This window comes from Paramisgurnus dabryanus, chromosome 15 (assembly GCF_030506205.2).
Source record: "Paramisgurnus dabryanus chromosome 15, PD_genome_1.1, whole genome shotgun sequence".
Lineage (NCBI taxonomy): Eukaryota > Metazoa > Chordata > Actinopteri > Cypriniformes > Cobitidae > Paramisgurnus > Paramisgurnus dabryanus.
Window position 1 is genome coordinate 33,959,702 of NC_133351.1, and position 144,179 is coordinate 34,103,880.

The 144,179-nt window shown below is 37.4% G+C and overlaps 8 protein-coding genes and 2 long non-coding RNA genes across 10 annotated transcripts in view; 3 read left to right on the forward strand and 7 right to left on the reverse strand.

Annotated features, from left to right (window-relative positions):
* Positions 1-44,289: 44,289 nt before the first annotated feature.
* hoxd3a (homeobox D3a) lies at positions 44,290-50,874 on the reverse strand. The gene is made up of 4 exons (XM_065293198.2): positions 50,294-50,874; positions 48,168-48,224; positions 45,399-45,942; positions 44,290-45,181 (listed from the first exon to the last, which is right to left on the reverse strand). Exons 3-4 carry the CDS (start codon positions 45,844-45,846, stop codon positions 44,433-44,435), a joined length of 1,197 nt encoding a protein of 398 aa, XP_065149270.1. The 5' UTR covers positions 45,847-45,942; positions 48,168-48,224; positions 50,294-50,874; the 3' UTR covers positions 44,290-44,432.
* A 3,390-nt stretch (positions 50,875-54,264) lies between these two features.
* Positions 54,265-58,485, reverse strand: hoxd4a (homeobox D4a). The gene is made up of 2 exons (XM_065293204.2): positions 56,971-58,485; positions 54,265-56,546 (listed from the first exon to the last, which is right to left on the reverse strand). The coding sequence occupies exons 1-2, from the start codon at positions 57,434-57,436 to the stop codon at positions 56,245-56,247; spliced, it is 768 nt and encodes a 255-aa protein (XP_065149276.1). The 5' UTR covers positions 57,437-58,485; the 3' UTR covers positions 54,265-56,244.
* A 6,007-nt stretch (positions 58,486-64,492) lies between these two features.
* On the reverse strand, positions 64,493-69,793 carry hoxd9a (homeobox D9a). Its single transcript, XM_065293203.1, has 2 exons — positions 68,926-69,793; positions 64,493-68,592 (listed from the first exon to the last, which is right to left on the reverse strand). Exons 1-2 carry the CDS (start codon positions 69,467-69,469, stop codon positions 68,348-68,350), a joined length of 789 nt encoding a protein of 262 aa, XP_065149275.1. The 5' UTR covers positions 69,470-69,793; the 3' UTR covers positions 64,493-68,347.
* Positions 69,794-71,420: 1,627 nt separating this feature from the next.
* On the reverse strand, positions 71,421-74,490 carry hoxd10a (homeobox D10a). The gene is made up of 2 exons (XM_065293363.2): positions 72,979-74,490; positions 71,421-72,169 (listed from the first exon to the last, which is right to left on the reverse strand). Exons 1-2 carry the CDS (start codon positions 73,697-73,699, stop codon positions 71,895-71,897), a joined length of 996 nt encoding a protein of 331 aa, XP_065149435.1. The 5' UTR covers positions 73,700-74,490; the 3' UTR covers positions 71,421-71,894.
* Positions 74,491-77,254: 2,764 nt separating this feature from the next.
* On the reverse strand, positions 77,255-80,036 carry hoxd11a (homeobox D11a). The gene is made up of 2 exons (XM_065293365.2): positions 79,146-80,036; positions 77,255-78,472 (listed from the first exon to the last, which is right to left on the reverse strand). The coding sequence occupies exons 1-2, from the start codon at positions 79,744-79,746 to the stop codon at positions 78,240-78,242; spliced, it is 834 nt and encodes a 277-aa protein (XP_065149437.1). The 5' UTR covers positions 79,747-80,036; the 3' UTR covers positions 77,255-78,239.
* Positions 80,037-82,589: 2,553 nt separating this feature from the next.
* hoxd12a (homeobox D12a) lies at positions 82,590-84,447 on the reverse strand. Its single transcript, XM_065293364.1, has 2 exons — positions 83,922-84,447; positions 82,590-83,606 (listed from the first exon to the last, which is right to left on the reverse strand). The coding sequence occupies exons 1-2, from the start codon at positions 84,445-84,447 to the stop codon at positions 83,368-83,370; spliced, it is 765 nt and encodes a 254-aa protein (XP_065149436.1). The 3' UTR covers positions 82,590-83,367.
* Positions 84,448-105,588: 21,141 nt separating this feature from the next.
* Positions 105,589-107,019, forward strand: LOC135782874 (uncharacterized). Its single transcript, XR_010545525.1, has 3 exons — positions 105,589-106,495; positions 106,585-106,650; positions 106,725-107,019. It is a non-coding gene; the product is annotated as an uncharacterized lncRNA (long non-coding RNA).
* A 7,295-nt stretch (positions 107,020-114,314) lies between these two features.
* Positions 114,315-116,163, reverse strand: LOC135782875 (uncharacterized). The gene is made up of 3 exons (XR_010545526.2): positions 114,839-116,163; positions 114,684-114,749; positions 114,315-114,609 (listed from the first exon to the last, which is right to left on the reverse strand). It is a non-coding gene; the product is annotated as an uncharacterized lncRNA (long non-coding RNA).
* A 12,663-nt stretch (positions 116,164-128,826) lies between these two features.
* evx2 (even-skipped homeobox 2) lies at positions 128,827-133,287 on the forward strand. The gene is made up of 3 exons (XM_065293366.2): positions 128,827-129,813; positions 130,312-130,553; positions 131,190-133,287. The coding sequence occupies exons 1-3, from the start codon at positions 129,399-129,401 to the stop codon at positions 131,802-131,804; spliced, it is 1,272 nt and encodes a 423-aa protein (XP_065149438.1). The 5' UTR covers positions 128,827-129,398; the 3' UTR covers positions 131,805-133,287.
* Positions 133,288-140,171: 6,884 nt separating this feature from the next.
* lnpa (limb and neural patterns a) overlaps positions 140,172-144,179 on the forward strand; it is a 15,559-nt gene continuing 11,551 nt past the window's right edge. Inside the window, exons 1-3 of the mRNA XM_065293206.1 lie at positions 140,172-140,276; positions 142,738-142,833; positions 143,379-143,420. Coding sequence (XP_065149278.1) covers positions 142,807-142,833; positions 143,379-143,420 — 69 coding nt within the window. The 5' untranslated portion in view covers positions 140,172-140,276; positions 142,738-142,806. The remainder of the gene's footprint in view (positions 140,277-142,737; positions 142,834-143,378; positions 143,421-144,179) is intronic.

Sequence of the window (144,179 nt, forward strand, 5' to 3'; positions counted from 1 at the left end):
TCTAGAGCTACAAAAATGTACAGTGTGTGGAAAATAATGAGTTTTTTTCAACCATAAACCACTCAAACACATTGTATTATACCAAATACACAAATAAAGTTGTTTTTATCAATGAAATAGGTGCACTTTAAACACACACACACAGACGCTCACACACGCGATCAGCCCATACATGCATTAACATGCATGGAGATTTTAATAGAACAGTCATTCAACAAGATGATTATTTCGCCACACAATTACATGTTCAAAATGCAGAACAATAAATTACTCAACAGGCCCCAAATACCTGCTTTCATGTGGATCTAGCCGCATGCATGCATTCTCAGAGGCATAACTCGCATGCATTTGAGTAAACTAAAGAAACATAATTTCTAAAAGTACAACTTGAAGAAAATAAATGGCCGATCTAATCCAAACAGACGCATTATACAGAACATCAAAACACATTTTAGTCTTGCGCACCTCTATTTTGCTAAACATGACGTTAAAAATTAATCAGTAAAATAGTCAGAAAGAAACAGAAATATGAATTTGTGTGTGTGTGGGTTTGTGCATGTAGTTGGTTGTAAGTGGTGTGAAACGGTGTGTGTATATGTTTTTTTCTCTCTCGCTCTCTGTGTGTATGCAGTTAAATGTTTTATTTAATTTGGTGCGTTTGGTTGTCCTGCCCAGCGGTGCCAAAACGATCATCTCAGCACTGGCAGGTGATAAATAACATTCTCTATTATGATTAATACTGTTCACCAGAGAGAGAAAGAGAGAGAGAGAGAGAGAGAGAGAGAGAGAGAGAGAGAGAGAGAGAGAGGGATAACAAACAGTCTCAACTAAAACAACACAACTGCCGAGCAGGCAAGGGATAATTGTTGCAGTGCCATGGGAACTAAGATGGAGAAGGGGAAAATAGTCAGACATGGAGGGACTGGTCTCGGGCTGGAAAACAACACAATGCATGGGTGATAGTTTCCGGTGGGGGGGGGTTGTGTCTTTGATTGGACCGGAAAGTGAAGAAGCAACAGGAAACTATGGAAGGAGGAGGGGATTTGGAAAGGGGAAATGACATAAACTGGATTCTGTGGTCATCTTACATGTCAGAAAAAAGAATCTTTAAAATTATATCAAAGAGTGCTCAGGTTTGTTTACAAAGTAAAGTTTGCAGATAATTTCTTTTCCAGATGATATATTGGTAAAGCGAAAGCTTTCTTCTCTTGTATTATTTTTAACCTTGAGGAATTTTGACAGAGATGTGGAATGCCAAGACAAAGTCCATACCTGAATGAAACAAAACACGTGAGCTCAGAAAGAGCAACAAAAATGTTTCTCTGGGAAGGCTCAGTTTGCTGTTATTCTTTTGCATTATTATTACATAAGCACAACTGATCTCATTTCCGTCCATAATAATCTCCTTTTGTTTTCCACTTCTCTCATCACTTCTGATCGCCTGTGGCCCACACAATGACCTAAGCCATCCATCGCAGAACGGATCCTCGCTTTGACCCCAGTGTCTGGTCCAGATAGTGACCCCAGCAGGGTGAGACTGTGGTCACCAAAGCCCTAATGACTTCACAGTTTCTCAGCCGAAATGAAGGACTGCTGATTGAACTGTGTGTGCCAGAGCTGCAGGCTACAGGCCAGGCTTTGTGCTCATAGCGCTGCGGTCCAATGTCGCACAGAGGGCAATGTTGTGGCAAGATGACCTGGATGAAGCTCTGGGGTTAAGTGGTGTCAGGGTGCATGTTCAGCCTCTTCAGCACTCTGCCTGTAGGCAAAGCTTGAACCGGGCACCCAGAGTCCCAGGAAACGTGGTGCCTGCCTCGGCCGAGCATTATCAGATAGCGACTGGACCGTATCCAGTCAACAAACCAAAAATTATTTGAAAGATGTCTGAAACTATTCAAATAGCAGCTGCGTTAGCTGAAACTCACTGGAACGTTAGGGAAAAAACTTTGCGAGTTGCACAGTGTGTTCAAGTTCGATTCTTATCTCTGAGGTCCTTTCATGATCCCGCTCCCCTACCTCCACCTAACACTTTCCTGTCTAAATAAAGTCACAAAAACTTCATTAGGTCATATGACCTGTGTGTTTCCTGAGAATAATAATAACTGATCAAGTTGCTGTACTCTGTCTGGTTTCTGATTCTGATTTTTTTCAGCCCAGAACCAGTTTTTTTCTGGATGGGCTTTCTGTCCCAGAACACATCCTAGCACTCATAACATCTTAGCATCTGTCTTCCACTGCCTTGGTTATCACCCACATGACCCTTTCATCATAGCAGCAACTGACAGTACCAAATCTACATTTTAAAGTTCATATTATTGAAGATTTCAAAATAAAGCCAAACATTTCTCAAATTTATCTAAACCTGCTACGCACTCTTCATTCAATGTATGGCTCCATACTCTCTAATGTAGGGGAGAGTGGGGCACAACATATAATGCAATTATATGTTCAAACATAATTGAATTAGATGAATCATATTTTTACACAAGCATCAAACATCTGTTTCTTGAATATACCGTTTTCATAAAATCACACCGAAAGTAAAAGAATGTAAAAAATGTTACAACTTACCCCACACAGGTGGGGTTCATTTTAATAGAAAGAGGGTTTGTTGTAACACTTGCTAGAAAATTCAGTTTAAACACAAATAATTCAATACAATTCTGACTAAAGGTGAATATTGTTTATATATCTATAACAGATAGATATCTACACATTCATCCATCCATGATACTTCATCTAATCCAGTGGTTCTTAACGTTATTCCTGGAGGCCCACTGCCCTGCACATTTTGTATGTCTCCCTTATTTAACACACCTGATCTAATCATCCTTGAATTATGCATATAAATAGTTGTTTTTAAAGGGCTGCATGATTAAGACAAAAATATCATAATTGTGAGTTATTTCCCCTGATATTGTATTAACAGTTATCATTTTGATGCATTTACATTGTTTTCATTTTATTATCATTGTATACCTGAGGCTTCATTGTAAGACTGTGTGACAACTAACCCCGCTGTGTAAAAATATTTTCAATCCCAGCTATCAGTTACTAGAAGCTGCTGACATGTTTCAAAATCATGTTATGTTTTAGGTAACAAGACAGTGATTTAAGATAATATATAATGACTTACACACCCAATTCAGAATCATGGGTAATATAAGATAAAAATTTACTTTCATGCCTCCAAAATTCTGCAGTATCTTAACAAAAACACATCAAAAGCACAGATTGCTTGTCCCTGTGTAACTATGTGAAATAGCTTTGTTGGATTAAACGCATTAGTTTGTGCCTCGCTTCGCTTAGCTACTTCAAAAATGGTCTTGTTTGTATCCATTTCATTTGTATCTAAGTCGTTTTATTGGAAAAAGTATCGAAATTACACAAAACTAAACTGTGAACTCAAAACTTTTAAAAACTGTTAATGATTATCCTATTTAATGTCAAAAGTACACTTTTCAGGTGCTTTAGGAGTAGTTTGACATGATTAGACATGTCTTACACCCTCTTCCCTTCATCAAGAGACAGGAGAAACTTCAGAGACATCTTTATAAACTAGTAATAAATTTAAATCTAACATGGCTGATTAGTCTTTCTGTTGGCTTTTTGGCATAATTGCTAGTCTTATAGATTTATAGATCTGTTTTCAGCTTGACAATGTTCGTAACTCATACTCTTTTACTGTTTCTGTAAAAGTTTAATTTTCTGTGTGTATGAATGACTAAATTGGCTGAAACGTGAAATACCCAGAGCACACTGTGGCTGCCTTCAAAACCACGTTTTATTTTGTGTACAACATTGTGTGAACATTTTTAAGCAGATAAAAAATTAAAACTATATTGTATGGCGGAAGAGCACTTAGTTTCCAGCACTTCGACCTTGGGCGCAGTAATATTGACAAAAGTTTGAGCAAGAGGGGGAGGCGTCAGGAGACATGATGTTAATGCGCGTCGAGGTCTATGTGCTGCCAACTAAGTGTTTTTCCGCCATACAATATAGTTCTCATTTTTTATCCGCTTAAAAAGTCGCCACATTTTATTTTGTGCCACCACACTGTAACTACTCATCTTTAAATAGGGAAAACATGGAAGTGTTTGGTGGCTTCTAAATTCATCCCTGTTTGGATCCTAAGGCATGAATGGGGCTAGGCTAAATGCTAACACATTTACAAAACACTGTACAAAGATTAAGTCCACGCACTGAATAAAGATAGGTATTTATAAATTTGTCTAAGTTGAGGTAAACACATAATAAAATATTGAAAAACGGTGGTGTTTTCCTTTAAATAAAAATAAGAAAACACTAGATTGTTGATGTTCGTAAGCATTAACTGTAAAACGACAACTTGTATTTATGTAATGTAATGGCGCAAAAATTGTGATATCATGCTTTGGAATGTAGTGAAGTATGTGGCGGCGTTTCACGAAAACCTAGGGTATGGCAAAAATTCTTCGTACAAGAAGGACATTCAAATAACGAATCTATGAAACCACATTATATGTGTACATACTCCACCAACCTGTACAAAATCATACTATGATTGCATGGATGTACACTTACTGACAACAATACAGAAGCAATACAAATGAAGAACAAAAATAGAAATCGTGGTTGTTTAAAATGCTTTTCAAATGTTGTCATTCTTAACTAAGTGCAAGCAACAGATAAACTAAAACAAGATAATATCAAAACATACTGTAACATCCCTTCACAAATCTTGTCATGACAGCCGCCAATAAACACTTATAAAAACACAATAAATTAGGTGATAGAGCACACGTAGTTAACCCAGCCAGCTAACCAACTTAGACTAAAACACTAAATAAAACTCTTAGTAAAACAGGGCTAAATGCAAAAACAAGTCTTACCTTATTTTGTCGTCGTGCAGTTTTACTCCACAAGTCGCCATATTCAAAAACACTTCGACTGCGCTACAATTTCCCAGTGTAAGAGAACATGTTTATTTATCCACAGAGAACAAATCATTTTACTTCTGGAATAATGTATGTAATATGCATTGCGCGAGTGTGGGGGAGAACCGTGAGTCTGTTTGAATGTTAAAACAAAAAAAGGAGTTTACTTGCGAAAATAAAGATTATAACAACAGCGGTCATCATGAAACCTCCTGCAAGGACTTCAAGCTGCGCTGCAAGAACGAAGGCTGATGACATCAAAGTACCGCGAGGGTGAGGCGAGAAATCATCCGAAGAGTTTGCTTTCAAACCGCTCTCGCGGCACGTTGATGTCATCCACATGTCGGTTCCTGTATTATAGCATGAAGTCGAGCACACGTGTAAATTATCCATATTAGTGATGTACCAATGTTCAGATATGTTCTACTGAAAATATTTAAAATTATGTTTAATGATCATCATTATAGCCTGTTGATTTCTGGTGTTTTATCTGAATGCTAGGGTATATGGCAACTGCCATACCCTGCCATACGCAAACGCCGCCCCTGTATATACTCGAAAACGTAGTTGTAAATAACATGATTCATCACTGTCCACCTCTAAGATTAAAATAAAAAAAAATTCCAAATGACTTTATTACCATTTACAATACAACTGAAATATTCAGGTTTTACATACGGTTTTAAAGGATATGTGACAGTACACATACTGTCCAGGAGGACAGTGTTTAGTTTTAAAAATAGTTATTGTGTATGATTGAGATTTTATTTACAGAAAAGGCTTTGTAGCACATCTGAGTGGAGGACATTCTGTATGTTTCCAGTTCAGACTGAAGGAGTATAAAAACGCAGGCACCCTTTACCCTTCAGTGCACTCACCAATTTATCAGTGTTCATTCTCTCATTATTCTGCTAATAATGATGCTGATGAACTCTCACTGTCATTAAGTGGAGAAACACAAGGACACAGGATGGCACAAGATCCAAATTCAGCTTTATTAGGCTAATCCAAAGAGGCAATGGCAGAAACAGACAGCAATCAAAGAACTTCCAACAACAGACAATTTATATCGCTCCTAAAATAAAGGTGCCTAAAAGATTCTTTACAACCATTTTTTGTTTCTCAAAGAACCATTCAGTCAAAGTTTCTTTGGAGAAGCATTCCTTCCAAGCCTTTATTTAATCCAAAAATCTTTTTTGAGAAGTTCTTCAGATTTTAAATGGTTCATCATGTAGCACCTTATGTTTTTAAGGTGTATAGACAGTAATCAGTGTTAACAAGACACAGGTGGAGGGGCCACAGGGACAGAATCCAAAAGCTATAGACCAATTTAGAGTAGACGTCACAGTTACGTCACTGCAAGATGCGCGCGCAATGCGGTTGCAGAAAAACAGTGGAAATGAATTAGACACGAGTGAAAAGAGCAAGATAACTCACTAGAAAATGTCCTGTTGTGCTGTTAAGTGTCAGAATAAGAACGCCAAAAAAGATGGCTTTCATTTTTATAGAATACCTTCGTCGAAGACATCATTTGAAGAGAAACGTAGGTGTTTATGTTTACAATAAGCCCTTAAACGGACAGAATGGAGCGAGGAAATCATCTGGAAATCTTTTAATAATTAGAATAGAAAATAAGTAGAGAAGATGTCCGGTGTTCTGTCGAAGTTGGTTCCCTCCATGTGTTTCTATAGCGTTTTTATCACGTTACAATTTATTAAGGAAGAAATAATAGAAAACAGGAAAATTATGAAATATTTAATAAACGCTATTATATATAATACATGATAGTATTGCTTTTATATGTACTTTTAGCGATTCAGACTGTAAAAATAAGTGATTTTGCAAAAAAGAACAATACATATACATTACATACATGCATATCAGTAGCCAAGCCATTTAAACTTTTTATCTATCTAAAAAATAAACGTAACGTGATTAAAACGCTATAAGAAACATTGCACTAAAGGGAAACATATAGGAATCAGACTTCGACAGAACACCGGATCCATAAAAATCACGGTTTAATGCTAAACACTTCACAACCCTACTGCGGAGCAGTCACTTTCTGCAACCAGTTTGGCTCCGCCCACAAAAAACGTCATCTCTGTTTGCAAACACGAAATTGGTCTATAAAATGCTGCGTTCGGAGGATTCCAAGGCAGGAATATATAAAGGCACGTCCGAATCCAGTGTTTGCTCTGCATCCTGAGATATTTTCATTTGATTGATTTTTGGATTTATCCTTTGCTGCCTTCCATGTCCATCACTGCTATGTTTGTTTGTGTGTGTGTGGAAGGTGGATCGTGCTTTAAAAAATGAAATAGTGACAGAGAATCCAGTTGGTTTTGTATAAATTTAAAGGATTAGTCCATTTTCTTAAAAGAAAAATCCAGATAATTTACTCACCACCATGTCATCCAAAATGTTGATGTCTTTCTTTGTTCAGTCGAGAAGAAATTATGTTTTTTGAGGAAAACATTGTAGGATTTTTCTAATTTTAATGGACTTTAATAGAGCCCAACATTTAATACTTAACTCAACACTTAACCGTTTTTTTCAACGGAGTTTCAAAGGACTCTAAACGATCCCAAACGAGGCATAAGGGTCTTATCTAGCAAAACGATTGTCATTTTTGACAATAAAAATAACAATATACACTTTTTTTGAGTTCATCATCTACCTGCACTTGGGTCCCGTTCCTTGCACGTGCATGACATTACATTAGTGTTATTGGAAATATGTGACTGGATATTGTAAAGACATTCTCTAGTTATAATTCAGATATATTTTCGACAATATACATTTTTGACAATAAAAATAACAATATACACTTTTAAACCACAACTTCTCGTCATGTAGATCCGGTCGTGATGCGCCAGCTGACCCCACGCAATACGTCAAGAGGTCACAGAGGACGAACGCGAAACTCCGCCCCAGTGTTTACAAGCGTCTTGAAAGAGGACCGTTCCTACGTTGTTGTATGTCAACTGATACTAATTAATGTCTTTGTGTCAGTTTATTGTTTAAAATGGTCCGCAAATGTGCGTTTTATATATGTAACACGTGACCTCCCTACGTCACTACGCATTTACGTTAGGTCGCGCTGGACTTGACCTAGACGAAAAGTTGTGGTTTAAAAGTACATATTTTTTATTTTTCTTGTCAAAAATGACAATCGTATTGCTAGATAAGACCCTTATGCCTCGTCTGGGAACGTTTATAGACCTTTGAAACTCCGTTGAAAAAACTGTTAAGTGTTGAGTTAAGAATTAAATGTTGGGCTCTATTAAAGTCCATTAAAAAGAGAAAAATCCTGAAATGTTTTCCTCAAAAAACTTAATTTCTTCTGAACTGAACAAAGAAAGACATCAACATTTTGGATGACATGGTGGTGAGTAAATTATCTGGATTTTTCTTTTAAGAAAATGGAATATTCCTTTAAGTTAAATAATCACTTTCAATAACATTTGATTGCACATAGCTAGAAATTAGTTGTCATGATTCTGCCAGTCTGTCACAGTAATTCATAGTTCATGTGGCAGGATCGTGGCATTACTTGGCTGCATGCTGCCTGTGCGTCTTTTCTCCTATCCTCATTAATTATTTATTGGATAACTCCCCTCACCTGACCTTCCCTCGTTATCTTGTTTAGTTTTCCCTATTTAAGGCCCCAGTGTTTTCTGTCCATTGCTGAATCGTTTTGGTTGTTTGCTTTGTGTGACAATGCTGTCAAAGAGTCAAGTGAATCACGTAATCTCGTCACAGTCTGGTCATTGTTACCAGTTCATGTTTTGATTTTTGCCCCCACGTGGGCTTTTCTGTTGTAAATAAACCCTTTTGAGGTCATCATCTACCTGCACTTGGGTCCCGTTCCTTGCACGTGCATGACATTACATTAGTGTTATTGAAAATATGTGATTGGATATTGTAAAGATGTTCTCTAGTTATAATTCAGATATATTTTCGTTATGCTGCCTATGAAACCTGTCCGTATCAGATTTTTTGAGCTGCCTTCATGCACAAACACTACCTCCAAAGTGACTGCCTGACTGGCAGCTGCCTAAGCTTTCGGACACAGCCTAAAATCAGACTACAGTGGGATATGGCATGATAGAAAGCTGAGGACAACCATCCAGACATTGCACTCATCATCAGGGTATCATCAGAGAATTCAGCTTTCACAAAGCGGTGTCATCATTGTGACCATTGTGATCCCAGTAATCATTGTGGGCACCATGACTTAATAACCAAACTGTGCCCGAGAGTGATTGTCTCCCCTTCCTACTCCCCCAGAAACACGCTCTCTGAGACACTGTACTTTGAGCGATCAAAGCCCGGGCACACTTTTGTCATTAGGATGCAAAAAAAAGGAAGTAAAGAACTTTCATAACACTAGGGATGCGTTCCACTCCAGTTTTAGACACACACTCGCGAACTTCCCTAAGCACTTCCCCTCGGGGGAATCCCTGTCGCCATTTTGAAGTGCGTTCCACTTCGTCAAGTGGACGAGGGAAGTTTGTATGGACAGACCCTCGCTCCCTCGATTTTGACCGAGGGAGCGAGTCTGCTTCATATGTACACTTCATGCAGCTTCATATCCCACAATCCAACACGATTGTGACGTCACTTCAGCAACTCGCGCTTTGCACATGGAGGGGGCGGTCTCCACTTTCCATGTGATCAAGGGCTTAGGGCGATCCATTTGAACCCACTTCAAGTGTTCTAGCAGTAGTGGGCACTCGTACAACGTAAGCAATGACGTACATCCGAGTGAACGAGACTGAGGGAAGTTAGCGAGGGAAGTTCATAAAAAAACGAACTGGAACGCAGGGTGGAACCCATCGTAATGTTAAGTCTGTGATTTTTTATTCTAAGTTGATTGGTTCACAATGACACACAGCCCTAACATCATATTGCTTAGTTGATCTGTCACATATGCAGCTCAGACATTCATATACCCCTGCTGCACACATCAGAAGGTTTTTGCGAAGGCAAATGAAGGTGACGCGCAATTGCCGTTTTTTTCTTTTAAAGCCGGCCAAGGCGCGATTAACCAAACCGTGCCCAGGCATGGTAGAGCGATCACACTATTCAAATGAACCAGGCTTTAGGGGTCAAATGCACCCCGGCAGTGTTGGTTTGAAAATTGTGAATGCGCCCTGAGTCCACCCCCAGAAAATGAGAGGTTTATGAGACCTCTGGTCTATGTAAATGTTTTTTGCTAATGTAAAAGTAAATACTGGAAATAGCTGCTTGGTGCCCAGTGCTCAGGCCAGAAACTAAAAAGGAAATTAATTCAGAGAGTAAGCTGACTAATCTCTTATGGAAATTAAATCGCAGCTGAAAACTTTCTGGAAACTCACCTTTCAATGGCAACTATTTGCTGAGCGAACCAGAAACAGTGTGGGTGAGCGAGAGAGAAAGCGAGAGAGGGGGTATAGCACTGAGCCCAGTGTGAGGTCTGAGGTTTAAAATGAAGTGTACAGGGAAGCTCTGTGGTCCACATCAGCTGCTGGCATTTTTGTAACTACATTAAATAAACCCTCAGAAGAGCTCAGTGATGCATTTTTATTATCACAATTTATTATACACTCCCTTAGCAAACCACAGGTCCAACTGTCATTAACACATTAATTAGAATTTCCCCACAATTCGTGTGCTGTGTGTGTATTATTGTGTGTTGTGTATGTGTGTGTTTGTGTAGGGGTGAGCTGAACCTTCCCTGCAGCTTCTATCATCCGCTGCGCCAGTTTCTCACAGCATCATATTTTTCCTCTCCTGTAGAACGTGTATGTCTCTCAGCCCACTGTGTTTCGAAGAGAGACATACAAACTGAATTACACCTACAGGCACTTTGCTCACAGCTGTGACTTTATCCATAATAAGATATTTCAATGAATCTTTATTTCTTTATTATTGTCAACTGCTATGAAGTGTTATACTCCTGGTAAATAACTTGAGGAGTAATAAACCTCTCACCTATTAGATAGCGCACATCATGTGCATTGTATTAAATGCAACATCTCAGAGATCAGGGGCGACTCTAGGCATGTGCAGGGGTGGGCTAAGCCCACCCAAACGTCTGTCTTGCCCACCCAATCAGAATTTAGTCAACACCAGAAAATGTCAGTATTTTCTGTTTTTATGGTCTGAAATTTATATATATATATATATATATATATATATATATATATATATATATATATATATATATATATATATATATATATATATATATATATATATATATATATATATATATATATATATATATATGTGTGTGTGTGTGTTTGTGAAGGGTTAAAAAATTAGTTACTGCCAAAATCAGTATTGTATTAGGTGAGAATTTAAAATAAAATTCTTAATTTCACATTAAATGTAATATCCGCCGTGTTATTCTGTCATCTCTTCTTTCCTTTTCCCAAAACACAATAAACGCCACTCCCCCTTCTCTGCAGAATGCAATAAATCCGCTCAACAAATCACAGTGCACCATTCCATGCATTGTAAACAACAATTGTGGCGCCGGATAAACACGAAATTCTAATTTTTCTCATCTTCTACTTCGTGGTCAACAAACAAACAAAAACAAAATAATACTTTGACGGCATTGATAAACCTGTGGTTTTTGCGATGGGAAAGAAACGTAAGCCATCAACATTTAATAATTTACGTGAGAGGCACTCGGGAGATGGGAAAATGCCGGTTGCTTGTTCTCCCGACAGCATCAATCTTCTGTCATGCTAACACATTGACCCCAGGGGATCTTACAAAAAACTTTCCATTATTTTATGCGAAGCCAATGAAAATCGAGCAGGACCAAAACATTTTACAACCGATCGCTGTGAAAAAAGTTCAGCGACGATGTCCCAAGTATAGCAGCAGCAATGACAGTGTTCTTAATATGACAAAGTAAGTGTTTTGATTAATGACATTAATGTTTAATCAGTGTATACCACTAGTCAACTACATGAATGTAACATGGATAAGATGAATACACATTTATATATTGGTTTAATAGATTTATAGCATTTTGAAAAAAAACTTGACATGGATTTATTGCATTTTGTGGAAAAAAGAATCAGTTTTTATAATAAATCTTTGAAAATCTAATTATGGATTTGAATTTTTCATGTTTTTATAACCTTTTTTTTTATAAAAATGCTTTGTGAAAGTTTGTAAAAGAAAATAGTGGTTTTCATCTTGTCAGTTTCTTGGTATAGATAACACGTTTTTACCGAAATTAGTCAAAATGGATTTATTGCGTTTTGGAACCAAACTCTTCATATGTATATGCCCATCCTTCTATAGATGGTTTTATCAGACACACGTGCGGTGACGCGAGTACACGTCATATGGAACTGAACTTCCAGTCTCTGTTTGTTTAATGGTCTGACTAGTTGCTAAACTGAACTCTGAAGATGGCGATCAAGGATTACCGCTATTTGATGGGAGGTCTGATAAAACAATTCAAAAAATAAGATGTATTAAGTGATCGGGAAGAACTGGCGTATCATACGCATGCAAAACTATGATGTGTTATTTACATGTGTCATGTAACATCAAGCAACCATGTAGTCAACTAATGTGCTTTAGGTAAATCCTATTCAGCTAAAACTTGGTTTGGTGTTGGACTGGGGTAGCCTAGAAATCTAGACGCACCCTAGCGGCCGCAAAATATATTTGCTGCCAGGGTTTAGTCTAGGCACTCACAATACACTTAACAGCTCCAAAAACCAAAATTTGGTCAGGCCAATCACATCGTGTGTAGCGTCTGTGGGGCGGGCTTAACATGATGACGACAGAGCTGCGACGGTTCCTACTTGAAAACTTCGTTCTTCGTTGCTCTGATTGGTCATAACGCTATCCTATTGCGTGCAGAGGCATTTTGAGGGACAACCTTATATCCCGCCCCTTGCATTGAGCCGTTTGTGTGAAGAGTTGCCAGACCTTACATCTTGATGTAGGTCTGGCTAACCAGGCTAGGACTGGGGCCCTTTCGCTGGTGCAAAAGAATCAGTAAAGAACCTTTATTGTAAGAGTGAACACAATGTTCAGGCATCAAACCTAATTAAAGGTGAGCTCTGCTGAAATGTACAAGCTTCAGCTTTACAGAAATTTTCAGCTTCTGTTTAATAACATTCATCATGATTCTCCAGAAAGTGAAGTTCATTCTCAATGTGCAGTAGCCTGTTTGAGATTCTCCTCATGATGAATTTTGTAAAACAGTGAAGTGTGCGTGATGAATGTATGTTATCGTGAGTCGAGTGATAGATTTTGCTCTGAATTAAAAGAGCTGATTGATTTTGCTTAGAGTGTTACAGTTCGGATGTGATGCAAGGTTGGTTGCATGACAGAGGTTTGACAAAACTGGAACAGGCCCTTGTAGGCTTCACTGAACAGAAGAGAGAGAGAGAAACAAGAGTGATGGTGAGCAGGAGAACCCCGCAGTGGAACAAGCCCTGGGGAACACACAAAACAGTTACAGGAATTGTTCAGTTCTGCAGTGCTGGAGGGTATTTCTGATTTCACACATTTGTCTGCTGTGAGGTCTGAACTGTGATTTATACACCGATGGCTTAAACATTTCACTAAAGGATCTTTCAGGTGACTTGCTTCTAACCTGAGCTTTTTACATTTCCTGTTGACATGGTTCCACCTACAGAACATCTCCACACCACAGGGATGAGTACTAGTGTAAGTTTTATTCACACTAAGTTATCACTTGTCATGGCTTTTACTATAATTCTTATTTATATGATGATGATAATAATAATAATTCTCTCTTTTCTGCCATCTGACAGTCAGACATCCTCATGAATCATTTCTGGCAAGCATCTCTTCCTGGAGAAATGCCCATCCAGGCAGAAATCGAAAATTTATCAGAAGCTGAGTTGCTGTTCATCCCTGCCTGAAACCTCCAGATGACATTAACTTCAATAGACAAAACAAGCATTTAACTCACTGAAAAATCCAAGCACTCTGGTGTCACACTTGACAGTTATCTTATGTGCAGACCACATATTAACCACAAGCAAAACATCAACAAAAAAACTTTACTTTTTGGGTAAAATTAATAATTGTTTTATGCTTGCTGCCTTACACAATGTAGCCATGGTCGCTTGAACAGACTGCAATCCCATGTGCTGCCACTAGAGCCACAGAAATGACACGCTTGCCCTTTACAGTAAAAGGGGTCATGTGGTCTAACAAATCTTGGAGGTGTAGTGAAGGCTGCCTAGGTCTTACTCTCTCCTCATCAGTAAAACAAATAAGCTGCAGTGCTGGGTAAAATTGGCCAACAAACCTTTTGAACAGCATGGTTTCATGAGAGAAAGAGAGAGAGAGAGAGAGAGAGAGAGAGAGAGAGGTCAGAGAGAGAGGTCATGCACTGCTGAGCTCCTGCTACTTTATAATATTTTATGCTAAAAACCATCTTCAAAAACAGAATACTTGGGATTTTCTTGGATATTACCCTCTGGATTATATTTGCTGACATCATCATCACAATTTGGACCAATTTTTTGTTTCTTAAAAAAAAAAAACTAAAATTCTTGGAATAAACAGCCAGGACACCACACAAAGGATCTTGCAGCAACCTTGACAGCGAGGGAGAAATTACAAGTGAATTTCATCTACCCAAAACTCCATTGGATTTTTAGGATTTTTCTTTTTTTTATTCTACTGGATTTCATTGCTGGATTTTAAGATATCTTTTTATCTGAACTCCAAATACAAACTCTTTAGAAGATCTACAACTTTTTAAAGATCACAGTAACAAGGATTCAAGGATACAAGTTACAACAAAGAGCTACCAGAAAAACCTGACCATATCGGTGAACAAGGTGTCAATTGGCTACTGTGAGAGCACCCAGGCCTAACAAAAGGCTAAATTTTCCCCTGAAAGGACAACAATCTGCAAACGACCCATCTAACTACAAATTCTGACGACCACCATCTGGAAACCATTTAAATTTCAATACTTAAATACAGCAATACAGACAACAATGGATGGAGGTAACACATCAGCGGGATGGGATCCCAACACCCTGGCCATCATATACCCTGATGATGTAACCAGTGAAACTGCAAGAAAGAAATTCAAAACCAAACTGATCAAAGAATCCCCAGAAACACTTAAAGCAGACTTTATACAAGTAAATGAGAGGAACGTAAAAGCAGACCTGCTTTTCCACACAGAACACCCAAACGCCTGGCATTCAGCACTCTGCTCTACCTACAAAGATCTTAAAATGGGTGGAAACAAAGCAATGAGACAATTATATCTGGACACTACACCTAAATTCAACATCAACCTATATCATAATGGCACTGTTATGATCCAGGGCTCTGAGGACAGACTGGAACAATTTGAGAGAGACTTTGCAGGCCTGAAAGCTCTAGCAGAGAAGGAGAAGTCTTCCCTCCCCACAACATCATCGACAGCTGCAACAACAGCAGATGAAGAAATCACAGCCTCACCTGCACGAAAACACACAGCCCCTCCCTCCCCCCACACACCAAGATCAACAGTGTCAATCCAACGGATTCAGGAGTGCCTCTCACAATTGGAGATGGAAATTGCTGAATTTAAAGAAAGCAAACTCCAAGAATCCGAAACTACTCAACAGCTAAGAGAGGAAATAAAGAATATAAAAGAGGAGAACAACAGCAGAACATGCACACTGGAGATGATCGTAAAAAATCTCCAAAGAGACAACAAAACTCTTACAGAAGAAGTGTCTAAACTGAAGAAACATCTAGTGGAAAAAGACACACTTATCCAAAGCATTAATGAAAAACTGGAAAATTTAATCAAAAACTCTCATAAAATCCACCCCAGATGCACATCCACAGGCTCCCAGACAGCCAACGAACAAAACACCAGAGATAACTGCCAGAGAAATAACAGGACAATCACACAACCAACCCAGCAGAGTCCCCAAAAACGCACCAGTCAGACCTCACAGCGCTCTGAAAAACCACAACCACCAAAAACTGCCATTCTAATAGACTCGAATGGCAAATTCTTACACCATCAGAAGCTCTTCCCCAAACATGCGGTTGGCAAATTTTGGTGCCCCACAACAAACAGCGCACTCCAGCTCCTCCAACAATCCACTCTGCACAACCCACAGAACATTGTCATACACACCGGAACAAATGATCTGTACAACCAGAGAGAGAAAGTCGCTGACAGTGTTGTAAGAGTGGCTGAGAAGGCTCGCAGGATATTCCCACAAGCCAACATCACCATCTCCACATTACTTCACAGGAAGGACTATCCAGCTGGCCTGATCAACAGCATAAACCAGAAGATCACCTCTGCATGCTCCAGCCTCAAGTCAATCAAAGTTGCACACCATCCTAGCCTTACTACAGAGGACTTATACGATCACGTGCACCTAAGCCAAGAGAGTGTACGAGTCTTTGCCAAAAACCTAAAAGATGTAGCTCTTGGTAGAAAGACACAACCCTCTTCCTCACAACATCATCGCCCAAGACCCAACAGCCATGATAACCAGCATACGACCCCAACGAGGCATCTACAAACAAAAACCTCTCCCATCAGAGCACAGCAAACAACATCAAAACAGACTGAAGGCCAACCAAGTACTTCTCCACTCAGCCTCAGTCAATCTACAAATATGGACACTTCCACCCATCAGTCAGAAGCTACCAACAGAGCAACACAGCCCATCTCACCATCACAGCAGTCCACATATGCTGAGATTACAAAGGGCAAACAACACACTGGCTCCTCAGACATTACAGAAGTGAGAAATCTCCTACACCTCATCTGTAAAATGCTAGCATAAGGCAACTGGACTACCAAAACACCTATCTCTACCTCACAATGGCATCTTTTACTATAAGCTCTTGGAATATTCAAGGCCTCTACTCCTCAACCTTAGGGGCCAAAACTCTAAAAACAGAGTTCCTAAAAAACATTAATAATCAGGACATCATTATTCTACAAGAAACATGGTGCAGATCAGACACTGACACTCGCTGCCCTTCGGGATACATAGAAATTATATTGTCATCACTTAAGAACTGCAACGTGAAACGTGGAAGAGACTCTGGCGGCATTATCATTTGGTACAAAGAGACTTTCAAAAATGACTTATTTGTACAGAAAACGGATTCAACACACATCTGGCTTAAACTCAAAAGAGGCATCATAGACTGCGATAAGGACCTTTATATCTGTGCAGCCTACATACCTCCATCAGAATCACCATACTACAAGGACAATCTCTTTGATCAGCTTCAGATGGAAACCAGCCATTTTCAGGCTGAAGGAAACGTACTGTTATGTGGAGACTTTAACGCCCGAACAGGCTCAGAACCGGACATTATAGACACTCATGGGAATAATCATATACTGAAAACAAACATGCATCTCATTCCCACTACTACAACACGAAACAACCCTGACAGTACAGTTAACAAAAATGGTAGGGAGTTGGTGTGTCTCTGTCGAGGTTTGGGCTTATACATGCTTAATGGTAGGATCCGAGGTGACTCTTTAGGTCGATTCACATACTGCTCATCTCTTGGTGCTAGTGTTGTTGACTATGCCATTACAGACCTAGACCCCTCCCTATTACGAGCATTTACAGTCAGACCACAGTCTACCTTATCAGACCACTGTCAAATAAACGTGTTTATAAAGAGAACACAACAAACTCATAGAAGCGAACAAAAGCCCTGCAATTTGACCAAATTGAACCCAACATTTAAATGGTCCCCAAACTCTGAAACCGAATTTATTAGCGCAGTCAGCTCAAAAGACATTTCGAACTTAATTAATACATTTAAAACAACACAGTTTATGACTAGTAAAATCGAGGTAAATGCTGCAGTACAACAAATAAATCATATTTATGAAAGATGCGCAATCAAAGCGAACCTACTCCGTACAAACAAAAAAACTAAAGTAAAATCTGGAGATGAAATCTGGTTCGATAACGAATGTAAAAGTAAAAGACAACGTCTTCGACAACTCTCCAACCAAAAACACAGAGATCCACACAAACCAGAAATAAGACAAAACTATTGCGAAGCACTTAGGGATTACAAAAATACAATTCACTACAAAAAACAACAACACCTCAATTATACTCTCAAAGAAATCCAAGACTCAATTCATAATAATCAATTCTGGGAAAAATGGAATAGCCTAAACAAAAAACAAAACCAGGACATACCCATACAAAATGGAGAACTATGGAAAGACTATTTTAAAAACCTATTCAGGGAAATCTCCTCAGATAGTCTTACACCTGATCAAAAAAATGTACAAACTAAACTAAAACAATTGGAATCCATCATTAAAAACAACCAAAACCCCTTAGATTACCCGATTAGCTTAGAAGAACTAAAAGAAGCACTAAAGAAATTAAAACCCAGAAAGGCATGCGGTTTAGACAACATCAGAACAGAAATGTTGAAACACAGTCCTGCAGCAATGCAAGAGGCACTTTTAAAAATGTTTAATTTAATCCTACAAACTGGACACTTTCCTGAAACCTGGAGTACAGGTTTAATACACCCGCTATATAAAAGCGGAGACAAATTTGACCCCAATAACTACAGAGGCATTTGTGTAAATAGTAATCTAGGGAAGACTTTCTGTGGTATCTTAAATGCTCGGATTCAGGCCTTCCTTACCAAACACAACGTCTTAAGTAAAAGTCAGATTGGATTTTTACCAAACCACCGCACCACTGACCACATTTACACACTACAGACGCTAGTCAATCAACACGTTCATCATAAAAACAAAGGCAAAGTTTATGCATGTTTCGTTGACTTTAAAAAAGCATTCGACTCGATATGGCACGACGGCTTATACTATAAAATTCTACAATCAGGCATAGGAGGAAAAGTATATGATATCATTAAATCCATGTACTCAGAAAACAAGTGCGGAGTTAAAATCGGTGACAAAAGAACAGAATTTTTCAGTCAAGGACGTGGGGTGAGACAGGGCTGTAACTTGAGTCCAACTCTGTTTAACTTATATATTAATGAGTTAGCAGTGTTACTGGAACAATCCAGCACACCCGGTCTCATCCTAAACAACTCAGAGATTAAAGCTCTTCTGTATGCAGATGATCTGGTGCTATTGTCAGACACTGCACAAGGTTTACAGCAACACCTGGACCTGCTGGAGAAATACTGTCAAAACTGGGCCCTGACGGTCAATCTGAAAAAAACTAAAATTATGATTTTCCAGAAAAAAGCAAGATTACAGGATAACAGATACACATTTACTCTGGGAAACACTGCACTAGAACACACCTTACACTACGACTATCTCGGGTTAAAAATCAGCGCATCAGGCGGCTTTGGTCTTGCGGTAAATGCACTTAAAGAGAAAGCTAGACGAGCATTCTATGCCATCAAAGGCAAATTTAAACAAACAGACATTCCTGCTACAGTTTGGTGTAAAATATTTGATAGTGTAATAATGCCCATAGCTCTGTACGGTTGTGAGGTTTGGGGTCCACAATGCCTAACAGATTACTCCAAATGGGACAAACATCCAATGGAATCCCTGCATGCTGAATTCTGTAGAAATATTTTAAGAGTTCAGAGAAGAACACCTACTAATGCATGCAGGGCTGAATTAGGCAGATATCCCCTAATAATACACATCCAAAAACGCTCCCTTAAATTCTGGTCACACTTAAACTCAAGTCCCCCGAACACACTTCAATATGAAGCCCTTAAAACTCAAGAGAAGAGACCTAAAACCAGTCCCATCTGTCAACTGGCTCTAAAACTCCAGACCAGCACTAATGAACGCAAACAAACCACAATAAACCAAATCATTAAAGAAAGTCAAACTTTATATTTGGATCATTGGGATAATGAAAGTAAAAACCAAAGTAAACTAGAATGCTATCGGGCACTAAACAGAAAATACAGTCTGTCAGAATATCTCTCCACAGTAAGAGATGTAAAGCAGAGACGAGTCCTCACTAAATACAGACTCAGTGATCACAGTCTGGCAATAGAGAAAGGCCGACATAGACAAACATGGCTCCCAAAAGAAGAGCGAATCTGTGTCCATTGTGACAGTGACGAGATCGAGACAGAGACACACTTTCTCCTTTACTGTGGTAAATATAAAGAGCTTAGAGAAAAACACTTTGACAAAATCTCAAAGCTCATACCAGAGTTTCATAACTCTTCAGATTCAGATCAAATGAAGATGTTACTGGGGGAAGACAGACACCCATCAGTTGCTGCTAAATTCATTTATCAGTTACACACCATCAGAAATAATCCACAGCCCTGATCTTGTACAGTACTTTTATTTTACCTCTCATCTGCCTCCATAAATGTACATTTGTATACTTCCAATGTCTATATTTCAAAGTCTACTTTATATTGTAAATATCCTCTGATTCTATTTTATTTTGCAGTAGTACTTCATCCATCACCCAGCACCTTAGCTTAATTGCACCTTAATGTTTGTTAATATTGTGTTATTGTATGTTTCTTGTTTTATGTTTAATGCTTTGGCAATATTGTAAGTGACACAATCATGCCAATAAAGTTCTTTAAATTGAATTGAATTGAGAGAGAGAGAGAGAGAGAGAGAGAGAGAGAGAGATTTGATTTTTTGATTTATTTTAAAAACACCTTTAATTTACTCTAACAAACATTATCTTGTAAAACAATTAAATACAATTAGAATAAATACAACATAGCAATAGAAAACAATACCAATAGATACAAGGTAGGGCTGTGCAAAAAATCGACTGAGATTATCATGCGCGTGTCATCAGTAAAGCCGGTTCTGTGATTAGAAGTAAATCGCCATCAGCTGCTTTCAGATGGAGCGGCATTTATAACACAGACCCGTAGTTCACCAAGAAGCTAGGCAAAATCGCATAGATAATCGGAATCGATTTTTCTCGATTATGAACCCCGATTTTGCTTCTTGGTGAACTACGGGTCTGTGTAATAAATGCCGCTCCATCTGGTCAGGATAAACTACTTGCTCTATAACTTCTCTCAATCTGTCCAAAACTTGGGAGAGTAATTTATAATCACTGGATAATAAACTCACAGGTCTCCAATTTTTTATATAATTTAAATGTAGGTAATCACTGCTCTAAGGCAATGGCCAAAAACAAATTTGACCACATTCCATATTTTGAACGTTTTTTCTTAAAGATTTTCAGTTTAATAAGCTCAAAATTACCCTCTTTAGATATCTGCTACAAGTTCTTTAAAAAAATCATTATCAACATTAAAACCTTCTGCAAATTCAGACTCCGCCTTATGAGCGCCTTAATTGTTCAACTTTCTGCAAGATACACAGAAGCTATCTTTGCACTTAATGAAACACACACAAAAACATTAATATAATAAAAGATTTGTGGTTTATTTTGAGCTAAAACGTTACAGACATATTCCAGGGATACCAGAGACTATTTTTATATTGCTGAAAATACCTAGATTAGGGGCCCTTTAAAACAGTGGTTCTCAAACTTTTTCCGCGTGCACCCCCCCCCCCCCTTGTGTACGGTGCATTCCTTCGCTGCTCCCCAAAGAAAATGTATGACAAAAACTGTTCTAAAATTGAACATTTTAATTAAACAAAACATATTAAGTTATACAAAGTAGTGCTGTTGGTTAGTTGCCTTATTTTTTTTGGTTTAATTACACATAATTCATGATAAATGAATGTATTTTGTAAAATGTAATAAAACTGGGGCCCCCCTGGCACCATCTTGCAGACCCCCTGGGGGCCCCGGACCCCAGTTTGAGAACCACTGCTTTAAAATATAAAATCTATCCAACCTTCCTAAAGACAGAAAATAATAAGCATGAACCCATGTGCATTGCCTCTGATTACCATAAAAATATTTCCATATCAACAATCTCTTGATATTTTTGAGCCGTTTGATTGTTGGCATGTGCAACTCTACATAATGTGTATCCAAGCTGTGATTAGTACAGTTTAAATCCCCACCAAAAAATAATAGCTCCATAGAATTACAGATGCACAAAACTTTACAAAAAGTATCAAAATAAATAAATAAATAAATGCATTGGTTGGAACATAAACACATAAAAACAAAACTGGGCTTTAATTTTTAAAAGTCTCCCCCTTCAATTTCTTCAATCTGATAAGAGCAGGGAATGAAATTTGTACAAAACAAAATAGCAACCCCACCACTAACTGAAGTGTCTTAAAGCAACACTATGTAGTTTCCATGTAAAAATGACTTACAGCTCCCCATGTGGTTGAAAAGCGCAACAGAGCCTGGTATCAGACACTCTTCTACAGGCAGGGGGAGGGGCGGGGCTGTGTGCTCTACCCTCCACCGCCACTTTCAGAGTGGGCTTGTAGCAGCTAGGAGGCTGCTCAAGTTCCAACAACAGTACAGTTTGTCCAGTTAAAAGTTGTTCTAGCACTGAAATAATTTTAGAGACATTATTTAAAGGTAAAAAAACTACATAGTGTTGCTTTAAGATAGATACACCATTGAATTCTCTTGCCCAGTCAGCTGCATTTATTGTGTCACTATAAGTTTCTTGAATAAACAAAACATCAGTCTTTTTCTGTTTCATTACATCATACAGCTGAAATCATTTCCTATCTCTTGCCCCGTTTATATTCAGAGAAGCAAAAATAATTCCACCCATAAATGAGGAAAGAAAAAGCCATAACAAACAGAAACAAAAGAAATGTTTATGTAAAACTAACATTGTGACCAGATTGAGCATTAAGCTTAGCGGGGATTTTCTATACTTCTTAAGTAGTGAAGCAACATTCGCTTTTAAAGATTTTTAGCCTTTTCAATAAATCGAACTACATCAGGAAACAATTCCTCAATTCGGACTTTCCATTCTTTGTCTCTTTCTGACAGAATATTTTCAAATCCAACTACTTCACCTACTACCAAACTACACTTTTTTATACTCACAGCTGTATCTACATTTACCCTATGATGACTAGACAAAAAAATGTATTCCCCCATCCGGATCCACCATGCTCCAATTGTTAAGCCCTACCCCTTTAACTGTATTTCCACTAAATTAACCGGAACTATAACAAAAAACAAGCAAACAAACAAACAAAACAAAAAAACTGATAAAATGTTCAAAAAGACAGAGAAGTTTAAATCACTCATACCTGGCACAGCAGCCAAACACTCACCTCCTCGCTTCACACCCTCCCTCCACCCACTCACCCCGCATATGTGCACAAAGAGAGAGAGAAAGAGAGAGAGAGAGATAGATAGGAGAGGGGATAGGACAAGGCTGTTTTCATTAAAGATTAATTAAGACAAATGCAAGGACAACACTTACTTCCAGACTTTAGCTTTCACAGGGATCCCTACACCTACACCTTACAAGCATAGAAATGATGGGTGGCACAGTGGGTAGCAAGAAGGTCCCTGTTTCGAGCCCCGGCTAGGTCAGGTGGCCCATCAGGGTGGAGTTTGCATGTTCTCCCTGTGTCACCATGGGTTTAATTTGGTTCCTCCCACAGGCCTAAAACATGCAAGTTAGGTAAATTAAAGTGAAAATTAGTGTAAATCTTTAAAGAATCATAATTAGAACATAGGTCTTTATAATTTAAAGAACCATTTTTAAAAAAAAGGAAAAAACAGTAGGGTTCTTCAGATGTTAAAGGTTATTTATGAAACCATTTAGACAATGCCATCGTGATGCACTTTTATTTTTAACAGTAGTCTTAAAAATCTGTAGCCTATGATTTGTTGTCATTTAGATAGTTTATTAAATATGCGAAGTTTGGCTATATTTGTAATGGACAAATATTAAAAAAATGTCTTTCCAAATATAGTGTAAAAAGTGATACTCACTGTTTGAAGGGCTTATAAATCAGACAAATCATGTTTCTGACAAATCATGGCATTAAGTCAAATAATAACAAGTAAATAAATTTTTTTTGGGATGGTTTTTTGGGATGTTTAGGGGTGGAATAAAATTATCATAATACTGTGTATAAAACACTAGGTGTGTTCGAGATCATCCGGCGCTGCGCAGACCAATCGGCGAGGTTTGCCGCTTGCAGTCGAGGGAGGAACGGAAGACGGAGCCGTCAAGCCGGACACCTTCTGCTTGCCGTGGTGACGTGTGCGCCGTGTTTCCTTGTTTTTAATCGCAAATGAAGTGAATTAAATGCTGAATTTGATAAAAACAAACCTTTTAATAAAAAGTTGCAACCAGAAACATTTTATATCGAATATTTTAATTGCTGCTTATACTGTACCCGAAAATAACGGGAAACAAGCCTATATTATTAAAATACCAATAGAGTTTGTTATTTTCATTTTTATTTTAATACACGACACAATATAACATATTTAAGCATATTAAAGTGTTTTTCCCTGTTTTAAAACATGAATTTATAACGTTTATTAGTGGAACTAAAGGTTGGATTAAACTTGAAACTCACGTGATCGTTGTCATCAGTGAGGCGACCAATCACGTAAAGCTGTTACGTCATCACAACTCCGGGCAGCCGCTCTGGAGAAGCTGCACCGGCTGAGCTAGCCGGCTACTCTCGAAACCCTCTCGCGGTACTTAAAAACCATATGACACAGTCACGTGCCAACTTTTTCCACGTGCGGCCCCCCTTGTGTACGGTGCATTCCTTCGCGGCCCCCCCCAAAGAAAATTTATGACAAAAAACTGTTCTAAAATGTAACATTTTAATTAAGCAAAACATATTGAGTTATACAAAGTAGTGCCGTTGGTTAGTAGCCTTATTTTTTAGGTTTAATTACACAGAATTGATAAATATATGATAAAATGATAAAATTAATGTATTTTATAAAATGTCATAAAACTGGGGCCCCCCTGGCACCATCTCGCGGCCCCCCTGGGGGCCCCGGACCCCAGTTTGAGAACCACTGCCTTAACCCACTCAGACCTGTTTTTTCCAGTGTTTCATCAGTGTGACTTATATTGATGAGTTGATCCACATTTTTATTGGTTTAAACAACAAAACGTAATGTCCATTCAAGCGGACGCAGGGTCTGAAGGGGTTAACTAATAGCTTCTAGACCTGTTTTGTGTGAATTCACTTTACTGTACACTGACAAAAAATAGCTGTAATTATTATGCAGCTGGTTGCCAGTAACTTACTGTAGAAGATAACTGAAAATGTTTCATGTTCATTTAACTTTGAACAAACTGTTACCAGTAAATAACATAATAACATAAATGTCAAATCTACAGTAAGTTACTGGCAACCAGCTGCCATTAATATTGTAACTTCTACAGATATTTTTTTACAGTGTAGATGTTGACAATGTCCAAGAATTTAATATGTGGCCCAAGAGAAATAAATGATCTTGTACTAACTACACTTAATGAAAAATAAGAATACACAATTTTACGTTATATACTTATATAGTGACTTCAGACAGTAAACAAACAAGTAGATGAAAGAACTGATAGTACAGAGAAAAACAGTGTGAGAGATAAATAGATTCCGGTCAGAGGCTCTTCCTCTATATACTCATGCACTGAGACTCCTTATAAAAACCTTTAGACTGTTCAAAGAGTCTGTCAGTGCACTTGTGTGCCTTTCAAGCAGGAAAAGAGAGAGAGAGATGAAGAGAGAAAGAAGGAGAGAAAGCCAGTGGAGTGACCTTAATGTAAAACTCTACTTAATCACACTGCAGCCAGATCAATAGAGAGTCCTGGGTGGTCGTCCGTGGTGCTAATATCAACTCTTGCAAGGAAGGAGAACTTCTTTGATAACATACAGAACTGAAAATTCACCACAGTTATTCTTATAAAAAAGCAATACCTTCAAAACGCTGACCTTGTCTGATTTCCTTTAGGTTGTTAAAGGCCGACAGTTCCCTCAGTTTTCATCTCAGCTGTTTAATGTATTGTGATGTCTTAATAATGTAATGTTTAATAATGTTATATCAATTTTTAGGAGATATACAAAATCTATTCAGTTTGGCAGGGTGGGATCAGATACGCAACACACTTTTAGACAGGGTTAAAGGTTTTGTTGTGAGATTTCATTATCTTAGCACGGATTAAAATGTGATTCATTTTGAACATAGATGTTGTCATGAAGTTCTGCCGGTTTGTCTCTGTCACTCATTTCTGGACCATCAGGACCTTTTTAGGGCTGTGTCACTATGGCAAAACCTATGTGTACCATTTAGCAGTTGGATAAATTAAATAAAAATTACATGTTAAAAAAAGTTTTGTTTATAATCAACAAATCTATTTTAAATCTATTCTACTATCTTTTCTTTATTTATTTCTAAAAGAAATGCATGGTCCTCAATATTGATGTTTGTCATTAATTGGATGAAGCTGTTCTGTAATTGATTTAAATAAAGTGGGAGTGTCTGTAATGTTATGTGCTCTAAATGTCTGCAACACATTACAAGATTTAAATGTGAAATTACATTTATCAAATGGGGAAGGAAGTGTGACTTGATTATCCTTATACATGTCTTTTCTTTACTATCTTCCAACTTTATCAAATGTTCATTTAATGTAATTTTTCAGATTTTTTTTTAAATAATGGTTTTACTACAAATAAAATCAAACAAACAAACACATGGTTATTATAGCCTAGTGTAAACCATGCTTTCCACAAAATAACCATACAAAGTTTAACTATTGTTTTTGTAAAACACAGTTTTACAATAAACATCCTTACACTCAGTTTTCTTAAGGGTCAAAAATTTCTCATTTTCCACGCAAGTTACTGATTTCTTTTCTCAAAACTCAAAATTTCTGAAATATATGTCAGCAAACCTGTCGTGGGCCCCTTGTTTAATGCTGCGAAAGGCTGAAGTACCGCGAGAGCGTTTCGAGAAATAGTGCAAGGAGTCTCCTTTCAAATCGTTCTCGCGATACTGTGATGTCATCCCTCTGTCGGTTGTCGCAGCAGCACATGAAGTCGAACACACTTGACTGTTATGTGAACGATGCTCGAGTGGAGAATGAGTCACTTATTTGATTCCGTTTCTTTCAATGCTACGTAAATGGAAAACGTTGATTCGCGATTCAGTTTGAATTATTCGGTAATTAACTCTCACACTGAATCATGTGGAGGGATTAAATGATAACGCGATACAGATAAACACAGGAAATAGCGAATACTATATATCATGTTTACCCACAACAATGTTAAACTAACCAGAAAACCAGGTTTTGGTTTACGAAAGAAGTGTGTTAATCAACGAAGTGTAATGTGGAGTTCATTGAACAGATTCTGTGTCTGATCGGAATCAAACACTCAAGTGTTTCTCCTCTACGTTCAACTAAAGCTACATCAACAGGTAATTTGCTCAATATTTTTTTTTTACAGAAGTGTGAGAATTGTTTTTTAAGTGCACGTAAGATACACTGTAGCCTACTAACTAGTTATTTTTGAATACGATGTTACAGCAGGTGTTTTATGCATGGGTTATTAGCCAATTTCTTTTTGTTCTGGCCATTCCTTTTATAAAAATCATTATTTTTTACTACAGTTACCCCAATTTAACTATGATTTTTGTAGTCAAACCATAGTAACCACAAATGTACCTTAATGTAGCCTAATTAATTGTACATTTAATTTAACACTGATTGTTGTAGTAAAGCTAAGGTAATACAAATAATAATCAATCTGGCAAAACCATGGCTTCTACAACTATATTGGATAGGTTAGGTGTATATATGCAAATATTGTTCACAGCTCAATAGCCCACAGTAAAGCAAGCAAGGCTAAACGATATTAAACAGAGTGAAATAGAGGAAGAGAAAGACAGAGAGGTTTGTAGTCAAGGAATGAATAAGTGATATAGACAGGGTATCAGAGAGAGAGAATGGTTGCAGTTGCAGCAAACAATGCCACTCAGTCTGAGGCGGTAGGAAAGTACTGAAAGAAATCTATTGTGTTTGCTGTGCCTCAGTTCTGACAGAAATTAAATTGTGTCCAGAGACTTTTTATATAACAGCACAAGGTCTGAGACAATATTGCCAGTGGCTAAGAGTCAGTGGTCCTCACACAGATCTCTCTGTGTTTGCAAAAACAGATCACACGGCCTCTTTCCTGACTGACTACAATAGACTGCACAAGCCTCTTTCATCTCACAATCAAAGCTCTGGAATTACTTATAATGGATTTAATTAAACGGCAATAGTTGTGATGAGAAATTGTTTACATAATAATATGGGCCCTGAGGTTTTTATTTAATAGCATTTAATGTATATTATGTTTGCTTATGGCTTTGTTAGATCTTTCTTCAACGGTAGGTTCTCCGTTGGCATGTGCCGGTCCCGCTGGAATGTTTGAATATTTTCTTGAGTTTTCTTGAGGTCTGGGATCAATGACATTATAATGTGCTCCACACAGAAAATCATATGCTGGTGTTTTTTATGTATTTAAAAAAATCAAAATATCCTGTTTTCACTCATTATGAGAACATTTTTACAATAAACATAATAATAGCAGGGATTGCATGTGTGGTGCACATGTACAGGTAGATGTGAGGTCTTGCTTGACTCTCTTTTGTACTGAATGAAAACACATAGAGACACGCTGATGTAATCAGCAGTGACGGCAGAGGCTCACAGATCAGAGCGTGAAGCGAGAGAATGAGTGATGATAGTGCGAATGGAGTTTATATCCTTATATTAAAATAGCACAGAGACATGGCAGAGCAGACAGAGAGACCACAGAACAAGACTGATTATACTGAGTGAGTGAGTGAGTGAGTGAGTGAGTGAGTGAGTGAGTGAGTGAGTGAGTGAGTGAGTGAGTGAGTGTGAGCTAGAGTGTGAGAGTGAGTGAGTAAGCAAGAGTGTAAGGGCGCACTCACATTAGGGCTAACCCAACCAAACCGCACCCCAACGTGATTGTCCTCCCTCCCTACGCCCACAGAAGCACGCATTTACACTATACTTGAGCGACCCGAGCCCAGGCGCACTTTCGTCATTAGGTTGCGATCGTTTTAAAGAAAGCAGGAAGTAAAGCGCTCTCTTAACACTGGCGCACATCATAATGTTAAGTCTGTGTTTTTTGAGTCGTTTGGTGCACGATGACACACAGCCCTCTCACATGCCTATCATATTGTTGAGTAGATCTGTCGCGTGTGCAGCTCAGACATTCATGTAACCCTACTGCGTGCATCAGAAGGTTTTTACAAAGGCAGATGAAGGTGAGTTGTCGCGCAACTGACATCTTTCCATTTGAACTGCGCTCTGACGTGATTTGGAATCACACTGCTTGTTCCCCGCCTACCTCTGCAAACCGGCCAGGGCGCGATTAACCAAACCACGGACGGTAGGGCTGTAACGATTTATCGTGCAAATGCACGTTTTCTGAATCAATGAATTTGAATGAATTACGGTGAAATGCCGCCACATCCAAAAGCCAGATGGCGCTCTCGTGCAAAAACTCCAATTGTGCCACAGGAGAAGTACCATTACGGACGCTATTCCAGGAATTGTCTAGAAGGATATTTATATCGCCGTTCTTCAGATTGTTTCATGTATTTTCATGATAATAAAGAATATTTTGAATGATTTTATTTAACGAGTGTTGCTTTTTAAATGCACGTTATAAACGACTCAGACTCATAATGATTTTAGATTGATAAGGACTTCTTACTGACCAAACGCCATAGTACACACAAAAGCTGCGCATGAAACACAGAATCGCAGCCTTACGATGCAGAATCGATTTTAGACAGGTCTTTAATGGGACACGCGATTTATTGTTCCAGCCCTAACGTACAGGCACACACGAGTGCTCACACTAGTAAAACGAACCAGGCTTTGGGGGTCAAACGCGCCTAGGTTTGGTTTGGATAATGTGTAGGGCTGGTTATCGATTCAGATGTTCCAGATCAATTCGATTTCGATTAACAAGCTATCAAATCGATTCAATTTCGATTTTCGATTCAACTCAATGAATATAGATTTAGTACAAATACTATATTAATAAAAAAGAACAGTAAACAGCAGTTTACAAGTGGGTAATTAATAAAAAGTAATTTAAAGCCACAACACTATCGTTATCATCTTGCTTGCGAAGTCTAAAATGCTTCCATACCTCTGACTTTTTATGTGAAGGTGGCATCAACATTGATGAAGCACCTGAAACAGCCATTTTTAAGCACTGAATGAATGAATGACAGGCTCACCTCTCGCTCCTTGGTAACATCGCGCAAGGCAAAAAAAGAGGGTGACTAGTGATCTAGTGAAGAAGACTAGTAATTAGATTAAGGTTAATCTTAAGTTCAATGCTTGCGGAGATAAATATAAAAAAAAAATCGATTCTGCTCTTTGAGAATTTGAATCGATTTTGAATCGACCACGTAAAAAAAAACATTAATCGAAAGAAACAAAAAAAAATTTGCCCAGCCCTAATAATGTGAGTGCGCGTGAGAGTGAGTGAGACATACATCTCACACTATTTTTGTCTTACCAGCCCATAACGCTCGTACATTGCACAACGCAGCCCGTTGCTTTCTTTCTTTGTTTCGGAGGCTGCGTCACATGTAAGCGCAACGTCACCCGCATGCGCTCGTGGTAAACAAATACCAGTACTCAGGTCGTAGCAGAAACACACTATGCGGTGATCATGCCGAATTTCTGACACTGTCAGAAAACTATCGTAGGCTATTTTTGGACGCAAGACCGGGAAAACGGCTGTCTTTGAATCTCTCTCAGTGTACGACATAGGACCACAGATGAAGAGCCACGTTCACAGAAATCGTGACGATTGTTTCACGATGGCAATCTTTTATCTGGGACAGCAAATAATCGTGCAGTGTATCCCGGGCTTAAGACAATTAGCAGATTTTTAAACCCTGCAAAGCCTTTTACAGCGCTTACATTTTTGTAATGTCACGTGTCAGCTCTTATACTTTTCTACTTAATCATATGGAGTTGGTAGTCAAGATTGCACAAAGATTTGTGATCCTATGTAGTGGGCCGGTCTGGGCCAAAATGCCAGGGCCAATTTTTTTGTCCCAGTCCAGCCCTGATCTAGAGAGAGAGAGCGAGAGAGAAAGTGAGCTAGGGAGAGAAAGAGAGAGAGTGTGAGAGCTAGGGAGAGAGCGAGCGAGCGAGAGTGAGATTGAGTGAGTGAGGTATACACACTGCAGTAGAGTGAGGCGTGTACCCTGTGTCCTGCATTGAGCTGTTTTGCATTCTGTTGCATTGTCTTACGTTGCCCTGTGTTATGCTGTGTGGCTTTGTTTTGTGTTTTACAGTGTGTTGTGCTCTGTGGTGTTGTTCTGTACCGTTATGCTGTGTTGTGCTGTGATGTTTTGAACTATTCTGTGTTATGTGATTTATGCTGTGATGCTTTGTGATGTGTTGTAGAGTGCTGTGTCATGTCATGTCATCTCTATACTCTTCTAAGAGGCTTGGTTTTGCAGTTTCTGCTTCTGGTGTGGGCTCACATCTGTGTACAAGCACACTCTCACACACTTGGCTTTGAACTGGTCTGTCTTTTCTGCCATCACATTCTCAAATCCTCGTTTATATGAACATGAAAATAAGAGCAGAACCAGCTTCACTCTGAGTTTAACACACACTTATACAACCTCAAAACAGTTTAAGCTCTTAACCTGTAGCTGCTCAAATGGTTTTGAAATGCATTTTTTGCAGGATAATTTTTGTTCTTTCATTATGTTTTTTAGTTACACTATGATCATGACATTCTTTAAAAGAAAACTTTTAAACATGAAGATGGTAATCATTCACTACCGTGTTTAATATCAAAGTACTGCTACCACAATTTATCGGTTTACTGTGGTGGAGTTGTGGTGGTGGGCCAATGTTTATTTAGTAAACTCTGTAGATGTGGATTAAAATAGATTGCAACATCACTGTGCATATCAGCACGTGTGTGATCGCACGGCTGCAGTGATGTGTTAAATGGGCTGAACTGGTGTAATTGTGTGTGTAGGGCCAGGGGCGTCTCTGAGAGCGCTCCAGAGCTTTTACTAGGCACACCTCATTGCTTTACTGGTTCCCAGTCGACATGATTTGCCTCTGAACAGATCATATTTCTTTTGTTCAGAACCACACGCAACCAACACATAATCAGATTGCTGTCTATATTGAAGCTTTACTCTCAGTTAGGCTGATTTTTGCAAATCTTGATGCCCAATTCTAATTTGTTGCCTGTATTCGATTTTTTTGAAGACCCGTTTACATCTTTTAAAAGCGGCTCTTATCCGATATCTTTTACACTAAACATTTGGTAAAACAATTCAAGGTAGACATAATAACCCGGCACAGCTTAAACCACAGAGGAAGTAAAATGTGGCGATATGCAGTGGACACAGACAAAATGTAAAACTTCAACATTACATCACTAAGTGGAGCTGTCCTCCATTGCGCTAATAAGAAGAGTCATGTGATTGTGGGTGGTTTCCATTTGTTGACGTCATTGCCAGCATCGCATTTTTAAAGATGCACGACACGTATTGACATGGGAATATCCAATCCGTCCGCTTACATGGTGGACCCGAATGCATGTATCCAATTTAGGGCTGTCACTTTTTATTCAATATTCGAATATGCATTCGAACACGACTTGAAATATCCGTATTCGAACTATAAATAAACCATCCGGTTTTCAAAATGCCATATTTAGCGCATTTTTTACAGTAACACCTCGTAATAGGAAGGAGGCTGAGAGTGAGACCGACGACGGCAACTGTGCGCAAGAGAGGGAATCAAATTGAAACCTAATGTGCATGTCAAGATAGATTATAGTTTGTATAGTTTTACATATTATTGTTTATAATGTTAAATATAATAGCAGAATAAAAAGCTTGTGTTAATACGTTCGCATTATGAAATTAGCATTACAACGCAATGTAAACTTTATATTAAACAACAACAGAATTTGCCTTGTAAACGAATTTGAAATGATCATGTGCTGACTGTCGCGCGTCACATAGACGACAGAGTCAAGTGAGCTCTGCTTAACTCAGCGGTAATTTTTATTTAATCTCAAATATCAAATGGTTTGCGCTCTCTATCATTAAAAACGGTCAAGCAAACAGCACGCGCAGAGATAATGCACTTGTCAATGACGGCTCACAAACGCGCAAGATAGTATTTGTATGTGTGCTTGTTGTCAATGAGATTTCTTCTCACAAACAGGCTCAAGCCTTACTCCTGCTGCTGTTTAAGTTGTCACCTGTTTTGAGTCGTTGTTATTCATAAGTTGATAACCTGCTGTTTAAAACATTAAGTAAAAAAAGTAATGCAGACAGCCCCGTTTATGACTGTCACTGTTAATAAATTGTACGTTTAATAATACGTTTTTTTTTTTTTGATCGTGGGGGCACCTAGATATTCGAATATATTTGGATACATTGCATGATATTCGATATCCGTTCGAATTTGATTTTTCTCAAAAGTGACAGCCCTAATCCAATTCAAATCTGATTTATTTCCACATATAAATGAGGCCTGAAACCGATCAGAGAATATCGGAATCAATTAACTTGCTTAAACGTCCTTGGGTCATATCTGATCTGTGCCACTTGAGAAAAAAATTGGAATTGAGTCACTTCAAACAGGCAGTGTAAATGCAGCCTTATGCTGCGTTTACACCAACCGCGTTTGAGACGTCAAAATCACGTCTACCACGCCTAGTTTGCCGCTTGAACAGTTTGAATGCATTCACGCATCTAGAGCGAAGTAGACGCGCAGAAAAAGCAAGCATTTGACGGGCATATGAGGCAAAATCTGCTTCTTGTTGGAGGGGCAAGTGCTATGCGGTTGTCTGTTTGCAGGATGGCTGATTGTGCATTTATCGAGAGAGTTACCGGTTTGTATTTGGTCACCTTACTATAGGGGGAAAATAAACAGTGCGGGTCGATAAACGTCATGTGACTCAAAAGTGAAATGTGTATTTACAACTTACCAGGTTGCCCAATGTCCTCACAGACCAAGCGAGGTCCTTTTTATTCTCGTCTCTATAGAAATAAGAACTTGTGTCATATAGCTCCAGGTGACTGCTTACGGACAATATCAGGCGTTCCTTCATGTTGAATGAGTGACTCCGAGCGGGGCTGCTGCCACATCAGCAAGCAGGCTCCTAATTGGTTAACGCGACGAAATTCCGCCAAAGATAAAATTTTTCAACTCTGGTGTCAGCCGCAAATTTGCGTCAAAAGCAAAATCCACAAAGAGCACCATTCGCGCATATCGCGTCTGCCGCACCAAACGCTCAATTCGCGCTGCAAGACCTCCAGATACGCGTCAACGCGTCTTCACATTGACTTAACATTAAAATCACTCGCGCTTAACGCCCCACCATTGCTGGTGTAAACGCAGCATTAGACAGACAATGACTCTTCCGAGAGCTCACTGTGTTAGTGACCTGTGCTAGCAAGGTGGAACTATGTTACTGTGACATTCAGGGGACCAAACAGATGGTGACACACGCAGACAGACACTGTAGTGGACGTCTGTAGGGCCTTCACACAGGCCAATTTAACATATTGTGTTTGAGCGATGCAGAGCATGTCAGTTGTGTAAAAGTTCTGCCCATCCCCCCGTCTGAAAACAATACAGATTGTTGTAGATGTTGATTAATGGCAGAGATATGAAATGTAAATGTTTGGACTATCGTATATGTCCTCTGCCGTTGTGAAAAAAAGCGGGTCAGACACTTAAAAGGCGGCAGGGTGCTGAGCAGGAGAGACGGAGATCGGCCAGGGGACAGCAAATGTATTCAGATTATACCGCTGCTCAGGACGCATCACAAAATCTCCCTGTTTGATTTGAGCTCATTTATCATTATTCTCTTTGGCAAGCACAATGTCATCCGCTCCCAGAAGAATTATAGGATTGCACTGCAGAAGACAAACAATTTACTGGCACTTTGCCTCACTGAACAACGCTGTCTGCCTGCCAGCTCCCATCTATTTCACTGTTCGCACTGTACGTCACAACACAACACACGGACATACAGTACACACTTTCTGTACGGGCACTGACAAACTATACACACAACAAGCAATAAAGCAAAAGTCGAACACCGTAGACCCAAATATATGCAAAAAACAACTGTCAATAAATGTTTAATATGTAAATCATTTTTAAATAATTCTGTCATTCAAATTATTGTCCTTTGAATATATGTGTGTGCGTGTTAAAATACCTGTCCTAGTTCTTCCATAACTCAATTCCTATTAGATATTTAATCAATTGGTAGTTTAACACAGTTGTAATATTCGTTTGAGTCAGGCCAGCAATTGGTTCACCAATGGACTGAGTTTCTGGCGTAACTTTCGTTCGGATCAATGTCAGATTTAAAAATAGTTGTTATTTCTGCAGTTCTGCTAGGGATGCAGAAATTTAACGCATCGTCTTTAGCCTGTGGTGCAAAATCCGGAATTGAAATGGAAAACAGAAGGTGTTGAGAGAAAAGGAAAGAAACAGGAACGGTGTGCTTGGCAGCATTTTGTAGGACAAACTCCCTGTTGGTTTCTGCCGCAAATGAGCTGTGAGGAGGTGCCGCAGGCCTCCGCCGAACGCCGGAGTGCTGGAGGAGAGCGGGAAGAGGTGGGGTGGAGGAGGGCCTGACAGAGCCCCCACCTCGATGTCCCACACTTGCTCTGTCCCTCTCAGCCACTGCATTCTCCAGACATTTACATTATTCAAAGATAAATGCATTGTCAATTCTGTGTCTCCGCACACTAGATATGTGTGCTGCTCTGCTCCCAAGACTGCCAAGGGTCTTTCACCCCGGCTGCCCACAAGACATGCTACAAATGAAATCAAATGGATGCTGCTAGAGTGTAGAATAATTTAACCTCGCAAAGTGTGTGCGGTTGACTATGATTAAAATACAACATACCAAAGCTGTGTGAATTTATCACTACAATGTCACTTGGAGTTTTTTTGTCCTAGATCACGTAAAAAGGGCAGCGATTTCAGGCTTGCCGTTCGATATATCTCCATGTCACTTCTTGTCGTATGTAAGTAAGGTTGTCCCACTGAGAGAAGGAGGCGATATTGATTAAGTGCATTACTATGTTCTTGCCACTAAAAGATAATAACCTGTTCGGCGGTTCCTCTCCTTGTGCATACATTATGCATCAGCATAAATCTGTGACATACGGTCATTTGTGCTACATTTTGCACAAACACAATGATCACTCTCTCTTCGATGAAGATTAACACCCTGTTTTCCCGATATTATGACGCATCTCCCTAAAGCTCCATTAACATTGAGCTCTTTGTCTCATTCGCTCTCACACACACTTTCTATACTGTACATGGACCGCTGAGAATCAGCTTTCCTAATGAAGGCAATCTCCGAACACCCCTGAGATCTTGTGCAAATGACATGGGCTTTCATTGGCCATTTTATGTGATCATAACACGGACCGTAATGGACCAAGTCTACCCACCATGCTAATTACCCATCCGGTCCACCCCCTATTACGAGCTACGCTTGCACGGACCAGAGGCCTCCTGCCTGGATAAGAGTCCACTAGAAAGTGCCTGAGAGAGAAATGAAGTTCTTCATGTAAATTTGTGTAGTGCATGGCCTACAAATGCTCTTTGCTCTAAAACGGTAATTTCAGTTTTGGTTAACATAAACATGAGCAGAAGTCGCTACTGTTATCAGATCGGTACTGTTAGTTGAAGATTTATGTACACTGACGGCGTTTCCCCAGATACTCTCAGATCTGTCTCAGATATCTGATACTTCGGGTTGCTCCTAAAAACATGCAACATAATATAAAATACATCATCCTGTTTCCAAAACAGATTTAACAACAACAGATCATAAACCATAACAAAAACATACTCGGATTTCTCTTTTGTAGACAACCCGTAACTTGAGGGCATATACTATTACGCTTATTTCAGTGTGCGGATCGGCAACCAGATAAACCAGCTGTCATGCTCCAAAGATACAAAATCCCTCGATAGTGTCAGTAGTGGCTGATTTAAAGTGAGTATGATAAAGTCCTTTTCTTGGGCTCAGGTAAGCGCTTACCCAGGACAGGTGTCTTCCGCCCGCTCTTGATAAGTTGTTTAATTACTCATTTTTAAAGTTTCTTTCACGGAAAAACTGCCCCGTTTTAAAACCAAAGCTGTCCGCCAGACATGTTTCATATTTAATAGTTGGAGGCCATTTTACAGAACGAATGTGTCGGGGATTACAAATGAAAAGTAGGGAGATTCATTCTTTATCATAGAGACAGATTAAATTCCAAACCCTGTTACTGTAATAGGTGCACTTGTAACTTTACATAAATTAGAGCACTAATTACATCAGTCTCCGTTTTTAACATAATAACACGTAGCTCGGAATCCAGAGGTGTAATTTATAGCGAAGCCAAGTTCATTCTCCAGAACCATCCATTTCTCGGCACGCGTCTCAGGGCTAATACGATGATGTGCTGTGGATTTCAGAGTGTCTGAATCTCTCATCGCAGAGCCAAATATAAGATGAATGAAGATGCGTTTTATTCCGTCATAATTTCCCACTGAAAATGCCATAAAGGATGACATCCATATGGATTGAGGGTGGAGGTGGGGTGTGGTGTTTTTATGCGCCTGTAATTTATGGCATCTTTCCTGTGTGATCAGTTTGTCTGTCAGGTTGGTGGAGAAGAAAGCAAGGACCGGCCTCTGAGAGAAAGAGAGAGACGGAGAGATCGAGAGAGAGACCGCACCGTGTTTGCTGGGTTAAATCTCCTAATGACAAAAATAAATCAAAATCATCAACTGCCGGTGAGTCGAATGTATGTCGAAAATGAAGCACATCTTGAAATATAATTATAAATTGATAGCGGTGGCATATAAAATACCCCGAAGAAAGCATTCTGCTCTTAAATTGTGGAGTAAATGATGATCAGTATTTTCGGTTTATTAGGGGGCTTCGAGGATCAGATAAATCATATTAAATATCTTGCATCTTTCTAGATGATCCAAATAACAATGTGATAGAGTTGTTTCTAAATACTTGTGTATAGTTTACATACTGTATTTAAAGATTATAAATCTATAAACATTATGCATGATCATACTTTCAGACAAATCATTACCTCCCAATGATTCATTTCATCCTTGAGCCATCCTGCTTTCAGTCCTTAAATGTTTTGTCTATAGGTATGTACATGAATATAGAGAAAGTGAGATAGAATATATATAAACAGTATCTATAGAGAGAAAGATCCAGAGAAAGGGGGTGTGTGTGTGCGGTGTGTGCAGACTCATAGCTAGTAACTATTAGTCTTCATTATTTTCATGCTTGTGACAACTGTAGCATGATGCTGCGCCCCAAATGGAGGCCATAATGTAATGTGATGATGTATGGAGACCTGCTAACATTAACACAAGCCACACCACTCCAAAAATGGTCTTTCTCATAGTAAAACAAGAGGAATAGGAGGAAGGGCATTGGTCTACAACTAAACGTCACAGACTTGCTGTTTCAGCAATGTTAACAGCAAATCCAGCAGACATGTCTGACCTTTAGTGACAACTCTAAAAAAGACCAGGCCAGATCTGCTACTACCGGGTACAAGACCAGTTCTGCATTTAATCGTTCATACTGTCTACACTGTTCATGAAGATGTTCTCAGCTGCATTTAGATTTTGTTAAATATGTTCTGTTATATAATATGATACGTACAGGATATTTAGCCTCAAATGGCTTTCATTTTCAACAATTGTTAACAAAATTTTTACATTTCGAGCATTTTGCTCTGAAAGTTACCCTTAATGCTTTTCATTTGGTCATGTCATGGGAAAACTTTGGGCAAGGGTGCCGTTGTGTAATGCCGTTAATGGTCATATTATTCTGTCCAGTTACTGTTTGGTTCTAATACTTTTTTATTTCATTTCAAGTTAATAATACACAACAAATAAACTCTAACATTTTGGGGGGGGGTTCCCAGACAGGGATTAGCTTAAGCCAGGACTAGGCCTTAGTTTAATTAGGAAATATAACTACTTTTAACAATCATGCCTTACTAAAAGCATAACTTGTAAAAACAAAGGGCACTGATGTATTTTGAAATGTCAGTGCAAATTGGTTTCAGCTTGGACAGCTCTTATTTATTTTAGGATTAGTCTAATCATTGTCCGGGAAACCGCCACTTAAAAATGAAGGTTACCTTTTAAAAGGTGGAGTACATTGAGGAAAAAGCAGCTGTTGTTTTTTCCTCCTGAGGTCAGAGTTATTTTATTATAGGTAAGTTCAGTTAAGGCACAATGACTTATTATGTACTTTAAAAGCTTGAATACCCCACATAAACACTCATCAAGTTTAAATTACAGCTCCAACACATATCAAAGCTATCAAATCTTCTTAACACTATAACAAAATTAGAAATAATACTGTTATAGTACCTAACACAGACAGGATATATAAGTGCAAAATGAACAAGGTGTTTGTGTTAATAAGACACAAAAGTCTTAATAAATAAGGTGTGAAGAAATTATTTGGTCTTAGGCTCTCTTATCAAGGGCAGGGAGAACAGATTAAGATTAAGAAAAAATTAAGGTTCCTACACTCTCAGAAAAAAGGTACATGAAGGTAAAAAAGTTGTCACTGGCCAGTACCTTTTAAACAGTTACCAATGCACATATCTATACCTAAATGGTACATATTAGGGCCTTTTTAAAGGGGTCATAGCGTGAAAATTTGACTTTTTCCATGTTTAAGTGCAATAATTGGGTCTTTAGTGCTTTTAACAACTTTGAAAATGTGAAAAAGATCAACCAGTAACTTAGTTTTGGTAAGCCATTCAGTGCAAGCATGTGAAAAAAACAGGTTGTTCAGATTTCGCTGTTTTATGATATAGGTATAACCCAATTTCTACCGCCCCTTAATCAAATCAGGGCACTGCCATTTAGTGCAGAGAGAAAGAGAGAAAAAATAATTTAATTTGCATTTTAAAGGACACACCCAAAATGACAGATTTTTGCTCAAACTAGCAATTTTAACATGCTATTATTAATTATCTGTGGAGTATTTTGAGCTAAAACTTTACATACGCACTCTAAGGAGACCAAATACTTATTTTACATCTAAAAATATCTCCTAATATGACACCTCTAAAAGGTACCCTCCAATTTTTCTGAGAGTGTAAAAGCGTCTCTGCATGGTTTTAACATGCAGAACCTTTCAGTCACATGGGAAAGTAAAACGTTTTACCAGACTATATAAATGTAAGAAAGCATTACTGAAGAACCCTTTCAGAACTTTAATTTTTTTAATAGTGCATGGGTCAGAGGGAATCTGGTGGAATGCTGGTGGCCAGACCCTCCTCTCTTCTTCTTCTGCCTCATCTGCCTGTCAGGTGCATAGCATGCGCTATTTCAGATCTCCTACACCTGCTGAAGTATTTGTTGAAATTAATCTCCTTCTCGAGTTCAGTGACTTGCATAGTGGTGAAAGTTGTGCGTGAGGTCGCAGCGTGCGTAGATCTGCTGCCTGCAGAAAGTGTAGACAATGTTAAAAACGCCCAAACGTTATGCAATCATTATTTTCCAAAAATATTCATTTAGATTTTCATCCAACTGTTTATGATAGACGAGTTTGATTTCACGACCTTCCGAAAAACTCTTGTGAACGGCAGAACTGATACGCACTCGTTTTTTGCGCTTTGTCTGAAATCACACACGCGCAGCCAGAGCTGTCGCAGAAGTGCGCGCTTTTATGTGTCCACGGCGTCAGCGCAGTATGCGTCAGCTACTTTTAAACACTGACCCGCGTATCTGTCATAACGCACTTTTTAAAGAAGCTTAAAGTAGGTCCGAGGTTAATCGGGTGTTGACAGGATGATCCAGAACGCTTCTCGTCAGTTTCTCTCAGGTCTCTGCGGGGTAAGACAGGGGCGCAGCCTTTCTCTAATCCTGACAGTACTTGGCCATGAGAGTCATCAGGTCCTCACATGGGTAACAGTCTTAAAGCGAGGTCATTATTTCTCCTGAAGCATCGCGTTCAATTGTGAATGATAACTCGAGTAGCTTATCTTCACTAGTTACTACATTCTGACTCAACATGTAAATATGGCCTTCCACGAGGGGCGGGGCCTTTGCGTACTCTGGCCAATCAAAAGCGTCCCGTGTGTCGGCTGGTCTGAGGGCCCCTGCTCTGTGTCTGCATTTAACTCGGACCTAGTGATAAACAAATTAAATTAGGTTAAATTCCAAGTTCCTCTTCCAGAATTAGGACTAAATGCTTGGGTTTGGTCTTTACCTGAACTACTTTCCGGGACCTCAATGTATGATTCAAAGAAATTAAACCATTAAACCTCACCATTCATCTCAAACACAGATAGTCTCCAAACGAGTTAATGCGTTTTTGAACCCACACCATAGGCCCATTTTACTTCTTAAACCTTTGCGATATAAATTACACTACCTACATAATCTATGTATCCTGTTTACTAAATTATGTCTAAAGCGCATGTGCTTTTTAGAGAACACAAAAGCATAATAAAATAAAGATCCTAAAAGCTTTTTCATCATTAAATGTGTGATGAATTGAGTGCTCAGCTCTGCGGTTTTGTCCCTTTTGAGCAGAAGATGGACGCCGCGCATCTGGCTTCTCCCCTCGGAAGACTCGGAACTGCTGTCGAGGAAAATTGTGCACAATCAGTGATTGATGACCTGAAGCTAGCAAATACCCCTGACAACTGCACCACGCAGACTAAAGCTCGCAGAATTTCTCTCTTACGTGTTATCGAGCGCTGCTATTCTATACCCGATTCTATACAGTGAAAATAGGAGCCTACAATGACCCGCGTTTGCATGAAATCGTATCAGCGAATTTGTTATATTTCGTTTAAAGACTGTTTGATCTACTGACCCATAACAAAGGTACTCAACATTCAGACTGTACCCTGAAGGTTAGGTATAGATAGAGGCATGTGCGTGAATGCCAAAAGAACTGCAAAGTGTGAGTTTCTGAATCAGAAAGTTAAATAGTGTCAAAATTGTATTTTTACATATGACAGTTGTTGATTTTGATCTCAGTTCTTAACCTATTTATTCTGTTTTGAGAGAAAAAGATAAGGTAAAATATATTAATTATAGTATTACTTTATCTAGTGTTCTTTAATGCACGTACAGTCTAATATTTAAGTTTTTTTTTTATTAAATATAAAAACTTTTATGTTTTCCTACCTTCGTTTATTTTTATGAAACTTTACGCGTTACAAACAAGTGTGTAGGAATTTTTAAAACTTGCTTTAAATGTATTTATTTTCTTCAAGGACTGTCAAAAACCTTTTAACAGTCCTATTATATTATCTGCCGTCCACCCGAATAATACAAACGTTTAAATAATAATATTAAGCTCCGGGTCACCAAATTGCCATCTTTTAGATAGAAAAAGACCATTTTAGTCTGTTTTTTAAATGCAGGTGTTATTTAGGTATTATTTGGATGTGCAAGAGTAAAATAATTTAGACCACATAATGATGAAGGATGTTGCTGGAATTGTTAAGAAGTAGTAAAAAAACCTCTTGGTTATTGTATTTAGAGGCAAAAACGTTTTTATTAAAAGTGTCCTTACCCCACAATGCTTCAACCCTTTGAGTCTTTCCAGCCTTGAGTTCTCTCTCATCCATGCCATGTTTGTAGCCCGAGTTTGTAGCTCTCCCTCTCTCTCTCTCTCTCTCCCTCTCTCTCCCTCTCTCTCCCTCTCTCTATCTATCTCTCTCTTTCTCTCTGACTCTCAGAACAAAGTTTGGCCTCTTGCAGTTTGAAATGTGTTTTCAGAGTTGAGAAAGCAAAAAGCTTTGTTCATAAGGAGGTGGAATCAGTACCGAGACTGAAAGCGACGAGTTTTTGATTAATGAGCTTTGAAATGCCTCGCTAGGGGGAAACCGGGAAACAGCCTATTCTTTTAGAGAAGGCTTGCCAGTGCTTACAAAGGCAGTGACGCTTTAGGCTATTCATTACGACATTATAAGGTGCATTTTAAAATATATAGACGTACGTGTTTTAATTCTTGCGCAATGGTGAAGGTTAATGTTATATCTAACTGTTTATACAATACTTTCTACATAATTTCTACAGAGACCATACCAGCAAAAAAGCTAACAACTGTTAGAAGCAGTGTTATTTTTACAAGAAACAGGTCTATTATAGCATCAGTGACAGGCACAATAGCTTTTTTAAGGATTTATCAAATTGCGTGAACATCCATAAAGTCGTTTTATAAGCAACCACCAGAAAAACTTGAAATAGGAGTAATATTCAGTTAATTGACAATACAAACTGGTTATGACAATCTTCAATTGAATTTAAAATAAATGCAATATATTGTAAGTTTTACTACTGCTCTTTTATTGTGAACAGCCATTGTACGGGAGGGAGCGCGCACATTCAAGCGCATCTGGATGATGGAGAGCGCGAGGGTGCCTTCTTTGTTTACTATCTTTATGTTTACAAAATGGCGCCAGTGCCATGTGACTTGGGCGACATCCACGTTAAAAATCTATTAATGTACACACACAATATGAATCTACGTTTAATTAATTAATAATAGATGTGACAATGAAAATGGATTTCTGAGCATATTAATGTAGGATGTGCACTTGCATTTGTTCGGCTTAAGCACTTTTATTTACAAAATGTTTGACACAATAAAATATAACATTTCCATATCGTTACCATTTCATAATTTTATGCATGGATTGTGCAACTTACAAAATAACATTTATAAAGGATGTGAGGGTGTGATCATTACGTGCTGGTGTTTTTAAGCGACATAATATTAACCATGGCATTGACCAAAAATGCCAGACTTCCAATTACTTTGAAAAAAAAATAAAAAATTTCGAGATTGTTGCGTAAATATCTCTTCATTTGCAGGATATTTTATTATTTAATTAAAACAGAAATACACCAGTCACACAATATTACCTTGTTTGCACCAGTTCTAAGAAAACGTCAACGGCTTCTGCTCCAAAATAAGTTCTACAATATTGTCCATATAAATAATGTACATCAAAAGATAAATAATGTGCGTTACAAAATCGTTAAATAATAAATATAATACTCAGTCGAGATAAATGTTTGTCATACAATCTTGAGGGAAAACAATAAATAATGATACATCTTAATTGAAACGGATTCGGTAGTACCCATGACTAACAGACGACTTAACGAAGAGGCAATGATATTTTTCTCTACAAACCACATCTCTATAAAGATGGATGTCTATACTGTCAAATCTACAGAACTTACCTTCAAGTAATACTTAATGGAAATTGCCCTCATTTTGCGCAACTAGCTTCTCCAAACAACTGACAACAAACACTCCTGTGCATCTTCAACAGTCGAGAGAAATAGACCACAGCTATTGTTAAAATAATTACAATCGTAGCAGTAATAGTAATATCAATAATAATAATAATAATACAGGGTAATACGTTATGTTTCTCTCGGAGGGTAGTTTTATAAATTCGTTTAACTAGTGAGGTAATAAAAACGCGACATATCGCTTTCAACAGCACACAGATGAGATCCTTACAGATGCGTAAGTTTGGGCGCATCCTGCAGCCTTCCCTGAGACGCGTGGTGAGAGCTGAGGTCTGTGTATGTGGGGTGGGGGTCACACGGTCCGTGATGGTGGTTACCCGGAATCTGAGCGGCACAGCTGTAGTCCACGCTAGCGGATGAGGGATGGGGAAGATGGCCGAGGTTGAACATGGGGCCCGAGCCTGGCATTGAATCAACAAAATTCCCCCCAACATACACGGGACTACCTTGTAAATTAGCACTGGCAAAGCTACCGTTCCCCTGCATGCTGTGGTGGTCGTATTCTGTGCCCGGGTACCGTTTTTGTTGCGGTATGCAACCGCCTAACGGCGCCGTGTAGGCTGCCAAGCCGTACATATTCTGTTGCGGTTTGGCGAATGGCGGGGAAGATGGCGCATCGTAGCTTAGACTGTTTACGTTTGCAAGCTGACCAGAATATCCAATGTGATTCGAGCCACTTAACGGCGGGCTTCTGTCCGGAGAGTGTCCTAGGGGAGAGTGCATTATGCCTTTAGATTTTTGATCTTTTTTGTACTTCATCCTCCTGTTTTGAAACCAGATCTTTATTTGGCGCTCAGTCAGATTCAGTAGATTAGCCATCTCCACTCTTCTGGGGCGACACAGGTAGCGATTAAAATGAAACTCCTTCTCCAGCTCCACTAGTTGTGCGCTGGTGTACGCAGTGCGCACCCGTTTCGAGGCAGGGCCAGGTGGACTCTTGTCATCGCAGGTTTCTCCTGAACACAGACGGTAGAAATGCAATGCATTAGTAATGTTACATAGCCTGATGCATGACCAATGAGAGACATAACATAGTGTAAGAAAAGTAAAGGTCTCTAATAATATGACCATTGATAGTAAGCTGTAAGTGTAGATATGAACTAAACTCCTCCTCTCCTGCCACACACACACACACACACACACACACACACACACACACACACACACACATACCTGCAGCTGGGCAGTTGGTGCTTTTTTGCTTTGAGTTTTGACGCGTCTCTTTCATCCATGGGAAGATTTGTTTTGTGATGACTGGAGTGGCAGTGCTGGAGCCGTTGCTGTTGGGAGATTTCTTTTTTTGAGTGGAGCTGGTGTTGGGGCTGGGTGAGCTGGCTGCTAAAGGAGCAGCCTGCTGTTGCTGCTGTTCAACGAGCCCCTCGGGTTGGCTATTGCTGTTGCTGGCACTTGGTCGCATACAGCTGCCATTCATGTCTCCATTTTTGTGTGCTGGCGGCCGGACTGATGTAGTTTGAATTGGACAGATGGCATTTTGATAGTCATTCTCTATACTGGATGAGGAGTAGCCCTGGTGTGCAGGGCCATATGTGTAGGAGTCAGTTTTAGGGTAGGAATATCCTCCAAAGAGTCCAGCGTTGTCATAATAAGTGGTTTTCTGCATTGTGAAGTTTCAAACTAGCAAGGCCTGTCCACCCCTGTCCAATTGCAGGGGCTCCTCACGTGATTGGAGCTTCCCACAAATTATCTGTCCTTTGACCTGAAAAGAAAAATAATATGTGAATATATGTATGCATAACAATAATTAAATAAATAAGGAGCTTCCCACAAATTATCTGTTCTTTGACCTGATAAGAAAAATAATATGTGAATATACACATAACAATAAGTAAATAATATATATATGTACACATACACACACACACACACACACACACACACACACACACACACACACACACACACACACACACACACACACACACACACACACACACACACACACACACACACACACACACACACACACACACACACACACACACACACACAGAGAGAGAGAGAAGGAGAGAGAGAAATGTGTGAGATGACAAACAATGATGTGTGATGCCATTATTGACAACCTCTATATTTGTTTTAACAGAACTGTACCTTACAAGTATATAGAGCCCCATTTATCACTGTATTTATATTTTAAAAAATCCTTAAGGTTTTTGTGCCAAGATTTTTTCAATGTTTTATAGATTTTATTTAAATAATTGACATAATAGAAAGTTACAGATAGGAATAAAGGTAGACTTTAAGAATCCATTAAATATTTTTCTTCGTTATCTCATCGTAAAGCAAGTTACTGTTTTTTAAATTTTCATTTATTTTACTATTTCTCTATAAACTTTTGTCTTGATGAGGCTTTTCATGTGCTTGCCTTTCAACCCCCCTGAGCTTTTCACTTTCAGAACTTTAGGCAACAACAGGGTTAAAGTTTAACCCTATTGAGTAAAACGATACGACAGCAGAAGGAACATCAGCATTTCTCTCCAAACAATATCCCATTCTTTTCCTCTCGTTGCTCAATACAAGACATTTTTGCGTTTTAAATTTTAAACGCTGCACAACATAAAGCATTAAACAAAACTATGTATTTATTTTATAGCAAATAAAGTCCCAATAACTAAATTAAAAGAGTGAATCACACAGAAACATGAGCCGTTATTCACATGTTTTAGATAACTTTCAGGATAATAGATGGTTTAGTTGTTCACCGATTCCCAGCTCATTCGTTTTTTAAGGATGTAAATAGCCAAACATTTTTTATTTCAAATATCTATAAAAATCACATTTTAAACGACTTACTATTTATAATTTGCCCCATAATACTAAATAACCCCTTTTAAATTACAGTATGTAATTAATTTATAATTCTGCTTTTATTGACCATCTTAATTTGAGTTGCATTATTTTGACGTAAGAGTTGGAGTTGGTGGCCACATGCATGTTAATAAGAGCACAAATGTGATTGGTGACAAATGCTCGGTGTAGTCCTTGCACAACCCAAATGTGTTTTACTTTACCTCGACGTACAGGTTTTCTTTTTCAACCTTCGTCTTGTTCATCTTTGTGTCCTTCTAAATATATGCTTTCACATAAGCGACTGTAGCTCACGCCCAGTACAGTGGTTATTACGTCCTAAAGCTACACGCAATACATATCAATACACCTGTCATTGTGGAGCCGTGCTAAATTTATGACTCGCCATATACGGCCTAACGGAGGGGTGAGAAGAAAAGCCCTCCTCGAGGGTTGATACTTTCAGTGGGGTAAAACTCTAAGCGTAGGAGGAAGGCTAGGGGCAAGAATGTCCCGCTACAGCCAACGCGGACAGCCTGGCAGTATAAATCTAGCCGTCCAGTTCACACACTGTTCTCTTAAAACCTTCCTGACCACTTGCAATGGAGCTCAATTTTGCCATAATACACGGAGAGCTGTGGATTTTAATAAAGCGTACACTCTAATTCAGGAAGAGTGTTCGGAAAGGAATACTCGCTAAGATTATTATTTTTCTTTTGTAATCGAGAAGATGTAATTACTTTGTAATTTCTTTTTTCTTTACATTGCTGTAAGGGAAAATTTGGCTTTTACCACACATTTGTTTGAAATCGTGGGACTCAAAACACTGTGCGTTGACGCACATGCAAGAGAATAATGTTGCGTTGTACTGGTGAGCCCTGAACAACAAAATTTGTTGTACATAAGCGAGACTAAAACACAGTGTTTGAAGAATTAAGATTGTATTAAAATTAAATTCATTTTGTTGTGTTAATTTTACAAGAAGCACGTGTTCTTTTTTATGGCCTATAATTATCATGGGCTTGGATTGAGTCACAGGATAATAAAGCGGAGGTTGTAAGTAATAAAGCAATTAGTATTTAATGTCACTACAAAATTCGAACATATTAATACACATGAAATGGAGAAATCTCTTACCGCAGTCTGTGGCTGTCTCTTCTTTCCTTATACGATCGTCATAATTTGAGCAGCGACCTAAAGAGTAAAAACAGTTTATTGATTTAAATTGTTGATTACATTTCTTTTCAGTTTTTTTCCAGCATACTGTTTTTTTGAGAGGTGCTCGGCTATTGAAGGTTCAAATAGGTATATTTTCAGTTTGAGTTATTTTATGCCCAGCACTTTCTTCACACTGGGTATAGGACTATAAAATGATACTTCTTTCCAAGTCTCAAGCATTGCGATTGAAAATTAGCGGCTCTTAACATTATCAGTTAATAAAACAAGGCATTTACAGCATATATTTTTTACTCGTTTCCATTCACGTTTTTTTAAATGAACGAACTTTGTTTGGTCATTAGAAGATTTGAATAATTCTACTATTTTTTTAGAATCAAATGTGTAGCTAAGAAGAAAAACTGACATAAGCGATTTTACACAAAGAGAAGCTGGCCAAAATATTTAGCACTCATAAGCCTTTTGGGTGACCTTTGGCTTCCTCTGCAATAACTCACTGATTAATGAACAACGAACGGAAGGGCTCAAGTAAGTCTCAACACTATCTACACCACACAACACCGGTGATTTTAAAACCAAGCGCGAGGCTGAAGACGAGATTTAAATCCACATTATACCAGACAGATGAGCTGTTCTGTTCCACTCTCCAAAACCTTTCCAAACTTGAGGCGAGGACACTACTTTGAGCTATACTATGGATTATTATTACTATAACTTTTGTTTTTATTTGCTATTGGACGGCAGCGTTGGCTAATGTACCGAGCAGGTCTGAAGCTTGTATTTAAGCTTGTATGTCAGGTTCAAAGTCTTTCTTAATAGGATAAATGTAGCGAACACTGCATCTTAACATGCTCTGCCTTTATGAGGCAACAGTGTTTTCGCCCACACACTCCCACGGTAAGTTTGGTACTCATAATGGAACAATAGGATCTAAAAAAATGGAGTCTGTCTAGATATACATTATGGTAATATATTCTTTATTATGTAGGTTATCAGTGTAACTGATGTTTTTATATGCCTCTGTTTTAATTCGGCTGTTTACTTACACTGTTATATAAAGACGCATTATAGTTGGCGATAAAAATCGTTTCATTTGGCATTTAGTTAAAAAAAATGGAAACACGTTTTTAAGTTTCAAACATCTGCCATAAACATTTCGTCAGATTTTGCAAAAAAGAAAAAAGAAAAAAAAAAGAAAAAGCGGAATGTTTGTCGATCAATCAAGAAATTGGACAATGCATCTACCATCATTTAAATAAAAAAATTGCAAACGGAATAATCAAATTAAAGATTTAAAGAAATCCTTGTATTTGTTTAAATGATATTCAGCAATCAGAGATCAGTTGCAAAGCGGACTTAAAATCTGGAAAAATACAATCCAAAAGATAATAGTTTAAACGTCATATAAGGACTTTTTGTAGATTTTCTTAAGTTACTCTATTTAATTAATGCATGCACAATTTGCTTTTAATGTTGGTGCCAAAAATAATTTAATTTCTCAAATTGTTTATTCACGCGAAATATTTCAATTTTCAAACAGGATTTATATTTATGTAATAGCCTACTTTGATAATACATGGAGGTAACGGATTTAAAGCTGCCTGGAATTGCAATTATTTCGGGTAAACTACGGTCTTAATTGGAGAAACAATCAAAATATTTGAATGTGTGGAAATGTAACAGAATACCCTAACCCACATATATCATGTCTAACCTAGCATTGAGTATACCACAAATTAAAGTGATTAACGATCTCGCATTGCATAACGCAGATGTTCCACTCTGTTTAATGGCAAAATCAGCTGGCAAAATATGTACATATGTATAGTAAAAAAAAAAAAAAACAATGTAAAAAGTACATCACAATGTATCGTCCGAGCTAACCTTCTTAGTAATCATGGTTTCTGTAAAAGCTGTAAACCATTCCCAAAGATTTTTTTCAAAGTCCTCAAATCGTATTTGCTCGGTTACTGGCAGGCAACGGCATTAATAAAGATCAGCTGCTTTGAATGGAATAAATCATATTTTTACGCCGGCCTAATGTAAGCCCACGCTTAAAGGTTACGTTTTGCCATGTAATTGCTTACCTGTGAGTCAATTTATTATATAGCTTCTTGGTCTCAATATCTCTCAGTGCAGCTACTCGGATAAATCCTTCACCCTTTGTCTATAGACAGTAGTGTCTTAAAACTGATCTCGCGCTTTTCCAGGCATTTCCATATACCAATGCAGACAGTATTCCCGAAAGAATGGAGCCACTCACTCAGCTACCAATAAAAAGCCAAGACGATCTTCTTATTCCAAAGCGAAATATTACTGGCAATCAACTTTTCATTTGAAGAGAGAGAGAGAAAAAACGTTTTACTGAGGCAGGATCGCCGAATGAGTCGACATTAGTATTTTTCAGGAACCTTTATCATGACAAATAAAGGCGCTGCCTTAAAATACAAGCATATTTGTTCACGTGATCTGGGTCTCAGATTGTCCTGATTGAGGCTGCTACTCCAAACAGCTTCACCTCACAAATACATTTTTAAAAGCAAGGGCACTAACATTCCCTCAAGCCGCCGATCATTGTAAAATCATATTTTGCACAATATCTCTCTCTCTCTCTCTTACTTTCTCTCTCTCTCTTTCTCTCTCATGAGCTGCTCAGCCACTGTAGCGGAGTGTTTGCTGTGATGAAAGCTATATTGCTATTTATTATGGGCTTGAAAACAATGTTCAAATAAAGGACAAAGAAATATATTGAGTAGAAATAAATATTTCAATGTCTTTCTTTTCATTTCGAAATACAAATCATTTTATAATGAGAATATAATTTTCTTCTGAACATTTCCATCTTTATTGTTCTTTTTATTCCTTTTATTATTTCATTTAGTAGGCCTATAGATCAGACTATAGATTTTTTTAATGTTAATTGTTCGGTGCATTTAAGATGACCATGAGTAGATTTTTTTTTTGTTTTTGTTTCTTTAATACTTCCTGGTCGCTGTTTTCACGAAACAACGTTTGTTAAAGGTTTCAATGAGCTATTGAAATATTGTTTGACGATTATGGTTCAGGCAATGACAGCAATGTATGACCTCGTCAGCCAGGGAGATTCATCAAAATCATCCCAAATTCTGTATATATATATATTTTTTTAATGAAGCAAGTTCGTAGATGTATGTGTAGCAGTGAACATAAAATTCGCATTTATGTAGGTTTAATATAAAACACATAGTTGTAAATGAAAATGTTTTCTGTTCTTGTAAATTAATTAATATAATTTTATCCTCTTCTCAGAAGACAATTCGTGAGATTGGATGCATCTCGGCTGTGTGTAACCTGAGTAACTATTTAATCATTTACATTTAAAATGCTTTAGAAAGTGTTGTATAGGTGTTAAAGCTGAACGGAGAAATGGAGATGAAACGGTTGGGAACTCGGCCGAGCGCTGGATTGTCCTGAGGAGAGGATGCGAGTCTTCTCCCCTTGCAGCATATGTTCACGGGCTAATAAAAGTGAAAGATTTACAGTCTATGCCCGGCCCCCAACAGCCTCTCACCCTTTCAGGAATTACTGAGCATGATTTACAACGATGCAGATCACCGTCATCCTTCTTTAACAGTTCATAACGCTTTAGGAATACATTCACGATCATAACTAACTATTGTAAATAAAAGCAACGTGGGTGATATATATTTTTTTGTTAATACATTTTAACTGCTATATTTCAATTAAATTTTTTTACCTGCTTTATTGTTTTGGATGCATGCCAATTATTGCAAAAAAAAAAAAAAAATCAAAAAATGTTATATTATACTTCCATAACAAATGTACACGCAAATTCCAAGTGCATCTCTGAATTTTGGTCTGTCTCTTCAGTCTAGTAAAACACATACGTCCCCACAAATGGTTGGCAGTAAATCGGGACATAACAGCATGTCTGATGGATTATAAATCACAAAGAGGCCTTCGCAGATGCCCTGGCGGATGAGTAATAAACCAATCTTAGTGCAATGGTCTTTGCATCATATAACCGCATCAATATAAAACTATATTGATGCAGATTTAAAAGAGCGAATATTCCCTGTAAAGGCTGCATTTAATAACAGCTGTGAACAGATTTTATTTAGCGGTTACGATTTAGACTGAACGACAAAGCGAAGCTATTTAAGAGAAAAGAAGCACCCCGAGTCTGTTACAACTTCCATCAGTCCGCCAGGAAGACTGAATCAAAGGACAGATTTATCAAAATCCTGACAGATATGTTCGCTGTCTCACTACAAATATTAATCTTAAATGTTTACCTACCGAGCTTCCATTGGCTTAAATGCTGAGCGAATGCGCAGGCTACCGTGGCGTGAGATACCGGACCGTTTGGATATTATTTTCTTGGATCTCTTCAGTTTTCAAGTCTGATAGAGTCCTCGCGATTAATGACGACGCCGTGTTTCTAGGGGACGTGCTGAATTAATTATTTAGACAATCACGTGGTCAAACAAAAAAGATATAGAACGGAACCCTATACCGAATTCTATCTTGGGATGTCGAGAGCACAGTTTGATATATCTTAACGGGCTGTCTCGATGGGCGAATACATTTTCAACGAACAGCTGGAAATCAAATATGGCCGTTTGAGCAGCATTTTAAAAGCTGCGGTTGTAGTCGGCGCAGTGTCATTGCGAGCGGAGCTGCCTTTATTCTTTTCAGATTCAGGTCAATAATCAGAATGCCTTGCTGAAAGCTAAGACAATAGATGGATTTTCCACGCCTGTTTTTGCACTGATTAATAAACAAAATTAAATGTTTATGTCACAGTATTCACGTAATTTCTTTTTTTTTTCTTTTACACCGACTTGTGTTATATTAATCTCTTATGTTTATATGTGTGTGTGTGTGTGTGTGTGTGTGTGTGTGTGTGTGTGTGTGTGTGTGTGTGTGTGTGTGTGTGTGTGTGTGTGTGTGTGTGTGTGCGTGTGTCTTAAAATTAGAGATGCTTGAAAATAAAGATGCTTGAAAGGGCCTTCACAGCGATTCCATATATGGTTCCATTATAATTCCAATATAATCGCAATCCATTTTTGGTTCCTCAAAGAACCATTTCTGTCATACATTTTTATAATCTGAAGCAACCTTTTCTCCACAAAGAACCTTTTTGTGAAACAACACACAAACCATGCTCTGGTTGTGAACATCATTGTTTGCCTACCATAAAAACCTTTTGTAAAACCTAAATGTTCTTTATAGAACCATTAATACAAAATGGCTTCACTGTGGCTATAAACCAGGCTAAAGTTTCAAAAGTATTTTGATTTTAGCCATTCATTTCACTATGATTTCAAACCTTGACATGATCTTACTCAGCCAGTATTTTCTCAGAATGTTCTTCACATCCATGTAGAAAAAAGACTAGCTGGGCTCTCTCTCTCTCTCTCTCTCTCTCTCTCTCTCTCTCTCCCCCCTCCTCTCTCTCTCTCTCTCTCTCTCTCTCTCTCTCTCTCTCTCTCTCTCTCTCTCACACACACACACACGCGCGCGCGCGCGCACACACACACACATATACACAGCACTACCTGTGAAAACCCAGCTAAAGTCTTGTTTATGGTAGGCAAACAATGATGTTCACAACCAGAGCTTGGTTTGTGTGCTTGTAATATCTTGGTTCGTCTGGTTGTAACATATTGGTTTGTCTATTCATGCAATAAATACAACTTAAATAAAACTTTTGAACGTTTTTCTTTTTCGACCTATGTACTGTTGTTGCTTTTATTTCTTTTGTTTCTATTTCTCTCTTATATACACATACACACACAACATACAAACAAACAAACAAACAAACACACACATACATTCATAAACACGAAGTAGTTAAACCTTAACACAAGTCTCACACACACAGACTCCCCCTCCCCGCGCACGCACATACACAATGCTTTGTTCACACATTTTCAGTACTGTCAGATAGATTGTTGCCACATAAATAGAAAATAAATAATGAAAGAAAACTAAAGAACCTATTTATAAGAGAAAACTGGTATAAAATTTCTAAGAAAATATTGTTAGTTTTTACTGTGTCATAAGCATGGCAGTGAAAGACTCATGGTGCAAATGAATGTTCTGGGAAGCACAGATGCATATCTGATCTACTACTTTTTCAAACTTGATGAAGTGTTAATAAAACACATGCGTTTTACCTACTGTTTGCAATTTACTATATGCTCTTAGGTCCAGGAATTCCAAAACAAGGAATTCTCTTACCCACCTCAGTGCATGTGGCTGCTTTTATGCAATCAGTTCATCTTATAGTCAGACTGTCATGGTTGTTTTAAACGTGAAATGTATAATTTTCAAATTATGGTTTCTCAAACCAAAGCTCTAAATGGCTTGTTACATTTCGTGACGAAGATGTGACAAATATACGACCAATAGCCAAGATATAAGCAAATTTGCAGTTAACAGAAAATTTATTTAAAGTATCGAAGTAGTTTTTGCATTAAAAGTCACATTGTTGGTTCAAAAAGAGTCTGAGAATACAGGCTGTTCCTGCAGGTCACGAGTTTAGAGGTCAGTGCTCGCGGCTCAAAAGCGTCTAATGCAACAGAAACTGTGTCCTCTGGATGAACCTGCCCGCAAGGCTTTTGTCAAACTTCTGTAAAAATACCTTTTCACGCTCTCAACGTGAAGGCTTCAGTGCGGAGACATCTTCGCAATGCATGTGCGCCTCGTGTTTTTGTTTAAGGAGACAAAGACACCACAATGATAGCAGAGCGTCTTACTTTAATCACCGCTGAAAAAACTCTCACATTTGTAAAGCAACTCCAAACCCATTTTAAAAAATAACTTAATAAAACGTGTATCAAAGTGCTTCTTCATATTATTTCTACCCTTTTCATACAAAGCCGAGTTTTAACAAAGAATACTATACAGTTTAAGTGTAACCTCTGCGTGATATTTGACTATTTATTTGCTAGAAATATGCCTGTAAAATATGCACCATATATCAATATACTGAAATGTGTATATATAATAACGCACTTAATTTATTTAGGAATTGTTGCATTGGAAGGAAACCATACGTATAAAACTTTTTTACATTTTGTTTAATAAATAGAGAGTTCAAACATCTTGGCCACTAAAAGCTAAGCTAAAATTCGAGATAAAGTTGCTGATAAAGCATTTCAGAAGAAATGTGGAAGACGGAAATACTTCCTTAATTGTAGTTATATTGTTTACAAAGATGCCAGGCGGGATTTATTACCGGAAAAGTCATGGTATATTCTAGCAAAAAATATCAGGAAAAAAATCTCTGGGGTGAAATAAACATTTATAAAATTGGACAAAACAAATTTAGAAGCATTTATCGAATGTAGAATTATATGAACAAATTAAGAATTACGTAAACATGTTATGAGGCGCGCACAAAAGGCAAGGTTCAAACTGAAATTGCCTCAGTTTGTACAAATAAATTATTTCCCAGAAAACGAATATATTTTTTTATCGCTAACTAATTTTATTTTGTATTTGTCTTACTTCCACTGGATTTAAGTAAAAAAAAAAAACACGTTAGACATTCGTGATTTTTATAAATGCTGACATTGCCTTGCTTAAGTTTTCTTTCGTAATTAAGTTAAGATAAATTGACGCGCCATAGGCATCAAAAAAGAGAAATTAGATAAAAAATACAAAGGGAATTTATTAAATGTGAAAAGTGTCACTAAAACGAACCATGCTTTCAAATAAATTTGGCAACTTTGTGTAAAAACGATGAAAGCTTTCTGACGTTTTACTGTACCTCGTGACGGCCATCATTCGATGCCTTATATCCTTTTTGCCTCAGTTACAAAGAGTTACAATGTTGGATGAATTGAAAGAATTTGGGTTTCAAACGCATAGCAGTCTTTTACCCTGCATTAAGTCATAGTGTGTGCTTCTGCTTCTCAGTTTTTGGCACTTGTGACCAAAATGTCATGTTTTGCTACCATGCAATGTCAAAAGAAGCATTGTCTATTACATACAGTTCATCTGTACAACTGGAGGGAGATATATCCACTTATAAAGTTGTGATCTCTGTCTGGTTGACCTTCTGAGCGTGCTGTACATGCTGATTTCCAGATGAAGCCGATCTTCCTTTCGTATTGGGTAGTTTATGGTCTTTTTTCCATTTCATTCTTCTGTTTTGAAACCAGATTTTAATCTGTCGCTCCGAGAGACAGAGGGTATGCGCGATCTCAATGCGACGCCGTCTTGTTAGATACCTGTTAAAATGAAATTCCTTTTCTAGTTCTAGGACCTGCTGTCTTGTGTAGGCTGTTCGAGAGCGTTTGGGTTCCGGTCCTGTGTAATCCGGGTTCACTAGGGGAGAGACAAATAAAAACTTTTGTTTTAAAAAGTGCTAAAAGGGCCATTTTACATGCAACTGGACAACTGGAATATCTCTCACAACAACACACACTTTATAGAACACGCTTAGATTTTAGCACCCAACAAATATATATATATTTTTTTGTAATTATAATTTACAAATGAACAAGCAGTGATTTTTATCAAACTTTATCATTGCGAAATTATTCAATACAAACGTTGGGCCAAGTGGACTCTCTGAAATACCGTCCAACACTGCTAGCGGCCTATTTCCTAAGCAATAAAAATTTATGGCCGGTGTAATTGGCGGCCCCTTCAGAGGAACCTATAAATATTTCACTGAATGGTTTTAAGTGTGTCTCAAACGGCAGAATGGGCTGGCCCACAAACAGACAGCAATAAGATTGAATCTTACCCGTAGTAACGTGGACTTTCTTCATCCATGGGTAAACTACAGCAGGCTGCTTGGCTTGCATCTGGCTCTTTGTGTTTTGCTGTTGTCCACAAGTCCGAGGTCCGGATATTTGGACAGCAGGGCAGTGCTCTGTCTGTGCGGGAAAAGGGCTTGGGTGGCTGGCTTGATCCTGCACATGACCCCGCGACTGCACCGGTGCGCTCTGGACAGTGTTACAGCTGTAAGGCTGTTCAGAGTAGTTTGACCGTGGATAGATCCCGGGATGCTGGAAATCTGCTGTGTCCTGCGATGGACTGTAGTAGCCTGGACTCTGATCAGGTATATAGCTGTTCTGAGAATATTCCTCACAAGGAGGAAATTTAGGATCCACATACTTGGAGTTCACCATGTACGAACTCATGGCCATTAATTTCTGAAGGTGGAAAATACTAATTTTTCTCGAGTTGTCTTTTTTTCCTCCCTCCATAAAGCCCTCCTACTTGCTGTCAACTGAATAAAGTTAGGCACCCATGTGACCAGCTTGGCCAATCGAGTTGGAGAGACTCCATCAACAGAGAAGAAGCTGTGCACACCTAGTAGCGAATTTCACAAACTTAACAATTATCTCTCAATTAGGATCGCTGCAATATTAAATTTATTTGATTAAGTGACCAATGTGCAGCCGTGAATTGCTTCTTCGCGTGTAAATAAAACGTCCTGTTCTTTTTGACTCAGTAGTATGTGGGCAGTCTCGGTGAGCGATCCGTGGGCACTGCACATTTAATGATATTCTACGTAAAAAAAGTATGAACATCACAGGTATAAACATGCGGGGTGGTCCATAAGATATAACAACATTCGAAGGTAAATCGAACTCAGTCCTGAGGATTTTGACAGGTCAAAACAAAACAGAACAAGACAAAAGATATAAACGCCCAGGGCACAAAAAGGCAAATAAAGCCTGTGGACAATTGATGGAGACCGTCTTTGTGATGCAGAGGTCACTCAAAAGTTACTAGAGTCTCATCGTTCCAGCGCGTCTCATCCTTTCAGTTTGCTGTATAGGGCGCCCCGGTTCGCCTTTAACGCGCCGTGCCAATCAATAATCAAACACTACATAAAAGAGAATAACCGCTTGGCAGCTCTTAAGGTACCACCAAACAGCAGTATAGGACATAGATTTGTAATCTGTACTGTTCAAACAAAGTAATACCACAGTTCATTTTTGCCTCCTGTCAATTATATAGGTACAACTTGCAGGATTTGAAACCAGTCCAAATGTCAAATTAATTTTTTAGAAATATGCAAAAAAAATCTGAGACTAATTTCGGTTACAACAGGTAGAACCTGCATTAATATGTATTAGATTGACTGTTCATTAGCTAAATTAATGTGTTTTAGATGTCAAATACGATTGTCATGTAATATTTCTTTTAATAATGTACGATTCAGTTTTCCAAATCACAATCATGTTTAAAAAAAACGTGTAGATGAAAAAATATTTAGTGGTAAAAAAATAAAAAATAAATACAAAAATAAGGCTGAGGATTACTTGAAGTTCTTGCATCGACCATATACTCCCCTAAAATCGAATCTGTGACCGTAATCTTTTCACACAAATTCGGTTCTACAGGGTATATATAGACGACGGAATGTACTTGTCCAATGTGCAAACCATTTTTTTTTTTTGAAAAAAGATGTTACATTCTAAATAAATTGTAGCCTTTAAAAATCATACATTTTAATTTTGTAATTCGTTCTCATGTTTACTGTACTGTGCAAATGTTAATACAATATATATTTTTTTACCAGTAAGAAATCTTTAAACTGTGCTTTACAGTGGACATTTGTCAATAATTGTGCACTGCTTTCATATTTATTTATTAAATGAGGTGACTAACCTTACTTTTTTATTGTATAGGTAAAAATATGTTAAACCAAGTTATAAATGAATAGACCAGGAGAAACCAAGATGCTGTCGTGGTTATCAAACTAAACTTAAAACCGTGCTATTTGGAAACCGAGAAGAGCAATATAAATGAATCCTGAAGGTTTAGAGGTCAAACCGAATCATTTACAACATACATCACAAGTTTCATTATTTTTTTTGCAGGGCGGTAGCGGAAGAGCTCCAAAGTTCACGGATAACAGATGACCTTCAGTAATAACCAGCTCCTGTGGCCCAACGTGACCGCTCACTGGAGCCAGCTTACCTCAAAACTTTAAATCCAAAACTGTAAAAATCAAAAGTAATTTTCGTTACGAAATAACGACGTAATAGTAGATTTTCAATCTCTAAATTTGTATTTGTTTGCCAGTTACTTAAACGTCTCTTAACGTATTTTTTTCTGTATATAGCTGTACAATGCCTAAAACAATTATAAAAAAAGCTTATGAATTACTATAAAATTGTACAAATAAAATGTTAGAATTATTTGATTAACACTCGTTTAATATTTTTTCTGCCTGAGAGGCAATTATTTAAAATATATTTCGATACTTGAAAATTACGCATGGCAGTCCACCTTGTTTGCATTTTTTAATACACTTATGCATGCATTTATATTTGTGTTACTGGACGATATATGGTTTTAGTGATCTGTTTTTTATTTTTTGTTAGACAGCTTGACCTGTGTTTCACCTCGTTTTCGACTTGTTGAGGCGGGTCAAAGCCGAGTTACTGATGAACAAAAGAATGAGAGTGTCACCATTTGTGGTGACCTCTGGTTTAAATACCAAGTCCTACTGTTTTAAAATTATTTATTAGTCACCAATGAACAATACTTTACATACATTTAATATTTTTTATACTCTAGCACATTTGTTTATTTCACATTTCCCCATCTTTATGAGCATTCTACTTAAAATAATTCTCAAGCGAATTAGCAACTGGTTTTGAACTAATAAAATAAACGCAGTAGGAACCATGAAATATATTTTTTGTTAAATTAATTTATTAAAAGATAAAATTTGATTGTCAATTATTTAAAATAAAACTAAAAATAATCGTGTGTTTAAAAGTAAAATGGTGAAGTTGTGTAGCTATATTGCTAAGGCACCAAAATGTTGCGCATCTTTGCATTTTTTTTTACTAAATCAATTAAATTAATCAATTTTGGTGTAAATGTTTGTCTATATGTAAGATGTGGGGGCGCTGTAGAGCTTAATATAAAAATAGAAATTAGGCTCATTTAAAGTTCACTTTTAGGTCAACGAAGTACATATATAGATGAACTAAGATTTTTTCGTTTCTTTTCCCCTTTGTCTTTTTATAATACTCCATGCTAAACAACAGCTAAAATGCGGAGTTTCTAATACTATCCAAACATATATGAAGTATACTCGTATTTATAAACATGGGAAGGCATATAAATTAAATATTTAAAAAAAATCTTCGCATAATATAATAACAAAGCCATTTGTTTTTTCTTTCTCTAGAATGCTATCATGTTATCTAAAATATGCATTTAGACCTAATTCCATGTTTTTCGTTCGTGTTTGCAGGAAAAGCCTTGCTCTAGGACAAATATATTTTTCATAACGTGGCGCCACAACCACACAAAACCGGACTACAGTATTTACGTCATCTTCATTACAACCCCGTTTTCATCTGCAAGGTTTCCTAACCATCTAAAGACGAGTTCACAGAAATAAATCCGCGCTGGTTTGCAGGATAACAATTTGAAACCATAGTAAACGTCAATAGGCACAAGTTCAGTGACAAGTATTTAAGAAAGTCTTACCTCCAGAGGCTGGCTTCTCGCGTAACGCGCACTGATAAGCTTGTATATCCATGATCAAATCCAATCTGGAGCCTATTTCTCCTGTGCAGCGATACTGAGATCTTTTCTAAGCGTCTGAGCGACCTTTCTAATATACAATGTGAATTATATTTTGGCTTGTCAACTCCCTGGTCATAAAACAAAGTTTAATGGTATCACGTGCTTCCCCACAGCCATTCATGACAGCGCGCGGGTGCCATAAATAATCCTGAAAGTTGCACTTATTCAATAATGGCGATTACTCTGATCTCAGGAGGAAATAAAGACATGGAGTATAATTCGCATTCATCACACTTTAAGAAAAAACACTGCCTGAAAATTACAGTGTATTCCATGTATTCGAGAAGCATAATACATTTTGGCAAAGTCTTTATTAGTGTGTTCCTACAAATGCCTTGTTCCTGTTTGTTCGTCATTTTGCCACAGTTCTCTCCGCAGGGCAAATGAGGTGTTTGTGAAATCTATGACGTGTGAACTAATGTGAATGTTTTTCTGACTGTAAATTTAGGGTAATAAAACGCATCCCTGGTGAGACATAGACGAACCAAAGTGAAAAAACCACACTAAAAGCCATATGGCGTGTCCTTTACTTAAAAAGTAACAAATGTTTAGGGGTTTGTTCAGGTAGTATGTAGCATAGTTACATTTACTGTAAAAAAAAAATATTTTTTAACCCTAAATTTCGTAAATTAAATTATGTTAATGTGTACCTTATATATTGGCCTGCATGTAAGTACTAATTATATATAATTATATCAAATATAAGCTATTATAATACATTACAATATATTATAATTATATTTAAGTCAACCGATAACTCATTGGATTATAATTAAATGTTTACAGATTTAAACTTTGACTCCTATAACAAATATCTTATAGATACATTGATAAAATGTAAACTTGTATTAATTTCACTATGGTGAAAAAGTTAAAATGATTACATATCTTTAAATATTGTCGCGCAGTGTCTATAACCAAGAGTTGTTTTATTTGGGTCCTTAAAGATTTCTTATAACACACAATATCTGGATTTCGATTAAGCAGCGCTGCGCAGACTGAGCGGCTCTTGACACCAAAGTACCGCGAGAGCGATTCAAAAGCATACCAAGCAGTCCGCTCAAGAATCACTCTGGCTGTACTTTGATGTCATACGCCGATCTATCTGCGCAGCGCCGCATGAAGTCTGACGCACCAAATGAAAGAACGATTCATGGTCACATGGTTACACCAACCAATCACACTCACTAGAAATGACCTCGTGAAGTAATCTGCTGATACCACAACAGCTAATCCCGGAGAGTTAGACAACATCACCCCCTGCTGGTCAAAGAGCAAATTGCCTGGATGTTTGGACGTGGCAAACGTCAGTCTTCACAGCATACAGTTTATAGCATAGGCTAATTCCGTTCAATAGGGCTACCCAGAAAACAGTATGATGCACTGAAAACTTAATGGCGTTTTATTTTAGTCTTTATAACCTTAATTAAAATGTCTCAAAGCCAAATTTGCGTCCAAATAGCGTTACAACAAGATACCGCTGTATGAACACACAAGACACATTTTAAGGCAGGGGTTAAAATGTTTTCATTCCAATTAATTTTTTTTATGGAAATATTGTGCGAAATACATTTTTTACTCTCTACTTATTTAGTAAAAAGTAGTTTCATTTATGAATGTAATATAATATGTGTTGCAATACCACCATATTATTCAGTCTGCTGATAATGGTTATAAAGTTTTGTTAATACATTATTGCATAATTAACTCAGAGTTTAAAGCAGAGAAAATTATATTGCTTTTAGAACTCGTGTTTTGTGCTAAGGAGTGAAAGGTTATGAAAGAGGAGAGAAAGGAATTGATGGAAAAATGTGCATGTGTTGTAATTCTTCTAATTAGATGGTTTAAATAAAGTAATCGGATATTTTAAATTAAAGTAGTTAGACATAAAAATAAGTAAAATAATATAATTTTATATGATTTCCGGTGTTTTTAACTAAATTAAATCTGTAGAGAAATAGCTAATGCTCTAAATTCAGTTGACTCGTTTAGGTCTGAGACTCTTTGCCGCATTGCAGTAAGGTTGTAAATACCTCTGCAGCGGCCTGTCAGCTGACTGTGAAATACTGTCTTTGTTCCGCAGACCCTGTCTCTCCCTGCCCTAAAACTGCACCATTTCTACCATTAAGGGAGGAGTCATTATTTGAAACTCTGTACCGCTGCATCTCCAAATTTTTGTTTTTGATTTCTCTTTTTCTCTTTAACTTTCTTATAGATATAAATAAATGTATAAATAGGCCCCAAAATAACTTAGTTTTATCTATTAATTTTAAACCATTACTTCATTATAAATTCTTCGTAACTGTAATTTAATTGAAGTAATTTCTCTTTTGATTTTTTTGCAAAGACAAAAATAATCCGCTTTAAAAACAAATACGCCAATTTAACTTATGTCGTTATATAAAATAATTAATAAATAAAGGAAGACTGGTGTTAATGTTTTGTTCCTTATGTCCAAATGAAAAATTATTCTACTATTATAAGTCTGTTATTATTGTGGACGAAAAACTGAAAGTACAGTTTTGTTGCAAGCAATAATACATTCTTACAAATTCCGTTTTAAAGATCGGCAAGGTAAAGTTAGGCCAGAAACATTAACATGGCACCATTTTAAAAACACCAGCAGCTTCGAGCTTTCGTGCAATTCATACAGGAAACATCTCCTCTGTTCTAAATATACCTACTTGAGTTTTGGTTGCAAATTATGAAATACAATATAGTTTTTGCAGGCTTCTTTTGCTTTATTCTGTTTGTTTGTTTCTGAACCAATAACCTGCTGTTTATGTCATTTCGGACTGACACGATTGCAATCAGGCTAGTGTCCCGTAAAAATGTCATGAAATACAACTTACCAAACAAAGCTATATAATCCATGTCGTCCGTTCTGCGTTGTTGGTAAGTATTATGAAGCATCTTTGGTGTCAGTCTTCTAGAACTGTTTGACTTGCTCTGATTAAAAAAATCAAGCACCATCTAGCATCTGACAACACACGTGAACGGTAATACAAGTTACCAAAGCTCTGAATTTTTTCGAATTTCTAACACCGTACAGTAAACGGCAAATATATGAGCAGTCTGTGTTTTTGGATTTGGAGCAACAGAATGCAGAGGAAAAAGTCGCTTGGGAAATCTGGAAAAAGGGTCATGAAGACGTTTGCGTCTTGCACATGACCAGTGGCGTCCAATGGCAGGCGAAATAGGCTCATAAAAAGATCTGCTACGAAGCTGTAAATTGTCTTCTAACAAAAAGGAATCTGGGCTGCCGCAAAGCCTCTAGTTTTTTGCGCATAATGACCGAGCCAGCTGCACTTCTTCAGCAAACAAAATACAGCCACAGACATCTGCTAAAAGAGGATTTTTGTGGGTGTGTGAGAGAAAGAGATAACGAGAGAGAGAGAGAGAGCGAGAGAGAGAGAGAGAGAGAGAGAATTGTAAACACACTTGCTGACAGAGCTACAATCGCCTATCGTACGTTAAATACTTAAAATAATTTGAAGGACATACACATAAATGTATTAGTTATGTAGTTAACGCAGCATAGTATTGACTAACAAATTATAGGTTTATATTAGATCCAGTTTGTGTTTTTTTTTTTCAAATTGGTCCTAACTTAATGCTTACAATAAAGTAAGCTTTATAAAACAATATTTTATATTGTGAGATTTTAAAAAATGCAATAATCACAATTTATCATTGGGTCATAGTAGTATTCCTAGACCATGCTTTTATTGAATATTTAGAAACACAAATAGCAATCCATGGTTTGCAGTCAAGTTTTAAGCAAAATAAATAACCTCGCAGTATACAAAATAATTAACCGACGCGTGTTTATAAAGATGCTATACCAAATAAGAATCATAAAAGAATAATATACCAAGTAAGAATAACATACCTGTAATGGTAAAGATTGTTGTAATGCTGCCAGTCATTATGCAAAATAAAATAATCACATCAATGGTTATTTTACACAAACAGGAGCATTTCGACTCCAAAAAAGAATAAAATATATATCGTATTGATATTTTCAAGAAATCTGATGGGTTTGTAAAATAACGCTAATTCTTTTATTTATTTATTTTAAATTTTTGGGACATTCAGAAATGCGTAAAAAAAATTAGTGTATGTTTTAAATATTCCTATTTATGCTGACAGATTCCCGGTCTTTTTTAAGAACGTATTTTTTAAGATTGTATACAATAAACGATTATTAAACGTTAAAGCATATTTTGGGGCAAACGGTGGCCCAACAAAGGCATTAAAGTGTAAGGTATTGTAGTTTCAAAATCAGAAAGGAAGCTCGCCTTATTTGAAAACAGATTTTATGACACACAACCTTGAGGTCTCATCCAAGCTATCTGAGCTAGAGGCGAGTGCTGATTTAGGCGCGCTGGTTGGGCGCCAGTATTACTACCGGACGATTTACAGGCTCGGTATTGTAGCGACCCAGCCTCTCGCAGTGTCGTAAAGACCTGCTGTCTTTGTAAGTTATCGTGCGAGTAAAATTTAAAGCGGTCACTGTGACACGTAATTCCACCAGGATTCGCCTGATAACTGGTGCTCTGTGTCGCAGGTTTTCCAAGAAGATAAAATTATTGAATCCGTAGTAGCCGTTGCCAAAACAATCACATGCATACCGCTCAGTAGAAATGTTGATTCGTATGAGAAAACCTTTGGGTGTGCAAGGATAAAAAACTAGATGGAGACACATTATAAGATTATGTGTGTAGGCGACACCTATTAAGATTTTATTGCTGATAATTAAAAACTGTTGTCTGATTTATAGTAACAACAACTAATACTAAGTTAATAACAGATATTTCATGCGTTTCGTGAGTCTTTAGTTTGACCTGGCTTAGAAAGACAAACTTGTACTATAGCTGTTTTGAATTAATATCCAACTCAAATGGCTGGGCTCATCTGAAACTAAAATATTTTTAATTTAATATTTTACATTTTTACAATTTAATTGTTACCACATGTACACGCCTCATACACAAAGACCAATAATAACAACAGTATAAATAAATTAAAAATATTTTTTGCTACAAACTTGTAACCCCCCCCCCATTTGTTCAATCTGATGTTCTGTTTGTCCAAATGAGAAATATTGTAGAAATAACACGTTTACGTTCATGTTCAAAGCAATTGACATTACGTTTACATTTAAGTTTTAGCATACGCTTTTATCACAAGCGATTTACACAAGTGAGGGATTTGTTCCTCAAACATCCCAAAATGTCTTGATTTCTGTGCAAATTCTTCCTTTAAACAATTACTCAAATATTTGACCAACCAAGAAGGACAATTTGAATAGAAATGTATGTTGACATGTTTTCACTAATCGACGTCAGATAATTTATTATAATATTAATAGTATTTTTTTCGCTTGTTTTATTTGTTGGGAGTTAATTTTCTTAAATGTTTTTTTGAGATGGACAGTAGGCTATCTTTGGATTTAGTATATGTTATTAAGATGGATAATACTGTATGTAAGATGTATAATTTAGACTGGATATATTGTCAATTTAGTCTCGATGCGAATGTCTTTGTTTTAATTTGCTTTCTCTCAAGCCGATGTTCTCGGTCATTGTCATCTAAGATTATAAAGTTTAAAATGACTTGTTTTTATTTAATTCCCCTTTTGAATTAAGTATTTAACTCACAGTGGCACATGATATACCAACCTACTGGCCCAGTTCCTTTGATGTCTTTTCTAAACCAAATCAGAACGATTTATTCTAAAAAGCAACTTACAGTGATATTGGATACATTTTAATCGTCCATTTCAATGGAGTTAATTGACGCAGTTATTTTTTTCGAGATAAGAAAAACTTTCCAGAAGCAAATCTCGATTTAGTTAATCGTAGCCGTCTAAGCTCCCTATATACAACAGATCTGCCAAAAGCATTCTCCTTTTTTTCACAGAACAACGAGGCCCTCTAGCGGCAATAATGCACACGTTTCTTTAGTTTGCATTATTTGAAAATCTCTCCCCCTCTCTTTCTCTCTCTCTCTCTCTCTCTCTCTCTCTCTCTCTCTCTCTCTCTCTCTCTCTCTCCACATTTATTTATTTCTATTTTTATTTATCGTGATAAAATGTGTCTGTTTAAGACTTGATTGTAATCATCTAAAAACAGAATATGCAACAAATACATGCTTGTAATAAAAACTTTACTATTTTGAGTTTTAGTTGTCATTTCTCGACCTTTTTCTAAAAATGAATTTATGAAAACGATTAATCTAAAATAAATATACTGTTACTGTCAAAAACAAATTTTAAAGATTTAAGTAAAAAGTGTGGATGCATTTCCAAAATAAACGTGACTTTCAGTTTGCTGGGGGTCGATACTGTTTTAGTCTTTACAATACATCGACCAGACGCCCCGTCGAAAAGTGGCTACAGTTCTGTTTGCGAGTAACAGACACAAAAACCAGTGAGGTTAGTTTCAAAGAGAAGAGCAATTACGGTCCTACACCATAAACTCATTTAGACCAGACGTCTATCTCTTTCTATAGCTTTATTAGACCCAGTATCTTCCTGCTTTAAAACAATTCTTAGTACCGGTTTGACGATAAATTGGGGGTCCTTGCAACACTTTTCCCAATCATAAACTGTTTAGCAATATTACCGACCAGCCTCTATTTTGTGTTATGATCAAACAAAATGTATCTTGCCGTGACGTTTTCACCCTGCCTTAAAATAAAGTTTCTTTTAAAAATGTAAATAAGTTCAATGTGCAGTACACTTTTCAACTTATTTTAAAAAAAGGTCCTTAAAATAAACTAATTTCCACAATCTGATTCAGACGGGTGAAGTAGACGTCAATAAACATTGTGAATGTCCAACAAGATCTAAATACGGGTTGGAAGACATCCACTGAAAAAAGAAACGTGGATCCACCATGGCAAAAAAAAAAATGAAGGATATGAAGCATTCAACTGAAATACTTTTCGATATCTACCACACCAGCAAGTGCATTTAAAAGACTAAACATTATCATTAAAGAATGTGATTTTCCGACTTAATTTCCAATTAAAGAACAAATTGTATTTGTTGTGCCTGCATGAGGGCGTTCGTTTGCATGCATTATACTGTAGACAGACAAAGACCAGCCCATAACTAGGACTATCAGAGCACGGGTTTTATTCCTCTTTCAATAAACATTTTAGTTGCAAGAATTTGACGAATAATATAGCTTATTTACGATGCATTATAGACTACAGGACACAAAACAGAATTATTGTGGTTCTCAGACTGAACAAACCTTTCCATCTGGGGAAAACAAATTTTATGCGGCCAAAGCCAAACGTTTTTTTTTTTTTATCTAAAACCAATACCTTGTGCGTACGATAAAGTTAGCATGGAATATAATTTTTTTCAAGGTCACATAAAACAGCTATTTTGACTCTGAATATATGCTAAATTAAACAGAAGATATGCTAAGACAGGCATAGATAACAATCCTGAATTGTAACTCAAAGAAAACTTAACGACACAGAACAACACGATTCTAAACCGAGCAAATGTGAAAATATACACTGCAGTATTGCTCCGTTCACTGCAGATCTTTATTGTTTCTCTCTCTGTTCATCTTCTTCATTTTCATCCTTCTGTTCTGAAACCAGATTTTCACCTGCCTCTCTGTTAAATTCAGGATTCGTGCAACCTCGTAGCGGCGATCCCTCGTTAAATACATGTTATAAAGAAACTCCTTTTCCAATTCCAAAGTCTGATATTTCGTGTACGGACATCGTTTCTTTCTTGTTGACCGTGCATGGATCCAATTTGCTGCCGGGTTGCCTGTAAAAATAAGGAGCAGTGTGAGTAAAAATAATCGTATAATTCACAATAAATCTGGCTTCTTAAACAAAAGTCTAAAGTAACATATTTTAAAATAAAAATAGAGGCCATATAGCCTACCTACTAAGATATTTCGTACCTGGCGTTTAACATTAGTAAAAACCTGGATTTGCTACAAGCTTATTTAAAATATACACACTTTACAACCGATGACATTTTTCGGCCCGTGGTAAGAGCCCCGACACTTTTATAGGTTAGTAAAACCTCTAGTTAAGGAAAACCTGCTCGTACAGTTCGACGGCTGTAAATCACATGGCAATTCATTACACTTACTTGGGTCAAGTTGTTGTTGTTTCTCCTCTTTTGGTTCACTATGAGTCGAAATATTATTGCCAACTCTTTCTTCAGTAGATTTGTCTGGACATTCAGATTCAACGCCGCAGCCATATTCAGAAACTGTCGGCGTCTCTGCTTCAAACACACGGCTTTCAGTCCTTTTCGAGGGCACATTTTCAGTCTTTGACCCGCTCTGCCGGCTGTTGGAGTGGAACCCGGAAAAAGAAATATGGTTGGAGACTGGATCTATCCAGGAGCGCACATATCTGTTGTCTCCCAGCTGGGTCTGGTGAACGTACGGATGGTAAATCCCAGAAACTGCAGCAGCAGAAGGTTGATGGACTGAGGACCAAGATGTAGGGAACACGGCTGACTTGGGTGCGAAGCTGCAAGACGAGAAATCCGCATTTCCCCCGACACCTGACGGCCTCGCGGGCGCGGCGTGTGAACCCTGGACATAACGCGCTCCGTACACATCCTCCGCTTCGTGCCCCATTATAGAGTCCACATAATAGCTGCTCAGAGCTGAACTAGTCGACATTTTCGGATCCCCACGAACTCATATAAAACGTTACTCCGTTACGGAAACCTTGCCTGTGAGCAATCATAGTATTTTTGCTGCCTTCATCTTCAGCGATTGGTTACATGAATCACGTGATCATATTTACTAATACTGAGAGTAAATCAGTCCGCTGATAACGGTATGTTTGTTTCTCTACATTCACAAATAAAGACAAACTATTTTTATAGTAACCAACGTGTAACGACATTATAGCCTACATTCTGTCTCCCGATTCCTCGTGTTTTTTATAACACGCCACTCGAACGGAGGTGGTACCGCTCCTTTTTTACGGGCCAGATTAACACCACCCATTTATTTCAATACAAGCACTCACCATACCCACAATACCTTAGCAAATAATTCCACTAGAGTGTAAAATCGTGCAAAATATCGTCATAAGGTGTGTCATATACTCTGTCCTTGTAAAGCATTTTATAGAGTACTGAGTTGCAAGTCCTCGTAAAATAAATGTAATAACATGCTGTAAAACAACGGTCCACCACAGATTTCACAGATTCTCATATTTTATAAACTGTCTGCACCGCTTCAATGTTAAGATCTTTAATTTTAAAAATGTGGTGTTGCTGTGAAATTGACACAAAAGTAATATTTGTATTTTTTGCATTTATTGAATAGAAGGCCCACTTTTATGTCCATCAATAAAAATTTTATGATGTGCATTTGATTATGCATTAATGTGCCCTTAATAAAACAGAATAGGCGCCTGGGCCTATATGTGTCTTTCATTGCATGAGAAAATATAGCAATATGGAAACATTTCTAGTATTTTTCCTCATTTAAGATAATACATTGAGTATTGAGGAGGCATTGTAGGCGAACTGGATGTGGCTTGACTACAAATAGGGTAGATATTGCTGTATCATATCATTCAAATTAATATGTTCGCTATTACGAATAGATAACTTATTTGATGAAAGGGGAATTTTTAATTTGTTGGCATAATGTAACAAATAGTCTATTACACGTTTTTCTTTAAAAACAAAAGTAATATGACAGAAATGTGGCGAAGTTTTATTTGTAGATAAGCTAAGCTGTTTCTCTCTGTGCTTGCATTGTGGTCACACACTCGTATACGTATGTATGTGTGTACGGAATCCTTACAATGTTGGGTGTGCATGCACATTAGAGAAAAATTCAATTGAGAGCTTTAAAATAATTATTTGGGACCTGTGGAAAGTCCACCGTGTTGTACATGACACGTCGAATCATTTTTACTTTTAAGTGTACATGCAAGTATACCAGTCTTCGTAAGCCTGCAATGTTCTGGTGCACTTTGGGTTGCATGCACACATGGTGAGCGTTGTTAAAGGCTGATAAATTGTCTAAGTTTTTGTGCATCAGCATATGGAGTATTTATGTTATGTGTACTTGTGGTATTGTAAAATCAGTCAATTCTGCTGACGTACTCAGTAATTTTTTTAAGGTAAAGTGAAGGGCAGTCAGCATGGTTTTTTCATGGATGCGACATTAATTATTATTTTCTTCCTTTGGGTCTTTACTAAGTACTACACTATACAGTCTATATGAATTATATAAATAAAAAAACACTGCCCATTCCTTTAACAATTTAGCTTTGAAAAGTCAGTAAAATTTTCGATTTGTGAATAATTTGTACTGTAGCCTGTAGTTGCTTCATTGTTGTATTTATCAAAGTTGTATTCATTAATTTTCACAAAATATAATATTTAAACAAGTAGTTTTGCAGTATTACGATTTTTTCCCCGGCTAACAGTTATTGTAAATGTAAACGTTTACATGTACATAGTCATATGCCATCGACTTGCATAACAGTATGTTTCCTCATACAAAACTAACAATTAAAGCACTGAATGAAAAAAAATGAATCCCATTTTATCGAATATGGTATTATTTAAAATGTGGTTTTAGAAAACACTGCGCAAACTACACATTACATTATTAATTTATTAGTCCACTGACAACATGCCACAAACATGCACTGATATAGACATAAAAACATACATTTTACAGGAATTATATACGCAATCATTTCAGATAGATGATGGTTTTCACTGGTGGAAGAAATGGACACTCTTCACTTTTAAATGTGCTCTCATGTCCAAAGCCATGACTTTTCGTTCTGTCGCCACTGGAAATGTAATCTGAACAGTCTGTCTTTCGTCTTTTTCTTAAATTAAGACCAAACATCATTTGTTGTATACCCTGTGAAAGATATTCAAAATACACAACGCTTCACATTTTAAATCCTATCAAGGATGTAGCAACAAATCACAAGGACGTAGCAACAATTACAATACCGGAACGTGAAAGTAAACAAAACAATGCTCGTCGTCCTCACGTTTTCATTATGTGAGAACATAAATAGGCCTAAAAGAGGGGTGCATTTTGGATCGTGTTTGCATGCTCACGAAAAGGTGAGATTAGAGGTCAGTTCACGAATGCGATTTTCTCTACTCATTTTCTTAAGTTTCATCCTGCGGTTTTGAAACCAGATTTTCACTTGTCTGTCAGTAAGGTTGACGCTTTTGCTGATCTCTAGACGGCGCTCCCGAGTCAGGTACATATTGAATAAAAACTCTTTTTCTAATTCCAGGGTCTGGTGCTTTGTGTATGGACATCGTTTCTTTCTTCCACTTTTCGCAGTCAACCAGTTGCTTGTCGGTGTATCGCTTTTGGACTCTGCAAAACAAAAAGACACAGTGAGCCAAAAGCACCAGGCGCCCGCTTCCTCGCTTTGAGATAGGCCGCGTTTGGCATTAAATAAAATTGAAATAAATGGCATACGTTTGTTAAAGGGTTAGAAGAAATAGTATTACATGAAGATAGTTAAAACTAACGTAAAAAAAAAAAAAACATTATGACCTCGTCTGGTCATTCAGCACACAAGGACAATTTTATTTAACAGATTATTACAAATGTCAAAACAAACACAATTTTATAGTATGAACGGTTTTGTTTTTATCAGTTAAGCTAACGAAGTTTATCTATGTATGGCTTGTTTGATTATTATATGTGACATTGTCCCATGTTGTGAAAGGTTATCAGCAAAATACTAAATTTTTATCACGAATGCATCATACAACTCCAAAACTAGAAACTCCCTGTACCATAAATATAACATTACCCAACTCTATTAACCAAGAAAAATATATTGGTGTATTAGTCGATATCAGTTAAACTCAATACATGTACCAAATGGAATTTTAATTTATTTCTTGTACTGTACGGATAAAGTCGACAAAAAACATTTAACCGACACTGTGCTTGTATTGACCAGACAAGAATGCCTCCAAGTCACTTGCAACAAAAGGTATTTGATGTTAACGCGCCCTCGCAGCGCCGTTTCCTGTTAAGGCTTTTACTGCAACCTGAGTAAGACTCCCATTAAACATTACGACTTTCGGGTTGTTTGTGTTTTATATTGGGTTTTATGATGCTGGAGCGTTCGCATTACACCAAGATGCGATTAATCCTTTTATTGTACCCACCTTTTCCTTCTCTGTGTGGCAGTTCGGGGCTAGAGACAGACGCCTCAGTGGAGCAGATCTTGTCCTCCTGCGCGTTGGCTTTGGGCTGTGGACTCGGCGCCGGGGACGAGCTGCTGGTGTCGCGTTCGTGCGGCACCTTCTTGTTCACCTCGACAAAGGGCGTTGACTGGGCTTTAGGAGTCACTCTGTTCAGCAGCATTAACGTAGCGCTTGGGCTCATCGTCTCGTTGTCATAATCCTGGTTTTTCGCCGTCGCATAAGTTTGGCTTAGTCTAAAATAGCCGGGTACCGGAATCTCGGGACTATCAACAGAGCACGGTTCGGGAATCAGGTTGGAGTACGCAGGTATCTCAGACGAGCTGACTTTTGCTCGCTTGTCGGAGTACATACAACAGTTTGTCTCTTCTTTTATATTCTGTGAAAATGTGCAGGTGGGCATCTGGTTAAGCGGTTGCTCTAACCGACAGGACCTACTCGGGTCTGCCCAGTTATCAGTTTGAGGTATGTACGAGTGGATATTCACGCTCATGTTTTGGTGGTTTACTTCCCCACGTTTGCCAAGAGACGGCAGGAGTCCACAGGTTTGCATTCCATAGGTTCCCATTTCTGCAGTGGATGGCATGTACATGTTACTGCTGGAGTAGAAATCTGTTCTGCACGCCCCAATCAAAGAGTCTACCAAAAACGTGTTGGCAGCAGGAGAGCTGTTGGGAAAGGACATTTTGAAGATTTTTTTTACGAAGGAGAGAGGTGTCCTCTGTAAGCTGACATATCTAGCAAAACAATCCCTGTGTAAACCAGAGAGTCTCTGTTCAACCACATGACATTCTCACCAATGAAATTTGAAAATGGCCTTGAGACGCAGGCTCTTCCCCATCACGTGGACGCATTGATACACGACTTGAAGTTTTAGACGTGGTCAACAGCGACACCTAGAACAAGGACTTGAAATTGATGCAAAGACGTGCATATTAGTGTGCATAACGTCCCATTTCTTAAAACAAAATAGTATATGTTTGTGCGTTGAAAAGGATCATAAGCATTGAAAACAAGCCATTTTTCTATTTTTTTTCTACTCCTTTAAATTCTAATTCAAAGTCAAGACATCGAAATCTCCGTAGACACGTCGGAGTTTCTCACGTCGTTTAATATTTCAGTAGAAAAATGCAGATGATGGCGCAGAACACGAGGATCCAGCGGGTGTGGACCTAGTCAACGCAGACTGCATACTGAATGAAGGTTAAGGGCAAATTAAGTTTAATAAAAATTACGTTTAAAAAAAGTAAAATACTTGTTAGTATATGCATTTGTTATTAATTTCAGCAACGCATGAACCGTTCTCATGTTATTGGATAATAACTTGTGCATTTTCGACGTATTTGTTTTTTATAGACTATGTGCATTTTTATGTCTGAAAATTTCTGTAAAGAAAGTAAAAATGCAATAAAAACTATCCACTTGATAAATTGTATATTAGTAAATCAATGATTTTAAAGCATTATATTGTATATTTGTGAAATGTAAGACTAACATTACAGCTACAAAGTTATTTTTTTAGTTTAGTTTATTATAAATAAAGTTTATTTATAGTTTATTATTTTCGTGAAATGTATTTAGTCGTTTCGCATAAATAAAGCTTAGAGTTAAGTTTTTGTTTATGATTATTATAAAAAGTAGGTTATATTGTGTAATGCTGAAAGGCGTTGAGACCGTGGGTTTAAAATACACATTATACATATTTAGCTATAACATTGGTGCATTTGGTACCAAGCTCGATCAGTCACTATAATTGTTTATAGAAAATATGAAATCCTGTAATTAAAAAATGCAAATACGTTTGCGGAAAATGTTTATATTTTGGAACTGGGTAAAATGAAAAAAGAAAAATATTAAGCAAAGTCAGCAAATCAAGGCCGTAACCACATCTTGATCATTGGAAGGGAACAAAACATTCAGGACTTAATGCATATATATTTAAAAAAATCAAGGCTTCTGATTAATGTCTGTTGTGGTTATACAGCCCTGCTCCAAATGTCTTTTCTTGGTGTTTGTGTGTGTGTGTGTTTGCGAGTTTTTGTAATATGTACATTACAGGTGTATAACCTATTTATTTTGAAGTAATAATATTGCCGTCTTCTTTAAAAAATGATTACAGTTTAAGGTATTTAAAGGTTGTAGTTTATCGTTTGGAGATTTTTACAATTTTACTAGAGATTAACAACGAAGCATGTCGACTAGTAATACATTCAAAGGCACAGACCTTAACCAAACCAATGTAAAATACAAACATTAAAACATAAATGTTCAGGTGAGTATTTGCTTAACAATAAAATGACTGGTACAAAAAAATCATTGTACATGCCAGAAAGCGACATCTGGAAGAAAACCGAACAGATACATTACACAATTTTCCGATTAAAATGTCTTTTTTTAGTTTTAATGGCTCAATGATATCTATCTAGACGTACCACGTAAAATATATCATGTGTTAGATTTGAATTTAAAAGCATTAACATACAAAAACATTACAAATGTCCTTCATTTTGGTACCTTTATATTCTTTACCGTGGTTTGTTGGCTTTATCTTTTCTAAATAAATCAATCAATCAAATAACAAAAAAGCAGACCGACATGTAATACACAGAAAGCGCTTTTACACACATGGTGTTGTACTTTTGTGTTAAAACCTATACCTTATTATTGATATTAGCAGTATTAATAAGTTTTTTCGGAGGCCTGTTTCCTCTCAAAGACGTGTTTAGATTAAATTAAAGGGGGTTGTTATATCTGCTGTGATAACAATAATAATAATATAGGCTAATAAAATAAAAAATACTATCAAAAACAATATAGTTAAAATAGTTGCTAATTTTGTATGATTTATGTAAATGTATTCTTGTGGGTATTCATTTGGTGCATTGCGTTAGAAAAGCAAAATCGGTTTCCTTCATACTTAGAAAATATATGCCTTGAATACACCATAAGTTACTTTGGCAAACGTTCTCAAAAAGCGAACAAATTCTTTCTTATAGACGGGCTAACGTCTAAAACTGCGCAGAAAATGTCATTTTAACTCCTCGTCTTAACTATCCAGAGACATAGATATACACAATGGAACGATTTTAATTTAAGATACAGACTAATAATACAATAGATTTATTGCGAATAAAAATAAAGAATCATATTAAGTGGTTCGGTATTGCACATTAACAAAACATAAGTGTTAAACATTGCATCGCATACTTCGATCAAGATCACAGTCATTGTTGTTTCAGACCTACACTTGGATTATCCTGCACGAGGTCCAAACATTGCTCTAAGTTCGCCCTCTTGTGGCGTTAAGCAGCATCAATAATATAAAAGGCAAAGGGCATTTCCAGGTGGCTGTTTATTTTAAATTTTAAATGTATTATGTTTTCCAGCAATATATGCGGTGAACTTTAAATGTATTTCATTGAAAATTAGGACCTTATGCAAAATAAAATATAAAGGGTAGCAAAAGAATACATGCTAAACAGATACCTTGTGATAAACATTATACGTATGGTTGCAATTTTTTATTTATTGTTCTATTTTAAATCAGTAACAATCATTCAATTAAACTGCTCCTTAATAAAAGTTTTGCATAATACCGCTCCACACAAAACATTGTTACTTCAATAAAAGTAGCCTATAACGGTGAAAACACGATTATTTACGTTACAACGTATGTAAATATTAGGAACACGCAAATCTAGGAAATACTCTTTGTTTGCATAAAACTTTAGTAAGCATTTTTATAACAGTAGCACATATTCAAATTATATATGAAATGATGCTATTGTCTCATCTATTGTGTAAAAATACAGGGAAACACATGAACTGTTAAAGTTTTGTTAAACATCAGAGCATTTTACTTGTTCAGGGGGTGTCCAATTTGAATGTTCATTAACCATGGCAAATATCAGTGAGCTGTATGGAACTGCAGGCCATTTAGGGCGTTTAGATTGTTTCTAATGTAAATGTATGGTATGCAGCGGCCATGTTGGTCCGTGCTGCAGTGCGGCGCCTCTAAGAGGGCGTAGTTTTTCAAAGACAAAGGCAAAAAGACAACTTTATTTATTCAAAAAGGTTAAGGGTGGCGACCTTGACATTATAGAAGTTCAAATACAATTTTCATATTTCGTTTTGCATTTAAGGTTGTAGGCGAAATCAAAATTTAGTCAACTTTAGTCGAGCTGGTTTTACTGTAAGCTATGTAAGCATGGCATTAAAACGAAATACACAATAAAACTATGTGCTTGTAGAGAGGAATAACGCGAACTACCTAAATTCAAAACTGGACCTCTTCTGTAACAGACTTCTTGATATAAATTATATTATTATTATTATATTATATTATATGAGTTTCACAACAGCAAAATAACATGTGCAGTCTTTGTGTTTTAAGGCAAATTCGCCGTTAAAGTGGATAGAGGGTCGAATAGCCCCAATTTAATTTACTGCCCAAAGTTTATTGTACTGTCTAGACTTTTCAAGGTTTAGTAAACAGCCTTAGTGTGAAACAACATAGAAGAAAATGAATTCGTTATGAAGCTATAGTTTTCAACTATTAAAACGTAAAAATAGTTTTTCTTTATCTCATGTTCTGTACTATTCAAAACAGCATTTTAAAACAGCAAGTGTAAACTTTATATAATATATGGAATTATAATAAGAGCTTGTAACTCTAACTCTAAACAACATTTATGCGCTGACCAATGTGCGCTTTGCCAAATACCAGGAGAGTAGTCACAGCACAAAAAAAAGAAATAAGCAAATAAGTTTTTGTACTTTTATTTATTCAAAACATCAATCCATTACATGCTACTCACGAATAAATGCTGCACAACTCTACCTTAATGTATGTACGTATTGATTACTGTAATCAAATGTATATTTGCTTACGCAATGTAAAATGATACTTGAATTTATGTATTTCAACGAACTGTGGAAAATGCAATAAATAAATACAAATAATGTGATTGAATTGCAATGTCATCAACATAAAAATATGAAGAGATTGTCCAGGTACCCATGTTATTTTCGTTCACTGTGAATACACGATTTGTTTAAATATTTATTGTTGAATTATTATTGCGGATAAAATTCGTTTATGATAACAAATATTTTTGCATAGTTATATAAAATACAGTTGACGTGAAAATACCTCATGTGTCTTTTTCCCACAAACATGACAAAATAGAAGACATGGTCGTCCGAAGCGGACAACATTATGACTTTCAGAACAATGGATTTCCAGTGAAATACTGGAGGCGATCTCGGTTTAACTTTTTCTCTTTCATCCTTCGGTTCTGGAACCAAATCTTCACTTGTCGGTCTGTAAGACTGAGCATTCTTGACAACTGCAGGCGTTTCTCTTTGTTTATGTACACATTGAAAAAGAATTCTCGTTCAAGTTCTCGGATCTGGTATTTTGAATAAGGGCACCTCTTTTTTCTGGACTTGGTTGCACCTACAAAAAGAAACGTATCTTGGTTACATTGCAATGATATTGAACTCTATATGCTAAATTAGCGGCAATACAACAGCATGTTTTAATTTATGTATTTGAGATTTGTACCTTAGTGCATTAAAATTATAGAACTTTATTGTGGCTGATTTGTTTTCTCATTAAGGGTAAAGAACATTTGTTCTGTGAACACTACCAAAGCATGGGCTTTGAAAGAATAGATACAGTTATAGTATGCACAAAAGCACCGACAGGCAAAAATACACGCATTCAAGCGGCCCATTGCGCGCGCGCGCGCACGCAAACACATCCACACACACACACATCCACACACATCCACACAGAGAAATACACTTACGCTTCACGTCCATATACACGCAGGCGCACACCCGTATATGTGATTTCGACTGGGTTAAAGTGTTTCGATGATATCTTAAAGTGTTTCAGATACTTTTGAAACAACAGACTGTTTGTGTGTCATATGTGCGTGTGTGATTGACATAACGCAAGCGTTGGTTCGATCCGGCGAAAGCACTTTATCATCGTAAATATTTTTACAACAGCAAAGCGAATCTTACTAGCTATTAAAACTTTTGCATGCTTATAAAGACACATATAAAACTCATCAGACACTGTAAAATAGTCGAGTGAAGCGCTGTTAAATGCGCGGACCTACTTGAGCCGTTGATCTTTTCTTCGTCGCAGGTTGATATCGAGGATTCCTCTTCTGTAGTTTCTGTAGCTTCTCGTTTGGTCTGCTCCACGGTATCTGTAGACACTTTATTACATGCAACATCTCCGGGGACACTGGTCTCAGTTTTTTGTTTGGACTGCTCGGCGTTGGGCTTTTCAGAGTTAACAGTTTCAAAAAACTGATCGAATCCTTGCGGAAGCACCCCGTTCCGGCCGACGTTAGTAAAGAAATTGCACGAGGAGTTCGTGCTGCCGTGATGGCTGTACACAGGATCGTTTTTGAAAAGCATTTCCGCTCTGTTTGATGACTGCAGGAGATCCCGGTGCATTATCTCGTCCGTCGAATAGTACGATGCGTAATTGCCCCTGTAATGCCATTTGCTCGGATGATCCAGTCCGTAGTCCCTAAAAGACACCTCACGAACAGGTTGGACTTGAGCTATGTTCGAGGAATAGGGAAAATTGACTTGACACGACGTGGTCTGTGGTAAAAACGACGAGACAGACGAGAAATCGGGTGCAGAAACGTAGTACGGTAAATACATATTAGAAGCACAGTTACTGCGATCATCGTAATCCGTCATTGCTCACGGTAGAAAGCAGAAATCGGCTGCTTGGCTGTGTTAAACTTTGCCCATCTATTGCACCATATGCGTGTGGATAGGACTCGTGAGGGAGAAAAATCGGAAACGCACGCTGACGTGCAATTCATCTTGATCGATTCTTGAGGTAATTGTGTCATGTGATCTGGTGAAAAAATTACCATATATCAATATCAGTCATTAAGTCAGTTCAGAACGAGCCATAGGTAAACGCATGAGGCAGGTCATTGGTTGCCTGTATTTCTCGAAACTCCCATGTTGATTTCCTCGTGTGTATTACAAGGCATTAGTAAACAATCGCAGAAACACCACGTCATAGATTTTGTAAAAAAAAAAATGGAATTAAACTGTCTTCGAAACGTTAAGCAACTAATTGCTTATGCCCTGTACTATGTTGTATTATTCACATGTTTTTTTAATTTTGTGTTACAAGAAGAAAGGAAACATTTAGCATTTAATGAAGGAAAACTAGAATTGTTTTCTTTTTTCTATTTTTGTTAACATTTTCCGCACATTGACATACTGAGATTTGTATGCAATTTCAAAATGTACTGTGCATTGTTAGACTCAGAAATTATTACCAGAATTAGTTTATTCTCACGAACCTGTAGGTTACCGTCCTTGTGCTAACTAGCAAAGCATGTAGTATTAAAGATAAAAAAATAAAGAAAGCGGCAGCGGCGACGACGAAGAAACCCATAAAAGTAATTCACTAAGTAAGGTAAAACGATGAGAAGTCAACGAAAATAGATTTTTCTTTTCTGCACAGACTATTATAACTTACTAAAGTAGATGTAAACTGAGCTATGCATATATGTTGTTATATGATATGGCACGACATGATAATTGCATATAACTACAAACATACGTTAAAAAAAAACATGTAAACTGTACCTTTGCATCTAAACGTGCATATCGTATTCCAATGACCAAATTCTTATCAATTTAAATACAATTCCTCGACACAATTATCGGAATGGAGAGAAGAGAGGGAGAGACTGGCAGATTCACACTGCCAAGTACAAAACAACTGGCTTTGAACGTCTGTGGTCTGAGACAATGTGCACCCGGCAATCACCAATAACCGTCAGCCAAATCATTTTATTGCACAGACAATAAAATACACAGTCCTATAGTGTAGTGTGAGTGTACTGGCTGGAGGGAAATAGTTATCGTACAGCCTTATAGCGAGATGACTATCTACACATTTCCCGTTCTTAGATATTTTAACAACTAAAAAATGTATTGTGTCATGTTAAACAAAGCATAGCACAGAGATTAATCAATTTTCCCCTCATTATTATTTTTCTACTAATTAGTGTATATTAAACACTAATGCCCGTAGCCTGTAGTGGCTAGAGTTTATCGTTACCTTAATTTTAGTAAAGGTTTTTGATGACAGCTATATGCATTTAATTTTGTGCAATACGAGTTCACTTTTTTACTACATCTGATTAATTTAAATGTACGTAAAATATTTTTTGAATTTTATTCGCGTATGCATGACTTGAGGTGAGAAACAGGCTTATCATGTGGAAGATCTGTTTTATTTTTCATTTGGTTAAGTGCTGGACAGAGCACAAATGGTAAGAGACCAACAAAATAAAGATTTGTTTACAAGCAGTTGTGGTGTTCAAATATTTTCTGACAGCAGACAAACAAATTCTTGCAACAGCAGGAAAAAACGTATCCTGTCTCTCTTTTCTAACCGGCCGCACAGAACTGCAAAACATATTACGCGTTTTGGCCTTTTTTGTGCCAGTTCAAAATAACACACATTTTCCTGAAAATATACTTTCGTTTTAATAAGATGTCAAAATGTAACAAGAATTTCAAAATAAAGTTAATGAACGTACAGCGAAGATTGCGAAATTTGTTTGTTACACTGCAAGAAAGTCGCTAACTTGACCTTAACTTTGTGTTGGCGCCCCCAGAGCGGTGTAAGAATGTCTGGCTTTTAAAAAAAGCAACTTCATTAAGTTTCTTGACTGTTCATTCTATCAAACTACTCCATTATTAGCGAATTGTCTGGACAACTAAATTTGAACAAATTAATTATTTATTTAGCAAATTTTATGTTTTTTATATTATTTTTGTTCTACGTCTGAATGACCACCGAATATAGTACGAAAACCACACTGCTATTTTTGTCACCAACGCAATGAGAAACTTTGTAAATGCAAAAATATTTATCCTCACATATATATAGAATAATTGGATGTATGCTTGGATAAATTATCCGTCCATCCTGTGTATTATATTTTTTCCAAGTTTCGCCTTTTATGAATCCATTATAGTTTATTACAGTGTTTCATATAGGCACGTACAATTAAAAGAACAGTTTTTTAATAAAGTATGATTATATAGTTTGTGTAAAGTATGTCAGTGCAGAGTATTACACCTATATCTTCTGTTTCGTTTGGTGTGAGCTACATCCATTTATTTTCTGCCGCAAGTGTTCTGTTCGCATCATGCACTATAAAACTTATAAAGATTATTTTATTTGTTGTTATTCAACAAAGTGTAACTTTTTATTTTCAAAATAGTCTAATCAATAAATAAGTAATTAATTAATTCGTACGCTGATAAAGAAACTATATATTTCTTTGTGGCATTTTCATGTTTTCTGTAATGTAGCACATGTTTCAAAGCATCAAGATATTGTGTATTTTATTAGCACATTTAACCCTACAGATACATTTAGGTTAGTCTGAAGTTTAGTCTTTTTGAGAAAAAGTCTTAATGCTTTCCGAGGCCTATAAAGTAAGCATTGCTTATGACTTATTTGGTTATAATCCTTTTTTTTTAGTTACTTGTAGGTTTAATTTGATTTACTACAATTCTTAATGGACAGAGGTGTTCACAAAATTTAATTTGTGCATTGCCATAAACGAACTTGAGCTTGGACGTATGACTCACTAGGCGCTCCTGTTTTGTTTCTTGTTGGAGCGTGTCGGAATCACCCACTGAATTAAAAGCCACAAATCCCAAAAATATCGTACAAGAATGCCAAAGGTTTAATGGTATTCAGAATTCACAGCACACTTAATAAATATTATACATAATACTTAAGTATAAAATGCCAGAACTACATTTGAATTTCTCGCTATACAAATTAGGTTTGATTACTCGAAAGGTTGGGACATTTTTGAAAATGTAGTTTACCCCGTAATGTTAGCTGCCGATTACTTCTTGCAGTTTCAAATGCTGGCAAAACGCATGTTTTATATTCAATATTCTTATATTCAGTATATTCAATTCTTTATATTCAGTATGTTTATACAATTAATGTGATATTTTGCTAAACTACAAAGCATTCTTTCTTGTATGTTAGGATCTGTTAAAGCAAGCTGATTTTACTTTAGAATAATTTTAATTCACAAAACATCCAGCAGACACATACAAATTCAGCAACTCTGTGATAAATAAATATTAACCTTAAAATAATTATCTTGATATTGTTGTAGATTAGGCTTCATATGGTGGTTAATCCGACTTATCATCTATTGGCCACTGGTGGATTTGAATCTCATTCAGAAATAAAGTCTCTTGTTTGAATACGAAAATGTCATTAAACAAATCCTAAAATTGTTTTCATTGTTCCTAGTACATGGTAAAGGAATGCTCGCGCATCAAAAGTCTTTTTTTCTTCATCCTGCGATTCTGAAACCAAATTTTCACTTGCTGGTCGCTCAGTTCCAATCTGTCCGAAAGTTCCTTTCGTTTCTGTCGGTTTATAAATTCATTTATCATAAATTCGTTTTCCAGTTCGGCTAGCTGTGGCTTCGTGTAAGGTTTTCTCTTTTTTCTGGATCTCACCTGTGTAGGACACCATGGTAATCCTGGGAATTGTAAAAAAAAAACAAGACATTAAGGAACAATGTGATTGTCATTATTGTTTTCTGTTAGACAAACACAACATGCACTGCCTTTAAATGACGTATTGTTGGATATGGTCAATTACAGATAATTATTTAACTTTTGCCTGAAAACAATAAACTAATTTTGAAAGTGTTGATAAGGCGTGAAACAGCATGTAACATGCATACATATAAACAAAATTGGTCTACAGAGTAAAATCCACAAAAATCAAGGTCACGTAGCCAGCGTAGGCTATGTTGTCTATGACGGAAGGGGTCAAGGAACAGTTTGCGTACCGTCGGAGAAGGTAATACTCTGTGATGGCTGAACTGGAGCGTCGGAGCTGACAGACTGTTTGGTTCCATCAGGCTGATCAGTGGAGTTCAGCGTATTATGTACAACTCTGTTTTGTTGTCGCCTTTCCAAGTCAGAAATGCCATACTTGCTGGCAGACTCGCTTGCTAACGCTGCACTCGATCGACCTGGCTCCCCTGATTTGTGGCTGACATCTTGGAAGTAATACCTCCCGGATTCCTCCAGCGAGCTCTTGTTGTGGTTGTTGAGGCTAGCGCCCACAGCGGCTGAATTGCTGAAAAACGGCTGAGCGTAGCCACTGTAGGCGCGGCTCTGGCCCGGCGTGGTGCACGAATTTGGAGAACTCCACGGGAGCGAGCACACCTCTCTTCTACCGTAGGATATCTGCTGAAGCCCGGAGAGATGGGCTCCATTGCTACGCAAATTTTGAAGGTACAATGAGTCTGGGGAGTGAAAATTTAAGAGGGGAGCAACATAGCCAGAACTAACAAGATTGTGCTCACACATTTCTGATAAGCTCAACCGAATGCTTCTTACAGTGGTTTTTAGTTACCCCTGAAGAATACGGCAAGGTAATTGTTGATTTGTTAATGTGCCGTCACGTGACATGCAAACGAAAATGTATAGCCCCGCCCATGTCGTGGAAGTAGCGCAGCAACGTCAGAAATACTATGGATAATGCATTTTAAAAAAATAGCATTCTTAAGCAACTAAGATCAGCTCAGTGTACCTTTTTAATTGATGTGTACACAGATAAGGTATATGAAAGTCATTGACCTGTGTAATTAAAATATGAATACAATAATAATAGTGAAAAAAATTGTACTTACTAAATATTTTTTTTTTTTAAAGAAAGGGCAACAAATATGACACGCTGTCATTTTGCGCATTTGCGTATGGTGTGCACAACTAATTATATCACATTGCCTTATTGGATGAATTACACACTCGCTAGTCCGGGGAATATATAATAAGTATGATATACAGTTCACTCCAAACACTGTACAAAGCACAGAACCTCAACGACACCGATCAAATGTGACCCTGTCTGTGAAATCCAGGCCTATCTTATGGTGAGATTAGGAGCATCAATGTTTCATTTAACTGATTGTTTTTATGTTTATACCAATCTTTGAAATAACATTGGCATCTTAAATGACCGAGTAAGATCATATGTTAACAGGATGTTCTTTAGCCTACATCATTATGGCGATTTTATGTAGAAACACTAAATTATAAAAAAAATCTGGTACATTTTTAATTATGTTGAATCGTTTACACTTTTATTCTATCTTTGAATTTTCACTTATTTTTGGTCTTCATTGTCTTATGAAGATTGGTGGAATTTTTTTTAACTGGCATGGAGCCAAATTATGTTTTAATTATTAACATTCAAACGCAAAGGAAACCTGCAAAATATTTTGAAACACAAAGGCATGTTTACACACAATTTTTTTATAATGTTTTTAACTAATAAATAATTTTTTCCACTATCTGATATTTTATTTTATTTAAAAAAAAAATCCTCAGGGAATGAACGCATTGACAACATCTATCGTTTAAGTCGCTTCGGATAAAAGCGTGCGTTAAATTGATCCATGTAAAGAATATTCTGATCTCTGATAAAATATTAAATTTTTCTAATTGCTGTATTTCGTCGTTGAACACTTATGTCGGAAAAATTTGTGCCATTTGAGTGGAAAAATTCAAGACCGATCAAACTGGCCTTAAAAGCTATATTAAGAGCTGTGCAAAACTAGACGTTGTACTAACATTTGTATAGGGATTGGTTTATAAGAATTTTCAATTTTGAAGAAATAGTATTTTAGTTTTCTTACCTCAAAGGATTCGTCCAGAAAATCCATGGCCAGTTCAAAAGAACTACACATTTGAACGTGCCGGAATAATGACTATTGTAAACGGACCATCTCCGGAAAGAGTTGAGACCCCTCAACCTCCCACCTTGAACAAGTCCAGTAAAATCATGTAAACCTTTAAAATGTGATTTTTTTTACTGTTTCACATTCTAAGGCGTGTTGCCAACTAGAAGCCTTGCTCGTTTTACATTTAATATTTCTCTAATGACGGAATATTAAATATTAGCATAGTAGTTCAAGGTCAAAGTCCAGACAAAGATTTACTCAAAACAAGTCCAAGTGCATTTAATTTTAAAAACAAAGAATAGTCATTTAATAAAAAAACTACATTTAAAAAATATTTGTTTAAAATAATCCAGCCAATAAAATCGGGATAAGACTTTGCGTTTATTTAAAAAACAAACAAACAGCAACAGCATATTTTCTTTAAATTTGAGTAGGCTACACAGTTGTTATGCCCTTGTTTGTGTTTTACGAGTTTTCAGCCCATCGGAGGGAAGTCTTTTCTGACAGGAAGAATTGGGTAGCTTTATAGCGCTACAGAACTGCATGTTTACATTTGAAAGGTACTTTCCTTACTTAAATGTACAACATAACACACGGCACTATGCTGTCTTCGAAACGACATGGTCGTTGCATTGCGTCTCATAATGCTTTAGATTTTAGAAAGTCATTAAATGAGGGATAATTAAGACTTAACGCAAGTAACACGCTAACCAGTAGATGGCGAGACAGTTTCATGAATTAGTGGGAAGTATTATTCACCAATGACAATGTGTCTAGTCTGACAATGTGTCTCAAGGTCAGTGAGAAGGCCCGGTTTTAAAATGGTGTTAAAATGTTACGAATAATTAAAATATTACAGTAAGACGGGCTCAGTATTCTACTTTTCATGTTTGTTTACTTAATTAACTGAAAATTGAAAAAAAACTTTACGCTATTATTCATTTGAACGATGCTTTATAAATAAGCAATAAGTGTGTGTGGCTATCTTGATTCAGTGGTTAACTGTCTAAAAATTGACATTGGCCTTAATCGTGAGGACACTTATTAAAATTAAACTATTTCTCGTCAAACGAGTGAAATAAGAAACATTTAAAGTGTGTTTTTTTAGCTTTATTACCCCGAAGTTTCATAACTTTAGGCATAACCTCACTGTGTTACACAATCTATTACGTAAACCTCATACCTTTTTAAGAACAGTGGTTTGTAAGATGGCGAAAGATTTCTACTGCTACATAATAATCTCTATATTATTTGCATTTTTTAATAAAGATCATAAAATTACACATACCGCGCTTTCACACCAATATATATTTTTTTCCGAATAAACCACTTTTGAGGACATATTTTTGCCAATATACAAACAGCGAGATATATGTCTAGTTATGTAGGCACTCTATATTCTGATGGGTTATTTTTAACCCAATGCTGGGTAAATATCGGACAGAACACATGTTGTGTTATTAAATAAACCTACACTGTAAAAATCTTGCAAAGCATGGAAACCTGAAATCCTCATCAACCTTTTCTGTTTTCTACATAAATTGTTAATTGTATGCTGGGTGGTTTCAACTCATGGTTGAGTTAACAACAACCCAACATGTGTTCTGTCTAATTTTTACCCAGCATTGGGTTAAAAATAACCCATCAGAATTTAGAGTGCCTATATAACTAGACAAATATCTCGCTGTTTGTATATTGACAAAAATATGTCCTCAAAAGTGGTTTATTCGGTTTATTTTAGAATATACACCGGACTATAGAAAATAATAGTCCTGAACTCTTCACTAGCCTATATCAAAATATTCTGGAACTCTTGATGACTCTCTATGATGTTTTACGAATTTCTCGTTAATGGGACTGAAATTATTTACTACAGACTTTGGGTATTATTTTCTTATCCTTGACTCGACGGTTTTGAAACCATAGTCACTTGTTTTTCAGACAGGTTGGTAGAAGAGGCGATCTGTAGTCTTTTCTCATTTGTAATTAGCTTAGTGTTGGTGTACTCGCGCTCGAGCTCTATCAGCTGCTTTGTGTAAGGAACCCGTTTCTTTCTCCCGCTCGTTGCTGTTCCCTCTGAGGAAATAAAACACATTTCTCAATCAAAACTGCGGTTACACGGTCTTTTAACTATTTTCAAAAATCTTTTTTTTAAACGTAACATTGTTTTTATTTTTTTCTGAAAATCTTCCAATATAAAGGATTTTAAATGCGTAGAGCAACTTGATCTTTTCGGATTCTAATCAGTCTTATCAACCTTTCATGTGTGACTAACTTAAAAGTTATAACCAGCCTTGAGTGGAAAAAATAGATGGCTAGCTTGAAAGACTTGTAAGCATCTAATAAGACGGTGGCAAAAACAAGCTTCACCACAATTAATGCCATAACTCCGATTCTAGATATTCTCCCTCATATGTAAAGTTAAATGTTTTGATTTGAGCATAAAACATGACAACCCATTATGTTTATTTGGAAATTCTGTTTAATCGACCTGAGGTGTGGGAATTATTTGTACCTCTTTAAAGTGCCCAGGACAATGCCCTTTCTTAAAGGAGTAGTCCACTTTAAAGATGGGGTCCATTGACTTTTTATAGTAGGAAAAAAAATACTATGGTAAGTCAATGGGCCCCATCTATAGAGTGGACTACTCCTTTAATAAAGAGAGGCGAAGAGTGATTCACAGAGCAAAGCACAGACTCAACCTTACCTGTTAATGATGACTTCCAGATATGCGGACTCTCACTCTGGTCTTTGGAGTAATTAAGCTGACTATTCCAATTGTTTGACCAGTCCGATTGCTGCTGGTGGCCTTCCATTAGTAAACAAGTCTCATACCTGAGGGCTGTAGCCACTGCTCTGTGAACAGCCCAGTCTCACGAAATTTCGTTATATAGTCACGTATTTTTTTGATTCTTTTTTCGTTTACAGTGAACTAAATCAGTATAACCAGATATTCCTGTGTATAATGATACCTGGTTAAAACCGAACTTCTTAAGCCCACATGAGGTATCACAGTAGTGTTGCGTGAAGCTGGTGTAAACTGTCATGTCTATGGCTTGTTTGGCTGGCTGTCCATTTACAAGAACATTTTCATTGTTTTTTTATAGCCTTGGGTTGAAACACAGAGCTTTGGGGGAGTCCGTAACAACTGTTGCCGAAATAACAACCAAAGGTAAGGTAACCGATGCGTCAGTGCTATTCGTCTGAAAAGAACCGTAAGGCGCGAGACACTCGGTGCTTGTCGAAGTCAGTCGATGCGCGGCAGAGTACATTGGAGTTTCAGAGGAAGATCGGATTGTGTGCCTCCGGAAAGCTGGTGAATTGAAACGTCTAGATTCAATTTCCCACTCTAATAACCCTGCTTCCATACTTGTACCTCGAGAATGACTTGTAATTCAACTCATCGTCTAATATAGGTCCAAGACCAAGAAGGCAAAAAACATCTCTGTGACAGTTTGTCTTTTAAGTGTATTTTCCGGACTAATGATATAACTTGGAACACGATTGGCTGGTTGTCCCCATGTGACATGCTAATCGTATTTACGCCGAACTTGGGCAACACTAGGCTACTTTGCATTTTGATTTTTATACACAGCTTTACTACTTTGATTTGATAGAAAGATAATAATAGATTTTTTTTCAGGCATTTTTATTCTGAATAAAGAGATTTTTATTTTTGTTTCTTTATATTCTTATAAATCTTAATTTTGGTAAAACAAACAGGCATACAGTTAAACCACTTTTTTAAAGACCTTTCAACATTTCATATATAACAGTTTATTCGCTATAATTTAGATAATGGTAATTAAATATGACACAAATCAGTTAAACTATTTGCCATTTCGGTTTTAGTCACCCTTTTGTTAGACTGTTGCACAAATGAATTACAGTATGAATAGCTGTCAGCTGGTAAATGTAAGTACACAATTAGATAATACCAATTTAGGTCAACAATTACAAATCAATGCTTAATTTTATTCAGTCTGTGGTGTAAAAGGTAACATTAGCAGTTAAAGAAAAAAGAAAAACACTTAAGCAAAACATGGTCAGGTGAAAGTGTCTGAATTATCAACATGATCTCACAAAGTTTCGTGGGATAAAATAATTTTGGGTCACAAATTTCTATCAGTTCTACTGATCCACTGTACAATGTAAAAAGTAAAAGTTGGATCAACTTTAAACATCAATTTAGTTGTAACGCCTAAAATCTGACATTTTTTCAACTTAAAAATTTAAGGTGGCAAAAATGTAAAAAAAATACTTCAATTGGTAAAACCTAAATATTTAAAAATTTTGCAACTTAATTTTTAAATTTCACTTAAAGTGAGAACATTTTGGTTGAAAAATACCATGCGTTACCATGCAATTGAGGCATTTTTTTTTTTGTTGATCCAACGTTTACTTTTTTGAGTGTATGAAGAATTTTTGGGTATAATATGCACAGTTTATTTTGCTATGCTCAATTGACCTTAGTGTTGTGCACACATGATATGATATAGGCTAGTATGATATCTGGTGTCAGAACAATTTTTGCTTTAACTGTATTTAAAGAGCACATTTCCGAAACTTTACTTTGCTGTGCTTATTTGAAAATCTGTGAAATCAGGGTGGCCTAGACAGTGTTGTTTTAATCCATTTTTATATATTAGGCACGTGACACCTTCCGATCGAGAAAGCAGAGGGAAATATGTACTCTGTTTGTCGACCACAATAGACAGATTTTTCGTTGTTTTCATTTATAATGCTGTAAATATAAGCTACTCAATTCCAAACAACGAAGCCAACAGAAACGACTGTAGTAATATCTTTAAATCACTAGATGGCTCTGTAAGTTCATTTTGGAAAAATAAGAAGCACTTCAGCGCTGTATTCTATATAGAGTTGTTTCCATATAGCACTGACTACGTAGCATGTAAAACTAAGGCATTTTATCCAGCAGTATATTTCATTGTACACATGGGGTACTTTTTACCCATGTGTGCAGCAAACGAATGTTCAGTGTTTGCTGCTAAAAAGCATTTTTTTTACTGGATTTTTTTACTACATTACTGGAACTTCAAACGGGATGGGTTCTAGATGACACAAAAATTACTTTGGTGTACAATGAAATATACTGTGGGCCTATTTTTCTGCTGGAGGTCCTGGACATCTTGATACATGGCATCCTCGATTCTATGAAATACCAACAGGTAAAAAATCTAAACCTGACTGTCCCTTTTAGAAATATAATGGACCATGGTTGGATCTTCCTTCAGGGCAATGATGCAAAACAAACATCAAAATTAGTCACACTGAGCACAAAACGAAGCTTCTGCCATGGCAATCCCAGTCCCCTGACCTGAACCCTAAAGAAAATGAGTGGGATGAACTGAAGAAAAGAAGCACCAAATGGAGCTGGAATGAATCTGAAGGATCTGGAGAGATTCTGCATGAAGGAATGGTCTCTGAACTCTTGTCAGGTGTTCTCCAAACTCATCAGGCATTATAGGTGAAGACTCGCAGCTGTTCTCTTGGGAAAAGGAGGTTGCAAAAAGTATTGAATAAAAGGATATGATTAATTGTGAGCAGTGTGTATTACAGAAAATATTTCCTCAAAATGAGATTTTACCCCATTTCAAATAGTTATTCTCAAATTAAAGGTTGGATTTTTGCAGATTTTTAAAATAAAAGATCAAAAGTATTAACGACGCAGATTTATTTTCACAACCTTCTTTGTTCATATTTACAAAGGGTATAAATAATTTTGAGCAAAACTGTATGTACGTATATAAATTAAATATATTATGCACATTTTTAAGGACGTGAAAAGCGCAGCATAATTACGTCATGTTTGCGCCTGACAAAATTTGTCTACCCGCTAAAACTTCAAAACTAGCGGCGCTATTAAGGAGCAGGAGGCTGCTAGCCAGGATCAACAGCAAGGTAGGGTAGCCCTGGTTTTCAGTTCAGATTTGGAGGAAGAGGAGAGTTTTTGAAGAGATTAGGACACATGGTTGGCGACAGGTCAAGGATGGAATGCAGTATTTTAAACCGAAGCTCAGCTCAAGGTAAACAGTGTGGTTTGCTAATAGTAATCAATACACACACAAACACACACACACACAAAAAAACATGGTTACTACACTTTTACCACCACAAAAAAATTGTTAATTTTCGTAAGGGTTAGAAAACTAGTTAAACTAAGCAAGCGTTTGTTTACCTATTAATATTAGAATGCTTTGTGTAATTGTGAACTGAGAAGTATAGTACCTGTTGCGAAATGAATTGGTTGAGGTTTATATGGGCTTTTGTGTGTCGTAAAGATAAGTGTTAGTACACGGAGTATTTGAGCACATAGTTTTGAGTTTTCATCACCGTTTTTTTGCGCATTCCGGCACCTGCCTGGGTAGGCCTCGTCACCCCTCTGCTCTAATATGCGTTCCGGTGTAGAAGCCGATCCTGTTCCCCTCGGAATGTCTGTTTCCCTTCTCGCTTTTTGTACACCCAGCAGTTTTTTTCTGAATATTTATTTTATAGTTTAGATTGTTGTGAGCTGTATTAGATTTTACAAACTCTGTACATATGCTGTAGCATACTAAAATATAAAAATAAATAAATAAAACACGCAGATATGCTTAGGTACCTGCGCATGCGCCGTCCGCAGACACGCTTTTTCGACTGGAGGGGGACAGACATTCCGAGGGGAACGAAATCGGCTGCTACACCGGCACATTTTACAAATTGCACGGGGCATATTCTATATCAACAACAATATCAAAGGCATGCAAATAAGTTAATTTCTTCTCGTCAAACTACATGTGTCACATCGTTATACAAGCCCCGTTATGAAACACCTGTGCGCCAAAATAATCCCCCAAAACTCACAATTCCTGAAGCCGGAAAGGAAACCAGACAGCGCTGTCACAACAAGTCTGTACGTTGCTTGATAAACCACAGAAAGCAGTAAAATCATGGGTGGCGAAGAGACACAAATGTATACCATGGTATTAAACAATGTTTCTCTTCAGCCATACATATTTAGGTAGAAATTTAAAATTAGTTAATGACTGTATTTATTAACTTTGCAGTATAATAGCCACTTATTATATTTGCCACATCAAAAAGCTCACCTTTTCTAACCACTTAAAATATTTGCTGTATATCAGTTGGCCAGTATAGAGCTTAAATGAAGCAATTGTAAAGTTTAAACTAAAAACTGAAACTGTAAGACCGAAACTGTCATGTTTGGGAAAGAACAGAAGACCCAATTTGCAGACAGCTATTGAACAAAAGACTTTTATTGTACAACCCCCCCAAAAAAGTTGTGAAGCTGTAGAAATTGTGAGTAAAAAGGAATGGAATAATTTTCAAATCTCACAAAATAGAATATAGATAACATATCAAATGTTAAAAGTGAGACATTTTGAAATGTTGTTCCAAAAATTGGCTCTTTTGGATTTCATGAGCGCTACACACAAAAGGTTGGGACAGGTAGCAATAAGAGGCTAGAAAAGTTAAATGTACATATAAGGAACAGCTGAAGGACCAATTTGCAACTTATTAGGTCAGTTGGCAACATGATTGGTGTATCAAAAGAGCCTCTCAGAGTGGCAGTGTCTCTCAGAAGTCAAGATGGGCAGAGAATCACTAATTCGCCCAATGCTGCAGCAAAAAATAGTTTTCTGAGTTTCTCAAAGAAAAATTGCAAAGTGTTTGAAGTTATCATCATCTACAGTGCATAATATCATCCATAATAAAATCTCTGTGCGTAAGGGTCAAGGTCGGAAAACCATACTTGATGCCCGTGATCTTCGGGCCCTTAGATGGCACTGCATCACATACAGGAATGTTACTGTAATGGAAATCACAACATGGGCTTAGGAATACTTCCAGAAAAACATTGTCTGTGAACACAATCCACTGTGTAATGGGTTATTTGTTAATTAGTTATTTTGAAGCTGTCACCTTTCTCCTGCATAAAAGCATCGACTCCTGCTGAACCGCCTGCAGAGTAACAACACAAACAGGTAAGTTGACACAATAAATAAGTCATTTACTGTTAAAAGCATTTTTGGAAATTTAAATTCTGTCTGTTATATAGTATTTTTTCTTTATTTTAACATATACATTAATCTTTAATTGTAATCTTCCCTTGAAGATGTATGTTTCATAGTGTTTTAAGTAATAACTTTATGTTGGTGGTGATGGCGCAGTAGATAAGACACTCGCCTTTGGTGTGAGAGACCCGGGTTCGAATCCACTGTGACACACCATTGTGTCCCTGAGCAAGACACTTAACCCCTAGTTGCTCCAGAGGCGTGCGACCTCTGAAATATTCAGCAATTGTAAGTCGCTTTGGATAAAAGCGTCAGCTAAATGAATAAATAAAATAAATAAATAAATATACACTATTAAAACAAAACAACACTAAAACAAAATTATAAGTGCAACACTTTGGTTTTTGCCCCCATTTTTCATGAGCTGAACTTAAAGATCTAAGACTCTTTTCTACTTTTTCTTTTGAGAAAAGGCCTATTTCTCTCAAAAATTGTTCACAAATCTGTATTTGTAAGCATGTCTACTTTGCAGAGACAATCCATGCACGTCACAAGTGTGTAATCACAACATGATTATTGCACAGGTGTGCTTTAGGCTTGGCCAAAATAATAGGCCACTCTAAATCGTGCCGTTTTACTGTACTGAGGGGTCCGAAAAATCAGTCAGTATCTTGTTTGACCACCATTTGCCTTACACAGTGCATCTCCTTCACATAGAGTTAATCAGATTGTTGATTGTCGTTACTATATTTACAGTGCCTCGTATCTCACACCATTTGACCAAGTGATCACATAACTTCAACAGGTAGTTTACTATGCCCAGAAAGCATTGAACACCCTTCACATCTGTCCACTGTAGCATGTCTATAGTTGCTCATGCTTTAAGTGGTCAACTCTAAAGCCCATCTGCTGTAAATAAATTTCCAATGTAAGGAATTTCACTTTTCCTGCATTCATCTTTGTTTTTTTTCTGCATTTGCAGCAGTGTCCCTAAGTTTAATGTCATGGTTCTGATTTGCTCTCTCAAATGTCTGACCCTCTACTATGATGAGGATGTCATCAGCGATTATAAGTCCCTGGCAGACCCTCCAAAGCCTGACTCAACACTTCTGGTGTCCATTGGCATCCTCAACCATCTGAATCTGCCAAATGGTGTGGCAAATTCGTGTCATAGGTGCCCAATGTTTGCTTTTCATTTTTACGTGCTCATTGTTTTTATTTACAAATGTTAACCTCTAATTAACTTCTTTTTTCTTCTTGCCATGAGTTATGGCTTAAGGGTGGGACTGTAGAGGACTCGCTGCATAATCTTTGTGTTTTTTTAGCAATGCCCATCTTCCAATGATCCAGTCAGTTCCCGATGGATGAACTTAAGTCACCCTACAATTTTTCTGATTTCAGAAGTTGTTTCACTTTGATATGTCAAAGATGGAGCCGCATTTACTGCACAAAGCCGTAATTTTCGCAGGCCCTATTATAAGTGAACCACGGCTTTGTGCAGTAAATGCAAATGACGAGATGCACAATGTCTATCGCATGCAAGTTATCGCGCATCCCTAACTTTAAAGTTGTGTTGCTCACATTTTACGTGATTCATTTATAAAAGGTGTCACGGATTCACCAGGTTACAAATGCACTCTCCCCCAACAATCCCCATCACCTGATCCTCATCACCTGCTTACAGTATAAAAGGACTTCCACATTCACTCATTCCCCGTCCGGTCTCGTTTATGCATGAATCTTTCCTGAGTTGTTTTGTGTATACTTCCCTGACTCCTACTTCCCTTCTGTGAAGTTGAATTGTCGTCTCTACTGTTGTCTTCATCATCATCATCATCGTTTGTTGGAAAAATAAGGTTTGTAAAAAATAAAGTGTTTGTTACTGTGACTATCAAGACATGTATGTGTGGAGTTATATGTTATCATCATCATCATCAGTTAACCATCCTGGAATCATCTCTATCCATTTGCTTGTGTTTACTTCCGTGTTTTTAATAAAAACTTTTCTGTTTTACTCGTGTGTCCTCTGTCCTCAGAAGACTGGACCCTAAACAGACAACATGGATGCCACACCTGCTGATCCATTTCAAGAACTGGTTGATACACTTCGTCAAGCACATCTCTTCCCAGCACCGTCCCCTGCTACCATAGTTGCAGCTCCCAAGGCTTAACCGGCGCCCTATTCTGGTCTGGCAGAGGAATGTAAATGCTTTTTGTTACAGTGTTCACTTCTTTTTGAAATGAAGCCTAACCATTGCCCTACAGATCGTGGCAAAATTGCATTTATCATATCGCTGCTTACTGTAAAGACATTGCGGTGGGCTGAATCCATCTGGCATCAAAACGGATTGTTTCTTCAAAACATCTCAGAGTTTATGGACTCTACAGGTGATACCACTTTTTGTGATAATCTGTATCATCTTAAATAGGGAAAGTTGTCCGTTGCAGATAGGGTGGCCTTTCGTGCCAGTTCCGCCGGACACGTCCCGAACATGTTTTCGGGTTCGTTCTCCGGAAGTCGCGTTGGTCGACCGCATACGTCATCAAGGTTTAATATTTCGGGTTTAATTTCAGAAAAGCAACAGTTACATTTCAAGGAAAGAATGAAACTACAATGATTGTATGTCTTAAAAGAAATAAATCTTAATTTTCTAATGTATTTTAACTAAAATGTGAGAACCTCGATGACGTATGCGGTCGAGCAACGCAACTTCCGGAGAACGAACCCGAAAACATGTTCGGGACGTGTCTGGCGGAACTGGCACGAATGGCCACCCTAGTTGCAGAGTATTCTTTGAAGTTTTGCATGCAAGAAGCACTACGATTACAGCTCTCTGCCTTGATGACACCATGAGCTTGGAAAGCTTCATTCAAAGAGCATCAGAATGAAAAACGTATGCAATATTCTTATGATAAAGTTAAAGGACCCGTCAGATGCAGATCGACACCACCCGCATCTCACTATCAGAATGTCCCCGGCAGCGGACCTAAGGGCTGTGCTGGAACTGTGCATCTGCTGGACATGCTATTGGAGAGTGTCCTGTTTGTCCTACACGAACCTTGGTGGGTACAATTCAACCCGCAAATTTATGCTCCATTAACTACAAAGGTTAATCTCCATTTGTTTGAATCCTCTGTTACAGTCCCAGCCCTCCTCTACTCTGAGTTAGACGGCAACTTAATCTCATCGCAACTTTGCTCTGACCTTAAAGCTGTGGTCGGCAACTTATTTGATCTTTTTTTATCATATTCACTGAAACCAACACTATGCTCCGATGGAACAACATAAATTAGACTATTTAAGAAAAAACCCGCTTCTAGCTCCACCTAGAGCCTGTTATTTGTTATGCAAAAATCCACTGCTACCGGTTCACTTCAATCAGTGCAAGTAAACAATCAGTTCATTTGGTCCAATCAGCGCAGGGCTGTGTAAAATCTGCCTGTCAATCACAGTACCTGCATGCACCACAGATCCCCCCCTCGTGCGGGTTACAATATCATGTGCATCCGCCTGAAGTTCATAAATGCGTGGATTGAAAGCAGGGTGATGGCGAAGAGAACATTCACGAACAAACTTCCGATTCCTCAGTTAACAACCAGAGCTAGGAAAACAACAAATGAAAAGAAGGAAACAAAGATAGAAAGCGACTGTGACCCTAATACAGTGGTTCTCAATCCTGGTCCTGGAGGCCCACTGCTTTGCACATTTTGTATGTCCAGGATTGAGAACCACTGCCGTAATAAAACTAGAATCAATATTGAACCAGCATTTGAAAGGTGATGATGCAGCTTGATGCAGAGCTTGCCACATTTCTTCTCGACAGGTAATTGTCAATTATCAACCATTGATTGTATTTCAGGGTGTTATGTAAGTAATCTATGTATTTTTGCTAAGTATGCGTTCACAATAATACTGGTGCACATGTGCTGACGAGGACGAGCTCGATGGGAGGTTGCTCTGTGGTAGTGGGGGAGAGGCGTGAAATTGTAAACATTTGGAAACTGCTTAATCCTCCAGAGTTGCCGAAGGCAGCTTAAAAATCCAAAAGAAACAGATTTCCCAAACACTCAAAGTCCAGTTTGTAACTGGCAAACCCCTTAATTGATCATCCATCAGCTTCCGAACCTGTGAACTCGTTCTGACAGTGGGAGTTTTGCACTGGGAAAACAAAAGATTTCTGGTTCTAGATAACTCAACTGTGGATGTCAACTTAGGGTGACCATGGTTAATGCAACATCATCCAGAGTTCCCTTGGGATACCGATGACAAATACCTATTCCCTATCATCGTCATCTTTCACCCATACTAGTATGCTCCACCTCCATCAAACAAATGGGAATCAACAAAAAAAAATCAACAAATGGGGAAGTGCCTCTGCTGGACCAGGCTCTGTATGAAAGACAGACATAGATGACTGATAAGGTTTCAATGGTAAGACATGAAAGGTGGAGTGAATTTTGTATTCTAGAGGTAACTGGAGCTGATAGGTGACAGGGTTGATTTGTCGAATGATGGAGAAGGGGCCAATGAATCTGGGACTTATTTTCTTGCAGGGCAGCTGCATCCTGGTCCCCCTTGTGGAAAGCCAGACTTTCTGTTTGGGTTGATAGTGTGGAGTTTCATCCTGCCAATTATCAACCTGGATCCGATGTCTATGTACTGCCTTCTGCTGATGATGGTGTGCTGTTTCCCATATCCTCTCACACTCCTGGAACCAGTAGTTGACTGCTGGGACCAGGCCTGAGGTGGGTAATAGGGAGAACTGGGAGAATTCCCGGTGGGCCGCTTAACTTTTGGAATGGTCAAGTTTTTTTTTACATTTGTCAGGTTAGGCATTGGAGGATGCTGCCAAATGTTGCAAGCTTAACGATTTATTTTCAAGAGGACAAACACAAGTGGCAACAGGCAAAGAAAGAAAGGTCCATGATTAGCATTAGCAACATAATTATTCGGCTAATAATGTTCAACCTATTTAAAAATTTACTTAAAAGCCTTTTGTGTATCACCCAATACATGGCGATTAATAGACTTTGCAAATATTATGTAATTTAATATTGATAACAAAACTCAAGCTTGATCTTTATATGCAGTAAAATTACTTTGTATTATTATTTTATTTTTATTACAATTTTTTTGTATTAAATAAGTGAATTATTATTTAATTTTTATTTAACCTTTACATTATTGGTTGAACTATGGTATTCATAAAAACTATACACAATAGAAAGAGCTGAACGGTTGCTTCATTTATCCAATTTGGAAAAAGAGCTAATTTGTAATTACACCATGGAAAAAGTGGGCCGGTATTGGGCCGGAAACTCCTGGGCTGAAAAGTGGCCCTACTTTGGCCCTGGCTGGGACATCTGACAGTTCCCTGGAATATGGCTGGTAACAAAGTACAAATTGGAAGGGAGTAAGTCCTGTGGTTGGTTTCCGGAGGGAGTTTTGTGCATACGTGTCCCAGTCCTAGGTACCAAGAGTTTTGGGGAGGCGAAGGTTCATAGAGTGAACAAACTGTTTGTTGAAACCTTGGAACATAGGTGCAGTCTGGTAGACCACTGGATTGGACTGATGATGATAGCTCCTTCCAGCCAATGCCTCCATTTCTCCAGAGCTAGCTTGATAGCTAAACGTACCCTGTTGCCATAATTTCTCTCTGAATGGGAATAGCTTTTTTGGGTACAAGGCACATGGTTTGTGTTTAGCTGGGTTGCCATGCTGCTGAGACAGCACCTCTTCTATCCGTGAGGTTGATGCCATGATGAAGGGTTTTGAAGTGCTGAATGAGGACAGTGCACTAGTGAAAGGCCTCCTTGAGGTTCTCAAAAGCCTGTGTAGCATATGTTGACCATAACTGAGACTTTGGCTTGCCACAAGCTTAGTGGTAAAACTATGGTATTGATGTTTTTGATGAAGCAACCGTAGACATTGGCAAATCCAAGAAAGCGTTGGAGCTCTTTTATAGTGGTCAAAGTAGGCCAGCTGCATACTGCCTATACCTTCCTCCTGTCTATCTGGATGCCGTGTTCGCCAATGTTATTTTCAAAGAAGTGCACTGAGGACTGATGGAAGGTACGTTTCAAGTCTCTCAGGTGTTTCAGGACTTTCGCAATGTGCTGACAATATTTGACATGTTTCAAATCAAATCACTTTGTCACATCACCAACAGCAGTGCTGTGTCAAGTGAAATTCTTATGAGCATGCTCCACAATCAGGCTTTTGTGAGCATGATTCACAATACACATTATACACAAAATTACACAGTTTGGTTCCAAAATGCGATAACTTGTTTAAGTTTTCAAAAATTTAGTTTTTTGATTGTTTCTTTCTAATTAATATAAATCAAACTGCAGTTTGTTTGTTTTAATTTAAGCCTGCATAACTGAAGAAAATACAACTTAGTAGCACAATAAAACAACATAATAATAAACATGTTTTAACAAAAAATCTTAAAAACTGAGATTAAAAATCTAGTTTTGGAACCCAACTCTTCATATATACAATAAAATATAGTCTAGTTATTTGTGTTGTGGTGTGGACTAGGAAGCAGTAAATGGTGTGGGCTATGTGTGTGGTGATTTGTCAGTTCTGGGTGTTATCAGTTTATGCTAGAACGGATGCTGCAAAGGTTACTACATGAGGACAGCGGAGCAGCAGTCCATAGAACGGGTGGCTAATGTCATTCAAGATCTTCCTACCTCCTACAATGTGGTGAGCAGTTCTCACAACCCTCTGCAGATCTTTGCATTTGCCAGCAGTGTTGTTTCTGAACCAGACAGTGATGCAGCAAATCAGGATGTTTTCCACAGTGTCCGTGTAGAATGATCTGAGGATGTTGGAGAGTTCATCCTAACTTTCTGAACCACCTCAGGAAGAAGAGGCATTGGTGTGCCTTCTTCAGCACTGCATCTGTGTGAGCCGACCATGTGAGATCTTCAGCGATGTAAAGTCTGAGGAACTTAAAGCTGTTGACTCATTCCACCTGTATCTTGTTAATTGGCATGGGGGTGTGTTCTGTGCTCAGTGTCCTGAAATCTATAACCCTTTGGTCTTGTTGATGTTGAGTGAGAAGTGGATCTCCTTGTGATAGACTGTGGCTTTAATAGTGTTCCGGAGATTGTAGATGGCTTGTTCATATTCCTCCGTGTTTCCAGATTTGAAAACAGAAGTCCATGCTGATAGGGCTGCTCAGAAATTGCAATAAATCCACAGTTTCTGATTGGGATAGACACGGATTGTTTTGGTTTGTACCATGTCTTCTACACACTTCCTTACACTTCCTGATGTTACTGTATCCCTCAGTGTCATCTTCAGAAGCGGCCTGAAACATTTTCTAGTCAACATGCTCATGCAGCATAGAATCCAACTGGTCCGAACAGCACTGAATCATCTTGAGGGCGGGTGCTTCTCGTTTCAGTTTCTGCCTATAGGCAGGCAGAAGTAGAAAGGAGGAATTATCCATATTGGGGTTTGTAGTGGACAGTGGACGGAGGAAGGTCACCATGAATGTTAGTAGTGATGTCCTGAAAGTATTTCGGAGCTGTTGTTCTGAAGCTGGCTTTGTTAAAGTCCCCTGTGACAACAAAGGCTGCCTCTGGGTATGCGGTTTCCTGCTGACTTATACTTCCGCATGGTTCCTTGAGTGCCTGGTCTGTGTTTCCTGAGGGGAAACGTAAACACCTGTGATTATGATTGTTGTAAATTTCCTTGGTAGCCAGAATGGTCAACACAGAAGCATGTGGTATTCTAGATCAGGGGAGTAAAATGAACTAATACAGTGTAAGTTCTTATCGCACCACGAGTTGTTGATGAATAAAGAAAAATGACCTCCTCTACTTTTGACCATGAACTCTTTGGTTCTGTCTGTATGTTGTACAGTGAATCCCGCGAGCTCAATGGCTAAATCTGGAAAGTCTGTAGACTTCTAGGTTTCTGTGAGTTAAATAATGCAGTAGTCCCTTGTTTCTCACTGAAAGGAGAATCATGCCTACAGTTTGCAGAGTTTGTTGTCCAGTAACTGAACATTAGCCAGGAAAATTGTTGGGAGAGAACGTCGAAGGGGATGACGACTTGTCTAACTAGGACGGTGGCTCTCTTCCCCCTTTTCCAACGGTGTTTCCGTGGTCTCGGCCGGCCGGACCAGAAAAGGTCTCTGACAGTGTTTGTAAACCAAGCGCCAGTGTTTAATAACTCAAATACGTTTTTGGCACCTGTACCCCACGGCTCCACTGGCCCTGCAAGGAAGTTTGGGTTACCATACATTTTTCATTTTCTCACTTTCAACTTATTGAAGACGGCTTTGCCTCTGAGTTGTTCCAAGGCCGTTGGGACGAGGGGAAGTTGATTCTGATTTTGTTGAGAGATTGGTAGTATATACATTATTAAGAAGAACCTCTAAGCAGCAGGGAAAGTATGTAGGGATGTAGCTTTGTTTTATAACCTCCTCAATATAGGCCTTTATGGCCTTCTGTTAAGGGATTGAGAGTGGGTATATCTTGCCATGAGGAACTGGCTCACCCAGAAGGAGATCTTTTGCGCAGTCCCATGGCCAATGAGGAGGCGGTTGTGTAGATCTCTTTGACCCGAAAACAACAGTGAAGATGCCGTAAATGACTGGATTCTGTACTGATTGTTTTTCTACAGGACTTTTTATAAATGTAAAGTGGATAGGAAGAACCTTAAAAACAGGAAAAGTCTAGCTGAGGTAAACATCCAGGAAAACAGTTGTCACGCTATTTCAGGATTTTGCCAGAGAACCTAGGTTGGTGTTTCATCAACCATGGTTGTGGTGGATTATTCCAGAGACATGAGTGAGATGGTTCCACATGATGCCCACCAATTCTTAACTGAACTGGTTCAATACTGAATTGTACATTCCGTCGACAAACTCTTCGTTAGTTAGAGCTGGCCGCAGAGATCCCTGGAGATGAAATTTGATGCTGACCCAGAGTCAAGAAGGGGTGGTACAGAAAGACATTAGTGCCAGTAAGTATAACTATAGTAAGCAATTTCATTTCAATAAATGGTTTGTGAACTACACTCCCCAAGGGTTGTGGAGGATGAATTGGATGTGTTAAAATAACATGTCTGTGAGCACTGCAGTACAGACAGATATCCTGGGTCAGCTTCCTCTGCTGCTGCTCAGCAAAACGCAGTTGAGCAGTACCAAGTTGCATGGGTTCTGAAACTGGTTCTGGACCGTAGAGTTGCTCTGGTTTTGCGATGGATGTTAGAGAATAATTTTTAATGTCAAAAATCATTAGGATATTAAGTAAAGATCATGTTCCGTGAAGAAATTTCCTACAGTAAATCTATCAACAATGTATTTATCATTAGTAATATGTGTTGCTAAGGATGTCATTTGGGCAACCTTCTCTTTGTGCTAAGCTAGGCTAGCAGTGGGTGCATCAGACAAAAGGTGTTTCTCAATGTCAAGGAAGGATCCTCGGAAGCCAGAATTTTGAGGATGCTACGTCATCGACAACCGACGAAGGACTGTTCCAATGTCGAGGATCCTCGGAATTTCAACCAAGGACTGAGTCCTTCATTCGAGAAATATCCCATTTACAGGAAATAATTCCTTCACGCTCTGAAATCATCCATAATCCTATGAAAGCACACCTTTTCACCAACTTGATGACACAATGACGTGCACTTGCTAATGTAAGGATGATAATAAATGATGTTATAAATTGAACGGGTTGATTTAAGTCAAAAGATACTTTAAATGTAGTTTAGTAATGCATTGTTTTTTTTGTAAATCTGTGTTTAAAATGCTGTTTATTTGTTTACTTCCATAACATTTTGTGGAAATGCACTTTAAATTACAATATACAGTGTTTGCTTGTTTACATAAGTTTCACTTCCTTCTGTTGTAAGTTTAATTATCAGAATGTTATCGATTGCTAATGCCTAGTTCAGCCTGTGTGTCAATAATACATTGCTGTTTGAGGAAAAGAGGCTAAAGAGATGAATACGATAAAAAGAAGATTTGTGTTAAAATTATGTTTTATTTACTTCAATAACACTTGGTTGAAATGCACTTTAAACTACAATACACAGTGTTTGCTTGTTTACATGAGTTTCATTTTCTTTTGCCTTAAGTTTAATCACCAGTTTGTGATCGATTGCTAATGCCTCGTTTAACCTGTGTGCGGAGCGTGCGGCTGACGTTCGTCCATTACAACATTGGACGTGACTGAAGCTGCATCGTGTCCGTGTCATATTTTCTATTTCCTCTTATACAGGTAAGAACGAGGGTTGTATAATGTTTGAACAAGTTATATATGCGTGTAATACTGTAAGGAACATGCTAATGATTGTATTTATGTAAGCACATTTAGCAGACTAAACATAAAGTTTTGGGTCAGTGTAATCTGCGTGCTATCTGTGTAGCACATGGATGAGCACATGGATGAGCATGTTGATGTTAAAGCGTGGTGTTAATAGAACATCGCAGCCACCATTTTCTTTGTGTTTATAACGTTATATGTTTTATATCATAGGGATATGGTAAAAGTGTCATTGTTGAAGTTTAAGACAATTGAGTGTTACATGTGAAGAGGCAAAATAGTTTTTATTTTTAAGCACAATGCTATTACTGAGGGTAAAATGTGTATTCTGAATTAATAATGACTATAAAACAGCAGTATATAGAATTACAGAACATCTATTGTGCTGTTTATTGTTCTAAACACTACACAGGAAAGTTACATCTATTTTTGTTTAAATAATCTGTTTTATTAAATGTACTTTTACAAGGTTATTTGATATACTGATTTAAAGGTGCTGTAAACACATTTTGATATACTGATAGTAGTTATAGTGGTACGGCATTCGTCAAACTTTTATGACCCCCTCCCCCACCCGGTGACAGTTGCTGTCTGACAGGTCGTTTTTATGACCCTTTGACAGGGGGGCGGGACCATCAATCAAAATCTGTACAAGTTGTCAACTTTAGACAGAAAGTATTTAATGGTTTTATTGCCGGTCATTTAGAGTGATTGTTTTTCCTGAGTGTGTTTTATGTTAAGCGTATGGTGTCATGTTTAATGACGGCTCGTGTTTCGACATTTACTGTTTATTGACATTTGATGTCAGATCTCAACCATCCTCCCACCTTTGATCGCCCCGTGCGCTTCTCAATACTGACTTTCACACCGCGGGTGTGTTGTTGAATCTAAAGTTTTGCAACAGCATAAGTTTATTTAAAGGCAATCACTAATCATATATATATATATATATATTAGATGTACCAGGCTACGCTTAAAGCCGATGTTTTCTATCGAGCTATAGTTTCTGATCAGACACAAAGTCTGAACTAAATAAAATTTTAAAACGGTTCACGAAGTCCGGGAATCTTTTCATGACCTGGTCTACAGTTTCACGCGTATTAAAGATCCGGCGGTGTCTGACAAAGCGTCGGGTGATTGTTCATATCTGTCATTTAAAATAAAGTTAATAAATGTAATTCTGTCCACTATGGCAAAATAGGAATTTATTTTAGATTTAGGGGAATCTTTAACCATGTCTCTGATTAAAACTTTTGATTGTAACATCACAAGTTATTTAATTAAATATTCTGTATACGGGTATAGTTTAAGCAATGACCTGAGCCATTACCTTCGGAGCCGTCAATACTACATTCTTTAGACGATAGTCTAAACTAAATAAATTTTTAAACGGTTCAGGAATTCCGTGAATCTTTTCATAACCTGCACTAGTTTCACGCGTATTAAAGATCCGGCGGTGCCTGACAAAGCGCCGGGTGAGTGTTCATATCTGCCATTTTAAAATAATGTTAATAAATGTAATTCTGTCCACTATGGCAAAATAGGATTTTATTTTAGATTTAGTGGAATCTTTAACCAAGTCTCTGATTAAGACATGTGTATACGTGCACAGATGGTGACAGAGAAACTTATATATGACGTTAATAATCTTTTAAATGTTTTTAAGACGTATTCACCCCATTTTGGGGTTTTATTTTTAATTAAAGGCTTCTTAAAACATGTGTGAATATGTGTATATTATACAAAGAGTCTTATATTGTCTGCTCTGACAAAAATAAAGTATTTTTTAGGTTTAGGGGAATTGACTGCGTGTGTCTTATAAATACAACTTGATAATACGTTTGTTTTGTAAAGAGACTTCTTTAAAGTCACGCAAGAATAAAATATTTTAGTTGTAACTGGTTAAACTTAAAGCCGATATTTTCTATCGAACTAGTCTATTTTCTGTTCAGACACAAAGTTTTCTGATGCTGATATTATGTCAGTGTGTGTTTGTGTGGGGGTCGTGTGATGTAATCTTTGAAAGTTTATGACCGAACCTTTATTGGGGAGCGACAAGAGATCTCCCGGAATCAGTTTGGATGGAGCAGAGCTGTTATACTCAAGTCTATTGGTATGTATGTGTTTCGCTGTGTTCGTTCCAGTATTTTGTATGATTTATTTAAAAACTAAAAATTCGATCTCTGGTATTGCAGCGAAATTGTCTAAACTGGTATTAACTATTCCTGGTAAATCGCGGAGAAGAGTGGCCTGAACAAAAAAGTCAGACCGAGACTAGAACCTCCCGCAGCGTAACACGGAAATCTTGGAACAAAAGAGACGCCGACTGGCTCGTGTTGTCCGGTGTGTTTTTATTTAATCCTGTTACAATAGATTTAAACAAACTGGTTTGGTTTAATATTTTCTAATAACATGTGTTATCTGTTTTAAAGGTTTGGATATCAGAGGCAAAGCGAACGTTGTGTGTACTATTGCAAAATATATAGCGGATCTCCACGGTACGTTTATCTTGCATAAGAAAATTGTTTTATTTAGATATTTGTCCTAATAACTTGTTTTTATCTGTTTACAGGTTAGGATACAGACCACAACGCTTTGGACGTATCTTTAAAAAAGATTAAAATCAGAGACTTTTTGGATTTGTCTGGGGACATTTTAAACATTTTGTGGCAAATTGGATTTAAAACATTTCGGATACTGGATACCTAGTTTGATTTGTCCACAGAGCTTGTTTAAGACGTTTTCACCGCATTTTAGGGTTTATTTTTAATTAAAGGCTTCTTAAAACATGTGTGAAAATGTGTATATTATACAATGAGTCTTATATTGTCTGCTCTGACATAAATAAATTTTTATATTAGATTTTAGATCAATTGACTGTGTGTGTTTTATGTCAAGCGTATGCTGTTATGTTTAATGACGGCTCGTGTGACAGCTTGTGTTTAGGCATTTGATGTCAGATATCACCCTTACTACCTCCTTTCGCACAAGACCTGCATTCTTTCACAGGGGTGCGTGTTGTAAAGCGATTAAAGATTTCTAAAACTCAATGTTGGTAAAACAATCCCCCATTACGGTGTCAAAAAAGTAAAATGTTTATTTTAGATTTAGACAAATCATGAACAATGCTACGATTAAAACATTTGTTTGTAACGTCACAAGTTATTTAATGAAATATTCCGTATACGTGTATAGTTTAAGCAATGATCTGAGCCATAACCTTCGGAGCCGGCAATACTATAATCTTTAGACGAAAGTCTAAACTAAATAAAATTTTAAACGATTCATGAGTTCCGTGAATCTTTTCATGACCTGCTCTATAGATTCACACGTATTAAAGATCCGACGGTGCCTGACAAAGCGTCGGGTGAGTGTTCATATATGCCGTTTTAAAATAACCTTAATAAATGTAATTCTGTCCACTATGACAAAATAGGATTTTATTTTAGATTTAGGGGAGTCTTTAACCAAGTCTCTGACTAAGACATGTGTATACGTGCACAGATGGTGACAGAGAAACTTATATATGACGTTAATAAACTTTTAAATGTTTTTAAGACGTATTCACCCCATTTTGGGGTTTTATTTTTAATTAAAGGCTTCTTAAAACATGTGTTAATATGTGTATATTATACAAAGAGTCTTATAGTGTCTGCTCTGACAAAAATAAATTATTATTTTAGATTTTTAGGACAAATGACTGCGTCTATCTTATAAATACAACTTGATATATACGTTTGTTTTGTCAATAGACTTCTTTAAAGTCACGCAAGAATAAAATATTTTAGTTGTAACTGGTTAAACTTAAATGTACTATTATCTATTTAACTATAAGCTATATTTTCAGAGCAGATATTTTTCTGTTTCTGATGCTGGTCTTATAACGGTGTGTGGGAGATGATGGCTGTTCACAGCAGGTGGCGGGTTGTAAACTAGGGTCTTTTTAAAACTGTAGTGGTAAAAAATGTAATAGCACATTGACAAAAATAAAGCATTTGGTTGTAACAAATTATTTAATGAAATATTCAGTATGTGTATAGCGATGAACGGTGTCAAAATCACCGGGGTCCCAACAATACTATAGTCTTTAGACTAAAGGGTATTTATTTTAATATAAATAAAATCTTAATCTTTTCGTGCACAATATTCTGATCACGCCATTAGATTGTGTACCAGCGTTTACAATAGAGAACATACGCGGATGAGTGTTCATATACACCGTTAAGAAACTTTTTTTTAAACGATTAAAGACATTTTCAAATCATCTTATGGGGTTTGTTTTAAATTAATGACATCTTAAAACCAACAGGGAATATGTGTTTATTACACAATAAAATGTAATTCTGGCCGCTCTGACAAAATAAGGGTTTAATTTTAGATTTAGTGAATTCTTTAATCAAGGCTCTGATTAAAACACATGAATGCGCGAACCACAGTTGCCAGAGAACGTACGCTGAGGTGCTCTTATGGCGTTAAGAACCTTTTTATTGTTTAAGACATTTTGACCCCATTTCCTGGTTTTGTGTCCGCTGTGGATCCCAACCTCTATGTGTTTATTATACAACAAATGCAATTCTGTCAGCATTTCTAATTTAGAACGCCTTTGATTTAAACATGAGGGTTTTAAAATAAAAACGGCAATGTGACTTTTATGACAAAAGCTATTCGATCTTAATTTTTTGTTTTAACATCCAAAAGTTTTATACACAGTCCATAATTAAACAACTAGGTGTGTATGAGTAAGATTATATCTAATGTCACACGAGCAGCACCAAATCGCGCATGTGTCTGTGTGTGTGTGTGTGTGTGCATCCAGGCTGTTTATGTGTGGGCGTGTTTATGAGCCTGTGTCTTTGCAAGGTGTGTGTGCGTGTGTGTGTGTGTGTGTGTGTGTGTGTGTGTGTGTGTGTGTGTGTGTGTGTGTGTGTTTGCATGGGGGTCTATGAGGTCTCTGTTTGTTACTAAAGTTTTGATATTAAGTCTGTGTCCTCATTGACAATAAGTAAGGGTTTTTAGATGTAGGCTTTATTACACAGATACTGATTAAATCATGTTATGCATTATTTGCGATTTAAAGAAACTTAAAAGGTTTAAGACATTTTATCTCACATTGTGGTGTTGTTTTTTAATTAATGTAACCTTAAAACCCTCTGTTATCCATTTAGGGAACAATAAAATGTTAGCAAATATTATTTATCAAAGTTGACGATGTTATAAGCCAGGATGTCACTAACGTGACAACAAACATTTATTTAAAGACAAAACATTTTAACAAAATTGCCATGGCTTACAGAGACACACTAGACTTAATAATAAAAATAAAAATATACTATTCGAACATCCTAACCTGGTATTAGGTTAGATTAGGTTTTAAGGTCAATCAGCGTCTTTAGCTTTACAACTTACAGCACAAAACCCCCAATGACAGGATTTTTATGAAGTGGAGCAGACCCTTGGTATGCCTGTGGGGTTAGGTACAACTAAGGTCAACATCTATCAGTGCATAATAAGCAAACATGAAATTATATTTTAACTATGGTTTGTTAATGATGTTGCTAGGTTCGCGTATTTTTTTCTGAAACAAACTTTTCTTTTCAAACTTAGTTAGGATACACACGTTTGTCGCCTCAAACACCTGATCAAAGTTTTTCTTCGCTAGCGACAACTAATGTCTGAGATTTTGTAAATTCATCAGATGTTTCTTACTTGTGTATTTTCTTAAACAAACTTTTTCTTTTCAATCTTAGACAGTCTTCATACGTTTGTCTTTCGATAAGTTGTTCATAGTTTTTCTTCGCTAGTGTCAACTCATGTATGAGATTTGTAAATTTCATCATATGTTCTTACATGTGTATTTTCTGAAACAAATTTATGCTTTTCAAACTCAGGTAGTCATCATACTTTTGTCTCTACATACATTTGTTCAAAGTTTCTTGTAGCTAGTGTCAACTGATGTCTGAGATTTTGTAAATTCAACAGATGGTCTTACGTGTGTATTTCTTAAACAAACATGTTGCTGTTCAAACTTAGGCAGTGTTCATACGTTTGTCTTTTCATAAGTTGTTCATAGTTTTTATTTGTTAGCGTCAACTAATGACAGAGATTTTGTAAACTCATCAGATTCAAACAAAACTCATTCATTTCTGTAGTTTATGTAACACCTTGTCAAACTCTTAAAGGTAGTACTATCTGTTTAAAACAACAATGCAAAGTATTTTAGATTTACTTGATAAATCTTTTACATCAAAACAAACTAGGATAGCAATATGTTTGAATCTGTAACAGGTGATACCACCAATAGCGTGATGTACATAACAAAGTCTGTAAAATAATAAAGATTGATTAGGTTTTTATTTAGTAAACCTTTTAACACAAAGTGTAGAGTCTTTTGTATGTAACAACAAAGATGCGATGAAACAACGCAAAACAAGAGAGGATGCGTTTGTTAAAACACATATAAATTAAGATGCATACATCTACAAATGGGGCAATGTCTTTAATCTATTGGTCCCGAATTTAGAGGCTATACGGCCAAACTATTTCAAACATTGCCCCATTTGTAGATGTATGCATCTTAATTTATATGTGTTTTAACAAACGCATCCTCTCTTGTTTTGCGTTGTTTCATCGCATCTTTGTTGTTACATACAAAAGACTCTACACTTTGTGTTAAAAGGTTTACTAAATAAAAACCTAATCAATCTTTATTATTTTACAGACTTTGTTATGTACATCACGCTATTGGTGGTATCACCTGTTACAGATTCAAACATATTGCTATCCTAGTTTGTTTTGATGTAAAAGATTTATCAAGTAAATCTAAAATACTTTGCATTGTTGTTTTAAACAGATAGTACTACCTTTAAGAGTTTGACAAGGTGTTACATAAACTACAGAAATGAATGAGTTTTGTTTGAATCTGATGAGTTTACAAAATCTCTGTCATTAGTTGACGCTAACAAATAAAAACTATGAACAACTTATGAAAAGACAAACGTATGAACACTGCCTAAGTTTGAACAGCAACATGTTTGTTTAAGAAATACACACGTAAGACCATCTGTTGAATTTACAAAATCTCAGACATCAGTTGACACTAGCTACAAGAAACTTTGAACAAATGTATGTAGAGACAAAAGTATGATGACTACCTGAGTTTGAAAAGCATAAATTTGTTTCAGAAAATACACATGTAAGAACATATGATGAAATTTACAAATCTCATACATGAGTTGACACTAGCGAAGAAAAACTATGAACAACTTATCGAAAGACAAACGTATGAAGACTGTCTAAGATTGAAAAGAAAAAGTTTGTTTAAGAAAATACACAAGTAAGAAACATCTGATGAATTTACAAAATCTCAGACATTAGTTGTCGCTAGCGAAGAAAAACTTTGATCAGGTGTTTGAGGCGACAAACGTGTGTATCCTAACTAAGTTTGAAAAGAAAAGTTTGTTTCAGAAAAAATACGCGAACCTAGCAACATCATTAACAAACCATAGTTAAAATATAATTTCATGTTTGCTTATTATGCACTGATAGATGTTGACCTTAGTTGTACCTAACCCCACAGGCATACCAAGGGTCTGCTCCACTTCATAAAAATCCTGTCATTGGGGGTTTTGTGCTGTAAGTTGTAAAGCTAAAGACGCTGATTGACCTTAAAACCTAATCTAACCTAATACCAGGTTAGGATGTTCGAATAGTATATTTTTATTTTTATTATTAAGTCTAGTGTGTCTCTGTAAGCCATGGCAATTTTGTTAAAATGTTTTGTCTTTAAATAAATGTTTGTTGTCACGTTAGTGACATCCTGGCTTATAACATCGTCAACTTTGATAAATAATATTTGCTAACATTTTATTGTTCCCTAAATGGATAACAGAGGGTTTTAAGGTTACATTAATTAAAAAACAACACCACAATGAGAGATAAAATTTCTTAAACCTTTTAAGTTTCTTTAAATCGCAAATAATGCATAACATGATTTAATCAGTATCTGTGTAATAAAGCCTACATCTAAAAACCCTTACTTATTGTCAATGAGGACACAGACTTAATATCAAAACTTTAGTAACAAACAGAGACATCATAGACCCCCATGCAAACACACACACACACACACACACACACACACACACACACACACACACACACACACGCACACACACCTTGCAAAGACACAGGCTCATAAACACGCCCACACATAAACAGCCTGGTTGCACACACACACACACAGACACATGCGTGATTTGGTGCTGCTCGTGTGACATTAGATATAATCTTACTCATACACACCTAGTTGTTTAATTATGGACTGTGTATAAAACTTTTGGATGTTAAAACAAAAAATTAAGATCGAATAGCTTTTGTCATAAAAGTCACATGGACGTTTCATTTTAAAACCCTCATGTTTAAATCAAAGGCGTTCTAAATTAGAAATGCTGACAGAATTGCATTTGTTGTATAATAAACACATAGAGGTTGGGATCCACAGCGGACACAAAACCAGGAAATGGGGTCAAAATGTCTTAAACAATAAAAAGGTTCTTAACGCCATAAGAGCGCCTCAGCGTACGTTCTCTGGCAACTGTGGTTCGCGCATTCATGTGTTTTAATCAGAGCCTTGATTAAAGAATTCACTAAATCTAAAATTAAACCCTTATTTTGTCAGAGCGGCCAGAATTACATTTTATTGTGTAATAAACACATATTCCCTGTTGGTTTTAAGATGTCATTAATTTAAAACAAACCCCATAAGATGATTTGAAAATGTCTTTAATCGTTTAAAAAAAAGTTTCTTAACGGTGTATATGAACACTCATCCGCGTATGTTCTCTATTGTAAACGCTGGTACACAATCTAATGGCGTGATCAGAATATTGTGCACGAAAAGATTAAGATTTTATTTATATTAAAATAAATACCCTTTAGTCTAAAGACTATAGTATTGTTGGGACCCCGGTGATTTTGACACCGTTCATCGCTATACACATACTGAATATTTCATTAAATAATTTGTTACAACCAAATGCTTTATTTTTGTCAATGTGCTATTACATTTTTTACCACTACAGTTTTAAAAAGACCCTAGTTTACAACCCGCCACCTGCTGTGAACAGCCATCATCTCCCACACACTGTTATAAGACCAGCATCAGAAACAGAAAAATATCTGCTCAGAAAATATAGCTTATAGTTAAATAGATAATAGTACATTTAAGTTTAACCAGTTACAACTAAAATATTTTATTCTTGCGTGACTTTAAAGAAGTCTATTGACAAAACAAACGTATATATCAAGTTGTATTTATAAGATAGACGCAGTCATTTGTCCTAAAAATCTAAAATAATAATTTATTTTTGTCAGAGCAGACACTATAAGACTCTTTGTATAATATACACATATTAACACATGTTTTAAGAAGCCTTTAATTAAAAATAAAACCCCAAAATGGGGTGAATACGTCTTAAAAACATTTAAAAGTTTATTAACGTCATATATAAGTTTCTCTGTCACCATCTGTGCACGTATACACATGTCTTAGTCAGAGACTTGGTTAAAGACTCCCCTAAATCTAAAATAAAATCCTATTTTGTCATAGTGGACAGAATTACATTTATTAAGGTTATTTTAAAACGGCATATATGAACACTCACCCGACGCTTTGTCAGGCACCGTCGGATCTTTAATACGTGTGAATCTATAGAGCAGGTCATGAAAAGATTCACGGAACTCATGAATCGTTTAAAATTTTATTTAGTTTAGACTTTCGTCTAAAGATTATAGTATTGCCGGCTCCGAAGGTTATGGCTCAGATCATTGCTTAAACTATACACGTATACGGAATATTTCATTAAATAACTTGTGATGTTACAAACAAATGTTTTAATCGTAGCATTGTTCATGATTTGTCTAAATCTAAAATAAACATTTTACTTTTTTGACACCGTAATGGGGGATTGTTTTACCAACATTGAGTTTTAGAAATCTTTAATCGCTTTACAACACGCACCCCTGTGAAAGAATGCAGGTCTTGTGCGAAAGGAGGTAGTAAGGGTGATATCTGACATCAAATGCCTAAACACAAGCTGTCACACGAGCCGTCATTAAACATAACAGCATACGCTTGACATAAAACACACACAGTCAATTGATCTAAAATCTAATATAAAAATTTATTTATGTCAGAGCAGACAATATAAGACTCATTGTATAATATACACATTTTCACACATGTTTTAAGAAGCCTTTAATTAAAAATAAACCCTAAAATGCGGTGAAAACGTCTTAAACAAGCTCTGTGGACAAATCAAACTAGGTATCCAGTATCCGAAATGTTTTAAATCCAATTTGCCACAAAATGTTTAAAATGTCCCCAGACAAATCCAAAAAGTCTCTGATTTTAATCTTTTTTAAAGATACGTCCAAAGCGTTGTGGTCTGTATCCTAACCTGTAAACAGATAAAAACAAGTTATTAGGACAAATATCTAAATAAAACAATTTTCTTATGCAAGATAAACGTACCGTGGAGATCCGCTATATATTTTGCAATAGTACACACAACGTTCGCTTTGCCTCTGATATCCAAACCTTTAAAACAGATAACACATGTTATTAGAAAATATTAAACCAAACCAGTTTGTTTAAATCTATTGTAACAGGATTAAATAAAAACACACCGGACAACACGAGCCAGTCGGCGTCTCTTTTGTTCCAAGATTTCCGTGTTACGCTGCGGGAGGTTCTAGTCTCGGTCTGACTTTTTTGTTCAGGCCACTCTTCTCCGCGATTTACCAGGAATAGTTAATACCAGTTTAGACAATTTCGCTGCAATACCAGAGATCGAATTTTTAGTTTTTAAATAAATCATACAAAATACTGGAACGAACACAGCGAAACACATACATACCAATAGACTTGAGTATAACAGCTCTGCTCCATCCAAACTGATTCCGGGAGATCTCTTGTCGCTCCCCAATAAAGGTTCGGTCATAAACTTTCAAAGATTACATCACACGACCCCCACACAAACACACACTGACATAATATCAGCATCAGAAAACTTTGTGTCTGAACAGAAAATAGACTAGTTCGATAGAAAATATCGGCTTTAAGTTTAACCAGTTACAACTAAAATATTTTATTCTTGCGTGACTTTAAAGAAGTCTCTTTACAAAACAAACGTATTATCAAGTTGTATTTATAAGACACACGCAGTCAATTCCCCTAAACCTAAAAAATACTTTATTTTTGTCAGAGCAGACAATATAAGACTCTTTGTATAATATACACATATTCACACATGTTTTAAGAAGCCTTTAATTAAAAATAAAACCCCAAAATGGGGTGAATACGTCTTAAAAACATTTAAAAGATTATTAACGTCATATATAAGTTTCTCTGTCACCATCTGTGCACGTATACACATGTCTTAATCAGAGACTTGGTTAAAGATTCCACTAAATCTAAAATAAAATCCTATTTTGCCATAGTGGACAGAATTACATTTATTAACATTATTTTAAAATGGCAGATATGAACACTCACCCGGCGCTTTGTCAGGCACCGCCGGATCTTTAATACGCGTGAAACTATAGTGCAGGTTATGAAAAGATTCACGGAATTCCTGAACCGTTTAAAAATTTATTTAGTTTAGACTATCGTCTAAAGAATGTAGTATTGACGGCTCCGAAGGTAATGGCTCAGGTCATTGCTTAAACTATACCCGTATACAGAATATTTAATTAAATAACTTGTGATGTTACAATCAAAAGTTTTAATCAGAGACATGGTTAAAGATTCCCCTAAATCTAAAATAAATTCCTATTTTGCCATAGTGGACAGAATTACATTTATTAACTTTATTTTAAATGACAGATATGAACAATCACCCGACGCTTTGTCAGACACCGCCGGATCTTTAATACGCGTGAAACTGTAGACCAGGTCATGAAAAGATTCCCGGACTTCGTGAACCGTTTTAAAATTTTATTTAGTTCAGACTTTGTGTCTGATCAGAAACTATAGCTCGATAGAAAACATCGGCTTTAAGCGTAGCCTGGTACATCTAATATATATATATATATATATGATTAGTGATTGCCTTTAAATAAACTTATGCTGTTGCAAAACTTTAGATTCAACAACACACCCGCGGTGTGAAAGTCAGTATTGAGAAGCGCACGGGGCGATCAAAGGTGGGAGGATGGTTGAGATCTGACATCAAATGTCAATAAACAGTAAATGTCGAAACACGAGCCGTCATTAAACATGACACCATACGCTTAACATAAAACACACTCAGGAAAAACAATCACTCTAAATGACCGGCAATAAAACCATTAAATACTTTCTGTCTAAAGTTGACAACTTGTACAGATTTTGATTGATGGTCCCGCCCCCCTGTCAAAGGGTCATAAAAACGACCTGTCAGACAGCAACTGTCACCGGGTGGGGGAGGGGGTCATAAAAGTTTGACGAATGCCGTACCACTATAACTACTACTGATTTATGATGTCATTTACACATTTTGATATACTGATTTATGATGCTGTAAAAACATTGTGATATACTGATTTAAAGGTGCTGTAAACACGTTTTGATATATTTTTAGTAACTCATGTTAAAGGTGTTCTAGTAATATGACGTTATAACTTACCAGCTGATATTTTTTCTAATTGTGTAATAGAGACATTGTCACACAAAAGGGAAATGACATGTTTAAGTGTGATGCTGAGTAATTGTTTTATACTGTTCATGGTAAATACATTACAACATTGGACGTGACTGAAGCTGCATCGTGTCCGTGTCATATTTTCTATTTCCTCTTATACAGAGGCGTAACATTTGGAGGCTCCGCTGGGATTGGTGTGCAGCGTGGTTCGCCGTCTCCAACAGATGTCCCAAGCCGTCACACATCCCTTTTAAACAACCCAGAGCATCAAAAAGCAGCTGGTGAATCAGCGACAGTGGTATTCCGATCGTCTTGGGCAGCTTGCATGTAATCTGAGGTATTTCTGCATACCTGGAGAGCTGCTATTACTACCTAAAGATTGAAAGGTACCACTTCATTGCTAACACACACACACTCAGCTGGAGAGATGGAGTCGACAGGGTTAGAGGAGTTACAGCTTGAGGTTATAAGGGCACTGTGTCTGTTACCCTGAGAAAGTTTGGTGGAGCTGTGTGACTACCTAATCATTGCCGGAGCAGAGTTTGAACATGTTACCAACAAGGGCCGAACTGCTCTCATCACACTAATTTCAAACCACATACAGAGAGAAGAGCTAGACGAGCTTGAGGATAAAGGTATGGCTGACTTACTCTATCTTCAAGACAAAATTTCTGAGCTCCAGATAGCTGATAAAGCTGAAACACCAAAGCAAGTCGGCGAGCAACAGAATGTGGAGGAGGAAAAGATATTGGAGGGAATTAAAGCCCTGCAGCTTCAACTAGCAAGCACACAGAAACAAAATGAAAACCTTAAGCCAGAAACAAAAGGAATTAAAAGCATTACCCCAACCAGACAAGTACCACAGAGTGTAGCCCATAGTCCTGCACCTCACCCATGGCAAAAGGACTTTAAGATAGCTGGTCAAATCGGTGAGCCCGGTCAGAAAGATAAGCTGACTTTTTCAAGTTTAGCACGTCAAATTGAACATGGCTTAAGCAAAGGGTTTCCAGAACTGGAGATAGTAGATGCAGTGATAAGGGCGATATCTCCAGGCATGCAACTTCGCAGCTATTTAGAAGGCAAAACCAACCTGACCTTACCCACATTGCGGCGAATACTGCGATGTCATTATCAAGAGAAAAGTGCAACCGACCTTTATAAGCAGTTAACCTCAGAGGTGCAGGGCATCAAAGAAACTCCACAGAACTTCTTTATTCGCACCTTCGACCTGAGACAAAAAATCTTGTTCGCTTCGCAGGAATCTGAGTCAGGTCTCCAATATGACCCTGGTTTAGTGCAGAAGATGTTTCTTCACACAGTGTTGACTGGCCTGCAGAATGACAATATCAGGCGGGATCTTCAGCCTTATTTGGAGCAACCTGACATCTCTGATGAACTGTTGCTTGAGCGAGTGAATACAGCATGTGCTTATGAGACCGAGAGGCAGAACAAGAAAAAATTGTCAGGACAGCAAAAACCTGTTACCATCCATTCAGTCCAGTCCAGCGATGCTCCGGTTGAGAAGAATGAAAATCCACCAACCCAACAAAAGTCTAAAGTTTCCCCGGCTGTTCTTTCCCAGCTTGAGGAAATTAAAGCTGAAATGGCTCTGTTAAAAGATCTTTAAGCTGAAGTCTCTCACATTAGGGAATCCATGCACCAGCCCCAGCACATGCCTAGACAACCACCCCCAGCAGGGGGGGCCGATGGTGCATCAGGACCATTTTCAGGTCAGCAAGTGCAGGGCCCGGCACAGGGATACTGGTATACTGCGGACCCCAGACGTCGAGAGGGAACTGCTCAGTATCAGCAAAGGTTCGCCCCACAGCCCAGCTTCCCCTCATCAGATCGTGGCCAAAGGAGAAAATGTTTTAGTTGTCAACAAAGTGGAGTCGAAGATTATTGCACACACTGTTACAGGTGTGGCAGTAGCGAGCACTTTCTGGCGGGTTGTCGAGCAAGGGGACGGAGACAGTTTGGAGATGAGCCTTTAAATGGGGGAAGGTCACTCGCACGGGACAGGGAGTGACCAGTAATACAGCGATGTCCCAGCAATGTGTGGATTCGAGACATGGGGGTGAAGAACTCATTCTAAAGCAAGGTGCATCCTGTAAGAAAATGCAATACTGTTCTACGCCATGTCAAGTCGATACTGGGACAGCACACAAAAGAGAATGTCAAGCACTCTCATGTATGACTACAAACACCACTCCAGAAAGTGAAAGAAAGGCTAAAAGGGCGCCATTGGTAGGGGGAAAGCACATGGTTGATTGCTTTATCCAAGGCCAACGTGTTCAGGCTTTGTGGGACTCAGGCTCCCAAGTGACCATAATTGATGAGCTATGGAAAGAAACATACCTGCCAGATGCAAGATTAAGAGACATAATAGAAATTCTGGATATAACACAGACTTTTGACATACAGGCAGCAAATGGGGAGAGCATGCCATACACAGGTTGGGTCGAGGTAACTTTTAGATTAGCTTCAGGGGCTGCATCCAACACAGAAGTTATTGTTCCCACACTGGTATTGAAGGGTGGAAAGCTTGTTCAACCCATCATTGGATCTAATGTGATCAAGATCATCATCGACAGTGAACTGAAACAGTTAAACACTACTGACAGGGAAGGGTTAAGTAGAACAGTAAGGGCAGCCTTTCCTGAGCAAGCAGCGGCTTTTGTAGAGCAGGTAACTGCCGTTGTAGAGCAGGTTAGCACCACACCAGTGGATGAGTATATAGTCAAGACAAAAAGGGAGAGGATTAACATACCAAAACACACATCAGTCAGAGTTGAGTGTCATGTAAATATGGATTCCCCACATGAAGACAACATACTTCTCTTCGAGCCAGATGTAAACCCCCGCTGGACAGAGGGACTCGAACTATGTGACATGCTTGTGAAAGTAGATAAGGGCAGCAAAAAACCCTCTATTACTTTAAGTGTGCAGAATATTACTGATCATGACATGATGTTAGCAGGGAAAACTGTAATGGGGACTGTCCAGCAGGTCCAAGCAGCCTACCCTGCCTCTATACTAGAGGGGCCCCGCCCTCCACCTTCAGCTACCACAAATCACATCAGAACTGATAACACTCAGACTACAGGCAATGTTTGGGATCCACCTGTGGACCTGGACCACCTCAGTGAGTCAGAACGTGAGGTAGTGAGTAAGATGTTACAAGAGGAATGTGCTTCCTTTTCAAGAACTGAGGATGATATTGGTTGTATAGAAAAACTTCAACTCAGCATCTCCCTGAAAGACACTGAACCTGTCGCAAAAGCATATCTCTCTGTGCCTAAGCCACTTTACCGGGAAATGAAGGACTACTTGAATGACCTCATCGCTCAGGGTTGGGTGGAGAAGTCTAACTCGCCATACGCATCACCAGTCGTGTGTGTTCGGAAAAAGGATGGGAGTCTCCGACTGTGTATAGACTTTCGTGAAGTGAACAAAAAGACCCTCCCTGACCGCCAGCCCCTCCCCAGAGTACAAGACATAATGGATGGCCTAGGAGGAAATTCGTGGTTCTCCCTTTTGGACCAAGGCAAAGCATACCATCAGGGCTTTATGGCGAAGGAGAGCAGACCCATAACCGCTTTTGTCACACCATGGGGTCTTTATGAATGGATCAGGATCCCCTTTGGGCTAATGAATGCTCCAGCTGCCTTTCAGCGCTGTATGGAAGAATGCTTGGAGGGGCTGAGGGATGAGATCTGTATCCCATATTTAGACGACACCCTGGTCTTCAGTAGAACCTTCGAGGATCACGTTGAGAATGTGAGAACAGTGTTACAACGGCTACGACAGCATGGGATAAAGTTGAAACCAAGTAAGTGTGAAGTGTTTAAGCGTGAGGTCCGCTACTTGGGGCGCATTGTGTCTGCTGAGGGCAGTAAGATGGATCCGGCGGATACTGTGGCTGTAAGGGCCTTAAAGGAAAAAAGGCCACGGACTGTGGGAGAATTGAGAGCCATCATGGGGCTACTGAGCTATTACAGGCAATATATTAAGGACTTCTCCTGCATAGCCAACCCTCTTTATGCACTAATGGAATTGGACCCTGGTCCAGATAAGCAGAAGGACGGGAACGCCAGGACAAAAAGAGTGAAAGGAAAGTTTAAAGGGACACCATCACACAAGCCAATAACATGGACTGAAAAACATCAACACATATTGGAGAGATTGATTGACTGTCTGGTTGAGCCACCAATACTTGGATTTCCAGACTTCAACAAATCATTCATTCTACACACAGACGCTTCACAGCAAGGCCTGGGTGCAGTGCTTTATCAAGAGCAGGATGGGAAGCTTTGTGTAATAGCCTATGCATCTCGCACACTGACGAAAGCAGAAAAAAACTACCATCTACATTCAGGGAAACTTGAATTTCTGGCTTTGAAGTGGGCCATTACAGAGCGCTTTCGAGACTACTTGATCAGTTCATCTTGCACTGTATATACGGACAACAACCCACTCACATACGTGCTATCAACGGCCAAGCTGAACGCAACAGGACAGAGGTGGGTTGCTGAATTAGCGGACTTTGACATAACAATAAAATATCGGCCGGGCAGAGAGAACTGTGATGCTGATGGCCTTTCAAGAATGCCCTGTGACATAGAGACAATGATTGAAGAATGCTCAGAGGAAATGTCCTCCCCTTCTGTGCAAACAACAGTACAAGCGGTGGAAATGAATGTTTCACCCACTGTTTGGTCCATTATGGCTACTGGATGTACGGAAACGGATGAAGACATGCCTACGCCCCTTTCAAGAGCAGCTCTCTGCCAAGCTCAAAAAGATGATAAAGATATTGGCCCCATCATTGCCTGTAAACTGTCAAATGAAAGACCTGTAGGAAAGCAGTTAAAATCATTCAGTGCACAGAGCAGGTGTCTCCTCCGTTACTGGGAGAAGCTCAGCTTTGACGGAGATGGAATACTTCATAGAAAGACTGCAACCAAGACACAACTTGTTCTCCCTGAAATATACAAGTCAACAGTTATGAGACAGCTCCACAATGACATGGGACACCAAGGTGTGGAGCGCACAACATCACTGGTTCGGGATCGCTTTTTCTGGCCACACATGCAGAGAGAGATTGAACACTATGTCACTCAAAACTGTACCTGCCTTAAACAGAAAAAACCCTTTAGAGAAACAAGAGCTCCACTCACCCCGATTGTCACCACTCAGCCATTCGAGCTCGTATCCATTGACTTTCTACACCTGGACAAGTGTAAAGGTGGATATGAATACATATTGTTAATTGTAGATCATTACACACGCTTTGCACAAGCTTACCCCACCACATCGAAATCTGCAAAAACTGTTGCTGATAAGATATTTAATGATTATGCGCTGAAGTTTGGGTTCCCCCTGAGGATTCATCATGATCAGGGAGGGGAATTTGAAAATCAGTTATTTGCACAGCTGAAGAGGAACTGTGGAGTAATGGGCTCAAGAACAACGCCGTACCATCCACAAGGTAATGGGCAGGTGGAGCGCCTGAACAGAACGCTACTGCAGATGCTGAGAACGCTCACAGAGAGGCAAAAATCAGATTGGAGAGAGTCGTTGCCCAAGCTTATCTACGCATACAACAGCACTCGATGTGAAGTCACAGGTTTCTCCCCCTTCTACCTCCTGTTTGGGAGATCACCGAGATTACCTGTGGATTTATTGTTTGGCTTGACACCAGAAACTGGGACTGCTGATCATCAGGAGTATATGAGAAGGTGGAAAGAACAAATGCAAGAGGCTTATGAAATCACAACGGCAAATGCGAAAAAATGTGCAGAAAAGAGTAAAAGAAATTATGACAGCAAAGTGAAGAGTTCTGTGTTGCACGAGGGTGACCGGGTTCTCGTCAGGAATTTGACACCCAGGGGCGGATCCGGGAAGCTCCGAAATCATTGGGAGGATTGCATTCACAAAGTTATCCGTCAAGTGGGAAAAGACATGCCTGTATATGAAGTAATATCAGAACAAGGCAAAGCAAGAGGACGTAGAATATTGCATCGTAACCTGCTGTTGCCATGTGACCATTTGCCACTGGAAATACAGTTGAAACCAGCTAAAGCAAAAAGACAAATCAAAGCAAGGACCCGTAAAGAAATGGAGCAAAAGCATCAAGAAGCAGACATTGAGGATAGTGATGAAGATGACTATGGATACTATTCGCCCAGAGATCAGCCTTTCCCTGTGAACCAGTCCGAAGTAAACACAGACAGTCAGGATGCTGACAAGGAAGCTGAACAACTTTCACAGGATGCTGAGCCTCCGCAACAGGACATTTGCCAGTCGGAACAGGATATTGGAGATGCACTGACAGAGAGGGACATGTCAGAACAACTGGAGACTATTGCTCAAGAGGACACTGCTTTGGAGGAGAGACCGTCCATAGTGCAGGCACCTGTTCAAAGTGAAACCCACTGTGCACATGAACAGCTATATCAGCGACCAGTCAGGGAGAGACGGCCTCCAAGAGTCTTCACATATGACCAGTTGGGCAATCCTGGTTGTTACAGCACCGGACTCACAAGTAACACCATGCATTGGTACCCACCAGCACCTTATAGAGCCATGCAAGTGGCAAGTGCATGGATGACTCCAGGACAGCACTTTGGCTACCAGCCTGTTGTGGTACCAGGGTACTGAGTGTGCAACATACTTACCATACACCTACACTATACACTCATTGATGGACTGTTGAGCAATCTGAGTGTGAAACATACTTACCATACACCTACACTATACACTCATTGATGGACTGTTGAGCAATCTGAGTGTGAAACATACTTACCATACACCTACACTATACACTCATTGATGGACTGTTGAGCAATCTGAGTGTGAAACATACTTACCATACACCTACACTATACACTCATTGATGGACTGTTGAACAATCTGAGCATAAACCAAGGGACAGGCCGAGAGCTAACATGTGCACTACACACACTCCTGGACTTTTGAATAAGCTGAGTGCTTGTATAAGAACTGTTACAAAGGTAATCTGGTGACATCATATGTACTGTTTAATTGCCTTCCTCATTACCCATCTGTTGGTTGGGATGTCGAGGACGACATCTGTGTTGAAGGGGAGTATGTAAGGATGATAATAAATGATGTTATAAATTGAACGGGTTGATTTAAGTCAAAAGATACTTTAAATGTAGTTTAGTAATGCATTGTTTTTTTTGTAAATCTGTGTTTAAAATGCTGTTTATTTGTTTACTTCCATAACATTTTGTGGAAATGCACTTTAAATTACAATACAGTGTTTGCTTGTTTACATAAGTTTCACTTCCTTCTGTTGTAAGTTTAATTATCAGAATGTGATCGATTGCTAATGCCTAGTTCAGCCTGTGTGTCAATAATACATTGCTGTTTGAGTAAAAGAGGCTAAAGAGATGAATACGATAAAAAGAAGATTTGTGTTAAAATTATGTTTTATTTACTTCAATAACACTTGGTTGAAATGCACTTTAAACTACAGTACACAGTGTTTGCTTGTTTACATGAGTTTCATTTTCTTTTGCCTTAAGTTTAATCACCAGTTTGTGATCGATTGCTAATGCCTCGTTTAACCTGTGTGCGGAGCGTGCGGCTGACGTTCGTCCATTACAACATTGGACGTGACTGAAGCTGCATCGTGTCCGTGTCATATTTTCTATTTCCTCTTATACAGGTAAGAACGAGGGTTGTATAATGTTTGAACAAGTTATATATGCGTGTAATACTGTAAGGAACATGCTAATGATTGTATTTATGTAAGCACATTTAGCAGACTAAACATAAAGTTTTGGGTCAGTGTAATCTGCGTGCTATCTGTGTAGCACATGGATGAGCACATGGATGAGCATGTTGATGTTAAAGCGTGGTGTTAATAGAACATCGCAGCCACCATTTTCTTTGTGTTTATAACGTTATATGTTTTATATCATAGGGATATGGTAAAAGTGTCATTGTTGAAGTTTAAGACAATTGAGTGTTACATGTGAAGAGGCAAAATAGTTTTTATTTTTAAGCACAATGCTATTACTGAGGGTAAAATGTGTGTTCTGAATTAATAATGACTATAAAACAGCAGTATATAGAATTACAGAACATCTATTGTGCTGTTTATTGTTCTAAACACTACACAGGAAAGTTACATCTATTTTTGTTTAAATAATCTGTTTTATTAAATGTACTTTTACAAGGTTATTTGATATACTGATTTAAAGGTGCTGTAAACACATTTTGATATACTGATTTATGATGTCATTTACACATTTTGATATACTGATTTATGATGCTGTAAAAACATTGTGATATACTGATTTAAAGGTGCTGTAAACACGTTTTGATATATTTTTAGTAACTCATGTTAAAGGTGTTCTAGTAATATGACGTTATAACTTACCAGCTGATATTTTTTCTAATTGTGTAATAGAGACATTGTCACACAAAAGGGAAATGACATGTTTAAGTGTGATGCTGAGTAATTGTTTTATACTGTTCATGGTAAATACATTACAACATTGGACGTGACTGAAGCTGCATCGTGTCCGTGTCATATTTTCTATTTCCTCTTATACAGAGGCGTAACACTAACCTGTCCCATTTACGTGTTCTTCAAATGCTAAAGAGGAACCTCGCCTAGCCTCTGAAGGAAGTGACTTGTGAGTTTACGGCATGCACGGAGACGAAAAATATATGTATGGACTTATCTAACTGTGAGGGGTTATGGTGAATAAACTGAAGTTCCTGAAGTCCTGTGTTCCTTATATCTACATCAACATTAAATGTATTATTATTTTTTGGTTCCATATTAATTCCAAGAAGCCAGAAACATCTTCACTGTGTCTTGCTGACAGGCACGGTGGGCGCATGCAGGAGGTGACACAACTTATGGGTCTTCTAAAGGCTTGACAGTCTCATTTAATTTCTCTTAGTCAACTTCAGGGGTTGCGAACTTCAAAGACTGAGTGCTCGTCTTCTGAGGTCACGTCTTTAGAAGATCGCAGCCTCCAAATTGTGACACAGCTACAGACTTTCCTTTACAGGAATAAACAGAAGTTTTTTTAACCACGAGGCATAATGTTACTTCACGAGCTGGAGAACACGTAATTAAAACGTTTTACAAAATAAATGAATGTTGCATTGTATGGGTTAAGCTTAAAACGTTTCGATTGCCTCATTTCTGACAAAAACATTACATTTTTACATCTTTATCCAAGTTTATTTTAACATCAGCGGCATATTTTAAAACATACTTCTTAAAATATTACCAGTCCAGTAGGCCCAGTGCTGGCCCTAATAAGCAATATAAGCAGTTGCATAGGGCCCCCGTGGCCACTCGGGGGCCCCCTGGCGTGAGTGAAAATAAAATTTACTTGCTCGTGTGTCTGTCAGTCATGTTCATTAGCGTAAACTGATTGTAATGAAAATATGGCACTACCAGTCTGGCGCAGAGAAGAGGAAGAATGGGATGGGGAAGAAAAAAAGAGCAAGAAACGGGTGTTGAGTTGACATTGTTGAAAATAGGCTTCTTGTCTGTGCAAAATAATAGAATATATAGTTTGTACAGTTAAAATCATTATGTCTATGGAGAATCCTGATAAACTGTGCATGCATGCATGTGTGCTTTAGGTGCACTTTGAAGTATTTGCCAAAGAATATACAAACATTTGATGAAAACGCAGTTCAGTTAAATACTGTAACTTTCTTAAAGATCTCATGGACCCCCAAAAAGCTAGGGACGGCCCTGGGTAGGCCTATTATTTTCTTATTTATGACATTTAAGTTTTTGGTATAAGGCTTTTTTCTTCATAAAAATGATCCATGATTTTATTTAGCCCATTTTCAGGAAATGTGAATAAATAGCACGCAGTGTCGTGAAATACATATGCCAAATTCTATGTTTGCATGCATATAACACGCTAGTCTTTCCGTTCACTTATACGGTGCATCAGTTCGTGTCGTTTTATGTGTTGGTGTCTCATTTTTCTCTTGGGTTTGGGGTTAGAACAACTTTTTGTTACATAAAATGACATTCTAACCCAAGACCCACCCAATTCTAACCCCAACTCCAAACGACCATGGTTTAAAAATAGACAAAAACATAGAGAAACCTGCATATTAAGTGACATCCTAACGCAAATCCCAAATCTAACCCCAAACCCAGGCGACAATGGTTTAAAAAAAAACAGAAACAATTATAAACAAATACATAAAACCACATGAAAGGATGCGCCTTATTAACTAAACGTCATATGCACGCAAAATTGGAATGTGGCATGTGTTGCACGACTTTTCACACTGCGTGATATTTATACACATTTTTTTCATATTGATTACTATTTCATTTCCATTTTATTACAAATGACAAGGGCTTGAAAAAGTTAAATCAGTCTCATATTTTTTTTCTTGAAAGTAATTACAGCACCTTTTATTCATAAAAACTAGTTTTTATATCAACAATATCAAACATAACTTCCACATTATCAGCCTTTCTTTTCATTCTCAGTATTTTGCATTGAAAAAAGTAGATGAATAAAAGTGAATAGCCTCTTTAGTAGCCTAATATTTAGGGATTTTGATCAATGTGTTTGGCATTATACACTGTAAAAATTCTGTAGAAATTACAGTTTTACTGGGTATTACTGGCAACTAGCTGCCAGTAACTTACTGTAGATTTTACATTAATGTTATTTACTGGCAACAGTTTGTTCAAAGTTAAATGAACATGAAACATTTTCATTCTTTTACTTCTACAGTAAGTTACTGGCAACCAGCTGCATAATTACAGCTAATTTGTTACAGTATGTATCAATTTCGTTTATAGAATGAATGCCAAGTTAAAGAAAGGTTATAAAAGAAAAAGTGCCCTTTTTGTGCCCCTGTTCCTGCGAAGGTTTGTGCACGCCACTGCAATGTTTACAACAGGCCTACATGTGTGTCGTTTTGCTTACAAAATCACCGAGCTGTTGTACTACCCGATGATAAACTGGCGAGGGCGCCAAAGATTGCAAAAACAGTTTTGATTGTATCTTGCTAGTCCTACTTCTACTTGAATAGAGGCGCGAGCTAACCTCGTCGTCACCACTGGATACTCGCGCCCCCACATGCACACTTGATTTGAGAGCATACTGAAACCTCAGGATCATATATTTAAACAACGTTTTGCTTATAAGTAATATTGTATAGATGATAAAATAAAGTGTAAAGATAAAATTTTTAGGGTAGCACAGCGTGTGTGTGTGTGTGTGTGTGTGTGTGTGTGTGTGTGTGTGTGTGTGTGTGTGTGTGTGTGTGTGTGTGTGTGTGTGTGTGTGTGTGTGTGTGTGTGTGTGTGTGTGTGTGTGTGTGTGTGTGTGTTCAAAGACTTGTGATTTATCATAACTAAGATGGCCAGTGGCAGTTTTAAGTTCTTGGTACTTTAATTATGCAATAATAATTAGCAAAATTATATTGTTGATTAAAGATAACACAAGAGGTCTAAATAATGTACAAATTATTTACTTGTCTTATCGCATTCTTTTGGTTAAAATATTTTTATTATGAAATATAAATATTTGTTTATAAAAAAAATTCTGACTGCCAGTAGCATTTTTTTTTTTTTTACATTACACCGATGTAATAATATGGCGATGTCATATTTTAACGAAAAAAAAGCGTCTAGTGAAATAAAAATGTATTTCAGGAGGTATGTATTGATAAATTACAAAAGAAATGTTAAAATGAATTTACCAGTATATTAAAAGATTCAAAATAATTATTCATTTAGATCACCGACAAAACAGGAAAAAATTACAATACAGCATTTAATAAACAATTTATGTTGGCCATATTCATTTTGTAGTGAACAAATGCTAAAATCATCTTCCGCGTTCGTATTTTCTAATTGTGTGTTAAATAAATAAATAAATAAGATGAAAATCTTTAACTAATGTCTCTCATTCGAAAACGTCTGTGTGAAATAATCGACAAAGAAAAAAGAAACGTGGAGCGATAGAGGAGGAGCAGCAGCATAGCCAGAACAGAAGGAAGGAACAATAGAGAATCAAAGCATAATGATATTCCTAAATGAAGAGGGAAATGTTGCCGCGCTCATTTTATTAATCAGACTGTCAATTTCACCCCAGAGGCCAACCCCAGGAGCCATCTAAAACAGACTCAGATCAGACGCCGCTCTCCACACTTCTTCTCTCTCTCTCCACCTGGATATACGCGTCTGGCCGATCAAGGGCCGACTCTATCAACCGATGTCAGTCTCTCTCCTATTTATTTGCTTATAAACCTGTTACAATAAATGATCATTCGAGGCGCGTCACGCGCACCTTTAACGACGAAGGCGCAAACCACTTTTTGATGAATGACTTTCTGAACCGGATAGGATGCTCGGGTCATTTTGAGCAGTCATTCGTTGCTCACACTGGCATTCCTCTGTTTTTTTGCGTCCAGCTCATAAAGGTGTTATATTATTTAGAGGAGGCGGCTAAGCTGAATGCGGATTAGATCCGCCACCAGTCATCTGAGCACCAGTCCTGGGACTTTTTTTGCTGCACGACTTCATGATGGAGAGAATAAGAAAGGAAATGATTCTGATGGAAAGGGGACTACACAGTCCAGTGGCAGGCAAGAGACTCTCCAACCTTTCTGACTCGGCCGGGAACGCGGTGCTTGAGGCCCTGGAAAATTCTCAGCACGCGGGTCGACTCAGCCCGAGAATAACTTCCGCCTCTCTGCATGGCAGTCTCGGAGATCTTCCCACCAAAGGCAAGTTTGAGATCGACAGCCTATTTGGAAACCACCACGGGGGCGACAATACCTCCTCCACAGAAATCTCGTCCTCCGAAGGCAAGAAGAAAATAAATATGTATCCCGAAGTTTCTCCAGACTCCGACATGAACAGCGATGTGGAGGTGGGATGCCCGTCTCACCGTTCACCGGGTAGTGTCAGCCAACAGAAAGAAAACAACAGCAAAGGTAAAACGAATTTCGCAGACACTTTCATCCAGTGGCACGCACATTTTTGTTGAAATATTACATTTAAGAATTATAAAGTTTCGATAGAGAAATGCTGTATGATAACCCGAATTAAGTTGCAGTTATATATTAACGGTAGCATTTTTTATGCCTCTTTAATTCTGTTATCTGGTTTTGTTATGTTCAAAAAGTCAGCTTGTCGATGCATTTATTCTTTTCTTTTGGGAATGCACTTTATTGTATTAAAATGTTATTTTTTTTTAAATGTAATTGTTAATGCTCTGTGAATTTCGTTTCGGCTTTATTTTTTGTTTTTAAATTATATTTATTAAAAATAAATAAAAGATAATTCCTTATTACAGTGATAAAGAAATTAACTTCAATTTTTAAGGAAAATAAAACATTACACTTTTATATCCTTCAATATTACATATTAATGCATTCTTTTAAATGCTAAAAATAATTATTTGATGCATTTCTTTTTATTATCTGGTTTAGGTTTTTCAGATAGTAATTCGGGAATCTCCAACACGAGTTCATCGTCTATCTCCAATCTTAACTGTAATTCCATGGGTAACTCCAGCAGCTCGAGCTCAGACCAGGTGAGAAGGTATCGGACTGCTTTTACCCGAGAACAAATTGGAAGATTGGAGAAAGAATTTTATAGGGAAAACTACGTCTCAAGACCCAGGAGGTGTGAACTGGCCGCAGCACTAAACCTACCCGAAACAACAATAAAGGTTAGAAATTGTTTTAATTGGTACTCAAAAATTTACCTGATTATTTAGCATGTCTTTAAAAGGTTCAGCTAAATCGACCAAACTTTTACATTTTCCGGTAGATATTTTTTGAATTGTACACAAATATACAAACAGAAGCATGCCTTTTGGTTAGCCCCTTTTAATTTACTTTGCCATTTATGCATTTGGCAGATGTTTTTATCCAAAGCGACCTAAGGTGTATTCAAGCTATACATTTTTTTGTTTGTGTGTTCCCTTGAACCACCTTTTGTACTGTTAATGCAATCTACCAGTTGAGCAACAGGAACACAATGTAATATAAATTATTCAGTACAACAATAATCATTATATATATTCCATACATTACAAATAATATCGGCTTTGTTTTAATCTGATACAGAAACTTGCATGTAGCAGTGCTTATGTACCTATTAGCCAGACAACTGGGTTTTAATATAAATTATTCTCAAATCATACAGCTTTAAACAGATATAATATAAGTATATTATAAGCATGCGTTCTGAAGTAGTTTGACGGGTTTGGGCAGATCCAAAATTGTAGTGTTCTTTATGTAATCGCTATCCACCGCTCACATGTACCCTAACTGTTACCTGTGTATTTCATGAATGTGTGTAGGTGTGGTTTCAAAACCGGCGAATGAAGGACAAGCGCCAGCGCCTGGCCATGTCCTGGCCACATCCTGCCGATCCTAGTTTCTACACCTATATGATGACGCATGCAGCCGCCACCGGAAGTCTGCCTTACCCTTTCCATTCCCACATGCCACTACACTATTACCCCCATGTAGGTGTCACGGCAGCAGCTGCTGCGGCAGCCGCCTCAGGAGCCGCTTCTTCACCTTTTGCTACCTCTATTCGTCCCCTTGATACCTTCCGTGCTCTCTCTCATCCCTATTCGCGGCCAGAGCTGTTGTGCAGCTTCCGACATCCAGGACTATACCAGTCACCCGCAGGCCTAAACAGCTCGGCTGCGGCGTCAGCAGCGGCGGCCGCTGCAGCGGCGGCTGCGGCAGTCAGTGCGCCCTCGGCAACGGGCCCGTGCTCGTGTCTCAGCTGCCACAGCAGTCAGGCGGCCACCGCGCTGGGCTCCAGAGGTGCCAGCTCTGACTTCACATGTACGGCGACCGGACAGAGGTCCGAGAGCGGATTTTTGCCATACTCAGCAGCCGTATTGAGCAAAACGTCGGTGCCCTCACCAGACCAGAGAGAAGAAAGCGCACTCAATAGATAGCTTAGCACTAAAACACACTTCTGAAACACATGTAATATATTTTTGTTGGCACAACATTATTACATGTATTACGCCCAGACTTGGGAAAAAATATCAAATACAATTAATACTGAAGGCCTTCCATCACACAGTGTTACAATAGAAAAATATTTTTTGTTGTTTTCAAAGCATTGTATCTTTTATTATTGTTATTATTATTGTTATTATTATTATTATTATTATTATTATTAATATTATTAAACTGTTTGCAAAAATAGAGCATACAGTGCAGTATAAAGAATATACACTGGATGTGCCACTTTAGCAGGAGATAAAGGACCATGCGCAAAATAATGATGCTGTTCTGAAAGTGTTGCTGCTCGAGGGACTCTTCCCGATCCAGGAGTGTGACGTACAAAATCTGCACTGCTTCTACAATGTCATTTCTGCTGTTAATAATGTGAAGATTATGACGAAAATTGCCAATCATGTACCTTGATGGACCTCCTTTGAATGTGGAAATGTAAGAAAGTTCCCTGTTCTGAGACTCGCTGTCAAACCGTAACAACCCGCTGTGGGAAGTCATTAGACAAGATAGATAAAAGACCTTGAGCATTTCGCATTGTTCTTGGTGTGTAGATTGTACAGTATTAAACGTGGTATTCGTTACCTGAGGAAATGTTTAAAAAATCCCCTTTTCACCGAGTCCTATTTCCAATCTTCTTATTGGAGCGTTGGCCGGCCTGGGTAGACTTTTTTTCTTAGAGATGTTCCGCTGATGCGAGCAGTCTCATTAAATCCAAACCGATATTTCCATAATACTCCCAGCAGAGACTCTTCACTCACAAAATAATGGGATTATCCATACAACCTCAAACTTCAGACAAATTACTCATGCATTTCTGTCTGCATACATTTTTTTTTGTCACTAGGCGGAATTTTGACTCACATAAAACCGCATTTGGAAAATATCAAAATAGCACTTGTACAGTACAAATGAGAATAGGCCTATGTGAGATATTTTGTTATAAGCGTAGTCTCGTTTAAATAGTATTAAGCCAAATTTTTGACTGCCATCCGAGATGATTAACGACATAATTACTCTTTTATATATTTTTATAATTTATTTGACTCGCTGAATGTTTTATTATTATTATTATTATTGTGTTACATAATTATTTTGGGGAAACCCGTTTAACTCAATTATACTTGAGCATACCACAGAACAAATTAAAGGAATATTAGGCCTCAAATCAATAATTCAAGCCAAAACGATCACACACATTGTATATAAAACATATTACATTGCTGTTACCGTTTCAGAAAGATTTTTGTAATGTTACTGAGTACGCGGGGCTGTTTGCGGTCTGTTCAATAAATGAGAATACTGAAAGCCCTGTGTTTGCCCCTTTCCCAAGGGTGATCGTGATACATGAATCTGTACATTACGTCTCTGTATTTTACATTTTACCGACTGTACGAATTTTCATATTTTCACTTGAGAAAAAAAATGTGCAATATAAAATGTATATTATGTTATTTATTGATGGTGTTTGTTATTGGAAAATAAATATTTAAAACGCAAAAGGTTAATATTGTTATTATTTTGCATGCTGGTGACTGAAGTATTTGCAATATTTACGGAAAGCATTTCCAGAGCAAATTTTCGTTTTTTCGTTCTTCTTTAATTTTCTTGTAGCTTTCTGTTTGGAGCCCAGTTTGATAGACACACGTTAATATCTTGTATTAATTAACATATTTAAAAAAAATAAACAAGGCCTTTTTTCGTTCAGGATTAAAAAAAAACCATCCAGTAGTTTGAAGCCCAGTTTCTGCACTCTTTCCGTTCATTTTCTTTCCTCCTCAGTGAGAAAGTGAGCGTGGCATTAATTAAAACGACACTAAAACTTCAGGGAATATGGAGTCTGCGATCACGGGTCATTCCGGCCCTATAATTTACCATTATTTTTACATTACCTCTAAATGATACAAGCTGATACTGTCGTTAATTGCAGCCTGGTTAAATATATACTGGAATGCTCCCTGGGGACTTTGAGATAAGTTGCCTTCTTTTTTGAACGTCCCCATTAAAGAAATGGGATTAGAGGCGAAGCGCGCGTGTGATGTATCGCCATGTTTCGTTATGCTCTTTACCAAGGCGAGGGTTACAACCCATACAACAAAGGCATTGAGATAGATGGAGAGGCAAACCGAAGAAGACAGAGGGCAGAAAAACACCGGCCACAATAACTCCATCAGTTTTGTATCCAATGTGCAAAGACTGAAAAAAGAATTCATCATAAAATGCAGCAAACTGTCTGTCACCTTAACCGAATTGCTTTTGACAAGAAAATAAATCTGCGGGTTGTTTAATATATTTTATATTTTCTTTATTTCGGTGCTAATAGAAAACCCAAATTAAATGTCCACCGCCAAGATAGAAATGCAAAGATCGATGATCCTCTCGCTACTGTCCAATCACCCTCGTTTAATTGACTGTATTTTCTGGGTAATTGAACTGCTTGTTGTAAATTGAAGATTTTGTAGAAACGACATAAAAACTGCATTTACTGACATTCATCGCATCTTTGACATTGATTATCTGATCAGCGCGTGTCATGCTAACCTCCAATTCTTCATTACACACTGTTTATGAGCTGTTGCAGAACAACTCGCTTGTTCCACTGTGATTGATTGCCTTATTAACGCGTGTTCTTGTAAGTGTGACCGAACTGATTACGATGCATATGTTTAGAATAATGTTTCATTTAGCTGACTGCGAGTAATGCGAGGTGACAGCTGCTGCTGCAGGGAGGACGAAATCCGAGCTACAGGGAGCACGTGGGGCCAAAACACACTGTTGGCTGTTGTTTTAAGGTGGAACTTAGAAAAATGTTCAATAGCCAGCAGAACAACTATGTTTCAATAGACGTCAGGTAGCTCGACTTGACACCTGTGCGTTTATTTAAGAATGAGTCGTATTTTTGCAATCAAAAATAAAATACTTTACATATGAATCATTCTTATTGGAGTTTTCTCCAATAATATGTGCGTGCTTGGAGAGGTCGATCTACAATAGCCTATAGGCCTATGCGATGGAAGTGAAACCCTACATCCTAAAAAGTGTATATTGCCCAGCCCAGTCTCCTAAAAATGCGTATAAACAATTTAAATCTGTCCGGACCCGGGAATTATTATGTAAATAACCCATATTCTCTCTAAAATATATACCTGGTGTAAACGTTATCGCAACTAGGTTACAGCTCACTAAAATTGACAAAAAATAAACTTCACATGTTTTCCAGAGAAAATTGTGTATGCATTTAAACGTGATTTTAATCTAAAAACACTCCATAGTGCGCCTAATGAGTAAGTGGCCGTCTGTTTAAGGCAGTCTTCAACAAAGCTTTATTATTGGCTTTGTTTGTGTTGTCATTATTAAAGAAAATCGAGGGAACAGACGGGAAAAGCGTCGTGGTAACAGCAGCACCGGCTGTGATGAGGAGATTTATGCATCAAATGAAACCATGGCCACCCTTGTTTGTCTCAAATGAACGCTTCTGTTCAAATGCTGCTTTCATATATTATGTGACATTAATTTAACTATAGCTCATTAAGACAGAATGAAATGGTTAAATTAACTTATCAACCCATAATGATGATGAATGGGGTAGTAATTCAGATACAAGCTGGGCAATTTGCAAGCCTGCACATTTTGATAGTTCTCAAATAACATTTTGAATAGCAGGTCATCCCCTCAATCAGTTGCATAAGCACGTTAAGTCTCTCGCTCTCTCTATAAAGAGAATGCTTTTCATGCATATGCATTAAAACATGTTCGCAATTATCCTTGAAAATTGCCTTTACTTGCTTTAAAGGCAGAGCTGTCGGTTTATCTGACAGTCAGAGGGGTTGGTTTACTGGATACAACGCAGTCAAAACATAACGATTTACAAAATAACACCACACATGTTAAAGTATATCACAATGTACATTTTCCTTTGTTTTGTGTAAACAGAAAAATGTCAACACCAAGATGTTCAAAATATTTTTGGTACGGCCATGTATGAGACATCTCTTAAATACCATGTCGGCCTATACGGTTGATGGGTTGATGTTATCTAGCACACAGAACCTGTTTGAAGGATCTGACTCGCAGAAAACGCTCACGCATATTGCTTTAACTGTTTAAACATGACAGGTAGTTTCGATTAGCTGTCAACGCATAATACTACTGCAGCACTAATTTTCCATATAACTTAATTGCCTATAGTTTTTACATTTTGTACTTTGTATGAAATGCAACATAGGGCACATTAAAATAACTTCTAGGAAGACGCAAAGTGAAATATCTGCGTTCGATTGCGCCACCTGCGCTTCTTCGTCAAACATATAAGCGCAGGGGGTCATGAAGATAACAGATTTTTTCGCAACAATTAATTGGGGACTTTTTAATTATATACAGTGAAACAGACCGTGATCTGTACAATTGATCGTGCTTAGAGCGACACTGTGTTGTGCATTCAGGGTCGGGTCAAAGCGCCACGCGCAACTCTCCTAAAGCCGCGCGTTACCAATCATTTGATGACTGCTTGTAAATCTTGGAATAAAATGATATCACACAAGTTCATATATCAGTTTTTTGGAGAGAGTAATTTCAACATATATATATATATATATATATATATATATAACTAGTGGAATTATAATTATTGTACACTACCTTGACAGCTCATTATATTAGGCACGTATTGATACTGCTTTAGTGTAATGTTCCTGACAGCTATTGGGATTTCACTTCGAAGTGCATCACCTTCACGTGCTATGATTTAAAAAGTCTGTCATAATATCACCTTTAGAAATAAAAATAAATATAAAAATAATATTTTGTATCAATTGATTTTTTTAATATATGTTAGCTTTTGTTAAATAGGCCTAATGATGTTGTGAAATTGTTTGTAGCAAACCACCTGGTGGGGTCAGTTAGGACAGAGCTAAAAATGAGATGAAACAAGTCGGAAAACTGATATCGCTATGTCATCGTGTTGTCAACTTACATGTGTCTGATTAGATTTTTGTCATTGATGTAATTCATTTGATGTATTTAATTAATCCATGTTCACGTTTTAACGCTTTTTAAACGTCCTTTACATCTTTTTGTTTTAACGCATAATAATTTAACGATAATTGTATGTAATATGTATTTTACGAGGTTGCTAATTCGTATTCATTCGTACGAATACACTCCTTGTACGATTTGCATTCGGCCCTGTGACTTTGGGGGTGGGGTTTTATTATTTTTTTATGAATCGTAGCCTTCACTTCGTACGAATTCATACGATTGACCAAACTCGTAAAATACGTCTTTACACAAAATGTATTTGGAGGTACAAAATAACTGTGCCAACTCATATTCACACTTTTATTTTTGTCAACAAAGCATAATTATACAGTATATCACAAATCTTGTCAAATTATCTCTGTTAAATAACTTTCATTATACTTGCATATATTTTAGCATAGCAATTTGTGTTTACATTTTTATCTTGGCAGTCTTTCTATCTTCAATGTCTTGATTTATAAGAGGGAAAACATTTAGATATCACAAATCAGAAGCATCCTTGTGAAATTTCTAAATACATTTTTATGTTGAATCTGAAACGTCAAGATTTCACCAAATAATGTACTGACAGCAATGCAAATTGTGTTGAACTGAAAAAACTACAAGCTGTATTTATGAACAAAAAGTCGCCATACGCCACTGAAAATATAATATTTTGATGTTCTAAAATAACGAAATATCACTGCTGTTTTGAGTGCATGAAGCATCGTTTAAATAAAGTCATACTTTTAATGCTATTGAGTTATTAAGTTAAAAAAATTGATCAGTGATAGAATCTCTTTAAGATGGTTTTAGTTGAATTCATCATTCAGCAATGGTGTTAGATACAGTGCAAGTTTAGTATTAAATCAGGCTTAGATGCACATAAGAAGTGTTTCATAACAAGAAGAAAATGTCTCTTGGTCTGTACTCAGTCTGCCATGAATTTCAGCTTTATAGATTTTATGTTATGAGGGGACAAGTGATGGGCCACACAGCCAACCCCACAGCCAGAGGATAATAACCTGAGCTTCACCAAATACATGAGCCAATAAAATATCATTTTTGTCCCCAGAATGATGCCAGTTCATCTTAATTTCCTTGAAGTAAGCAAGTTTATCCACTGTGACATGATAATCAAATGGATGCTTTTAGAATTGCCTTCAGATGTAGTCTGTGTACTAGTCATTTGAGATGAGTGGTATCAGGATAAATTTACCTTTTGATTGTACACACACTCTGATGCAGTAGGTAAGGTCACAATTAAACGAGTAGTTCACCCCAAAATAGTACCCATTGACTTGACAATAGTCATTTTTATTCCTATGAAAAGTCAATGGGCTCCATTTTTTTTCGGGTGGACTAGGGGCTGATCTGTGGTAAAGACAGAACGGGACTGTAATTGCATGTGTTAAGTAGTATGAGAAGTCTGATATTCTTTCATATAAAGTAACATTTATTATTTCATGGTAAATTAAAGCCTTGCTGAATTAACTGCTTAATGGAGAAACCAAGTAATACTGTAAAAATAAAAAAATTTCACTCATTACTTTATATCTGCACACCGAACACTATAAGAGGTAAATATGTGAAGTATAGTTGCTGTCCGTGGTGCTGGTTATTAAATAGCACCACGGTGAGGTGTTATGGTAGTTATAACCTACCCATTCTTCTTCTAGTCATCTGATTTACTGAGAAAGAGAGGTAGCACCTTCAACAGCTGTGACATTTGCTGTGGTTTTATTACTTGGTCTTGAAATGGTCTGTCAGTCATGTAATGTCTGACAACTTCTAATATTTGTCTGTTAAATTAAACATTGGTCCATTACTTTGTAAAGTGTTCAATGGGATAATAATGTATGTTTCAAAAATTCTGAACTCTAAATGCCAGTGCAATTTAAGGTCAAACAAAAACTAACAAAGAGAAACTTCTAGCATGACTGGTACTGATCATGAAATGTCTTTACTGTGTCATTACCAACTTGTATTCCACTATTATTTTTGTATCAACAATACCAACAAGCTTTGACTAGTAAACCTGTCACATTCTCAGCTCATTGTTACTTTTCACCTTGAAAAGAAACAACATAATTCATACAATCATATTAAAACACTTCTGGATAAGTCATAATTTGTGTTATAAATGAGTGACATATATGCCCAATACCATCGTTTCATCTTTTTAAAACTAAATACCTCATTGTCAGCATGGATTATCAAATTTGACAATGATATCATGTAATCTGCACATTTCCATTACCTTAATTCATGCATCTAGTCATTTAAAGATACCTGATTATAAAGCAGACCTTAACAATTTAGGATTTTATTGAATTCAGTGGGTTGTGACTAGTGGTCGACTGATATACGTTTTTTTATATGTCCGGTACCGATATTAAGAAAGCTGTGTGGCCGATATAACACAAATGTTATTACAGTAATTAAGAGACAAACAGAAACTGGTGAAACTAAAAAACATTAAGTTATACATAACATTTATAAATAAACACTTACTAGTTAAAATATATTTACAATACATAATTAATGTGACATCTCACAGCACTGTTTGAATAAGTGTGTTGAACTAGTGTGGTGTTGTGTGTGACACAACATAATGTCATGTTAAAAAGTAAATAATGATTGGTCATTTTACTGTCTGTCAAACTTTGGTTTTACATTGAGTGACACTGAGTATCTTTTTTATTACAAACATCAAAATTACGCCTTAGAGAAATTTACCGGCCGATTGAAAAGATTTATCGTCCCATGTCGGGGAAAAAAAATCCAAATATCGGCCGGTCAATTGGCCTCTGCAATATATTATCCTATCAATAGTTTTGACTAAAAAAAAATCAAAGTGATATAATGCATTAAATTAACCACAAGTAACTGTTGAGGCCTTACTTGGACTATAAACATTTTAAAGGTCATAAATTAAATAAATGTTTTCTTCTATAAATAAAATAAAACATGCACAATTATTTCTGGGTAGCTAAATAAGGCGGTGAACTTTATATTTTAATTGTTATACATTATTTTTTTTATTCTCAAACATGTGTATGAAGGTTAACTTTAGTTTACAAACAAGCCCTAAAACAGTTAAGAAAACAAAGACAGCAAAAATCAAACAGAAACAAATAAAACAGTTTAAAAAACTAAAATAAACACAATAGTTTAATTATCCAAAAAAACCCTAACATATGACATTTAAAGGGCTTTACTAGGCTACATGGATCAAAAAAGCGCAGTTTATGAGCTCCCGCGCTTGGTCACGTGATCATGAGAGACAGGAAGTGAGTGGCGCGCGGACTTGTGGGAACAGTTTGATGACGTCTACTCTTGAAGTAGAGGAATAATATCGCAGCTCATTGCTGCACATCTATCATTCGCAGGTAAATCATTGCTTATCTTCTTTGCGCTGTGTTTATGCATTTTAAAGCCGGCGTATGGCTGCATGCGTTAAAGAGAGCGCTACATCTGATACGCATTCGTATCCGCTTTATCAGCTGACTGTACAGCACTTTAAGTCACTCTCTAATCTTCCGTTAAATGTCTTTATCGCATTTCATTTATGAAACGTATATGTGGGATTGGTTTTGAGAAGCAACATGGATCGACGAGTTTTACATCTTAAAGGCGCATTTGCATATTTTTGTGTTGCGTCTAACGTAAGTGAAATTAGTTTAAACAGTTACGAAGTTTATCCTGTGTATCAGTTTTAAACCGCGAGACATAACACAAACTCGACAAAACCCACAAGTTCTTGTTTTTGCATTATGTAAAGTGTTATTTGCATTAGTTACTTAAGTTGAATGGGTGACATTGAATGAAGTGAATTTGCTTTTTATTTTACTCTTTGCGGTTTAAAGTGACGACTTAAAAGTTTTAAACGAACATTAACTTTGGAGGCACGTCTTTAAACTTTTGTAGAGAGCGTAGTTTAAAATAGAGGGGTGTCATCTGATACCTCATCTTCTGCTCTAGAAAGTATTTGGACACTTAAGTCACGGCTTATTTTGTAGTAATGTCCTTGCATTAGACAACACCATAGTAAATGAAATGGCATTTATCTTTCAGAAAGATAGTAAGTTAAAGAAAAACATTTGTTTTTTTTTGTGCATTGTTTGGAGTCATACCGGAGTATTTGTATAAATTAAATGAACCCATAAATGAAAATTCTGTCATTTTTGCACTCTCATGTTGTGACAAACATGAGTAATTTTTTTATGAATACGAAGGAAGATATTTTGAGGAATTTTTGTAACCAAATCAATCATAAGCCCCATTCATTTCCATAGGCGGAAAATTAATATTATGGAAGTGAATGGGGCTCATGATCAGTTTGGTTACAAACATTCCTCTTCATTTTGTTTGTCATACAAAGACATTTATACAGGTTTGTTACAACATGAGGGTGGGTAAATGATGAGAAATTTACCTTTTTTTGTGAACTATTCCTTTAATACAGGGGTGGGGAACCCTGGTCCTGGAGGGCCACTGTCCTGCAGAGTTTTGCTGCGTCCGAAACCGCCTACTACATACTATATAGTACGCGAAAAGCAGTAGGCGAGGCGAGTAGTATGTCCGAATACATAGTATTCGAAAAACAGTATGCGAAAAGTACCCGGATGACCTACTACTTCCGGTTAGATTTTGCAGTGTGCATACGATGGACGCTTCACTATCCCATGATGCCCCGGACGAGGAGTTATCCAACGAAGAAGAAGAGGCACGCGGCTGTTTTCGCGCTGAAATGACATGACGTGATGACGACGTATGTCACGTGATGTAGCAACATGGCGGATGTAGTACGTCCGAATCTCATTCATACTACCCGGATTCATACTATACAGTACCTACTGTTTTAACGCCAAGTAAGTAGGTACTTCATCTAATTCAGTACCTACTATACAGTATGCGGTTTCGGACGCAGCCTTTAGTTCCAACCCTAATTAAACACACCTGAAAAATCAAATTAAAGTCTTCAGGATTACTTGGAAATTAAATTCAGGCGTGTTTGATTAGGGTTGGAACGAAACTCTGCAGGACAGTGGCCCTCCAGGACCCAGGGTTCCCCACTCCTGCTTTAATACATTGACTTAAATGACAAAAAATTGGTTTAAAATCATTGAAAATGGCACAGAAAGTTACTTTATTTATAAGCACTTTTTTGACTATGTCACTTTGGTTTCTTGGGTGTTTTCTAATGCAGTGACATTCATACACAGACAGGGCTTGTCCTAGTCCCAGACTAAAATGCATGTTTGTGCTGCCTTTATTTAAAAACACATTTTACTGATATATCTTAACATATATCACTTCTATTGTTTTGTCTCAAGATGCACATTAGTATTGTTTTTTTAAGGTAGGTATGTGGAAAAACTACTTAAATGTCCTAACATAACTAAGGCCTAGGCCTTGATTTAGCTAAACGCTGTCCCTGAAAGAATTGGTTCACCCTAAAATGAAAATTCTGTTACTTACAATCATTTTGAATTTATGAATTTGTTTAGTTTCATTTGAATCAAACCCATTCTTATGTCTTGAGGACACTTGAAATATTAACTACAGCATGAGTTGCTTGAAGTTATTTATTGATTCACAGTCCCTCCTATTGTGTAATGAAAACCCAAAACAACATATAAAACATTCCTCAGGGCTTTGAAGGATATGAGGATGAGTTATAATAAAAATAAGTTAATTTGAGGTGAACTAACGGTTTAAGTGTGAGTGATTCTTTTAGAGGCTGATGTAAATAAAAGTTTGTTGCTTTCTACGGTTATTTCATGTTCATGATATTTTTATTTTTTTATTTTGTTAGTGTAGGACTCATGTATATGTCTTCATATACAGGTGTTAATTTTTGACGTGGTGTAACGAGTGAAAGATCCCAGACTTAAAGAGAAGGACTTCCCTCACAGGATGGGGGCCGCAGTATCTCGCTGGAGGGTAAATATACTGCTTCAGTCACCTTAAATCTGCTGTTTACACTTTTATTAAATGGAGTAAGTTGAAGTATGCACATCAGTTGCTGGATCAAAATGTATATATCAAATTAAGAGAGAGTCTGCACACTGTTATGGCAATGTTTCGATCAAAAGATCTTCATCAGGCTTTTTCATTGTGGCATTTAAACGTTTTCATGCCAACAACACAATATTTCTGAATGGCGTGAGGCCGGGGGTTAAGGGAATTTAAAGCATAATTATTTGATGAATGTATAATACTTGCAGAGAGCATTCGGTTAATATCATCTCATTTTTGATGGCAGTGGCGATCTGGTGTTCTGGTGCTCATATAGGCTGATATACTCAAAAAATAACTCAAATGCAAACCCTTTCTCTATACTTTACATTTCCCATATGCGCATGTTATCACTTCTCTGTAACTAATTTTGTACCCGTCCTTTGTCCCACAGAAGAACTTAAGCTGTATCATCTGAGAGTTAGCTGTACTGTTCTTACTGTACTTGACTCTGATGTGTTTATTCACAGACCAAGCCAACCACTGTGGAAGTTTTGGAGGGACTTGATAAGGTATTAAATGGCACAGTCTTTGATTTTCTTTCCGTCATCAGTTCTGTATGTCACACTTTGTTAACATTAAGTTTGTCTTTACACACTGAATCCACAATAGACTCAAGCAGTTGTTTAGGCGGAAGTCGGCATGTACAGACACGTTCAAAGTATGCACACTGTTTTTGATGATAGTCCAGCTCAAAAACTTGTCTGTGTTATTTAGATGATCTTTCTAGGTTCAATCAGGTTGTTCCAGTCTGCCATTGAGCTTATAGAGTAACACACAGAGAGAGAGAGAAATATAGACAGACAGACACAAATGTCTGCTGTAGCACAGGCTCTGTGGAATGGACGTTAGATATTTTAGGATGGGGGTTATACAATACTACACACTTTGAATGGTCCTCTGAGTGAGAGTCGCTCTGTTGAGTTGGCATTTTTAAGGTCATTTGTGACCCTGGACCACGAAAGTAGCACGGGTATATTTGTAGCAATTGCCAAAAATACATTATATGGGTCAAAATTGTTTTAAAAATCCCGCAGAAAATGTGTTAGTTAGTAAGGTTAGGCCTGGGGCAGGGCTGGGGGCGTGGCAATCAAAGGTGTGGGGCGTACACGTTATGATGAAAATTAAAATATTTTTATTTAAAACACTCAAATAAAACTTAATTTTGAAGAAACTATGACAGAAAATGAACACACACTAGATTATTAATGAATTAAATGTTTTTACCTCTAATGGGAATAGCTGTGTGATGAAGTGAAACTATAGGGTTA

Coding starts and splice junctions, on each gene's coding strand:
- hoxd3a (XM_065293198.2), bottom strand. CDS start 45,846: ATGCAGAAAACCACTTATTATGACAACGCTGGACTCTTTGGAGGATAT. Junction 45,182..45,398: donor CACCAACTGCCCAGCTGCAG/GTATGTGTGTGT, acceptor GTCTGTGTTCAG/GAGAAACCTGCGATGACAAG.
- hoxd4a (XM_065293204.2), bottom strand. CDS start 57,436: ATGGAGGGAGGAAAAAAAGACAACTCGAGAAAAATTAGTATTTTCCAC. Junction 56,547..56,970: donor GAAAGTCCACGTTACTACGG/GTAAGATTCAAT, acceptor TCTCTCCCCTAG/TGAACCCGGATTACACAGGA.
- hoxd9a (XM_065293203.1), bottom strand. CDS start 69,469: ATGTCGACTAGTTCAGCTCTGAGCAGCTATTATGTGGACTCTATAATG. Junction 68,593..68,925: donor ACAACAACAACTTGACCCAA/GTAAGTGTAATG, acceptor TTATTTTTACAG/GCAACCCGGCAGCAAATTGG.
- hoxd10a (XM_065293363.2), bottom strand. CDS start 73,699: ATGTCCTTTCCCAACAGCTCTCCTGCTGCCAACACGTTTTTGGTAGAC. Junction 72,170..72,978: donor GCCACACAGAGAAGGAAAAG/GTGGGTACAATA, acceptor TTTGTTTTGCAG/AGTCCAAAAGCGATACACCG.
- hoxd11a (XM_065293365.2), bottom strand. CDS start 79,746: ATGACGGATTACGATGATCGCAGTAACTGTGCTTCTAATATGTATTTA. Junction 78,473..79,145: donor AGAAAAGATCAACGGCTCAA/GTAGGTCCGCGC, acceptor TTCTTTTTGTAG/GTGCAACCAAGTCCAGAAAA.
- hoxd12a (XM_065293364.1), bottom strand. CDS start 84,447: ATGTGTGAGCACAATCTTGTTAGTTCTGGCTATGTTGCTCCCCTCTTA. Junction 83,607..83,921: donor GAGTATTACCTTCTCCGACG/GTACGCAAACTG, acceptor TACAATTCCCAG/GATTACCATGGTGTCCTACA.
- evx2 (XM_065293366.2), top strand. CDS start 129,399: ATGATGGAGAGAATAAGAAAGGAAATGATTCTGATGGAAAGGGGACTA. Junction 129,814..130,311: donor GAAAGAAAACAACAGCAAAG/GTAAAACGAATT, acceptor TATCTGGTTTAG/GTTTTTCAGATAGTAATTCG. Junction 130,554..131,189: donor TACCCGAAACAACAATAAAG/GTTAGAAATTGT, acceptor GAATGTGTGTAG/GTGTGGTTTCAAAACCGGCG.